Source organism: Eulemur rufifrons, chromosome 2, assembly GCF_041146395.1.
Source record: "Eulemur rufifrons isolate Redbay chromosome 2, OSU_ERuf_1, whole genome shotgun sequence".
NCBI lineage: Eukaryota > Metazoa > Chordata > Mammalia > Primates > Lemuridae > Eulemur > Eulemur rufifrons.
In genome coordinates, this window is record NC_090984.1 from 22,751,860 (window position 1) to 22,892,459 (window position 140,600).

The following is a 140,600-nucleotide window of genomic DNA, read 5'->3' on the forward strand; positions in this document are numbered from 1 at the left end:
GATAAATAAAAATACGAACTGGCTATAAAAATAACTTCAGAAATATCTACCTAAAAAATCCCTAGGAAAATAAAAAAATTCTTAGGACTAATAGTGAGTCCAGCAAGGCTGCAGGATATAAGATCAACACACAAAAATCATTACATTTTTATATACTGATAATGAACATGTGGAAACCAAAATTAAAAACACAATACCTTTTACAATCACTGTCAAAATGAAATATTTATGTATAAACATAGCAATATTTGTACAGGATCTGCATGCTGAAAATTATAAAATGCAGATAAAAGCAATCAAAGATGACTTAAATAAATGGAGAGACAATATTATGTTCACGGATTAAAAGACTTAACAGGGTTATAGGTTATATGCAATTCCTATGAAAATCCCAGCAAAGTCTTTTGTAAACATAGACCAGCCTCTTCTAAAATTTATATGGAAAAGTTCCAGCCCCTAGAATAACTAAAATCATCTTATAAGGAAAAATAAAGTGAGAGGAATCACTATCTGATATTAAGTACTACTATGTAGCTACAATAATCAATACGGTGTGGTATTGGTGGAGGGATAGATACATAGATCAGTGGAACTGAATAGAGAGCCCAGAAATAGGCCCACCCAAATATGCCTAACTGAATTTTTAACAAAGGCAATTCAATGGAGGAAGGACAGCCTTTTCAACAAATAGTGCTGGAGCAATTGGACATTCACAAACAATGGGATTCTCCACCTGCACCTCACACCTTACACAAGAGTTAACTGAAAACAGAACATGAATGTAAATGTAAAAACCCGTAACTATAAAACTTTTAGGAAAAATAGGGGACAATTTTCAGGATTCAGGACTAGGCAAAGAATTCTTAGACTTAACACCAAACATATGCTCCATAAAAGGAAAATTTGATAAATTTGACCTCATCAAAATTACACAGGCTTGCTCTATGAAATAGCCAGATAAGAGGACAAAAAGACAAGCTACGGAATGGGAGGAGACATTTGCAAACCACATATCCAACAAAGGGCTAGTATCTAGGATATATGAAAAATGCTCAAAATTCAACAGTAAAAATCCCTAAAACCTGTGAAGATGTTAGATTACCTGGAAAAGTGGAATTAGGGTTGCAGATAGAATTAAAGTTGTTAATCTGTTAACTTTAAAATAGGAAAAGTATCCTGGATTATCTGGGTGGACACAATGTAATCACAAGGATCGTTAAAAGTAGAAGAGGGACACAGCAAAGGGTCAGAGGAAGAGAAGTGACGACAGGAGCAGGGTCAGAAAGTCCTGTGAGAAACAACGCACAACTATGTGGTTACCTAGCTGATGACAAGGGTGGCAATGCCTGATAGTGGGGGGAAAGGGAATCTTTGCAACAAAAGGTGTTGAGTCAAGTGGATATCCATCTGGGAAAAAAATGAATCTTGACTCCACCTGTCTCCATGCACAAAAATAACTTCCAGATGTACTGTAGATCTAACTGTAAAAGGTAAAATAATGTTTTAGAAGAAATGGTAGGAGAATATCTTCATGACCTTGGAATGAGCAGATTTCTTAAATGTGGTCAAAAAAGTACTAACCATAGAGAAAAAATCGATAAGTTGGAACATATTAAAATTAACAGCTCTTCATAAAAAGCCACCATTAATCAAAAGAGAAGCCCGAGAGAGGGAGAAGATATTTAATACAAAGGACTCAGACCCAGAAAATGTAAAGAATTCCTACAAATCAATGAGAAAAAGATAGACAATTGAAAAAAGGGGAAAAGATACTTTACGCAAGAGGATATCCAAAGTGACAGCAAACAACAGTGTTAAACTTTATTAATCATTAGGGTAATGCCAATTAAAACCACAATGCAATACCACTACACACCCAATAGAGTGTCTAAGACCAAAAGCAGGCAATACTGAGTGTTGATGAAGACTCTCACTGCTGGTATGAGCGTACATTGATAATATTGGAAAGCTGTTTGGCAATATCTACCCAAGCTGATTGTATGCATTTTGTATGGCTTTGCAATTCCATTCCTACGAAAACATATAAAATCTCCAAAAGTCATACAGAAGAATATTTATAACAGCATTATTTGTAATAGTCCCAAACTGGAAACAGCACAAATGTCCATCAACAGTAGTATGAATAAATGAATTGTGGTGTATTCATATAATGGAACACTATGCAATAGTGAAAATGAATGATCTATATGAGGGGTCTTCAAAAACTTCATGAAAATGCACATTATGAAAAAACTATGCATGGATTTCAAAATATTTTTGTACTAAAGTAAGCCCGTACTAACTTGTTGTAACATATCTCAACAGGATCTAGTTTGAGGCACTGAGAAGGATAAGGCATCGGTTTGAAAAGAGCCCCTATCAGAGCAACACGAATTCTGCTAAAATTGAAGCAAGAACAAACATCAAATGTACGATGAAGCTTGGGTGGAAGAATGGTGAAATCACTGATGCTTTATGAAAAGTTTATGAGGACAATGCCTCCAAGAAATCAGCAGTTTACAAGTGGATAACTCGTTCTAAGAAGGGAGGAGACAGTGTTGGAGATGAAGCCTGCAGCAGCAGGCCATCCTTGTCAATTTGTGAGGGAAAAATCAGTTTTGTTCGTGCCCTATTGAAGAGGACCGAGAACTAACAGCACAGACATTAGCCAACACCACAGACATATCAGTTGGTCCAGCTCACACAATTCTGACTGAACAACTAAAGCTGAGCAAGCTTCCCACTCGATGGGTGCCAGAACCGTTGTGCCCAGATCAGCTGCCGATAAGGGAAGAGCTCTCAGTGGAGATTTTAAACAAGTGAGATCAAGATCCTAAAGAATTTCTTTGAAGAACTGAAACAGGAGGCGAAACACGGCTTTATCAGCATGATCCTGAAGACAAAGCATAATCAGAGCAGTGGCCACCAAGGGGTGGACGTGTCCAGTCACAGCACAAGCAGACCTGCCAAAAGGTCACAGCAACTGTGTTTTTTTGGATGCTCAAGGCGTTTTGCTCGTTGACTTTCTGGAGGGTCAAAGAACGATACATCTGTTTATTTTGAGAGTGTTTTAAAAAAGTTAGCCAAAGCTTTAGCAGAAAATGCCTGGAAAAGAAAGCTTCACCAGAGAGTCCTTCCCACCATGACAGTGCTCCTGCTTATTCCTCTCATCAGACACGGGCAATTTTGCAAGAGTTTCCATGGAAAATCATCAGGCATCCACCTTATCGTCTTGATTTCGCTCCTTCTGACTTCTTTCTGTTTCCTAGTCTTAAAAAGTCTTTAAATGGCACCCATTTCTCTTCCATTAATAATGTCAAAGAGACTGTGTTGACACAGTTAGGCTGCTAGGATAGTCAGTTCTTTAGGGGTAGACTAAATGGCTGGTATCATTGCTTACAAAAGAGTCTTGAAATTGATGGAGCTTATGTTGAGAAATAAAGTTGATATTTTTCATTTTTATCTTTTAATTCCACTTTTCCATGAACTTTTGGAAATGCCCCCGTATGTAACAGCATGGAGGAAGCTCACAAACACAACACTGAACAACAGAAGGCAGACACTAAGTACATACTGTATAAGTCCGTTTATGTGAAGTTCAAATACAGGGAAAACTAATTTATGATGTTAGAAGTCAGGATGGTGGGTATGGGGGGTGTGACTCCAAGGGAGCAGGAAGAGACTGCTGGGTGCTGGTAATTTTATTTTGTTGATCCGGGTGCTGGCTATAACAAGTGTTTTTTCTTTGTGAAAATAGTTTTCTGTACACATGTCATACTTCAATAAAACTTTAACCAAAAAAGTATACACCTTATGACATGGCTTCAAAAATATGCAATGTAATAGGAGTAAAATTACAAGAAAACTTGACAAATACACAATCATAAAGGGAATTTTCACACACTTCCCTCAGAAAGTAATAGAGCAAGAAAACCAAAAATTAAGTGAGGAAATAGAGAATTTGTAATCAACAAAATGAACAAGCCTGATCTAATGAAAATATAAAAATTGTGAATCCAAAACTTCAAAAATAAACACTCTTTTCAAACTTGTATGAACATTTATAAAAATTGCTATTCTTCCAAGCAAGTTTTAATAATTACCAAATAATATCATCCAGTCCACATTCTGACAACAATACAATGAAATTAGTATCAAAAACAAAAGCGTCGGGAAAAAAACACATACATTTGAAAACTTAAAGGCATGTGTCTAAAATAATTCATGAGCCAAAGAACAAATCTCGTGCAAATAAAATATTTAAAACTAAATGACAAAGCAAATACTATCAAAACTTGGAGGAGGCTATTAAAATGGTACTTAGGGGGACATTAATGGCTTTAAATTTATATATTAAAATAAAGAAAGTTTAAAAATTCATGAATTCAGAACTGAACTCAGAAGGTAAACACTGAGAGGTGCATTGGTGTGGTCTGAGGGAGCCTGTGCCTTATGTCCCTGACGTGCCACCAGAGAGAAAATTATGATGTTGGTGCCAAGGGGATCCTGGGCAGCCTCACAAAAGAGTCCCACACTCCTGTGTGGTGTTCATGAAAGCAGCAAAGGACCTCCGTGAGAGCACCCAGTGGGTGCTGAGTCATGCCTGTGGACCTCCCAGACTCCACCTTCACAAGCACCACGTTCAGGCTGGCTCCCGGCCACAGGCCAGCTCTCCACAGTCAGTACGGAGTGAAGACTCCACTTGATTTACAGGTAACACCTGGCTCTGGGAATACCCGATAGGAGTGGCACCTGCCAGCTCTGTGCTGAGACTGTGCCTGGTGCCCATCTGACTTGCCCCAGGTGACTTCCCCTCTCACAATATCTCAGGACCACAGCAACTCAAGATGAAGGGGAGGAGACACCTGGGGGGATGTGAACGGTAGTGATAACACTCTTCGCATGCACTTGGACAGACTGAACTGAACCAGGTGGAAGGTCCCTAAGTTGGGGTGGTATTAATGTCACTGCCGTATATTTCCATGCGGATACATGCATGTTTATATGTGCATGCCGAAAAGGGTCTGAAAAGATACATACTACCCTGGTAAGAACGGCTACCACTGGGGAGAGCTTTGGGGTTGCAGGCTATGGTCAAAGGGAGCTTCAGTTTATCAATATGTTAGTACAAGAACACATTCACATGCTATGTGTAATTCGATCAAAAATCATTTTAGAAAGAGACTTGAAGGAATATAAAATGTTAACTATGGTTTCTGTTGGCCGAGGGAATTATAAATAATAAATTATTTTTTCTACAAAATGTCTATGTTTTTCAATTCCTGTAACAGCACTAACAATAGAGCTTTCTGTGATGCTGCAAACGTTCCCCAGCTCTGCCGTCCGAACAAACAGCAGCCTCTAGCAATGTGTGGCTATTGCACACTTGAAGTGTGGCTAGTGGGATTGAGGACCTGAGTTTTTAATTTTATTTCACTTTAACTAAATTATAAATTTAAATAACCACACGTGGCCAGTGGCTACTGTATTGGACAGTGCTGTTCTATAATGACCACATATTACTTTGTTGCCTTATTTCCAAGGGTTATTTTTCCATTTTTAAAAATTCAGGTATAGGCCGGGCGCGGTGGCTCACGCCTGTAATCCTAGCACTCTGGGAGGCCGAGGCGGGTGGATCGCTCAAGGTCAGGAGTTCGAGACCAGCCTGAGCAAGAGTGAGACCCCGTCTCTACTAAAAAAATAGAAAGAAATTATCTGGCCAACTAAAATATATATATACAAAAAAAAAAATTAGCCGGGCATGGTGGCGCATGCCTGTAGTCCCAGCTACTCGGGAGGCTGAGGCAGTAGGATCACTTAAGCCCAGGAGTCTGAGGTTGCTGTGAGCTAAGCTGATGCCACGGCACTCACTCTAGCCCGGGCAACAAAGTGAGACTCTGTCTCAAAAAAAAAAAAAAAAAATTCAGGTATAACAAATACAATAAAGTACACACGTCTTAAGCGTATAGCTTGATGAATTTTTACATAGGTACACACCCAAGTAAACACCGCCCAGGTCAAGGTATAGAACCTTTCTGCCATCTGAGGTAGCTCCTTTGAGCCCTTCTCCTAATCCTAGTTAGTAACTTCCAACATTATTCTGACTTCTTTCACCAAAAATTAGTCTTCCCTATATTTGAGCTTCTTATAAATGAAATCAGGCATTACATATTCTTTTGTGTCTGGCTTCTTGCACTCAGCATGACATACGTGTTGTTGTATGTAGTTGCAGTTTGTTCTTCCTTGTGTAGTATTCCATGGTCTGAGTATAGCACAGGTCATTTCCCCCATTCTACTGCTGGTGGATATTTGGGTTGTTTCCAATTTGGGAGTTTTACAAATAAAGCCACCATGAACATCCTTGCACTTGTATCCACCAAAAGACTCTTCTGTCTTTTGATTGACTTAAGCACTCGTTTCTACTGGGTATATAGTCAGGATGAAACGCTAAGTCATCAGGTATATGTATCTTTAACTTTAGTATATTGCCAAACCTTTTCCTAAGTGGTTATAGCCATCTACATTCCCAACAGCAACACAAGAGAGTTCTGGTTGAAGCATGCATTACTTTTATAATCAGGGAAAAAATGCTACTTTGAGAAATAAGAGAGACAGCAGGAGAAACCCTTTTTATAGACAAACTAAAATTAGCAGCAAATTTAACAATATATAAAATATATTATTCCTCACTTAATCTGATTTATAGAGGTATTGGGAGGAGGTTTGGTTTGGTGGCTAAGAGCTCTGGCATTGGAGTCAGACAACCAAAGAACAAACCTCAACCCTGCAAATCGCCGGTTGTGTGACCTTCAACAAATTACTAACCTCCTCTGTCCTTTGACTACATGCTATTCCTCCAAGCAAGTTTTGCCTGCAAATTAGAATAATATCATCACCTCACAGGATTATTGCAAGGATTAATAAAATAATGCTTATAAAATCCATAGTATATGCCTGGACTATGATAAGAGTTCAATAAATATTAGCCACTATTTACTGAATAAATAAATGTTAGCTCTAACATTTATAACATTAATAACATTATACCACTATTAGGTGGTGACCATTAGTATTCTTGGTCTAGATATGTGATAAGCCACTTTTATTAAGAAGCATTTGATAATTAATTTCCCATTCCCATTCTCTCCCCATTTCCACACTAATCAATTCTTATGAAGTTCCTCTCTAATTTCTATGATCATGGCACTTTTTCCTCTCAAGTGGTTGGACGCTTTGAATGGCTTTTAGACTCAATTTAAGAACCAGTTTGCAAGAGTGTTGCTAAGAGAAAATGCATCTAATTTGCCAAAACCAAATTAACTCCTAATACACATGGGGCTATGTTAAGCAGTAAACAGTTAATAAAAATATAAACACTTTTATTCTCCTTGTCCCATGTGGACTTAAACTTAATTATTAAACTTACATTTACATGTCCAAACAAAGCACACAAAATTAGCACAATTTTAAAAACCATACCATCTTCAAATTACTTAAATTACTTATTCAATCCCAGGATAATACAAATTTCCAACTCATTTAAGCCAACAAGTTGGTTTCATTTTCTATCCATCATGGGGTCTTTGGATGGCTTTTTAAAAAAATTCATATAAAGTCTCAGCAGCATTGGTCCTATTTTGAAGGAAATGCTAATATTGCAAGACATTTAAAAATTTAATCTTTTCTCTAAGCCAGCCACAGAGGATCTTTCATTCTCAATATACTGTTATTCTCTATTGAGTCCCAGGGCAAAATCTTGTCATTGAACACATAGGTGTGAGTGGGTGTGCTTCAAATGCACTCAGTTATTTGACACATTACAACTGAAATAGCTCTGTTTGCTCCAACCCCAGCTGCCCGGCAGAATGTCTCATATCGATATCTTTATGTTGGAGATTTACAAGGTAAAGGTGTTTGTTAGGTCAGATTCGACAATTCATGGCTGAGACAAGGCGCCTTTCTTATCTCCCGGTACCTGGGCTTGGCGTTTTGCGGAGTATGCACCTCATCCCTGAAAGGACAGGTCTCCCAGTTTCCCTCGCTCCATGCTCACGCAGTCACGGTCCTTTCTCTGCAAGTGATGCCTCTTGTTGTACGGACAGCAAGTCTGAGTGTCCCATAACTGGGGCCCTGATTTTAGCAAATCTGAGGTAAGGCAGTCTTAGCAAGGTGCCGTTCCCTTCCCTTTACCTACCAAAATGTATTTTCCCGAGATCCTGGAGGGAAAACTGAGATTATACCACCACCGGGGAGTAACAGTCCAAACATGTATTGACTAAGCTAATCTTTGGTAATGTTAGCTTTAGTTGTGGTGTTATTCGGATGTTATGGGTAGTGGGCTGCATTCTGGACAAGAGATCTGGAAGCAGAGGACCCTACCCCCGCTGCTTCTTTCCCGAAGAAGCCCCACCTTCCTTTGCTCTTTCTTATTAATGGACTTTTTGCAGTCATCTTCCAGACGGTTCTCATTCCAGCTGATCTTTAGGAAATACTTAGAGGTGGGGGAGGCACGCTTCAAATCACCGCTCCAAAGACAGGTTTCTGATCTGATTCAAGGGCACGTCCTGGGCATCTGGTTTCTGTAGCTCACAGAATTACTGCCCCTGATAAATTGCTCTGAGTTCTGAGGCTACTGCTGTCATATTGCATTCTCTGGCCATATCCCAGGTTCCCCAGTACACATTTAGACACACACACACACACACACACGCACACACCTTGTTGGACTCCATTCCCACATAGTATCCAAATGAGTTTCACGGCAAACACACCAGAGAGAGCTAGGCCAGCACAGACCTGAAGCGTGCCGTCAAGGCTCACAGACCATTGAGTGAAAAGCTTGGGGTTCCTGAGCGAGGGACGAGGGACGGAGGTCAGGGTCACACCTCCACACCTCTGCTGGTTCTCACAGAGCGCTGCCAGCGGCAGTCAGACCTGAGGGTGGAAGTGAGGGAGAGTTGCATTTTAAACTGCTCAACAATGGTTCCTCGGGCAGAGGGAGTGAATGGTGAGCTCCCCATCCCTGGATAGGTCCAAGCCAAGGTTGCAGGACCACCTGATAGGGACACCATAAAAAGAAATTAAACCTCAAATGGGTAGTTGAATTGCAACAACTGAAAAGAGAACAGAGAGGAACGCAGGGGAGGAAATGAAATAATAAAATTTAAAAGGAGATAGGAAGGAAGGCCAGAGGCTGGGGACCATTCCAAACATTTGGACAGAAACTAGAGTGCTCCTGAGAGGGCTGGTATCTCAGTGGTCAGTCAGCAGTGTCCCAACACTCTGGTCCTTGGCCTCCAGCACCTACTCATTCCTGTCCTGTGGGCTGAGTTTGTAGGCCTGGCTTTGCCCGGGGAGCACAAGGTCTAGCTGAGCGGTATTTGTTCATGCATTAGGAAGCTTGGCCCTGGACAAAGAAGGGGCGGAATTCTCAGCTCCTCTGCACCTTCCCTAGTGGGCATTCTGTACCTTAGGAGGTCTCCAGGAGGGCCCCCAATCCTTAGGACAGGGAGGGACAGGAAGGAGCACTTTTCTGCACTGGAGACCCATGACTAGAGGATTGGGTTGGACCAAAACTGTGAGCACTCAGTGGCCCAGCCAGGTCTATTCCCAGATGCAGTCATGTGGGTGGATTTCTGAACTAGCCCTAGGAATTGAGCCAGTCCCTGCCCCCTGCTCAAAAGCAGGGTTTGCAGGTAGAACGAAGCAGCCCTCTTCCTAACAGATGATACTCCTGAGTTGTGTCCCAGGCAGTGGGGTGGGATGCAGCAGCAGGGCTTGAATGGTGGCCAGGAGCAGGGCTCTCAGGCTGTGGCCCTGAGAAGGGAATTTTTCTCTGCAAGAGCTTGGCTGGTTTGGGAAAGGAACCTGGGCTCAGGCCCCTGGAAGTGTCACAGCCACCACCTGTGCCAAGAGACAGGCCTGGGGCTAAGATAGAACCCTGGGCTTCTGGACTTGGGTCTGTTCCCCAATCTGGACTGGTCTGCTTAGGGAGACCTGATACCCATAGAAGGTGAAAGAGAAGAGGTTGGAAGCAGGAAGAAGGGCCGGGAGGGCTGGACTCTGGATACTGTCTGCTCCTCCCGGTTCCTTTCCTCTTCCACCCCCTTCTTCCCATCCCACATGGGGAGATTCCGCAGAAACACACAGGCGCCTGGCCGCGCACTTCAGCTAGTCCAGAGCACAGCACCTGCTCTCGGTCCCCTCCTCTCCTGTTCCCCCCCCAAGAGGCCCCATTTCAAGGACTGAAATGAGTGTGCTTTCAACCCTGATTCCGCATGTGCACCCACCCTGGCACACCCCAACAGCTGCCCACCCCCGAGACACACATGCTTGGCTCCTGGGGTAAAGGTGCCAGCTTGTTCTGTAGAATCCACTTTGCCAGGTCCCCCCTGTTCTGCTCCACGTCATTTGCTGCCCTGTAGCTTGTGTTATTTGTGACTTCTTTTGTGCAAGCCACAGCAGCCTTGTTCCTATGACTCCCCGCCCCACTGGCTTCTGAGAGCGCTCAGAGGCTGATGTGGAGACTCAGAAACTAGGCAGTTCTGACACCACACACATCCCCATCACCGTGACAGTCCCAACCGAAGAGGATGGTGTACACACTCAAGAGGATGGTTACACACTCAAGTGCAAATGTGCGAACACACCCACCCACCCCTCCCTTCTTATGACCTCTCCCCACTGACTTCCAGCCCCCACCCCATGTGGATTCCTCGCCCCACCCCGGAAGTTGGAGGCCCCAAGAGCAGGGCTTGGTGCAAACACCTGACGAAATGGCAGGACAGTCAGACAAACACGGAATCACACAAAGGATCCCGACAGGAGGCTCCCAGGGGCTCCTTCCGTCTGTGGTTTCCTCCTTCGCCCCTTGGGCCCCTCTCTCTGTCCTCTGACAAAAAGCCACCGAGCCCGGTTGAAATCGATGCTTTATTGACTGTTTACATACAGACGAGTTTAGAAAAGGGCGCGGGTTCCGGGGAGGGACTACTCCGCCCCGGGCCGCGCTTGTGCTGCGCTCCGCCAGAGGGCTGGTCCAGAGGACCGAAACTCCCCCTACCCAACCCCGACGCTTCCCTTCAAAAACGAAGAAAGGACCCCGGCCCGCGTCGCCGCGCCGCATCCCCCTTTCCCCACCCTCCCCGCCCCCCTGCCCGCCCGCCCCCGACACTACACGGTCACACTTTACAGAACACAGACTTTTCTCCTACACAGCACGCTCGTCTAGGACTACACGCCAGCAAACACTGTCTGGCGGAAGGAGGGGCGGGGAGACGCGAGGACCGAGGGGCTTCGCTCCGTCCGGATCCCCTGCACAGTCCCGCGCAGGCTTTGTGCCAACCGCGCAGCCCTCGGAACACGCAGCCCGGGCCCAAGTTGGCCTCCTACGCCCGGCGCTTTCCCGCTGGGGTCCGGGCCGGGGGAGCCGGCGCTGTCGAGCGGGCGATCTCCGGAAACCCTGGCACGCTGACAACGAAATTGGCCCGGGACCAAACGGAGCCCTCCGCAGAAAAGGGGCGCGCGGCCCTGTGGCGCTTTAAGTTAGGGGAGAGAGGAAGAAAATCGGTGCCCTCCCGGCCCTCCGACACACGCCCCTTTTTCCCACAGGCTGGGAAGGAGGTGTTAGCACCAGACCCAGAGTGTCGCTGTCTTTGAAAACAACGAAAATGTGAAAATCTGGGCGCGGAGCTGAAAGGCGCCCCAGGCACCCGGCTCGGCTCCAGCTGGACCGAAGCGGACGGGGGTGGGGGGACAGAAGGATTTGGTTCCCTGCGGGAGGCGGGCTTTGGAACTAAAAACTAGGGGTTGCCGGCTTCTGGGACATGCAGCCCTGAAAGGGCGGAGTAGGGGTCGAGGCCGGACCCCACAGCGCTCCACTCCAGGGACATCCACCGGCGGTTCCTGGGCCCTCCGCCCAGAGGTTCCCAATGTCTTCCCCCGTTACCCCTGGCTCCAGAGCCCACCGCGGGGAGGCTGCGACGCGGGCTTCGCAGACAATCGCGATAGGAGTGGAGAGCACGGGTTCCGTCCCACCGCAGGGGGCGTCCTCTGTGGCTCGGGGGCGGGGGCACTGCTGGAGGGGAGGATTCTGCCGGCAGGGAAAATGACAGCAGTGTGTGGTGGGAGGTAAAGTCGGGCCTCCTCCCTGCTAGAAGTCCCTAGTAGTTAAGATTGGGGAGTGGTAAGGGGGCAGAGTGAGTGAGTCGGGGGGCATAAGTCCTGTCGGGCTAGGCTTCTGCTCTCAGGCCCTGGGGGGGTTGGGAATGGGCTGGCTGGGGGCGGGGGCAGGAGGGTCAGCCTGCCGTCTGCCTGTAGTTGCCGTTAATCTCCTGGGCGATGTTGACCGCCTCCGCGCCCAGGGGCAGCCGATCGCTGTACTCGGAACCCGCCTCGAACTCCTCCTGGTTGGCCTTAGACTGGGACTCCACCAGCGAGCAGGCTGCCAGGCTCTCCTCCCTCTGCAGGCCTCCACTTGGGGCCCCCTGCTCCGCGTCCTCGTCAAGGCCCTCCTCGGGGGTCTCCTCTGGCTCCTCGCCGCCCGCCTCGCCGCCTGCCGGGTAGCTTTTCTCCGACTCAAGGTACGAGGCACGCGGGTCAAAGTCGGCCGCGATGCGCTTCTCCATGGGGTCGGGGGCCTGAGGCCGTAGGATGAGCCGGTATGGCTTGCCCGGGTGCTTGGCCAGCAGGTGACAGCAGGCGGCGCCCAGCAGGGGCACGGTGGCCAGCACCAATAGGAATACGCTCACCGCCACGATGACCAGCAGCGATGGCAGCTCCTTCTTGGTGGCAAACACCACTTGCACGTGGCAGGCCTCGCCTGCCAGCGCCAGGCACACGGAGTAGTTGGTGCCTGGCCGCAAGCCCCGGAACCAGTAGGCGTTGACGCCCTCCTCCACGCGGGACCACTGCACTGCCGCCCCGCCCCCCGCGGGGCACAGATACAGCAGGCGCAGGGGCCGGCGCCCAGGTCGCCCCGGTCCCCCAGCCCCGCCGGGCCCGGGGCCCCAGCGTGTAGCGAGCGGCGTCAGCTGCACCCGTGCCTCGCGCTCCGCTACGTCCAGCGCGATGACACCCAGCTCGAAGACGTGCGGCTTCAGCTCTGTGCTCTGGTTGAATGCGTGGTTGGACACGTACTGAGAGGGGTCCCCGTGGCCACAGTGCTGCTTCTCCGCCGGGTCCGCAGGAATCTGGTCTTCGGCCTCCTCTCCCTCACCTGCCTCCTCCTCCGGCTCCGCCTCCGGCTCTCCGAGGACGCTGACCCTGGCCAGGCCTTGGCCTTTGATTTTGCCTTCGGGTTTGGAGGGCAGGACGCTGTTGCCCCGGCCCTTGGCTATGGACTTGCGCTCAGAGGTCGAGACCTGCCCATCAGGGTCTCCCCCGGCGCCAAGCGCATGCTTTGGGGGTCCGGCTGCTGCCACCGCTACGCGTACTGATGTGGAGTTGGCGCCCAGCTCATTGTGTGCACGGCATGTGTAGACGCCTGCCTCCTTGGCGCTTAAGAGGGGAACCAACAGGGAGCCATTTGCGAGGGCCAGGAAGCGCGGGGTGGCTGGGGGCGCCGGCCAAACGGGTGCGGGAGTCGGGGTTGGCGCTTCGGTCTGCGTCATCACGTCCCCATCTCCTTTCCCTTCCCCCTCGTCCGCCCTGTCCCCATCGTCTTCCCCGCTTGGGACCGGCGGCTGTAAGACTACGGTGCCACCCGGAATCTGAAGTTGCCACTGCAAGCGAGGAGTGGGATGGCCATCGGCTAAGCAGTGCAACGCGAAGGCCAGGCCCGCGCGCAGGGGGGTGCCGGGCGTCTCGGGCTGCGGCTCCGCGCTCAGACGCACGCTGGGCGGTGCGCAGGGCAGGGCGGGCAAGCGGAGCACCAGCACCCCCTGCAGCGCGGGAGGCGAGGCGCACGCAATGGAGTCCGGCTCCGGTAGGGAGACCCGGGTGCTCGCGGCCCAGGCCTGCAGCCACACAAGGCCACATCCGCAGTGGAAGGGATTGTGATAGAGTTGCAGGTGTGACAGCGCGCTTAGCGCGTCGAAGGTGCCGGGCTCCAGAGTACGAAGCCGGTTGTTGTTGATGCGCAGGGAGCGCAAGTCGGACAGCGCGCCGAGGGCGTCCCGGGGCAGGGAGCCCAGGCGGTTGTGGTTCATTTTGAGCAGCTGCAGCGCGCTCAGGTTACGCAGGTCGCTCCACGGGAAGCTGGATATGAGGTTGTGGCTCAGGTCGAGGTTCTTAAGCTGGCTCAGCACGGCCAGTGCACCTGACTCCACGGTGCGCACTTCACTGTGCGCCAGCCAAAGTGATGTGACCTGCGTGACGTCTGTGAAGGCCCCGCGCCTTAGCACGGTGATCTTGTTGGCCGACAGACTAAGCGTGGTCACATTGGCCGGCAGTCCTTCGGGCACCTCGCGCAACTCCTTGTAGGCGCAGTCGGCGAACTGGTGAACGTACTTGTCCACGCAGGTGCACGGCTCCGGGCATGCTCCGGCCACTCCTAGCAGCGCCCAGGCCAACCACAGGGCCTGAAGTGGCGCCATCGCGGCTCCTGCAGATGGAAGCCGGGGGAAGAGGGGAGAAGGTGACTCATCGAACCCCAGCTTCCTTCCCCTGTCAAGGTCGGCCTCTGCAAACCCATCTAGCACAGGTCCCAGGGCTCCTGTGTGCCCAGTAACCTCCTCTATGCCAGGATCCTCTCTTGGGCAGGAGTGGAGGTCAATAACAGTCTCGAAGTTCAATAGATGCTCCTTCTCAGGGCCCTGACTTTTTGCCAGCGTCGGGTTACATCGCTCTTTTCCCCCCACCTATTCCCTCACCAGGGAGCTGGCCCCTCCATAGACTCCACTGCTCGCTGGTCTACCAGCGCTCGGCACTGAACCCCTCTTGGTGTTTCCAAACCTTGGTTTAACCCGGTGAAATGGACACACAGAAAGGCTATTTTTGTCCATGACTGGCTGTCCTCCCTGGAACCCTTTGTCCCACGCACAGCACTCACACACATGCCCGTGCAGGCACACAACAATGCAAACAGACGCTGGGGCTTCGCCATCAAACTGCCAACTTCTGCAGGGGTTTAGAGGACCTGATTCTCTATCAGGGGGTTCACTACACATTTTGTAGACACACAAACACATAGTCCCCCAGACACGGATGCAAGATACCCTGGAGACCTCATTGTTCTCTCAACTGAAACCCAGCATTTGTAACGTGTTTTTCACCCTGGTACAAAGCACTTTCCTCTCCATTGTGAGAATTGAAAGACACAAGTTCTCACACGAACTGATCCACACACAGGAACACAGGAGCGCACTTATACCTGCACACAGCCCTCCACTGGGACCGAAACGGAAGATAAGCAATACCGAGAACTTGCCCCAGTGGCTTGAGGTGGGATCTGGAGAAGCTGACCTCCATGCCCTTCTCTGGCTATACCCTAGGTCGCCTGCCCTAGGCTGCTTGGCCAGCCTTCTGTATGGGGAGAGAGGTCCTCCTCCATGTCTTGGCCAGGTGCATTCAAACAACTGTCACTAAAGCTTCCAGTTCCGGTCAGAGCGCCCAGGCGGCTGGGTGGGGGGTGGGGTTGGGTAGAGGAGCCCCCAACCAACAAGTCATGGGGGTTGCTACTAGCTAATGAGGCTGGAGAAGATTCAAGATCTTTGTGCCTTTCTCCACAGCTCCATGATGCCGGAGGCCCCCCCCCCCCCCATGAAACCTTATCCCCAGTCACACAAACGCACTTACACAGACTCCCCACCTCCACCTGGGGTGCCTGTCAGGTTTGGCAGAGCCCCTCCCACACCCTATCTTTGGGAGCCCGTTCCCCCCCCCCACCGTCCGCCCCTGCTCCGGTGGGAGGACCCCTCCCATCCGGGTTCCTCCCAGATGGCACCCTCGGGGGCTGGCGCCCTAGGCTGGACCTACCCCCACTAGGGTCGAGGTTGTGGGGCGTTTCCTACGGCTTACCCGCTGTTCGCTGACTCCCAGCAGGCTGCCCTTGCGCTGCAATGCCTTGTCCAGACTCAGTGTGCGGGAGCAGGGACCACAGTCCAAGGAAGCTTCCAGCATCTGTTGCTACGGCTGTGGGGAAAGCGGAGAAGGGGCAGAGAAACGAACAGGTGAGTTTGGGGACTCGCTGGTCCCAAAGTCCCACTTCAGTTTTTCCTTTTGCCTCTGTTCCGCACCCCCCGTCCGCCTCCCAGCTCTATGGCTGCAGGTTGGAGAGAGTCCTCACGCGTTCCCGGGCTTGGCGGAGACGCGCACAGCCTCTCCCACCTCCTGCATCCTCTACATTTGTTAAAGCCATAGAGACCCTCCCTGAGGTCCAGACACGTCGGTCACAAGGGCAATCGGTCCCACATCCAGTGTCCTTGCCTGGGCTCTTCCCAGACTACTGCACCCCCATAACCCACGTCCCCCCATATTTACACACCCGCTGGCATTGTCACTATCCCACATCACACTGGCCCCCCCTCCCCGTTCAAACACATTCGCACACACAGACCCTCCACAGTCGACCTTCACAGGTTAGAATTATCCCCTCGTCATGTACTAATAACGCCAATGTGCTGTGCGCTCGCCACATTCACACACATTTTCACAGGCACACCTTCACTCGGGACACTCGCCGTTCTCCCCTCTTGCATGCACACACATTCACGCGCACTCACCCTCACGCGCCCGTCCCGCCAGCGCCTGTGAGCTTCGCTGCTAATTGAATGCGAGCCGCTCTTACGCCCCGCAACACGTGAGACAAACCATCTTTGAGGAATTTGGGGGAAGGAAAGGCGCACGGCTGATGGGGGGGGGGGGAAGGCGTGTCTTTGCCTTTAAACTCTTTTTGCAAATGCAGGCGGTGGCGCAGACAGACTCGAGCGGGACTCGCCGGAGCTGCGCGCAGCCTGGCTCTCGCCGACCCTTCCCTCCCGCACCCCCCTGCTAGCGCCTCCTCCCCGAAGCCACGTTCAACACGATGCATAATTGATAGTGTTAGCAGAGCGCCTCACCCTCCCTGCCATTTTTGCCTGGATCCGGGCTAATACAAGCCCTGTTCTCCCCCGCCCCCCGCCAGTCTAACCCGGCAACAAGAACGCGCGGCCCTGCAGGGAGCGCGGGGAAGGGACGCCCCCCGCCCCACCCCACCGCCGCCCCTGCCCGGCCTCTTGAGCTGGAACTCTTTATGTCTCGTCTTTTGTGGCTAAACCAGGGCCAGAAGCCCACTCCCTAATGCGCTGGCCTGTGCGCACCGCGGAGTGGGGTGGGGCGGGGGAAGCTGGCCCGAGCGTACCCAAGCTCCTCACTCTCAGGTCTTGTCAGCTCCGGGCGAATGGGGCACCGAGGCTGCAGCGGACAGGGGCACGGACAGGGATGGTTACAATCGGCTACTCCTCTTGAGCTTGAGCACCACAGGCTGGGGGACTTAAGGCCAGAGCATTCCTCCCATCCACTCAATATCTTTACAGCCTTGCAAACACACCATCAACGCCCCCCCCCCCCAACACACACACTATCCCTCAAAGCCGTGGTGGCCCGCCACCGCCCCGCCGTCTCACACCCTCGCACAACAGCCGGCCGCAGCAGACTCGCTGCTCGCGACTCTCGCTCCCTATCTCTGACGAAACCCCGACATTTCTTTTAGTGACAAGGGGGTGGAGGCGGGGGGGGGGGATGTCGAGGCATTTGGCTAAAACCCAATTTCCGCCCCTCTGCGCTGCCTACCGCAGCCCAGGAGAAAGAGCTGCTGGCCAGAACCCGAAAAGGGGTGCGGGTCCTGGGAGACACGCAGAACTCTCATGCCTCCTGTCCTTTCTGTAGACACTGAGCTCCCTGGGCGCACGTGGGCCCCCAGCGCTCACCCCGGGCTGTGGGGATCTCTCACGGTGGGTCGATGGCGCAGGTTTGGGGCTTTTGCGGAGATCAATACCCCTATTTGAGTGCTGAGCATTTTAATGAGCTGGGGAGGGGGTGGGGAAGAGAGGGAGACTGGCGAAGAGCGCAGCATCTGAAGAGACCACCCGGCCGGGGTTCCGAGGCTCCTTTGTAAATTAAATATGAACAGACTGGTGCAGGCACACGCGGCGACTACTCTGCCGTCACTACAGGCGGCTCAGCGGAGTTCCAACCCAGAACTTCACTCTGCCTGCTCGGGTCTGGGGTGCCCCCAGCCGACCCAGGGGGAGGGTGCCCTTTGGGGAAAGGTGACTTTGAGAAGGGCCGTAGGGTAAGAGCACTGTGACCCGTTCCCACCGGGGACCCTGCGTGGGACAGCTGAGAGCGGGTCTCTGAGGTCTTTAGGCCTTTCTGGGCCCTGGAGTGACGCAGGCGGCTTGACTGGGACGGCTTTCTTTGTCTACCGAGCAAAGGGTGGGGGGCGTCCTGGGCAGGCCGCCCGCGTCTCAGGAACCCTGAGGGGGTGGTGCTGGGAGCGTTGGCCTGGAAAGAGGGATCCGAGAAAGTGGGGGCCCAGTAGCGGGGACTTAGAGAGTCCAATCCTGGATGGCAGGTCCAGAGACTTTTTGGGGCTGCAGGAGGGGCTCCAGGAATGGAGGTAGACAGAGCTTCCGGCGTGGAGGCTCAAGGCTTGTGGACCCTCCCCTCCGTTTTCACCTCTTTTCCAGTTCTTTTTGCCTTCCGCTCGGAAGGGCCGGCAGGCCTGGGGGATGGGGGGACAACTGGGAAGGGACGAGGGACTGGGTCTAAGGGAGAATGGGCCCGCTAGCTAACTGCCCAGAGTGTCCCTGGACTGCAGGGACCCTCTCTGCAAGCCACCCCGTAACCCCTAGGGCCCGCGGACCAAGAAAGACCCCTTTTCCTTGCTTTCTTGACGGCGTCGCAGAAGCCCGGGGATTCGGCCAAGAGACAGGGCTCCAGGTGCCTGGAGGGCAGCTGAGGGCGCGGTGGCTACCTCCGTGCGGGCGCTGACTCCTGCGGCCCCGGCGGCTCTCGCCCACTCTCCAGCAAACGTTTTTGTTCCCCGAGCCTACTCTGGGGGAAAGACGCCCCTTGCCCCGCCTTCGACCCGGAGCCCCAGTGCCCGAGTCGCTCAGGGCAGAGTCCGCGGAGGCCTGGGGCGCGAGCTCAGCTGGAAGACTGAGCGCGCCGCGTCGGAGCTGCCTGGCGCGCAAGGCCGGTCTCGTGTTCATAATGTTAATAACGACACAATTACTGGAGAGCTGGGAACTCGGAGCGTTCCACCCCCGCCGCCCACGTCTTTGATCTTTAAAGAAACAGGCACTAATCACGTGTGTGGAAGTAGGGTCCGGGCGGGAAGGGACACAGGGTTCCAAGCCGCGAGCGCGGAGGGCCCCACGTTCAGAACCTGTCGAACCCGAACCAAGGCTTTTTACCAGGCTGCGGTCTAGACCCCAGGCAGACCCGGGAGCCGAGAGCTGGAGCCCCTGGCCGCTTTCTGGGGACCGAACTCTAACTTCAACATCGCGGACTGGGGTGTGGGGGGCGTGGGAGGGATTGAACCCCGCCGGATCCCGGGACTTGCTCCCCCCGCAGCCCGTTCGGGTCCGGGCCGGGCTGGTCCGCGCGCGCCCCCTGCTGGACACCGCCCGCCGGCACAGAGGCGGGCAAGGGCGGCGGGTGAGGGGCGAGCGCAGCCGGGCTCTGCAGTAGCGCGGCGCCGAGTTCCAGTGGTCGCGCCTTAACCAAGGCCCGGAGGCCTGCCTTCCCGTGCCCATCCAGCCTGCGTCCCAGGCACCTTCCCCTCCCCAGCTCAGGTGCGGCCCCTGCTTCGCGTCCCACAGTGCTCCCAGCGCCTCCACGAGGGACTGAATCCTGGCACGGACCCTGAGCTCTGCGCTGCCGGGACCAGGGTTCCCGTGCACCTCGCCACCTCCGCGTGCCGTGGGCCGAGCGCCTCCCCGAGGGTCCTGGAAACCGCTGAGAGCGAGGGGCAAAGAAAACTGAAACATTGGGAATAACAGATGTTTGACAGAATGTTTAGGACATGTAACATTGTGAGGTTGCAACTGCATTCAGAGTTATATGTATCTATGTATTTTAATGTGGCACGTGGATGATTTAATGGACTTGCCTTTGAGAACAAGAAAGCCAGGGCCCAGGTGGGCGTCAAACATCCCCAGCATAGCAGCCTGCGCCGGAGACCTTCCCCACCGCTGCCCTCCAGCCAGAAGCTCTTGAAAAACTCGCTACTTCCCACTCTCAGCTTCTGCAGCACACACAGCGCGCGTGTACACACACACACACACACACACACACACACACGGCTCCCCCCACCCCCGGAAGTTGCTTTCCTTTTCTAATTTCCAGCCAAAAGATCACTCCTCGGGGGAGCCAGGCCCTGTTTATGCTCCCCCGGCTTCCAGCTCTCCTTCTCATGCACTCTATGCGGTGGTTAAGAGTACAGGTTCTAGCATCAGACTCCAGGTACTAGCTGTGTGGCCTTGGCCAAGTTACTTAACCTTTCTGTGCCTCAGGGAAAAAAGAGTACCTATGTTTTGGGGTCACTGGGAGGATTAATGAAGTCAATGTTTACAAAGCACTTAGAACTTGGCATTTGGTGCTCAGTAAATGAACTATTACTTTTTTCAACAATAGCTGAATAGAATTAGCCATTATTATTGCCTTGTAGAGTTCAGTACAGGCATGATAAGATGTTCTACTGCACACACCCCTACTGGGTTGTGTCCTACCTTCCCCCCAGGGGGAGGACCCTGGCTCTGGCCCCAGACCTCTCTCTTCACCACCACCCCATACACACACACACACACACACACCCCCCATGGGTCTAGGTAGTACTCAGAATGACTATTGTTATTTGTAAAGGTTTCTAGTTTCAGATACTTAAACCCAAACTCTGATGCTTGTGGCTGTCCCCAGCATGCCTGTTTGAGAAGAGAGACCTGCAGCTGCAGACGTGGTGGAAGGTTTTTAATTAAAATCACATTCTGTTTAAGTATTTATTGGGCAATGTGACTTTAATTATTTTCTAGGGAAACACAAAAATCCACATTTGCCTACAGGAAGACTGTTGCTTTCAGAGGAAAGGAGCAACCTGTGGCAGTTTGCTGGAGGCCACCAGGAGGAGTTTCCTGAATGGCTCAAATGAAGCTCTACATTATTAAGAATCTGGGATCCAGCCCACGACCTTCCTCCCAGCGCTTTCACAAAATTAGCTTAACATGCTGGCAAGGCCTTTTATTGCCATCAGAATTAACAACAGCTCTTCCAGTGGCAGCTCGTGTAATTATCCGGGTCTGGGCTTGTCTCCCTGAAGAGGGGCGACCCCTGCCTGGGAGAGGCAGCGCTCCTGCACGCAGGGGGCAGGTGCTTAGCAATCCTACCCCAGCCCAGGCAGGACTGGCTCCCCCCCCCCCAGAAGAGTCCCAAGGCAGCCAGCCCTTTCATAGCAGGACTTACTGTGCTAACGGCTGGGACAGGGTGACACTTGGGATTAGGTATGATGTTTCCGTTTGCAAATAACAAGATTCCCACCTCAAAGGATGGAAACCATTAAGCGTATCATCTCACAAACCAGGAAGCAAGACTGGCTTCAGGCCGTGGATTCGGCGGCTTAGTACCATCAGCAGTCCTGGGGTTCTTTCGTCTCTCTCCTCTGCCACCCTTAACAGGGCTTCAGCCTACAGCTTGAGTCCCTTGGTGCCACTGGAGGACTTCAGCAGCAGCTGGGATAATATCCTTACAGTTAACAGACCAGTGGGATGGAGAGACTGCATTCTCTTTCACAAAACAGCCTTTCCTTGGGTCTTGACACATACCGGTGTAGGACTACCCGTCTCTGAACCAGTTACTGGCGAAGGAGATGGAATTGATTGGCTCAGAGTGATCATCTAGCCCAAAAATGGATATTGAGGAGTCGACCCCAACATTCACCACGAGCAAGAAATCCCCTGTAAATAGAAGGGCTGGGGTTGCATGTTCAGAGTGAGCTAACACCGTGTCAGAATGAATTGAAATGAGAGTGACCATAATTATAAGGAACCATATTGGATACTTCCTTACCTGGAACTTACTCCAATTTATGTCCACAGTCTGTGACCAGGGTCAGTGTCAGGGGAGTGTGTGTGACCAGGTTCAGAAAACTCTCTTTGGTAGATGTGCAAACCAGAGGATCCTCTGCTTTCACAGAACTCTTTATTTATTTATTTAAATTAAAAAAAATGTTTAAGAGATGGGCTCTTGCTATGTTGCCCAGGCTGGCCTTGAACTCCTGGGTTCCAGTGATCCTCTCATCCTCTCGCCTCAGCCTCCCAAGTAGCTGGGCCTAGAGGCGCGCACCACTGCACCCGGCTCTTTCACGGAATTCTTAAAAGGATAAAAATCTGTTCTTGGAAATGCCTGTGTTGGGATCCAAAGCTATTTTGGGAGCAGTGGAAGCTTCAGTCTTTAGCTGGATATTTATGAACAGGAGATGTTTATGAACTCAAGGATGTCCCTACATGACTTCGAATCCTGAACATGTATCCCAGTCCCATGGCAGAGAAGACAGGCACTTTGCTGTCGAGGTGGGAAACAGGATGGAGAATTCTCCCTGGTCTTCGGAGGAGTGTGGGGGCAGGCCAGAGCGGAGAGCCCACGCTGGGCTTGGGGCTCTGCCACCTGAAAGCTTCCTCCGGCTTCCCGGACTTGCTGTGTGATCTTCAGCAGCTCCTTGCCCTCTCTCCTTCCAAATTTCCACTCATGCAGTGGCAGAGAATGGACTAGGTGTGCCCTGGGGCCCTTCCAGGCCTGCTGTTCTCTGAGACCCTGGTTCTTGGGGTGCTGTGGCTTTAGAAGAAGCCTGTTTGCAGGTTGAGCTGAGGTTTCCGGGGGGGGGGGGGCAGGCTTCCATCTGATGGGGCTTCCTGCAGGGAGATGTCCTCAGAAAGTCTGGGACCGTTGCGTCCCTTCCTCCTCATGCCCCTTGGCAGTGCCTGTGTTTCCCCTCCTGTCACACTGTGACCAGTCTCATCTCTGGAGGCCACCAGCACTCTGGGCCCCAGGAGCTGAAACCTCCTCCCCAAACTGCAGTGCGTTGCTCTGTGGGCAGGGGCGTCCTGCTTCAAAACACTTCCCAAAGGCCCTTTGCTTCACAGGATTCAGAGGCAACGAGAGTAATATTGTTAGAGATTAAAATCTGGTCACCAAATATTTCAGGAGCCTGGTGCGTTGACCAAGGAAGAACAAGGCTGCCAATCCTCTCTGCTCTGTGACGCTCAGTTCTCCATTGCCTGGTGCCATCAAAGGACATAGAGAGAAGCCACCATAACGCATATTTAGAGACTCCCTCCATCTTGTGTGGCCCCCAGCAGAGCCCAGGAGGGCAGGGCCCAGGGTCTACTCCTCTTCCTCCATCCCCCACCCCCGCCCCCCGGACTCAAAGCTCCTGCAGGGCTGCCCAGGGCCTTCCCCTCCACTGTCCCCATCAAAGCCCAGAACAGCACATGGCAGGATGAAATGAAACTGAATTTCCTTTCTTGGACCTTCAGTCTCTCCCTATCAATAGGCTCTTTTCATTTGTTTTTGGAAATGATTTTCCAGAAGCCTACCTGAGACAAGGTTTTGCACACAAGCGGTTGATTAAGGTAATTCCCTGCAAAAGCCAGTAAGGGAGAGGGGAAGCAAGAGAGGAAGAGGAAGAAGCCAAGCAAGGGTGTGATTTCAGGCTTAGTCTCAGCCTCGGCCTGAGCCCAGAGAGCTCTCGTGCAAAAGTGACACCACAGATTTGTCCTGGTTCCAGGCAGTCAGACACTGGCTAAGGGCTGCCCCTGGGAGACGGGACCCCCAGGCATTTCCCTCTCTCTGTGCCTGTGGGCCATTGGCTCTACTAGCCTGAAAAGACTCTGTGAGGCTTGTACCCACCTAGAGGAGGGACAGACAGGGAGCTGTGATGACAGCCTTAAGGAGTCCCAGACCTGGTGCATCAGAGCTTGAGGCCGGGAGGTCCCTTATCCTCACCCCTCCACTGTACTAGAGGGAGGGGAGACGGAGGCCAAAAGAGAGGTCACAGAGCAGGTGGGGCTGGGAAATGCCCCCAGCAGGTAGCTTCTCTGAGATCCCCTCCCTGGAAGTCTGGGTCAAGGACGTGCAGAGTTGGTGGCCATGGGTAGGCTTGCTGGTCAGGAGGCCCTTGAGACTCTCGGGCAGATGTGGCCTTGCCAATGGTGAGGACAGCTGTTTCTGGGGTGGGACAAATGCCCTTAATTCAGGGTCTCCTGTACTAACTACCCCCTGCACCACCCTCCAGTCCTTATGGGCACCAGAATCAGAGTCCTTCCCATGTGGGGCAGAGACTGAGGTTGTGCCCTTGGCCTGGAGTTATCTGTAACAGGATGCTGAGCCCAAATCAGGCCTCACAGAGAGAGCATCTCCAGCCGGGCAGCTGGCTGGGGCAGAGATTTGGAGGGAGGACAGCCCTCCCTGATGCGGATCTTGGCATGTTGCAGAGGCACCTGCAATTCTATATCCATGTAAGGCCAGTTCTAATGGCCACATCTTGGGGACAGCCAGGCACAATTCAGTGTAAGGGGGTCCAGAGCAGGAGATCAGGGGTTACGGGGCTGTCCCTACTTTTCCACTGGCTTTCTGTGAGACTTTGGAAAAATCTCTCTCCCTTCTTGGCCTCAGTTTCCCCTCCTGCACTGTGTGGCTAAACATTCCTCCTACCTGCCTGCCTCATCTTGGGCTGGGGTCTGTCACATTTTCACTCCTCAGACCTGTCCCTACGACATCCAAACTGAGGAAGGGTGCCTCAGCGCAGTGCTTCCCAGGAAGGACAACCTCTGGGCTCAGTCCTCTTTGAAGTGCCCCAAACAGGCTGTCCCAGGGACGCCAGTGGAATCGGGCTGGGAAGGGTGAACCCTCGCAGCACAGTGTCTGCGAAGAACGCTGCAGCCTCATCTCCCCGAGTCCTTATCTCCAGACCCAGCTGGGAACTTGATGTATTTATTTGCTTCTCCCAGGGCCTCCTCTGTCCAACCCACATCTCTGCCACCGTCTGGTAGCCAGGTGGGGATGAGGAGGGAGGGGACTGCTATAAATCCCTCCAGCCTGCAGCCAGCAGGGTGACCCTGTCTGGGTAGAGGAGACAGTTGAGGTGGCTTGGAGGGATGGGGGTGTAGGCACCAGGAGAAGGAGTTGGGGATAGAGTCACCCAGATCCTAAATGAACCAGGAGAGAGAGGAGAGTGAGAGAGTGAGAGGGGGAAAGAGAAAGGAGGGGAGGGGAGGGGAGAGGCAGACAGTGCTTATGGTGCATTCTGGGAGTCAGCGCAATGCCTTCTCCAGAGTGCTGGATGTATTTTTTATTGTGTTGCTGATTTGCTAAATTTAGTACTTTCTATATGTGATGTCATTTAATCCTCACACTTTTTGAAATATGCATTGCACCCCCAATTTGCATATGAGATCACAGAAGCTAAGCAGTTTGTCCAAGATCATACAGCAGAGGTGGGATTTGAACCCAGGTCTCTCCAAAGCCCATGTTCTAACTACCACACACACAGCTCCCTGCTCCAGACTGACTCTCCAGGTGCACCACCATGGGCCCAGCCTCCGTCTCCTTGTTGGCTGGACTGACTTATTGTACAATGGGTCCACCCTGGGGCCAGCCAGGGCTGTAAGGCTGTAGAGCTACAGGAGAGAGTCAGCTCTGAGTACATCCACCCAGGCTGTCTGCACTCAGCCTGTGCAATCACGCAGCTCTGGACAACCAGACAAGCAGCACAGGATTTCACAATACCTCCTACTATACTCGTCTGACTGGCTAGCTTTTTGGAAAATGTCTGTGGTTAGCTAGCTAGCTTTTGTCATCTGCCTGGCTATCAAGTTTGGGATATTTATAATATTTATAAACGGACTGTAGCATAGTCCAGGCAGCTGGTCTGAATTTAAGGAAGTTCCTTGAGCCAAGAATGAAGGAATTTTTCCCTCACTTGACGGCAGATGCATTGTGAAAGGGCAGACAGACTTCTAAACTTCCTGTTTTTTGTTCTTGGTTGGTTGGTTGGTTGGGGTTTTTTTGTTTTTGTTTTCGTTTTTAGTATGGAGAGAGTCAGTCAAAATTCTAGATCCTTCTCTAAACAGAATCTCCATAAACATCTGCTTTATTCAGGTCCAATGGGCCCGGATCTGACACTTGGATTCAGAGACAAAAATAAATGATGGTACTGGCCCCATCCTTCCCCAAGCCCCAGCTCAGCGGGGGCCCCTGCCTGGGACCAGGACAAGGACCAAAGTCACCACAGGGGGGCTTGTCCTCAGAGATCCTGCCCACACTCCCTCCATCTTCCTCCAGCCTGACGCCCCCCCCCCCCAGCCCCACCTCTACCCCTACACCGGGGCTGGCACCACCCACGACCACTTCTTACCTGCATTGTAACTGGGTCTGGGACCTTACTCTTAATCACGCATCCTCAACAGAGGTAATACCACCCTACAGAGGGTGGAAATTTCTGGGCAGGGAGGGGAGAGCAGCTAACAGTCTTAGGTATTACATTGGTTTCTGACCCTCCAGAGGACCCAGTCCATAAGTACGTCTGTGTAAGGAGGAAGTAAAACGATCCCTATTTGCAGATGTTATGTTCTTGTATCTAGAAAATCCTAAGGAATCTACAGTGTATCTATGGTATTAAAATTTCACTGGGGGGAGGCTCAGTTAGGGGAAAGAATTGTCTAAAATGGCTCCTTAGGAGGAAAATAATGAAAAAAAAAAAAAGGTTGAGAAACACTGCCCTAAAGAAAAAATTAGAATTAGGATAAATTTAAGCGTAGGCGGGTAGCTTTCGGGGACCTGCCTTTCACATCACCTGGGACTCACAGACTAGGAGGGCACAGGAAGGAGAGAACAGGAAACCTGTTCCCAACACACGGCCACGCACCCTGCGGTGTGGGCCACAGATGGTGCCAGTCTAGACACAGGCTCCCTTTGGGCAAGTCCCAGCTCTGCCGCATACAAGTTTAATGACCTTGACAGGTCCTCAGCCTTGCTGCCCCCCTGTGTTCGTCTGCAGAATGAGGCTGCGGATGTAACCACATAGGGTGGTTGAGATTAATGAGGTTACCTGTGCTAGAGGGTTAAGTACTGTGTGGCACACAGTTACCTTTCTGTCCTGTTAGCTGGGGGCACTATCACCCAGTTGTGGTAGTGGCTGTCACTCCTGGTGAGGTCTGCCCACTCCTCAGTCCCTCCATTGGCCCTACTGGGCTTCAAAGGAGCTTGGGCACAGCCCCTGTCAGGTGCCTTTGGAAGAGGACCCTGGGGAGAAGGCAGACTGCACCTGGGGTGCCACATTAGGGGGCCTCCTCGGGAGCCCCTGCCCGTCTGTTCACAGTTGCATGGACTTTTCAGTTGTTGAAGTCACAAAGACCCGTGGCATGAAGAGACTAACTCCATTCCTAACTAAATTCCTGACTCGACTCAATTTTAACTCCATTCCTTAAGCACCAAATGTGACCCTCCATCGGGTCTAACCCCAAAGCCTAACCTCAGGCCTCACCTGGATTTTAAGCCCTCACCCCGACTCCTGACCCCACCCCATCCTGACCCCGATCCTAACCTGGGCCCTAACCTTAACTCCAGCCCTCACCCCCAACGCCCTGACTCCAGGGGTAACCCAGTATTTCCCCAAGTTAGGTCATTCACATCACAGTCACAGTTTTGCTATACCTGTGTCTCTTCTGAGTTTGTAGTTAATTAATATTTGTCCTGAGTGGACCTTTAAAGAATCCCACTTTCTTGTCATTCTGAGTAACGCTACCCCAGAAATCACAGTTTTGATAGGTTGGTTACATTGTTTCTAATAGATGTTAAATATAAAAGGTTTAATGTTTTAAAAATGTTTCTCCATGTGCCACCTGCCTAAAGTTATCTCCTATGCACCGGAAGTATGCGCGACGCTTTAGAAAGGGCTGAGCTGCCGGAGCCTAGACCGCCCGCACCCGTGTTACACACCCGCGTTGCACACCCGCGTTGCGGGGGCAGCCGCCTCCCGCCAGGCCCGGTGGGGCTGCAGCGCCCTCTGCCGGCAGGGCCTGGAAGCAGCCCCAGCTCGCTCCCCTCGCGGCCAGGCAGGGTCCCTGGTGTGCCACCCCCCGCCGGGCAGGGTCCCCGGTGTGCCACCCTCTCTGCCTTGACATTTGGTGCACCTTCGCCCGAGGCGCACGCTCACGCTGCGGAGTTTTCTTAATTGTGAGCGCGAAGAGAGGTGAGAAAGGACGCTCCTACTCTGGGCCAGGAGCCGCGACATGGGGTGTGGGGTGGGGACAGCCCGAGGTCAGTGCAGGAGACGGCTCGCTGGAGCGTGGGCGGGAGTTAGACCCAGGCCTGGGGAGGCCGGGCGGGCGGCCTCGCGGTGAGCCTGGGCGGGGAGGACGAGGAGAGGGCGCAGGGCGCGACAACCGCTGCGCCGGGCCAGGCAGCTGGGCGTGGTGCAGGTGGAAGCGACAGCCACATCAGGGTTGGAGTCAAAGCAGATTTTTTTAAGTGACTGAGCCCTCGGGCCTCGGAGGGAGTCGCTGGAGCGGGACTGTCCCCATGTTCTGTGCCCACGGCCTGCGCCGAAACCGCCACTGGGTGTGGCGGGGCACAGCGCCACCTGCTGCCCGGACGCTCAAGGCGGGTCCCCTGACCCTCCCGGCTCCCTGTGGCCCCAGCGCCCGCGGGCAGAGCTGTCTGCCCGTCCCAGGTCTTGCTCTTCACTCCCTTGAAGACAAGCCCATGTGCTTTTTTGCTAAGATCTAAGATGTTTATTTTCCCATAATTTATAAATTTATAACACTGTTATCTTGGTTGTGTATGAAATAAGATCTTAAATCTGTGTGGTTCTTTATATATTAAAAAACTGTCTTCACAAATATTTTCTCCCTGATTCACACAAAGATCCTGTGAAGTAAAAAATGACCCGCATTATCCCATCTTCCCCAGGAAGGCCCCGAGGATCCGAGAGAATTAAACGTTCCAGACCAGGCCACAGGCCACTAAGTGAGAATTGGAACTGTGTCCTGACCTCTCGGCCAGAAAGCTCGTGATTACTCAACATGTAAAAACCTCAGATGTAACTCAAACAGGAAACACAGGCACGTAGTTGGACTTGGTCTTTTGGTCAAAGGGTCAAGCTTAGAGAATGAACTCCAGGACTGGAATGTGGGCACTGGGACAGTCGGATAGGGTTCAGGGTGGTGGCACTGATCCATTCCCGTTACCTGGCTGCTCACTTGGCCAGGTGAGGGCAATTCCTATAATGCTTGTGCCATGGGAATTCCTGCAGGTACTAATGAAAGTTCCATCCGTGACATCCAAGACAGCACATGACTCACACATTGCCAATGTCCTGGGCCTCCCCCACCTCCCTTTTTTAGGGTTTTGCCATCTGTTGCTCTAGGGACACAGACAAGAGTACAAGATTATCCAAAAGGCCAGTGGCAAAGTTCCTCCAGACCCTGCCTCTGGTTCCTGGCTCTCTCTAGCAGGCAATTCTTGATGTTGAAGCTTCTTTCCCTCCATGTGGGTCTCCCCCTTGGAGATGACTCCGAGGCTAGCCCACCCCTGGGTCTCCCCATTTGGAATGGGGGGTTCACATCCTTGAGGTCCCCGGCACTGAGCAATGAGGGGCTCTCAGCTCTGCTAAGTCCTGAAAAGCCCCCACAAAGCACAGTTGCACTGGGCAAGCACCCACTGACTGGTGCCTGGGAGAGCCTCCTCCTCTCCAGGCAAGAGGCTGCTCAATGGCTCCTCTGGGGTGGTCCAAGCAGTCTGTAATTGGAGTGTCAGGCATTCAAGATTCACATCTTTATTAAAGGCTGAGACAGTGGAGACAGGGCAGAGCGCCCCTCAACCACATCTGAAGCTAGCAAGCATGATGCAACTGGAAATCAGTGACAGGAGGAGCTGCCAAGTGCTACCAAGTGCTGCCTTGCCGGCTGCTGAGACCGTCAGCACAGCCAGGCTGGGGTCCCAGACTCCTTCCTCCCCTCCATCCATCAGCCTGTTTCTATAGGATCCTCAGAGCCAGCACTGGCTTTAACAATCTGGCATCAGAATCTTATTTTAAATGCATCTGAATTCCCTGTTAAAGCCAGCACTCCCACTGGGGGAACAAGTTCCTACAGAATTCCTTAGTGGATCTTCAGGGCACCCCCTGGATGGGGCTGAGGCAGGGCACACAGATTTCACTGACGTGAAAGCTGAGGCCATCAGCCATTGAGGCTGGAGGCCTGGGCTGTCTGGGAAGCATCCCAGGATCAGAGAAGAGAGGGAGGAGGATGGGACAGTGGTTCTGCTAACGAGAGGGACAGCCCTGACCTGCCTGTGTTCTGCTGCTGACCTCTGGTTTGCCCACAAGGTTCGGGACTGAGGGTGTGGAATGGGAGCTAAGGTTCAAGGATGAGAAATCTTTTTGTCCACTGCCTCAGAGGCCTGTTGTCCGTTCCCAAAAACCTAGGATGGCACAGCTGGATGGGAGCTCTGAGACCAGGCAGCCCGATCAACCCATTTTACAGATGGGGACGCTGGAGCTCAGGAAGGGGCCTTTTCCTAGGTCACACTCAATGCACACAGTCAGGAACAGGGACAGAACTTTCTCTGCTGTTGCACACTGCTTCCCCTCAGAGGTGCGGTCTAATAGAGCAGAGGTTCTCAAACTTGCACATGCGTCAGAATGATCTGGAGACCTGTTAAAACACAGATCGCTGGGTCCCACCCCCAAAGATTCTGACTCCAGAGGTCTAAGGAAGAGCCCATGGTCTGCATTTTTACGAAGCTCTCAGGGGACGCCAATGCTGCAGATCCCTGGACTACAAGCTGAGTGGTGCGGAACATTCCTTGGGAGGACTGAGGGTGGGGGCTGTGAAGGGCCATGCTGGTGGCCTGATGACCAAAGAGAAAGCCGGACTAGGCAGAGACATTGTGTGGCCAGGAGGAAGGAAGCAAGCTTTGAAGGGTCAGACTTTGGAAGTGGGCTCATGCACGGCAACAGCTTCCATCTTGGATGTCGTGAGGAGGAAATGGGAAGTGAACAGAGCTGGCCTCTGGGCAAGCAGAGGCTGGGAGAACCCAAACTCGGGAGGTGCAGTTTGGTTTGAAAGGCACTTTGGGTCCCCGGGGGGTGGGGGTTGCTGCTGAGGCTGCAGTCAGACCTCAGACTGCTCTCTGTGGGAGCTGTCAGCAGGTGCCCTGAGGCAGTGGCTGGGGTCTGGGAGGAGCTGCAAGGACACCCATGGTGGTGGCAGGTGGGGGGCGGGGGCTGGGGCAAGACTGGGGCCACTTAGGGAGCCCAGAGGTTATGCCTTCCTCACTCAGGACCTCCCTGGTTCTGGCTCCTGGAGGGAGGGGCTGGGGGGTCTGGTCTGCCCCTAGGGTGGTGGGTGCTTGTACTTGGAACCTTCTCTGTAGGATTTTTTAGAGAAGAGGAATTTGATCCCAGAGAAAGGGATCTGATTCTGGACCAAATAACAACTGAATACTGGGTACCGGGACCTAGGAATGCTGTGATGGGTGGGGCCTGGCTCAGGAAAACCCCATTCCTCTCTGGCCACCAGAGACCCCAAGCCAGTCATCCCCTCCTTTCAGCTCTTCTGGGAGGCCCCTTCTGCCAAGCTGGGGCCAGGGAGAGGAGAGGAGATGCCTCCTGCCCGTGCGGAGGCCGGCCCCTTCAGTAGGCTTTCAAAGTAGGAGCTCAGAGCCTGCAGTTTGAGATCAGGCTGGGTGGGGGACGACTCAGTGGACTGCAGGCTCAGGTAGCAGCTGTACCTCTTCAGGCCCCCCTGCGGGTCTTGGCGGTATGCACGCAGCAGCTCCAGGAAGCTCACGTTGTGCAGGGCCAGGAGGCGGGCCTCGGCCCGGGTCAGCATGGACGCCTGCACCAGGGGCTGCAAGGAGACGAAGCACTGCAGGTTACTGAAGGGGTAGATGTGCTGGGCCAGCTGGGGCCCCGGGGAGACCTCGAGGAGGTGGCACAGGTCACGCATGGCCAGCACGGTGGCCATGGCACTGCGCTCGCTCATGTTTCTTGCCAGGTAGGTCTTGGCCAGGTTCTTGAGTTTGAAGCTGCTGGCCCCGGGCACGCACTTCTGGATGAGGGGCAGGGCAGCCAGGAAGCCTGAGATGGCCTCCTGGAATTCCCACAGCCTGTTAATGTCCTCCAGGGCCCAGAAGAAGCTCAGGAGGTCAGGCCCCCACAGCTTGTAGCAGACCAGGATGGGGCGGCGCATGGAGCTCAGGAAGCAGATGAAGTGCTGCAACCCCACCTCCAGGGAGACAGCCTTGGAGTAGATGCTGAAGAAGGCCTCTGGCTCGATGACCACACGGAACTTGCTTTCCCGATTCACAGCCGCCAGCTGGCTAATCTTCTGGGCTGGGCAGAAGAGAACGGCAGGGTGAGGCCCTGGGGTCATGGGAGCTGCTGGGGTGGAAGTAGGGGGCACCCCCAGGGCAGCCGACCCACCATCTAGAGATCCCACCAAGGGGCCTGCTGGGGGGAGCCAAACACCAGCCTCTCAACGCAGCTCTGCCCCTGGCTCTGCTGGGACAGGGGTTGGAAGGGAGGTTGGGCTGCCCCGCAGACGCCTTGCTCACCTGCCTGGGATCCGGCTCTCCCTACCCCACCACCGGCCCAGAGTTTGCCAAACCCTTCAGGTCCCTCCTGTCTTCTACGACTCCACCCCCTGCACCAGAGATCCCAGGCCCCTCCACCTCGCCCTCTACTCCATGCGCCTGGGTCACTTAGCTGAGGAGCCCAGCCTGTCAGAGACCTGGGAGGCACACGGCAGGCCTGCCCAGTCTACCGCACTCAGAGCACGGCCCAGATCCTTCTGCTGAGGTCTGCAAATGACTTTCCTGTGCTATGAAAACACTTGCTGCTTCTGTCTGGCTGGGCTAGCCCCAGTGTTGAGTCCACGCCACAGGGCATGGGCCAGGGCTCCGGCTCAGGGAAGGGCAATGTAGGACCAGGGCAAACACTGGAGGGAGTCAGGGGCTTCTGAGACAAGGGGTCGTCTCTCTCTGTAACCTTGGCTCTGTTGGTGGCCATGTGCAGTCACCTGTGGGATGGGCCCTGTACTCAGAAACGTGCAGGCACAGCCAAAGGCCTTGCCTGGATGACTGGTGTCAGAGCCATGGGCTCACATGTTGTGTTTCTGCCTGGTGCCCCCAAGGCTCTCTGTCTACGAGAAGGACAGGTCAGAGGGAAACTTGTGGAGGCACCTGCTCCCCCCCACCCCCCGACTTCAGGTGCTGGTCAAGGCATATGTCCTTGTTCAAACCACCCAGCGAGGCCCCTGGGAGCCCAGGTGAGCCGGAGCGCTCTGCCCAGTCTGGCTGCCGTCCTTGGCCAGAGCTCGGAGCTCTCCTGGGCCTCACAGATGGCTCTGCCTGCACTTCTTTTGGCGACTCAGGGACTAAGCTAGAGAGGGGTGGGGGTGGCCCTGAGAGAACCCACTTTCATTGTCAATCTTGAGGTCAAAGAAAACCAGGGGCCTGTCTTCCGCTTGGAGATCGTCGAGGTTCGCATCCAGGACCCTGAGGGAGGAGCCCTCCAGCTGGAGGTCACTGGACTCGCTGCTGCTGTCATCCTGCTCTCGGGAGGACTGCAACACAGAAAAACCCACAGGTCAGGGGTTCCGAGGGCCAAGGGCGCACACTGGCAAGGGGAGCACGGGCCAGGAGCAAGTGTGCACATGTGTGTGAGTGTAGGGGCACACGAGCACGCTGGGGTGGCCTCATCTGCCTGTACAGAGGGAGGGTATGTCATTGGGAAAAAGAATGTGTGTGTGCATGAACGGGCGTGGACTGGGTGTGTCACATGTGAGGGTCGCGTGTGTGAATCAGGGCACACACCGTAGTGAGCAGGGGAGAGAGGGCGTTGGTGGACGTGCACGTGGGGGAACGAACGTGAGTGTCAGGCCTGTGCAAGTGTGAGAGTGTAGGCGAGTGAGTGTGTGCATGGGGAGGGGTGCTGCTTGTGGGGGCTCAGGGAAGGGCTGACTGCTACGGTGGGCAGGGCCTGAGAGGCCTCTCCTAATTTCATCTCTCTGAGCAGATTCAGAAAAAGGACCACAAACTTGGGACAGGAGGAAGGGGCCTCATCTTGAATCCCAGATGATTCTTTGGAAGGGGCCAGGAGCCTGGTCTTTCTTGTCTCCAAAGCCAGCTGAAGTCCCTGCACAGAGGGGAGGGGAGGGCTATTCGGTCTCCTGAAGGCCACCATATAGGTGGACACGCAGGTCCGTGGCAGCCAGAGAGCAGAAGCTCGGAGCCTGGAGCCCTCCTGTCATTTAGCACGGAGCAGACTGCCTAGAGACGCCTGGGAGTCCCGGGCTCCCCCAGGCCAGGCACCTGAGCCTCAGTTCTCTCCCACACTCAGGTCCTGGCAGGAGCACTGAGGGCCGGAGGAGGGGCAGCAGCTCCATCTCTGAGACCTTCCCCGGGGCTGGGACTGCAGAGGGAGGTCGAGCCTCTGGTGGTAGTAAGCAGAGTCAGATGCTCATCATCTGCTCAGCGGCCACCCCCAGGTGTTCAGTCTTTGGTGACCAGCTCAGAACCTCCTGTGAATGCCACCCGCGGACTTTAGCCAGAGACCAGGAGAAAGGGACATGGCTAGTGTCACAGGGCCAGTTGGGACAGAGTCCAGGGCAGGCCTGTGCTAGGTCTTCCTTATGGACTGCCTCTGGCTTGTCAGTGGAGTTGGTGTCACCTGAGACTGAAGCCTCTGTGAGTTCTGGCCTCTGGCTAACGTCCCTGACCTGGGAGACAATTAGCATATTCCCCTGCCCTAAACCCTTCCACTGTCCAGGTGAAATATTTGTTTTTAACAAAGCTTTAGCCGAGAGAAAGGCTTTACTGCCCACAGGTGAGTTAACTGCGGTGGATTTTCCTAGGAATGGTCGAGCGCGACTTGACCTGCATCCCGTAGCCTGGTCCAGTCCACAGCTTCCTCCCAGCCACTGCCAGAAACACCCGCTGTGACTCCGGCAGAGCTGCTTCTGCCTCTTGTGTGCAAGGATCATGTAATAAGAGTGTGCCCAGCGTCTTGCACCTCCAGACTCTGGAGTCGGCCGTGCTGTCAAAAGCTGGCTTCACGCGTCTTGCTCAGAGTGACCCCACCCTGCTCTGGGAGCCTTCCACAAGGAGTCGTCCTCCAAGTTGCCAGCTGGGGGACCGCAGTCTCCACCTTCTCCCACTTTGGGAGAATCCAGTGTTTTCTCCCTCCAGGCGTCCCCAGGGAGCAGTGTTCCCACGTGGGCTGCTGGGAGGGGCCGGGCTCCCTCTTGCCAACAGCTGAAGAGCGGTGTCCTTGCTGGGTCCTTGCTGCCACCCGCTGACAGAGCACACTGGACTTTCTCTTCTTCCTTCTGCTTTTTGCTCCAAACATAACTGCAAAAGCTCCTTTGTGGCCCCAAGTGCCTCCGTCTGTCTCCTTGTGGCAATGTCCCTCAGGGCTTAGAGCCAGTCTTGTCCCCTCCAGATCTGTGCTTCCAAGAGTAGAGCTCCCCGGAGAGCCATGCAGCTGTCTGTTTGGGCTGCCTCTCCCATCTTTACAGCAGGGTCATTATGGCAGCCACCAGGACCTCGTTTTTAGAGGCTTCCATTGTTCTGGGGCCAGGGAAATGTCCTTTGTCCTGAACTTACTGAAGCTGCCTTCAGAAGCCCTGCTGGCTCTCTTAGCAAAAGGACACCCTCTTTCCACTGAGTGTATCAGTGGAGGAAAGGCTGGATCTTTCAGCCCTGACTCCTCTTCCTCTAAGAGTCCTGTTGCCCTTGGGAACTTGCATAAAGTATGACGACTCCATGGAGAACTCACAACTCTCCCCTGCCCCACCGGAAACCCCAGCAGCACAGCTGGGGAGTACTGGGGCATTTCAACAAGACTTTTCTAAAGACTTGGTTTGCCAGCAGGGCAATCAGACTCAGAGGGTCGGCGCAGGGCATCTTCCCTCCCCGCTCACCAGGGGACAATCCTCTGTTCTGCCCCAGCCCCCATTCCTCAGCTTTCTTCCACACATCAGGATAAGGAGGCGGCGGGAGCGAGGGGGAGCACAGAGAAGGACAGTCATCAGAAAAGGCTGGGATTTGCTTGGAAGAGAAAAGCAACGGGGGCAAAAGGAAATGAGTGGGCAGCAGAGACGCGACCCGTGTGGGAGGACAGGGAACGAAGGGGGAAAGCTCTGCATACCGTGGAGTGGGACACGCCGGTGCCAAGGGAAAGGGGAAGAGGGACTGAAGACCCGCTGCTGGTGGTTATGAGCCAGATTCCCTTTCATAGGGAAAGGAAATTCCTTGCATTGAAAAATGCAAGCAAATGCTGGAATTTCTTTATTATACTTGGTTAATGGACTGTGTTTCTTTGAATGCAAAGCTGTGCTCACACTGAGCCTCGTGGGAGCCAGGATTTTTTTGGGGATACACATGCAGCTAGGATCCACGTGCAATCTGTTCGCAAGTACACCTGTCTCACTTCTCGCCATCACCGATCTCACAGCCTCAGCAGCCCAACTGCATTCCAGCTCAGCACGGCAGGTCTAACAGCTGCACCACCGGTGTTCATAGGAAGCAGCTGGCTTGACGTTCTGATCACCTTCCAAAAGTCTAGGAGGTTCGTCTGGGAAGACGCGACCTCTCCTCTCTCCTGCCGTATCATATTCCAGTATCTAAATGTCACCTCTGTTCGAGGCTGCTGCACAGACAGACGAGCAGTGTTCCTCTGACGCAGATGTGCAGCTGAACCCCCAGTTCAGGGGTCCCTGACTTCGGCTAGGCATTAGTAGCTTTCAAAATCTCTGGAAGCCCAGGCTGCACCCCAGGCTGATTCATGTAGAATCTCTGGGGGTGGCATCCAGGAATCTGTAGTTGTTCAAACTCCCCAGTGTATATGCCAATGTGTCTGAGCAAGTGAAAAGAAAAACAAAAATAAAAAAGAAACGCCCCAGTGTACAGCCAGCTTGAGAACGATTTTCCTAATCACCGACTCACTCCACGTTTGCTCATCAGCCCAACAGACACAAGCCAAACGCTGACAGTCAGCACCTGGCCTGCTGAAGCTATCTAGTATCTGGCATTAGTGCTTATCAGGAGCCCCCAGCTCCTGATGGACTTCCTGAGCACCCAAGCTTCTGCCACCGCTGGGACCAGTTTGGCAAGACACATGCATTGCTCCTTTTGGCAGATACGAAACCCAGCTCTTGCAAAGTCTTAAAGGCCCTGGGGATACCACACAGGGATCAGTAAACTAGACCACGCCGCCAGCTAGCCTGTGGCCTCTGCTGCCCTTCTGCCTACTGCCGCAGCGCCTCAGCCAGCACCCCAGTGTCTTCCTCCCAGACTCGCACGCACCAGCCGCTCCCCGCAGGCCTCCCCTCCTCCGCCCCCACATCTGGTCTGCCTCAGGCTGCCCCTCGCCTGGGCCCCCTCCTGCTTCCAATTGGTTCTGCTGCTGCTGCCACTGAGGCACCGGAGCCAGTCACCTATCACAAAAATGGGTGAGAACACGTATCTTCTCTGCCTTGTGTCCTAAAGCAGGGCCCCACGGCAGGGGCGTTGCTGACCCACATCTGCGGTTTTTAAGAAGTCCTCACTCCACGTCCTCCACAACCAGGCCTGGGACTTGCCCCTCCACCCCACAACTGCGCCCTACTGCCTCTCACTGCTCCTGGTGCAACCGGTCTCCCACCAAACCCCCAGAGAGACACAGCTGGAGCCCAAGGGTGGGGCCCCTGCGTGCCCTGGTGTGCTTGGGAGGTGTGACATTCTAGCAGGCCAGCGTTCTGTCTACAACCTTCACTCACTGTGAGGTGCCCAAGGGCACAGAGCGGGGTAGGATGGGGTATGCCAGCTGGTGGCACCTGGTGAATATCACCCTGCCCCCTCCCTCCAACCCACGGAGCAGCAATTTGCAGTGGGGGTGCTGAGAGCGCTCTAGGGACACCAGGAGTCTGGAAGGGACCTGGAAGGTGGGCAAAAAATGCACGATGGAGACCTAATTTGTTGAGGTTTTTTAAATATATTTTTGACAGTCTGGGACTCCCGTAATGGTTAATTTTTAAAACATGTGTCTAAAGAATATATACACAAAAGTTGTGGTCTCCTGGCTCTTTCCCCCATGTCCCCAGGGCTGTTCTCTAAAGTAAGCAATGGCTCCTAGCTGTTTAATTCTTCAAAACTTGAAACGTGTGTATACCTCCTCCTCACTTAGCCTCAGACCTCCCCTGCCGACCGCTGAGATTCCACACTCCCCATCCCTCCCCCCTAAACAGGGCTGATTTAGGTTCCTCCACTTGATTCTCCGTGATATCCAGTGGGATGACTGGCACTCTAATGCTCCCTCCACCCTCCCTTCCCAGGCTTCTACCTGCACCCAGGGCCAGTGGTAGCTTTAATTTTACCAAGATTCTGAGAAAGAAGTGCCCAGATTTCAGAGGAAGCCAAGACTCTAGAGCTGGCTGGACGTGAGGAACAGTCGAGAGGGTCAGTGTCCTGGGTGGCTCTGGGGTCGTGTAACTGGGTAGACAGGGGAGTAATCTGCTGAGAGGAGAGGAAGAGATGGTGAGTCTAAGGGACCTACAGGGCATCCAGGGAGAGCTGTCGGAAGGCCACTGTCTACACTGGCAGGGGGGTGCCAGTGCTGGGCGTCGGCAGCCCCTGGGCAGTAACTAAAGTGGGGGTGTGGCTGAGATCACCCCGAGACTACACAGACTAAAGAGAGAAGAGGGCCCAGAGCCCAGGCTGGAGGCACACCACCATCTCAGGGAACAGAGACCTGAGAGGAGAGTGAGGGGTGCCCAGAGTTGCAAAGGAAACCCCTGACCTCGAGGGAAGCAATCTTTCCAGCAGGCGGGTCCCACGCTGGTCAAGAGTAATGACTAAATGGGACCCTGGACTTAGAGGCATGGGGACGCCCCCTGGTGCTGGGAGCACAGGGGAGTCGGGAGAAGCAGGGGCGAGGAAGGTGCTGAAGTGCAAGAGGAGTGAGGCCTCAGGGTGTTGCGTTCAGATGAAGTGGCGGCATTAGCGGATGCAGGAGCTATGGATGGCAGATAGAGGATGCAGGAGCTATGGATGGCAGATAGAGGATGCAGGAGCTATGGATGGCAGATAGAGCGAGGTTCTCAAGGGGGTGGGGGGCTGGGGCCAGGACCACAGGGGTGAGTCCTGGAGGGAAGTGGACGTCCCTTCCACCCTAACGGAAGGGACAGGGAAGGGGTGTGACGGTGACAGGCAAATCTGTAATAAGGGGCAAGATGACACCTGTCCCCATGCCATCAGAGGGCTCCTGTCTTCTCCCTGGGGCAGAAGGTGCAGCCACCAGCTGTAGTGAGGGTCGGGATGTGGCCGGAGCAAGGAGGGTGGAGGGCGAGCTCGCAGGGGTACGGAGGAGCCCCCAGTGGTTAGGGGCAATCCTTTATAGTTTCCCAGCAGTGTGGCTTTTCTCCAACAGATCTCAGCCTCCTGGTGGCAGCACAGGGGCGGCCAGCGACTGAATGCTTCCAGGATTTTCTGTGGGGCAGGGAGCTGAGATCCTGGCAAAAGACTGGCTGAAATGGGGGCTGCGCTGGCTGCAGGGAGGTGAATGCAGGGGGCTGAGAGCCTAAGGACGGGGGCTGTGGTCAGAGTCCGAGGGCACAGCTGAGAGATGGATAGTGCTTGGTGACCGCGAGGAACAGGGTGTGGCCACAGGGCTGGCGGCTGAAGCGGAATGGGGGGAAGATTCTTGAGAGGTTAGGGAGTGGGGGTCAGGGCGGTGGACGCAGAAGTCGCCAGGGGAAGGCAGGGCCTGGGTGGGGAGAAGTCACCTAGGATGCAGGGCTTCAGTCTTCCCTCCGTGAGGGAGGCAGGAGGGTGTCTGAGATGAGCGAGAGAGAGTGGTGACCATCCGGACAGCTGGAACCTCAAGGGCACGGGGTGGGGGGTCGTACCAGATGGCGGGGGCTAGACCAGTCCAGGAGGCATGTGGGGGCCTGGACCCCACCTCCCACCTCTGATGTTCATGAGTGTGGGAGGAAGAGGGGACATGGAGGGAAACCCTGAGGGCCTCTGAGGTTCTCCCCAGAGAAGAACCAAGTTCCAGTGTAGGGAGGACACAAACCCACCTGCAGGGAAGGGCTCAATCCATCAGGGAGCTGGATGGTCATGGAAGAAGGGTTCGCAAGGGTGATCGTTCAACACGCATTTATTGAGCAGCCACGTCTGCCGGGTCTCGGGCTGGGCAGTCCCTGTGATCATGGGCTCAGATCCTGGCAGAGGCCCAGAGACTTGGGGAGAGGGACGGGGTGTGGAAGGCTATGCTACCGGTGGAACACAGGAGGGCGCACAGTCAGAGGGAAGCTTCCTTCTTGGGCAAAGTGGCCTGTAAGGGCGGCCTGGATCTTGGCCAGGCCCTCAGCTTTCCCCTCGTAGCTGGAGAGGACCCAGTTCTCCCAGCCCAGAGGTCCACGTAGCCATTCATTCTTTGGTTCATTCCTTGGCCAAGAGTTAATGAATGCTTACTACGCCCAGGGCTTTAAGTGCATGGGCTGGAGGCAGCTCAGCAACTGGGGCAGGGGCGTCTGGCTGCAGGACAGCAAGAGGAGAGAGGCACTCGGGGCGCTCAGAGGCCTGCCTCAGCGGGGCCTGGGCCCAGGGTGGCAGGTGGGAATGTAACTGGAGAGGCTTCCGGTGGGACCTGGGGACTCTCCACAGGGGCTCTGTCAGAATCCCCAAGGGGAACTCCTGCCACAAGAACCTGGGGTGCTCTGCCTCCCCTTGACTCCTCTAGGGAAGAGGCACCAAGCTGGGACGCCACGGAGGAGAGAGGGAGAGCAAAAAAGCGGCTGAGCCACTGGGACAAGTAGGAGCCCCGGAGGGAGCGGCTACAAGACCGCCTGGCCCCCCGCACCCCTCGCACCCGGAGGCGCAGGCGGATGGCATTGTACAGGTGGGCAGGTTGCTCCTGGGAGAGATGGCTGGGGGGCCCTGTGGGGGCAGGAGTGGTAGCCTGGACCACCTGGGAAGACCAGGGCCACTTGGGGCCATGATGCAATCGGAGGGGTAAGTGGTGGATGTGGCGAAGACGGATGGCTCTTTGAGCTCTGTGCAACAGGTGGCTGATCCCGCGGTGGGCAGCGGCGTGCTCCTGGTGCTCCGCAGGCTGGCTGGGAGATGCGGCATCAGAGATGGCAGCTTGGGGAAGCCAAGCTGGGGGGCGGCGTGTGCCGCGGGGCAGGCGGGAGGCCCGGCGGGCCCGGCGGGGGCAGGAGGCTCCTCGTGCTCTCAGCAGGGACTGGGCTGGCAAGGACGGTGGTGGCTGGGCATTCTCCGTAGGCTCCGTGCACTTTCCAATACAGAACCTCAGACTGAGGGCTGGAAGGGACCTTGGGGGCCACCCAGTCCAACCTTTCACTCTATTCAGATCCCCTGCTCCCCAGGACAGGTAAAGTCCAGCCTCTAGTAACAAACCTCCAGGGACAGAAGGGTCACTACCCTTGGGGACACTTGTGTCACTGTGGGATGACTTTAAAGTTCTTTCTTACATGGAGTCAAAGCTCGTTTGTTTGGCCCCGATCCAGGGCTGTCCCACAGTGTCCTATCCAAGCAGTGGCCCCTGCTGGCTACATTTAACCAGAGAATGGATTCGTGTCCAGCCCTCTTCAGGGAGAACTTAGAGGACAGAAAATGCGTAAGGAAGCTCCAGACAAAGGCCTTGGCATTGCAGAAAAGAGACAGTGCTCTGAAAGGAAGCATGCTATAGAAGAATACGTATGGCTACTGAAGGCTCCTGCCCTGGCATACTGGGGCGGTCCAGGCATGCGGCCGGCATTTGGAGACTGTCCTCAGGACAGCTTAGCACTCATTGCCTTGCTGGGAAATTCCCCAAGTGCAAGGTGAGTCTGAGAGTCACCTGCTGTGGCTGTGACCCCTGGGACCTAGAATGGGGGCAGGCAGGAGTCCTGGGCAGAACTTCTGGGCCACTCACCGAGTGTTCAGCATCCGAGTCTTCCGAGCTGCTGATCACCACGACGCGCTCCTCTGAAACGGGGCAGGGAGAAGGGTTAGGCGCGGCCCACGGTGCACGTGGGAGGGGGTGGTGCTCGGCTGCGTGTGGTCCTTGCAGGCTAGGGGGCTGGGGGCTGGGGGCTGGTGGGTGTTCTGCGGGGACGTGAACATTCACCATGTGTGCCAGGGTCGATCTGCTCTGTGTTTGGGTTTGACTTATCCATAAACGGGTTTCCATCATCCCTTGTCATGCCTCACCTGTGCATAATTAATTAAGCTATTGGCTCTGAATTCCGAGTTTCCTCCCTGCACAGGAGCTTAACCGCCACCTGGTTTGGGACTTTTTGCACACCGGTTTGTCCCGATTCTCAGCCCTGTGAGCTGGGATGTGTGGAGTTAAAAGACACTTCACCCAGTTGTTCAAAACCCTGTGATTGCCAACAGTGTTTGCGGGTAAGGAGCATCAGGGCTCAGTGTGTGACTGTGGCTGGAGCTCAGTCTAGGACATCAAAGGAGAACAGGGCTGTACTCGGGGTGAAGCAGATCTAGGAAGAACTCTCTCGATCCAGAATTCTTTGGGTTGACCTCAGCGCCTGCCCAAGGACTCTGACTCCCTGTCTGGCGGTGTCTGTCCACAAGAGATACTCAGACAAGTGAGATCCTCAGGTGCGTGGCCTTTGCACAAAAATGTGGGGAAAGGATGGGTGTGGACTCTGGGAAAGTGCTAGGCATCCACCAACAGGCATCTCTTGGGGAGACCCACCCTGCACAGAGGTGTGGTGCTGGGCACTGTAAGGTTAATGTTTTGGGGCAATGACTCATGCAATTAATTGGGCAGGTGAGCCCCTCAGGCTCCCGGCATTGCAATCATGGCAGAGCACAAGGCGGCTGTATCAAAATCTCACCCCTAGGCAAACTGAGGGCTGTCCCTGCCCCATTCAGTGGTAGCTCCGAGCAGGACACACAAGGGCCTCCTGCTGGCTTCAGCGTTCTTAGGTGAGGTCAGAGTGCAGAAGAGGGCCCCCGCGCCCAGACCCCAGAGGGTAGCTCACAGGCTGCTGCGCTACCCACCTCCCTACCTGCCTCCCCGGGGCTGCTGGTCGCATGGTTGCTGTTGGGCAGGTTGAAATCGGTTCCCCTGAGGGGGCTCCTGGGGTTGGGCAGCCCATCCAGGCGGGGTGGCGAGACTGCCTTGGAGGTGCTGGGCCGGGGCTGCTCAGGGGAGCTCAGGGCCAACCTTGCCTCCTTCTCCTCCTCAGACTCCATCTTGATGAGCTTCCTGGGGCACTGGGTCTGGCAGGACTTCCTCTTCTGGGGTGTGGCTGTGTCGGAGACCTCCTGCACATAGGGGAGTCACAGGGCCAGGTCAGGTGCCTCCAGGGGTTGGTGGGCAGAGCCCACGGCCCCTTTGTTCCTATTGGCCCCTCTGCCAGCACACCCTCTCCTCTGCTCTTGGCCACGCAGATCATGCCTCTCTTCAGACCAGAAGCCCTCCCAGCCTGGGCCCAGCTGCCAAGCACCAATCCCTGCTGATCTCTGACAGCCCTGGGCGTCTCAGGGTCCCCACTGGGCTGGGAGTGGCTCAAGCATGAATCTCTTCCAGCCCAGGGGCAATGTCCTGGCCATGCAGCCAAGAGCACAGGAGGAGCAGAGACGGTGCAGAGCGGACACTTTCTGTGAGGAGCAGATGAAGGCCTGGATTCTCACCCCAGTGCCCCTCACTGCTCGGTGGAATCTGGGCCTTGGCGAGGGGAGGCAGGGTCCGGCCAGAACCTTACCTCTCTGTAGGAGGAATCTTTGATAGAGAAGGCATACATTGGCACAGGGTGTGCCCCAGGCACTGACTGGACCACTGCCACAGGCTGGGCTTCGGCCAGCCCCAAGGCCTGGGCTGGTGTCTGCATCTGCACTCTCTGCGTCTCCTCGGGCTGCAAAGTCAGGAAAAGAGAGTCAGAAATGCCCAGGCAGCAGGCCCAGGCCGAGGGACCCCAGACCTGCGGTCAGCCCAACCCCAGGGCCTCACCCTGTCATAAGTTCAGGCTCCCTGATCCCAAGCTCGGAGCTCACTGGGGGCAAGGAGTCCTTGCCAAACCCTCGGTGATGTCCCCTCGTTCTGACTCTGAGTTGCTGGTGCCCAGGGACACTTCAGTTCTTGTGTGTCCTAACAGCACTAGAAAGATACCTCAGGGATCACACTGCCCGGCTCCCCCTGGGACATGCTCAACAGCTAGCCCAGCTTACACACCTCCAGGGACAGAGTGCTCACTACTGGTGGAAGCAGCTCCTCCAACAGTTGCAAGGTTCCAACAGTGAAAACCCTCCCACTGAGCTGCACCTGGCCTCCCTGTGACCTTGACTCAACTCTACCTTGGCCACAAGTTGGACAAATTACTCAAAACTCATCAGGCTTCAGTTCCCCTGTGTAAAATAGGAATAACAACGTCTATCTCATACTATAACGTGGATGAAATGTGTTAATACAAGTAAAATGTTTAGAGGAGCACTTGGCACTTAGAAAGTGTCATTCACGATGGTGACGATGACACGGATGGTGATAAATAGTTTTCATCTCTACTCTGCGCCGGGCACTGTGCTAAATGCTTCATGTACCCGTCTCAAATGAAGTAGAGGCAGTTTCTAAAAAATCTAAACATACAATTACCATAATTCTATCACCCAGCAATTCTCCTCTTAGGTACACACCCAAAAGAACTGGAAACAGATGTTCCAACAAAAATGTGTACATGAATGTCCACAGCAGCACTATTCCCAATAGCCAAAAGGAGGAAACAAACCAAATATCTACCAGCCAATGAATGGATAAACAAAACGTGGTACAGCCACACAGTGGGATGTTATTCAGCCACGGAAACTACTGGAGTACTGATACATACAACATGAATGTGCCTTGAACATGTTGTGCTAAACAAAAGAAGCCAGACACAGAACACATATTGTATGATTCCCTTTACATGAAGTATCCAGAATAGCTAAATCTACAGAGCAGAAAGCAGATTGCCAGGAGATGGGGGAGGGGAAATGGGGAGTGACTACTTCATGAGTACAGGGTTTCCTTTCGGATGATGAAAACATTCTGGAATTAGATAGGTGGTGATGGTTGTACAAGACTGTGAGTGTACGGGGAGGCTGAGGTGGGAGGATCCCTTGAGCCCAGGAGTTTGAGGGCAGCATGGGCAACATAGCAAGACCCCATCTCTAAAAAAAATATTAAAAGATTGTGAATGTACTAAATGCCACTGAATCGCACATTTCAAATAGCTAAACTGGTGAATTTTGTTATAGGAATTTTATCACAATAAAAAAATTATAGTTTAAAGAACAGTGGGTGGCATACTCTGACTACTGTCAATCCCAGAGCAGGAGACGGAGACACAGGGAGGTGAAGTGATCTCCCAAGGTCACTCACCTTAGGAGCCCCGCCTGCTGCGAATCAGCGGTTTCCAAATGAAGTCCCCAGCCCCCCACCCTGTCCCTGCGCGCTGTCTGCTTCCCTCGCTGGCCCTCCACATCCCTCCCGACGTCTTTCTCCATTACGTGAAACTGAAGCACACACTGGACCATTTGTTGAAAATGAGAGAGTGGCGGGAATCTACCTTCCTCACAGGGACAAGCTCCGTCCCTCCTATGAGGGCCTCCTGAGGACGATGGGACAAGCCGGGGCTGGGTGAGGAGGATGGAACAGAGGCTGCCGGCAAGTGAGTTGAGGCAGGCAAGGCTCCAGCCCAGCACCGACTTGGGGAGGCGATGGGGACCGGAGCCTGTGGCAGGTCCTTCCTGGGGGCTCCCACACCATTTGCCATGATGGGTTCACCTCCTTCCCTCCTCTCCTCCTTCCTTTCTTTCTCTCAGTATCTTGCAGAGAACGGTCTCCCTGGATTAAAGGGCACGAGCCCCTCTGGGGAAGGGAAAGAATGGGTGACGGTCGCCCAGGGCCTTTCTCTCCCAGGCCTCCAGGAAAGTCTACCCGTACCACTGAGCTCTCCAGGCCAGCGTCTGTCAAACTACGTCTTGTGACCCATTCATGGATCATGAAAGCAATTTGGTGAGTCACAACCAACATTTTTTATATTAAATACAATAGTATAGAATAGAAATTATTGGAGGACTGTTGAGCCTAAGAAATATTGATTTATAGAAATGCCCCTTATATTTTTAGAGACAGGAATGATTTCAGGAGTTGCAGTCTCAAGCCTGTGGTTCTCACCTGCTTTGAAAGACAAAGCAGGTTTGCACAGAGCCACGGGATGGGGAGCTGATCAACAAAGACAGGCCGCCCTGCCCGAGAGGAGAGCTGATCAGAGATAAAAGCTGATCAATAAGATACGCTGCCTGAGCTGGGGCCCAGATGGAACCATGCGGTTAAAGTAAATAGCATAAGGGGCAGCTCATGCTTGACTTCTGAAATCTCTGTTCTAACACACAATAACCAGAGCCAAGATGTCTCTGTTTTTGCTAAAGTGATAGCTTTATCTTAAAACTTAGCAGTTTGCCCTAAGAAGATTTTATGACCCTTTGTTCACCTCGATAGAGTTACTTAAGGGATCTGTAGAAGCCTTCTGGGAGACTTTGAACCTAAATCGAACTACCTGTTATTATGTAAATCCTGTTACCCCTGGCAACCGAAACACTGTACACTATAAATATCTGTGTGAAACTTCAGTCAGGGCTGCACCTGCCGGGAAGGGGGTGTAACCCTCCGAGTACTCTCCTTTGCCTAGCTTCATAAATCTGTTCTTTAGAAACTATATCTTTGGCTCTGTGTAATATTTTTATTTCTGTTTCCTACTATTTTTTCATCCTTTGCGACGACCCCTGTCTGAGGGACCCGAATTTTTGCTGGGAGTGTAGCTAACTCCCCGCAGAGTACATCCCATGTAATAAACATACTCTGTTTTGTAAAACTTCTGTTTAGCTATGGGTATGTGTGTGTATGTGTATATCCTATATGTGATGATGGGAAACATATTTTTTTACAGTGAGTGGTGGTCAAAAAAGAGTCTAACCCACCTAACAACCCTTAGGATAACTATTATTTAACAAAAAAAAAAAAAAAAAAGAGGCCACCTGCAGTGGATCATGCCTGTAATATCAGCACTTTGGTAGTCCAGAGGCTCACTTGAAGCCAGGAATTCAAGAACAGCCTGGCCAACATAGCGAGACCCCATCTCTACAAAACATTTTTAAAAATTAGCCAGATGTGGTGGCACATGTCAGTAGTCCCAGCTACTCAGGAGGCTGGGGTGGGAGAATCACTTGAGTCTAGAAGTTTGAGGCTACAGTGAGCTATGACTGCACCACTACACTCCAGTCTGGGCAAGAGAGTGAGACCCTGTCTCTTAAAAAGAGAAAAAAGAGAAAATAACAAGTGTTGGTGAGCATGTAGACAAGTCGAAACCCTTATGTGCTACTGTTGGTGACAATGTATTAATAAAACAGTGCAGCCAAATATGGAAAACAATATGGCGGTTCCTTAAAAAATTTAAATAGAATTATGGTATGATTCAGAAATTCCATTTCTGGGTATATACTCAAAAGAACTGAAAGCAGAGGGTCTCAAAGAGATATCTGTGCACCCATGTTCCCAGTGGCATTACTCACAATAGCCAAAAGGTAGAAGCAACCCAAGTGTCCATCCACAGGTGAATGGACAAACAAAATGTGCAAAATACATACAATGGAATATTGTTCAGCCATAAAAAGGAAGAAAATTCTGACACATGCTACAAGGTGGACGAATCTTGAGAAGATGATACTAAGTGAAATAAGCCAGTCACAAAAGGACAAATACCGTATAATTCCACTTATATGAGGCACCTAGAGTAGTAAAAATCATAGAGACGGAAAGTAGAACGGTGTTCGCCAGGGGCTGGGGGAGCGAATGGGGAGTTAGTACGTATTGGGTACAGAGTTTCAGTGTGGGAAGATGGAAAAGTCCTGGAGATGGATGGTGGTGACGGTGGCACAACAATGTGAATATACTTAATGCCACTGAACTGTACATTTCCAAATGGTTAGGAAGGTGTATTTTATGTTAGTGTGTATTATACCACAATTAAAAAAATTTTTTTTTTAAAAAAGGAGTTTAAAAGGTCTTGCTCTATCCTTCTGTGTCTGGCTCTACAAACGGCTGGTATGCAGAGGACCCGCTTTGCACTTAGGCCGTGAACTCCCCAAAGGCAAGGCTGGGCTCCTCTCTGGTTCTGCCCATCCCCCACTCCCCCCAACACCCGCTCCCCACCAATGTCAATGAAGCAGGGGACACACAGGAGGCTCAGGAGAGGGAAAAAAACATGATAACAGATTTATAGTTATAGTTGTTTTATAGCTTTAAAATAATAAATTTATTTTTTTCATCAAAGTATCGTAACATCATTACAAAAAGAGCCTACGAGAAAATAGAGGGAAAATACTCAGCGCTGCCGCCGCCCCTCCCAAACACTCCCAGTTAAGCCCGCTGGTGTGCTTTCTCTTCCTAGCTTCCAGGCACAGGGCTGCAGTGAATGCAGACAGACCAGCAGTTTCGAGAGGGACAAGTGCTGGACCGGGAAGCCTGCCTGCTGCCTCCTAAGGCAGAAGCATGGGTCCGAGAGCTGCCTCCCTCCTGGCATGGCTGGTGGAGCCGCTTTCCCTAGGGACAGCCCATGTCTGCCCGCCTCGCCCTCAGCTCCACCGCTGCCCCCAGCCGAAGACTGAAGTGAAAAGCAGAGGCTCTGCCAAAGGGCATTCCTCTGATGGCCCAAGTCCAAACTGTTTCATAGTTGACAGTGAGAGGCCACATCTGCTCTGGCTTTATCGAGACAAAGACCGAGCAAGAGGCCTGATCATGTGAGCTCTTGTGTTCATTAACCGGCGACTGGCACCCGGAAGATGGCTGAGTCTGTGGATCCAGGGCACTTTCCCATTATTATTTCATATTATTTCTTTGCGGGCATTAACCATTGTAGCATCATTTATAATAGCCAAACAACCGAAATGTGCATCAGCAGGGAACTACATAAACCATGCTACATCCATTCGGTGGACCACTATGCAGCTGCAAGAAAGGTGTCAGGGAAGTATCAGGAAGCTCCTAATGACAGGATAAGAATTCCAGAACAACATAGCTGGGTGGTGAAACCTTGTATATATGGTATTATGCTACCTCTGTGCACAAATAGAGTGGAAAAAGCAAGTATATATAATCACATTTGCTTGTAATTACATAAAGAAATTCTGGAAGGATATATAAGAAATGAATAAAGACAGATGCATGGAAGAACTGGACAAATGGGGCATGAGGTGCGAGTGAGACATTAGCATTTTCTATGTGTCTATTTCTGACCATGTGATTGTATTATCGACCAACAAATAAAATGCCCTTTTACTTTTGAAATTGTGTGTATGGGGATGTAGTACCTAAGGCAGTTAAGAGTTAGCTTTTAGTGTCCCTAATTTGCTGTGTGTGGCCTTGGGTAAGTCACACCCCCTCCCCCTCTCTGGGCCTTAGCTTCATGCAAAAAAAAAAAAAAAAAAAAAAGGAGTTAGGCTCTATGCTTTCTCCTAGCTCTAAAACTCTCAGACTCTAAGTCCTGCCTCCTCCAGGAAGCCTCTCCTGATTGCCTCAGCCTGTAAGTTACCCCATGACAAAGCTAGGAAGGCATACCATCCTCTGCCTCCCACTAGAAGACCTGCTTTCCATGGAGGACTGGTCAGTACTGGGCCCAGATCCTTGACAGGTAGGTACACGCAAACCCGAGTGACAGGCTGGGGAGGAGCCCAGATGCCAGGTCCAGGAAGGAACTGAGGAAGCTTATCCTGGTGGAGAGGACCATGCTTGCAAGCGCCAAGGGGAGCAAGTCAAAGGGATGCCACCACATTTCCACCTAGGGAAGCACTTTCTAAGCCAGAGCAGTCCAGAGGTGGGGGCGGCTGCCTCAAGGAGCAAGCTTCCTGTCCCTGGAGGTGTGTGCATGAAAGCTGGACAGCCGCAGGTCAGGGGTGCTGCAGAGAGAATGCCCACGTTACATGGCATATGGGTGCCTTCCAACCCTGAGAAACTATGTTTCTTAGATGTGTGGTGGCCCTGGAATCACAACAGCAGAATCCAGACTGGTGGGATTGAGATCTGACTACTGGCCCCATTCCCTCTTCCTCTCTAAGAACTGTGTGGGGGAAAAAGAGGGAAGGTCCGCCTGTGTTGATCCCAGGAAAAGGCTACCACATTTAGGGTTGGCGCAGGGAGGAGAGGTCATCTGCCACTTCCATCAGGGCTGCTGCCGGTGACTGCCTCCCTTCACCACTTGTCCACCCCTGAACCTGGCTCATGGCCCATCAGGAGCAACTCTGGCATTTAGGAGCCCAGAGTCAGCCAGCCAACCCTTCCTAATGTCCTCCCATGAAAGCTCCAGTCCAGCTACTTGCTGTCCCTCTCTCAGGCACTCTCCCTGCAGATTCAGGGACAGCAGAACTCACAATCTGCCTGATCTGCTGGGCCCTACTGCCCCCCCTTCAGACCTCAAACCCATCTCACCGACTCAATGTCAGAAGAGTCCCTGCGAGTGCTGTTAGCCTCTGGGCTGGCTCTCCTGGAGAGAACTGCATCTGAAGAACACAGAGAAGGTCACAGGCAGGTCAGAGATACCTCAGTGAGGAGCAGAGGGGCATCCTGATCTGAGACAGTGACAGAGAGAAGGTCCCTATTGCTTTTCCTGGCTACCTATTCTCCAGGACATCTCACAGCACTGGACAGCTCCAAGGAGAGGCTGACAGTTGGAAGGAAAGCTCTCTCAACTGCTGTGGGTAGAACCCAGCCAGAAGGGAAAGAGAGGTGGCCTTAGAGCATGCTTGCTTTTAGCTCCAAAGCCCAAGTGCAATTCTCTCCACCTGTGGGCCACCAGGAAGGCGAAGTGTGGACAACCATAAAACCATTACTGCTCACTGACTCTCTGCATACAGGGAGAGCTCTGTGATAGTCTTCCTTACCTGCGGTCTGTTTTTTATTTAAATCTAAAATTAAATTTTATTTTAATTGATTTAATTTTATTTTATTTAAATCTAAATGTCTCGGCCGGGCGCGGTGGCTCACGCCTGTAATCCTAGCACTCTGGGAGGCCGAGGCGGGTGGATTGCTCAAGGTCAGGAGTTCGAGACCAGCCTGAGCGAGACCCCGTCTCTACTAAAAAAAAATAGAACGACATTATATGGACAACTAAAAATCTATATAGAAAAAATTAGCCGGGCATAGTGGCGCATGCCTGTAGTCCCAGCTACTCGGGAGGCTGAGGCAGTAGGATCGCTTAAGCCGAGGAGTCTGAGGTTGCTGTGAGCTAAGCTGACGCCACGGCACTCACTCTAGCCTGGGCAACAAAGTGAGACTCTGTCTCAACAAAGAAAAAAAAAAAAAAAAAAAAAAAATCTAAATGTCTCATTCTTCAGAATAAAATAACTTTTCTCTCTGCCACTGCCAAGTTACAATACCCAAGGCTTGCTGTTTAAACTCTGCGGGGTCATTTCCTGGATATGGGGTAACAGTCACTGCCTAGGGGGAGAAGCACAAGTCCACGCCCACTCTAGGATTGTCCTTTATGAGCCCACATCCACCAGCTCCAGGAGGAGTAAGTATGCCCTCCATCGCTGGCTCCTGCCCACGTGCCTTCAGATTTTGCAGGCTCTCTCCCCTTTCTCAGTAAGGGTATCCTACACTGGCTGCTCAGAGCTCAGATTCCAGCTTAGAGATTTAATCAAAGAGCCCAGGAGGCCCTCTTGTGCACTCTCTCTCCACTCATTTTGAAAGCCTGCCCTGATGTCCCCAACTCACACTGAGCTGCTATGACTCCTGGATTTGCACTCAGCTGTCCCATTCTCCAGCTGTCATGTGGCCCTGGCTCCTCTCCCAGTTGGACTGGACAACTCTAGAGATCAGGAACTGATCTGCTGTCTCCCAACCTCCCAAGTGCCCAGTACTAGGCAGGGCCTAGTTCGGATGGCATGTCAACCCCGGGGGGACAAGGGATATCCTCCACTGAGTCACTGCAGGCTTTTGGGCAATCACTCAGCCACCCAGGAGCTTTTCTTAGCCTCCTTCTGCCCTAACCCCACATCCCAGTTGCCTTGTCTGTTTCTGGGCACGGGGAGGCTTTGGAAAACCTCCTGAAGTGCTGGTCCCTCTGGGGCTAAAATGATGTGGGACAGATTCTCGGCTTTGCAGTTTCTCAACTTTCACATGTTCCACAGGGGTTACAAGGTCACAGCTAATCCACACGGTTTGTAAATTAGTAAAACGTGTCCCCTCTGGGTGGCTGCAGCCCAAGTCAGAGCCTCCTCTCCCCCTATACTCTGTACCCTGGAACCTAAGACCTGACCAACCCAAGAGACTTAGTAAAAACCCAGTTTCCTTTTCTGTCAAATGGAGATGATCTTTTCTGACTCTCTTTCAAGCCCTTAAATGACAAAGAGGCTGCCCTCAAGGGTGGCTTACCTGTCCTCTGGGTGATGCTAGAGACGAGGTCCTGCAGGCGAGTCCTGAACTCGTCGAATCCGTCGGTGCGCACGGCGGCTTGCAGGTTCTGGGGCTCCTCCCGACGCAGGCGGCAGAGCGCCTCGCGCAGGAAGCTGTGCATGTCCAGCACCTCCTGGTCCGAGGCGTAGCGCTTCATCCTCTGCACGAGCGCGCCGCCAGTGCGGATGCGCTGCAGCACGGCGTCCAGGCTGCTCAGCCGGCTCGCCAGCTTCTCGTAGTCGCGCTGGTAGCGCTCGTTCACGCTCTCCAGCAGCTCGCGCTCCTCCGCCAGCACGAGCGCCACCATCTGGCGCACGCGCGCCTGGATCAGCTCCTCGGTGTCTGCGCGCGCGCGGGCCAGCTGGCCGATGGACGCGCTCAGCTGCGCGTGCACCGTGGCGAAGGCGCCGTCCTGCTCCTGCAGCGCCTGCGTCATGGCCTCCAGCTCCTCCTGCCGCTGCTGGATCTCCGAGCTGATGTCGCACTTGAGCGCGCTGTGGTCGCTGTCCAGGAGCGCGCACGAGCAGCACAGCGGCTTGCAGCAGCCCCGGCAGTAGATGCTGCGGACACAGGAAGCCGGCCTGCGTTAGAGCTCTCCTGCCTTTTTTTTTTTCTTTAAATTTTCATTATTAACTTCCTCTGCCCAAATTACCAAACTTTGAATCACGATATGTTTCTACATTCGTGCTTTTCCCCAATTCAGTGTTTGTGGTTACGGTGCTAGTATCCAAACTACCAATCAAACATTAGAGTATAAAAAGTTACTACAGCAACGATTTCAACATCCGTGACACAACGCAAAGATATACAAAAAGAAAATAATAATCTCTTTCCACCACTTCTGAACTTCCCTTCCCCACCGAGGCACCAGGTGAGCATCGTGGAGTGCACCCTTCTGCACCTCTCTCCACTCAAACCACCTTACACAAACACCGACTGGGCTGCGGCTCGCAGGTTTTCACGGATCTGACACATACCGACCCTCTCATTTAACGTTGGCAAGAGCCCGTGAGGTGAGAATTATTGAGCTCCTCATTTCACAGATGAAGAAACAGACATACCGATGTTATAAAATTGGCCCAAATATTTACAACAATTTTGGGGGTTGAGGTTTGTTCTAAAAAAATGACATCATGCCATATCATTACTTTGTAATTCCCCCCTCTAGTGTGACTTTCATTCAGGATATTCCTCGAGGTCTTCTCTTTAATACCTCCGTTATACTCCAGATGGGCCACAATTGATTCAATCATTCTCCTTTTGATGGACATTCAGTTGATTTTCTGTTTGTGCATTTTATTTCTTTTCTCTTTTTTTTCTATTTTTTGTTTGTTTGTTTTATGCTAATATGAACAATGCTTTAGTAATATCCACATTATATAGCCTAATCATGGACACTTTTGTTTCTATGAAAATAGATTACAAATAATAGGACTGCTAGATCAAAGAATGTGTTTGTATTTTAATATTTTTATTTAACATATTTTAGCTAGCAGACATTTCCATAGCATTTAGTATGTGTCAGACACTATTATAAGCATTTGACAAATCTTAACTCATTTAATCCTCCTAGCAATCCAATGGAATAGGTACTATTATTATCCCCATTTTAAGGATGGAAAAACTGATGCAAGCAGCAAAATATGAATAATTTGTCCAAGGTCACACAATTAATAAGTAGCAGAGTCCAGATACAAACTGTAGTGTGCAGAATAATGGCCCCTAAAGATGTCCATGTCCTAGTACCCTGTAACCGTTGAGTATGTTACCTTACTATGGCAAAAGGGTCTTTGAAGGTGTGATTACATTAAGGATCTTGAGATAAAGAGATTATTCTGGATGATTTGGGTAGGTCCAATGCAATCATGAAAGTCCTTATAAAAGACTGAGGGGTGAGGCGAGAGAGTGAGATGAAGCAGAGGTCAGAGTGACGCTATGTTGCTGGCTTTCAAGACGGAAGGGGGCCGTGGACCAAGGAGTCCGGACAGCCTCTGGAAGTTGGGAAAATCAAGAAAACGGATTCTCCCCAAGAGCCTGCCAAAGGAAAGAAGCCTGCTAACACCTCGATTTTGTCTTAGTGAGAGACCCATTTCAGACTTCAAACCTCGAAAACTAAAAGACAATAAATTTGTATTGTTTTAAGCCCCTAAATGTGTGTAATCTGTTACAGTGGCAATAGGAAACTAATATAAAACCCAGGCAGTCTGGCTCAGAGTCCATGCTCATAACCATGGCAATGCTGCTTCTTCAAATGTTTTTTTTTTTTCTTTTGAGACAGACTCTCACTCTGTTGCCCAGGCTAGAGTGCTGTGGCGTCAGCCTAGCTCACAGCAACCTCAAACTCCTGGGCTCAAGCAATCCTTCTGCCTCAGCCTCCTGAGTAGCTGGGACTACAGGCATGCACCACCATGCCCGGCTAATTTTTTCTATATATCTTTTTAGTTGTCCATATAATTTCTTTCTATTTTTAGTAGAAACGGGGTCTCGCTCTTGCTCATGCTGGTCTCGAACTCCTGAGTTCAAACGATTCACCCGCCTCAGCCCCCCAGAGTGCCAGGATTATAGGCGTGAACCACTGCGCCTGGCCTGCTTCTTCAAATGTTACCAGGAAAAATACTGGTAGTTACTTCCCCAGAAATGTTGCTGGAATTTACCCTCACCAGCAATGGCAAGAATAAGTCAGTCCACCAGAGGCCAGGAGAAAGAGTCTTGGCTGGGACAGCCTTGAGACCAACTTGTCCTGGAACTGCCAACAGAGAGCCTGCTGGCCAGCCTGACTGAAATACAGTGCTCGGCAAGGATAACCTTAGTTAGAAATTCTAAGCAATTGTGAAGGGAACCAAAAACTCTGCAGAGGGCAATTTGGCAGCATCCACCAAAATTACAAGAGCATTTATCCTTTGGCTCAGAAATGCTTTTTCTAGGTACCTACTCTGCAGCCCTGTCTCCACACATCCAGAATGACATCGTACAATTTATTCACTGTGGCACAGTCCATAATAGCAAAGAATCAGAAACAACCCAAGCGTCTGTCACTAGGCAATTAGTTACATAAATTAAGATGTACCCAAACAATGGACTACTATGAAGCTGTAAGAAATTGAGGAAGCTCTTTAGGTACTGATATGAAAAAACCTCCATGGAGAAATGAGGTTAATAATAGGAGTATTGGAAGGATTAAATGAGTTATTATATATAAAAAGGTTAGAACAGTGACAGGCATATAATGAGTGTTCAATAAATGCTATTTGTGTTATTATGATATATATTGTAAGTAAAAAAATCAAGTGCAGAAGTGTATTGGATGCTACCTTTTGTGTAAGAACTGAGAAAAATAAGAATATATTCATATTTGATTGTATTTAAATAATTATTACAAGGACACACAAATTAATAAAAGTGGTTATAGGACGGGGTGGGCCAGGGGTAGAGTGAGACATTTCACCGTATGCCTTTTTAGATTGCTTTCATGTTTGAACCGTGTGAATGTATAAATATATTACCTTTTTTAAGTTAAAAATAAAATACTAGTAAGTGTGGGCAACTCTAGAGGGTGTAGAAATAAAGGGAGGAGAATGAGAGGCAGTTGTCATTTTCCTGCTGCAGACCCACGGGAGAGGGGCTGCGTCTGATGCTGGGTCCCCTTCCTTGGGGACAGTGCACCCAGCTTGGGAGGGCGCACCTCAGGCGGCCTGGCTGGACAGAGGGCAAGACCTTCTGGACAACCATAGCGTCTCCCTGCTGGGTTCTATTTCTAAGCCCCTTCCGCCCTGAATGGGGTCTCCCTGGGGAAACCAGCCCCTGCTCCCCTCCAGACGGAAATGGACGCTTGGCAGCCGGTGCCCGTGAGCTGGTCAGCTTAAATCTGACACCCTGGCCTTGAAAGCCCCAGCCCTCTGGTAACACGGGAGTGCAGACCCTGAACACAGACCCATTAAAGGGCTGCCATCTAGGGCCAGAATGACCTCCTTAGCTGAGTGGTTCCTTCGCTCTCATTCAAGGGACATTCATTGAGCACCTACTGTGTGCTTGGCACTTTAAGGGAGACAGAAGTGAGGTGGGCGCCTGCCCACAGGAGCTCCATGGCAGGAACACACACTTAACCCAGACACAGAGAGCTGTGTGTCCGTAAAGACAAAATGGCAGTTATTTGCTCCTGAATACTCAAAAGAATGAACTGAAACACCACTGAATGAATAAGAAATTGCTCAGCAAAGTGGCTGGATTGCACACGAATTAAGTGAGAAAAAAATTGCTGCATTCTATCTCAGGAAAGCAAATGAAAAGAAATATGGGCAAAAACTCCACGATCCCATTCCCAACAGCAATTCAAAAAAAATGCTACAAAATACCTAAACATGACCCAAACAAGAAATATGTAGGACTTACATGAAAAAAATGACAAGACCCACTGAGATATAGAGAAAGTCTAAAAACAGAAAAGTATATCAAAATCTGGATTAGAGAGACTAAACATTATAAGATTATTAATTCTCTTCAAGTTAACATAAAGGTTTAAAGCAATTTTAATCAGATTATGAATCTGAACTTTGAAACTGAGACTTTGAAACTTAGACAAATGATTCTAAATTTCATATGAAGGAATAAATGGTTGAAATAGCTAAGAAAATTTTGGAAAATCAGTGTAGGGAAGGGGAACTTTCTCCACCAGGTAACACTTTATAGAACTGCCATTATTATTTTTTTTATTTTTTATTTATTTTTTTGAGACAGAGTCTCACTCTGTTGCCCAGGCTACAGTGCCCTGGTGTCAGCCTAGCTCACAGCAACCTCAAACTCCTGGGCTCAAGCGATCCTCCTGCCTCAGCCTCCCGAGTAGCTGGGACTACAGGCATGCGCCACCATGCTCAGCTAATGTTTTCTATATATATTTTTAGTCGTCCATATAATTTCTTTCTATTTTTAGTAGAGATGGGGTCTCGCTCTTGCTCAGGCTGGTCTTGAACTCCTGACCTCGATCGATCCTCCCGCCTCAGCCTCCCAGAGTGCTAGGATTACAGGTGTGAGCCACCACGCCCGGCCACCCAGTAGTATATTTTAATAAAAGCCTCAACATGTTTCTTGGGTTCTCAATCTCCCCATCCCAAGGCTGCCTGTGTCTAAACTGTGATGCCAGAAATGGTAAGGGTTAGCTCTTCCAGTTCCTAGCTATGAGGTCTTGAGCAAATTACTTTTTCTCTCTGGGTCTTAATTCCCTCATCTGTAAAATGAAAACCATAATACTTCCCCCAAGGAAGCATTACTACAAGGAAAAAGACAGGCTGGAGTATGTGAAGGTCCCAGCACAGTGCCAGATACACACTGGACAGTTTGGAGCTGTGAAAGAAGAGGGAGAATTATATATGGCGAGGGATTAGCTCTGCTGTTGATAGGTGACCCTTGCAACCTCAGGAAGTAAGGAAATATCACTACTGAGAGTGTTCTCTGGGCCGTCCCCTCCCCAGTATGTTCAGGCCACCCTAGTCCAGCCACATCTGCTGGGGCCAGGAGCATGCCACTTCTGATGTTCTAGGAAACAGGTCACTTAGAAATGCAGGAAGGAAAAATGCTATGAAGACAGGACCAGCTGGCACCAGGGCAGCACTTTAGGGAGGGTCTGGCTTGCCCAAATGGCAACCAAAAAACTCTCCCCCACCTGCCCCACCTCCAGGCAGCAACATGGAGCTTTCACTATGGTGGAGTGGCAAAGGAGCAGCTCTTTCGGAAAATCAGATAACTACAGGGCAGTTAGAGGGCTCTATCAGTCATTTACCCTGTAGTATGAATGCATTTAAGAAGATTGGTTTCCTGCTATCTCCTGGGTGACACAGTTGAGGAAACAAGATTCTGAAACCAGGAGAAGAGATGGGTAATCCTAAAGCCTGAAGTATTTAAAGAGAGTGAATGCATTATCCCTCCCGACTTCCCCCCTAACTATTCCTTGGTTGAGAAGGTAGTGTTGGGAATGGGAAAGGCTGAGGTCTCGGAGAGGGAGACACCAGAAGTTAGAGAAGCAGCAAGGAAAGCGGTGAGAGGAGGAAGCACCTCCTGTTTCACACTCCTGTCTTATGCTGGCCCCCCACCCAACAATGAGGAAGAGACAGTTTGTGTGTTTCCTTACCAGCTCTTTTCTGTACAGGTCCCAGCCCCCAAGACACATGGCCGGTCAACAGTGTTCCATGGGACCACATCACTCACTCTCTAGGTAGCAGGTACACGGCCACGTGGGTTCCCTGTTTCTCCTGCAATCTTTATGTTGGGGAATGGCACCACTTTAAGGCCACTCAAGCCAGGGACCATCCCAGATGCCTCCCTCTCCTCTATGGCTTCGACGATAATTCCTCATTAGGTCTTCTGGATTCTGCCATCATTTACTTAAAAAATGACTCAGTATCAACTATGCCCAGGCACGGGGCAAGGATGTAAAGATGAATACGGCAGAATCCTGGCGCCCAAATCTGCCATAGCAGTTCCCACTGCCACTGCCTTTGTTCTTGCTTGAGTTATTGCTTACCTCCTGGGGCACTATACCCTCATAGCCTCCCTGCCTCTGGTGGCTCCAGCTCCAACCAACTCTGCCCAGTGCCACCAACACGGTATTTCTAAAACATGATTATCCTCCTGTGCCAAGGTGATGGCAATGATGACCCTCATAAGTGCAATCAAAATAGTATTGGGAGTGAGAAATTTTTTAAGCATCACATATGTTGTATGTTAATAAAGGAGATTCCATTTTTGGAACAAGGGTAGAGCACCTGGGGAAAGCCATTGACTTTTATAACAATACACTACGATTACATAGTACTGAATATTGGTAAACATCAACACAATTTGGATTTACACGACAGTAAATTGTTACAAGAAATACGACAAAGTTTATCACATAGATAAGTACAGTGATTATCAAGCTATTTTATTTAAATCTGATTTGTTTTTAGTAAATGAAATGGAAATACCACAAATAATCAATTAAAGCCATGAATAAAAAGATATTTGATGATTAAGGTAATAATAACATAATACTATCTTAGTTAAGTAATATATAGTGAGAACAGGCACCTCTTCTATTCAATCATGGCAATCTTGAAATACCTCATCAACTCTAGGAGCTTTGGCAGAACATATCCAAATTGTAAAATATGCCACAGCAGGAATTTGTTACAAAATTCAAAGATGAAAGTTAATTATTAAATGTTAACAGAATCTGGTGACATAGAAAACTCCTATGTGACAGAAATAATTCTGATATTCTCAAATACCTTTACAAAAAATGTATATATAATGAAAAATGGTTTTTATATAGCTTTGGATGGATACGGTAGTTCTGATCTTGGTTACTCATTCAGTAGCCATTAAATAAATAAATTCTCCCCTCCCAAATTATAGTAATACTATTAGATTACTAATCTGAAAACACTTAAATTAATAAATTAAAAATTGTAATACTAGTGGTAACAGCAAGAAAAAGAGAAAAATGAGAATGATGAAAAGGAAGATGGAAGAGGAGAAGTAATATAAGAAAATTTCATTGAAATAAACAGAATTTTTAGATTGAAAAAGCATGCCAGGTTCTAGAATAATTTGATACAAAATGCTCAACACCAAGACAGCTTGGTTAAAGTAATAAACACTAAGAATTAAAAATATCTTTAGACGTCAAGACAGACATAGCAAATCAGTTTGGCCTCAGACCTCTTCTCCTGAACATTTGATACCAGAAGACAATGTAGCAGTATCTACAAAATTCTGAAGGGAAGAGAGTGTGCCCTAGGAATACTATACCAGCCAACATGTCATTCAAGTATAAGAGCAATGCAAGACATTCTCAACACCAAGAGACTCAAGGAATTCAGAACACAGAAGTCCTTCTTGGAAAAACTGCTTACTAATAACATCCGTCCAATTAAGAGCTCAATTAAAATACAGAATCTGAGAAAAGCGATGTCAAAGTAAAAGGACTAGGGCTAAGCATTACAGCCCTTTGACATGGAAGCAAAGCTGAAAGGATAGGAGCACCCTGATCTTTCATAGCAGACTCAGTTACTACCATCTAAAATGGAAGCATTTTGTTAAAAATAAACTACATGGGAGGCTGAGGCAGAAGGATGGCTTGAGCCAGGCTGCAGTGAGCTACAATCACACCACTGCACTCCAGCCTGGAAGACAGCAAGACCTTGTCTCTTAAAAAACAATCAAACTGTATATATACATATATGAGTCCAACCTCTTGATAAAAATCTTAGTAATTTTTTTCTTTTCTTTCTTATTTTTTTGTAAAGACAGGGTCTTGCTATGTTGCCCAGGCTGATCTTGAACTCCTGGTGTCAAGCAATCTTCTGGCCTCAGCTTGCCAAAGTGCTGGGATTACAGGGATGAGCCGCCACCTCCTTAGGCTTAATTTTTCTTTTTGTGCTTAATGTTAGAGGGATCCTTTAGGAAAATATTTTAAGATGAAGAAATATTTCTTTGAAGTTTAGCAATTCTAATTTTCAGTTTCTTTGCTTCTGTTAATGTCAAGGAAAGTTAAGTTTAACGTTGCTTAAGAGATAAGGTCTCACTGTGTGGCCTGGGCTAGTGCAGTGGCGCAATCATAACTCACTGTAACCTCGAACTCCTGGGCTCAAGGACCCTCCTGTCATAGCCTCTCCAGTAGCTGGGACTACAGGTATGCGCCACCATGCCCGGCTAAATTTTTTTTGTTTTAGAGACGGGGTCACGCCCAGGTTGATCTGGAACTCCTGGCCTCAAGTGATCCTCTTACCTCAGGCTCCCAAAGTGCTAGGATTATAGGTATGAGCCATTGTGCCTGGCCAGAATGCTTACTTTTAATAATATAAAATACACTCTGACTAGCCGAGTGTGGTGGCTCACACTTGTAATCCTAACACTTTCGGAGGCTGAGGCAGGAGGACTGCTTGAGGCTAAGAGTTGGAGACCAATCTGAGCAAGAGCAAGACACCATCTCTACAAAATTAGCTGGACATGGTGGCTACTTGGGAGGCTAAGGCAGGAGGATTGCTTGAGCCCAAGAATTTGAGGTTGCAATGAGCTTTGATGACACCACTGCACTCCAGCCTCGGTGACACAGTTAAACTCCATCTGTTAAAAAAAAAAAAACTCTTGAGTTCTAAACAAACAACTTGCAGAATCTTTTTGCAACTCAGCACAGTCGTTGGCTGTGGGCTGCCTGATGTACAGCCCAGCAGGAACAGGAAAGGGGCCCCCAGTCTGCAGTCCGAAAACCTGTTTATCCTGTTCTGGTCCTGGCTCGGGCAAGCTCTCCTTTTGGGGCAGCTCCCATTAACTCTCTGGCCTCTCACCTCATTTGTACAACGGGAATAGTTCTTTCTTCCTCAGTAATCTTACAGCAGGGTACAGGAATGATGATGATAGCATAAGAAAGAACATGGCAAAAGGCAGGGTAGTGTCCTACTGTGTTGCCAAGGGAAAGCCTTCTATTAAAAAGAGGCTGCCTAGGTACCAAGGAGTTAGGGTGCTTCCCTTGAGGCTGGCTTCACACCGGTTCCCTTTTGTTTCTGTTCTACACACCTGGAATATTTTTCCTTCTTTGCTTTCACTTGCAGTGGCTACTGGACATTTTTCTAAGACGTATTAAAGACATTCCTCTTTCTTCTTGATCTATTATGGAATTGGACTCTCCTTTTAGGGAGCCACATACTCCTGCTCTCATTCCATGAGCTCTGGGGGCGTGTGTGACTCAGGCTTAAGCCAATCTGCGTATCCCCAGTAGCCCGAGAGACCCTTGCATGAAGAGGAACTTGACCCAATCAGAGACTCACTGAAACCTGGCATGGAATGCCGGAGGAGATTCGTACTCTTTCCCCTTGAATTTGAGACTGACGGTGTGTGACCTCTGGAGCCGCCACAATCCCCTGGCAACCATGAGGGGTACAACCTTCTGGGAATGAAACAGTTTTGGAAGGAAGCGAGGCCACTAGAAATACAGAGGAAGTGTCTCCTGAATATCTCTAATCAAGTCAGGTCAGAGGCCAGCTCCACTCCCATTATTCACTTACATAAGTCATCAATCCGGTTCCTGCTTAAGCCACTCACTAAAAAGTTGTCACTCATTTAGACAATTTTTTTTAGATGAAACTCATAGTCCAACAAACCTCTTCAAGGACAACTCCAACACTGACTAAGATGTCATGGCTTCCTTGAGCCTCCCAACTATGCACAACTTCCCCCTCCTTAAAACGGCCACAGCACTTTATCTGAACATGTCTTCTGGAACCTACGGGTCCCTGCCATACAGTAAAAGGCCGTGCACACTTATCCGCAGTCTGAAACACTCCCTAGAGTCAGACTTCAAAGACAGGATGAGGATTCATCTGGCAACAGCTATCACAATACCTGGCATGAAATAAATGCTCAATAAACGATCGTTCAATGGATGGATGGGTGGATGTGGTTCTAGTCAATTAGTTCTATCAGTTAAGAATCAATGAGGAAATCTTGTTAATTTCAAGTCAAGGGTCTCAGGCCTCCATCCCTAAGCTGCAAAGCCCATTCCCCAGCTGCAGAAAGTAGAGGAGATTGGCCTTCATGAGAATTGAGAAAGTGACACCAGCCCGAACCCTGATCTTGGCTTGGGCTACTTTAAATTTCTTGCTTCTTTCTTCAAAACATCAAAGGGAACCAGGGGGGAAAATCCCTTTTATCCACACATTATTCTAACAAACCTACCTTCAAGGCCTCTCCTTGAAAAGAAACACAGCAGCTCCTGGCTCTGAACCCAGTCCCCTGGGTAAATTCATAGAGAACTTAGAAATGGGTCATTGACTGTCCCTTCCGTCATGTCACCCAACTCTGGGCAGCTGCCTTTCTTCTGCCCATGTGGTGCTCCTCACAGGCCAGGAAGCAATCCCCAAAACACCGTCAATCCCCGGTAAGATGCAATGTACCGGTATCTTCCCCGAGGGCACCAGGCAGGGCTGGGACTAGGGGTGGCAGCAAGATGTCTAGGGTGCAAACGGGGGGAGACACTCACTGTGGGTTCATGGGGGGGGCAGGCAGGTGACAGCCCCCTTGCAGTCTGCACCCTTGGCAACTGGCTTGCCTCCCCATAGTCCCGCCCTTAGCAGGCCCATCAGCATCTGTCTTTTCCATTTCTTCTTCAGCCAACAACTCTTCCCTGCCCCTGCCCCAACTTTGCTGCTGCATGTCTTTGGTGAACCCTCCCCTGGGCTGTCCCCTGTGCTTCTCCCCCACCTGTCACCAATCTTTCCAGCTTCTGGTCTTGGGAACTCTTCTCCTAGTTTACGATCTCCTCACACCTCTTCAACTTGATTAATAGGTCCTTTGCTTTCTGCACTCAACTATAATTCAAGCTCTTTCTGGCTACAGGCTTTGAAGGCCCTGGATTAATCCCCCCAGGCCATCTGGCAAGCTTTAGGATCTGGCACCCAGACACAGACGGTCTCAGCTCCTAGACCTGTACCACGTGTGTGTAGGAGCCCCGCCCAGCGCTCCTGAGGACCTGCAGTGCAGGCAGGTTCAGGCGGCGTGAGACCCTGGCCCTCTCCCCACCCCTCCATCTCTGCATCCTTGTGGCCTCACCCCACCTGGACCATGGCCTCGGGCTCCTAATGCTGCTCCCTTTCCCCTGGTCCAGATTCTTTGCTTCAGTTTCACCCAACATACGGTGGTAAATCCCTTTAAATTTTTGGTGGAACAGGGTGACACATAAATAAGTATGCAGCCAAAGAAATATATACGGTCCCCTGCTCCCACACCCGCCCACTTCAGTCGCGGTACGAGTACAGCGAGAGGATCCGGTCCTCCCGCTCCTTCCTTAACGCCCGTCCGTGGGTTTCCTGCAGAGCCCCGCTTAGTGCCCACTCGCAGGGTATTCTGCAGGACATTCGCTGGCAAGGAGAGTAGACGGTATGAAAAAGGAGCAAACTAAGGACACCGAATGTTCTGGAAACTGCAGGATAGAGTCCTAACTGCCTTCCAGCACACCGTGTCTGACCCCAGCACAGCCGTCCAGGCGCTGCCTCACGTAGACCTTACACTGCAGTTCCCGAGACGCGCAGAGCCACGAGCGCCTCTGTCTCGCACACGTGTTCCCTCCTCTCTACGGCCTTCCTCTTTTCTTACATGTCATGCTGAGTCAGTGCGGCACCCTCCCTGAAAAGGCCTTCCCCGGCCGATCTAGGTGGAGCAGTGGGACATTTCTGAGTTCACTGGCCTTTGTGCCTGTCTTCCTTCCTCCTTCCGCCTTTCCACACTGACGAGCACATACCGGATGTCAGGCCTGTGCTGGACAAAGGGCACTGGCAAGGGCAAACAATATCCAGAAGGCAGGGTGATAAGGGCAACTATCAAAACATGGACACAATAGGCCGGGCTCCGGTGGCTCACGCCTGAAATCCTAGCACTCTGAAAGGAAGAGGCCGGAGGATCCCGTGAGCTCAGGAGTTCGAGACCAGCCTGAGCAAGAGCGAGACCTCATCTCTACCAAAAATAGAAAAATTAGCCAGGCGTGGTAGCGTGTGCCTGTAGTCCCAGCTACTTGGGAGGCTGAAGCAGGAGGATCGCTTGAGCCCAGGAGTCTGAGGTTGCAGTGAGCTGTGATGATGCCACTGCACTCTAGCCGGGGCAACAGAGCAAGACCCTGACTCAAAAATAAAAAACAACAACAAAACAAAAACAACAACAACACAGTAGATAGCACAGTGACACAGTCCTCCTCACAGCCCTCTGCAGCCTTGATTATTAACTGCTGATCCGTTCCTCCACCAGACTGTGACCGCAAGGACGGCCAGGGCTACGTCTGTTCATATTTATACTCCAGCCCCTAGCAGAGAACATGCCACACAGTAGGCATGACATGAACATGGGCTGAAAGAAGGGACTCCACAGGTGTGTGGATCAAATGTCAATGGCCCCAGGGCAGACACTCGCAGGCCAAGTCCGAGGTTTAAAGCCACCTCAAGTGCTGCTCCCCAAGGTGAGCTCTACGTCAGCTCAGCGTCAAAGGATGGGGTGGTTTATTACTGAGTCGTGACCAGAAAGAAATTACAGGTTATTGAGGGCACTGAGGTTTGGCACAGAAAAAGTAAGTTGAGTGTTTCCAGTAGCCCCTGGTGAATTGTGAAACACTATGACTCGTGTGTATGCATGAGTGTTCGGGTTTCTGTAAGCCATGCACCATGTTCAAGGGACAGGAATCGCGCTCTCATGCTGGCTGGACCAGGCTTGCCCACTGTACCTGGCGTGGGGGATCAAAATATGCCACTCTGGCATACAATTATTTTGAGCTGGAGGCAAATAAGAATCAATAGATGCAGAAAGGAGCCTTCCCATGGCTTCCTTTTCTGATTAAAAGCAAAAACTTCTAAGAACCGAGGACTGCCATGAATCCTCTCCCTCAGGGGACTTTTATGGCCACGCGGACGACGGGAAGGGACAGTCGGGACTGGGATAGGCTGGCACAAACCAGCCTTGCTCCTTTATCAGCCCCAATGCATTCACCCTCCCACAATTTCCCCACCCGTGAACGCCTAAAACCCCTTTCCTACTTTTCTAAACATGTTTTTCTTTTCTTAAGATGTTATATAAGTCGAAGTTCTAACCACCTTTTCAAGTTACTCATCTCTGGAAACTCCCACGTACGAGCACGGCACACATGCGAGATGCACATGCTAACAAGCTTCTGCTTTTCTCTTGTTAGTCTGTCCCTTGTTCGTCCAATTTACAAGCCCCTAGCAGAGAACCTAAAATGCGTAGAGGAAAAAGACTTTTTTCTTCCCCCACACTGGGGAGAAATCCACCCATGACTCCCATGGTGGGGGGGCCACTTACAAGCTCCCGCCCTCCGGGGCCCTGGGGGAGGGGCCCTGCCCCACTGTAAACCGCGCTTCACACGCTGGCCACCAGCCCACAGCAGCCACTGACACTGACAATCTGGACACCGGTCTGTACATATGAGTGACAACACTGACCACAGGACCTATGAAGGGAATCGGCAGCCAAGATTGGGGCCAAACTGAGCAAGTCTCTCGGCCCACACTGACAAGGGACAGTACAGAGAACATAAAACTCTGTAAGTGCCAAGTGGGTTTTTCAGGGAGGTTTAAGAACGTACTACATTATAAAACAAGAACAAGCTGCTAAGAAAAAGCATCCTGGGACCATTTGGCTCTTTTGTCACTTAAAACTATAACATGATGGCTGGGAACTACTTAACACAGAGGGTAAGTAATGAGTGGTTTTTTTTTTTTTTTTTGAGACAGGGTCTCATTCTGTTGTCCGGGCTAGAGTGCTGTGGCGTCAGCCTGGCTCACAGCAACCTCAAACTCCTGGGCTCAAGCAATCCTGCCTCAGCCTCCTGAGTAGCTGGGACTATAGGTGTGAGCCACCACGCCTGGCTATTTTTTCTATTTTTCAGTAGAGATGGGGTCTTGCTCTTGCTCAGGCTGGTCTTGAACTCCTGAGCTCAAGTGATCCTCCTGCCTCAGCCTCCCAGAGTGCTAGGATTACAGGCGTGAGCCACCATGTCTGGCCCATAGATGGTAACCAGTAGAATGAAGTCTGCTGAAAAAAATGGGCCAGAGAGCTAGAAAATCAATTCAAGGAGCTCTCTAAGAATCTGGAAGAAAAAAAGGCAAAGCAATAGAATTAATATGGAAAAAAAGATAAAGATGTAAAAGATGGATTTAGAGTCCTAATAGCCATATAACAATAGTTATAAAAAAAAAAAAAGGAAGAGATATCAATACGTAAAAAGTAAAAGACAATTTTCCTGAGTGAAGAAAGATTTGAGTTTTCAGATTAACAATGGTCATGGAGGATTGTCGAAAAAAGAAAAAGATCTATACCTGGATATAGATTTACCAAGGATTTCCAAGAAGAAAAAATTATATAAAGATCCTTAGCAAACAAAAACAGATGTTCACGGGGAAAAATAATTAGATATTAACTGAACTTCTCATCTGTAAAACCAGAGTCAGAAATTTATGAAGCAATGTTTATATATTCCAAGATGAAACAATTGTGATTGTGACCTCGGAATTTTACACCTTGCTAAACTTTCCTTTATGTGTGACAACAAAAGAAACACCTACAAGTTAAGACACTTAAAATCTCAGAAAGTAAACTCCAAAAAATTAAAAAAAAAATTATTGGATGTGGTATTCCCACAAAATGGAAAATTAATCACATTAAATAATTCCAGAAAGAGAAAGACAAGCTGTAGGAAACATTATTGTGAGCACTGAAACCAATTAAAGTCTAGGGTTATGGCTAGCAAGTGAGTTGTAATGTGACATGAAGCTTTGTAAGTATTAAGAAAGGATGCTGAAAATAAAAAGTTTGGTAATAATCTGCGTAAAAGTTCACATTTTTCAACTAAATCTGAAAGTAGGAAGGGAAAGAGAAGGGAGAAGAAAAAGTATACTAAAGGATTTGTTTTCTCTGGGAGAATACTTCTATTCTATTCTTTATGGTGGTAAATGAAAAAGGTTCTAGTGAAACAAAATGGAAAGAAAGGTAGAAAGTTTCAATACAGTGGAGATACACATACAGTAGAACCTACTTATATATATGCATATAGATAAATACATATACATATATTATGTACATATATGTATGTGTATGAATATATATGTATGTGTATTGTACAACAAATACAATTCTTCAAGTCCAAGAATTATTGCTAGGAATTTGCTAGTCCAAAAAATATCCTAGGCTCCAAAGAAAATTTCCATATAGTCTCAGATATAGAAGTCTTACAGGCTAATATTAATCAACCATACTGTAGATATTAATATCAAATAATAGAAACCAAACATCACAAACCACTTGAAAATTTTAGAAGATTTTTCTCTAAAACTCTTCAAGAGAAAATTTTTAAGAAAAGACTGAAATGGTATTTGAGAAATAATTGACTATGACAACACTACTTATCAAAATTATGGCATGCAGCTAAAGCCATATGCAGAACTCATACCTTGAAATTTTTTTATTATAAATAAAAATAAAGATTGCAAATAAATGAATTAAATGTTCAAGAAGCTAGATAATGAACAATGACAAAAATTAGAAAAATTAGACAAAAAACCAAAATGATTAATTAGAAAGAAGGAGAATATTAATATCAGTAAGCAATCTAAGGAAAGACTAAAAGCTGATATAGTCCTTTGAAAAGACTATTTAAAATATACAACACTAGAAATAAGAAAGTAGGTATAATTACAGGTATAGAGCACATTTTTAAATTATGAAAGAAACTCAGGATGAACTGGAAAATCTTCCAGAAAATCTGACTCAAGATCCAATATAGATCAATACCATGGCAAACATGGGAATTGTTCTAAAAAATCTACTGTTTGAAAAAAGCAACTGTCCCCAGATAGTTTTTCAAAAAACTTTTATAAGCCTCCATTTCTTATGTTCTTTAAACTGTTCTAGAACAGAGAGACCATAATAAGATTTTAATGTTTACTGAGTACTTAATATGTGCCAGGCACTATGCTAAACGATTTAAATATACAGTCAGCCCTCTGGATCTGCATGAATTCAACAAACCGAGGATCAAAATACTGGGGGGAAAAAAACAATAAAAAATAACACTGTAACAATAAAAATAATACAAGTTTAAAAGTACAATGTAACAACTCCTCATATAGCATTTCCATTGTATGAGGTATTATAAGTAACCTAGAGATGATTTAAAGTGTATGGGAGGATGTGTGTAGGTTATATGCAAATACTGCACCATTTTCCCATCAGGGATTGAGCCTCTGTGGATTTTGGTATCTGTGGGGGACCCTGGAACCACTCCCCTACAGACACTGAGGGACGACTGTATTACCATGTTCAAAAAATGAAAACTTACAAATTCATTAAAAGAGATTAGTGTAAAATGGGTAAGAAAACCTGATGAAGAAATCACACACATTCATACAAAAATTGATTACATTTACGAATATAGATAATAGCATAAATAAAATATTACTAGATGAAACCTAGCTATAAATTAAGATAATAGTATATCATGAGCAAGTAGGGTTTTTCCTCCTGTAAATTAAAGAATGGTTCAACATAAAGAAACACACTGATTTAATTTGTCATACTAAAAAGTGAAAGGACACTTTCATAAAGTCCAAAAAGACACCTATTTCTGAGTTAAAAATAAAACAAAATAACAACAACAAAACTATTAGTAAACCACGAATGGGAAGTAACTTTCTTTTCTTAATGTGATATTTAAAAATTATCCAAGGAAGTCAGCAATAAACATCATACTTAACAAGAAAACATAAGAAACTTTCTCATTAAAGACAGGAATTGGGAAAGCATACTTTCACTTGTTCTGAAGGCTGTGCCTTCCCAATTTAAAAAAAAATTTTTTTTAAATAAAAGGACAGGAACAAAATAAAGTTGCCTTTTCTAACCACTATAATTCAATATTGTTTTGGTGGGTTTAGACAATGAAATGAAGTTATAAAAAGTAGTAATATGTACAAATACTGGAAAGAAAAAAAATCCCACAATTTTTAGATGATATGATTGTTTACCTAGAAAATCCAAACAAATCAACTGAAAAACTTACTAGAACTAATAAAAGAGTTCAATAAAGATGGCTAAATATAATATTAAGATACATAAATTAAGAGCATTAGTGAATACTAATTTAACCAGTTAGAAATTATAATGTAAAAAGATTCCATTCACAATATTATTAAATATTGTAAGTTTGTGAGTTCAAGATATATGTGAATAAAGGTATAAAATCTCCCCAGATTTAATGCGATTTCAATCAAAATCCCAATGAATATGTAAGTTTTGAAACTGCATAAATTGTAAGAGCAAAAGAAAAACAAAATTATTTTTGAAGGAGAATGGGGAAAAGCTACAGAAATCCTACAGCAGTGAGGGTTAGAGCAGGAATAGATCATTGGCACGGAACAGAGATCTATAGACACACCAGTGACTACATGGGCGTTTAGTACATGGTAAAAAGGGCATAGAGTGGACTATCCAATAAATGCTTCTGAGACCACTGGATTTCCATTTGGAGAGAAAAATGAAGTGCAGATTCCTCTCTTATACCGTGCACAAAAATAAATTCTATACAAATTAAAGATTTAATTATAATAACAAAACAATTATTAAAATAGAATATGAAAAAGAATATTTTTAATCTTGGCATAGAAAAAGCTCTCCTGGGATGCATCAAAGCCAGACACAATAAAGAAAGAGATGATGGATTTGAGTACATAAAATAAAGATTTTATTTATTTATTTTTTTGAGACAGAGTCTCACTCTGTTGCCCAGACTAGAGTGCCGTGGCATCAGCCTAGCTCACAGCAACCTCAAACTCCTGGGCTCAAGCGATCCTCCTGCCTCAGCCTCCCGAGTTGCTGGGACTATAGGCATGCGCCACCATGCCTGGCTAATTTTTTCTATATATATTTTTAGCTGTCCATATCATGTCTTTCTATTTTTAGTAGAGACGGAGTCTTGGTCTTGCTCAGGCTGGTCTCGAACTCCTGAGCTCAAACAATCCGCCGGCCTCGGCCTCCCAGAGAGCTAGGATTACAGGCGTGAGCCACTGTGCCCAGCCTAAAGATTTATTTTAAACATGATACCACATACTAAGTGAAATGACAAACAGTCAACATGGGGGATGGAGGAGGGGATAACATTTGCACTGTAACAGTCTTGTACAAATAAAGATACTAATTCCTCAAAGGGGCGGGGAATGGGCAAAGGACCTACACTGGCAATTCACAAATGAAGAAACACAATGGCCAATAAACAAATGGAAAAGCCACTCAACTTTAACAATAAGAAAAGAAGTGCAAATTAAACTAGTAATATCAGCTGTTGAGGACTCTGAGGGGAAAGCTTATTCTGGCAGTGGCGGAATAGATCTGGAAAAAAGAAACAAGCCACACTCCGCCACACTCGGTTTAGCAGGTATGTAGTTTAGCAGGAATGTCGCTCTGAGTTGTGGCAGGAACCAGTGAACACATTGGCTTTGCAAGTGGATCCCTAGGAAGCAGTACACAGAAGAACTTCATACAAGCCATCATTTCTGGGTGGTCAAAACTTCACATAGTTATGCTAAAAGAGGGGAAAAGAAGACCTTATAGGACTACTCCTATCTGGGTATATATTAAAAAAGAAGCTCTGTGACAAAATCAAAACTAATAACAATGGTTATCTGTGGATGGGAGAAGTGGTGGGGATTAGGCAGATGGGAATGGACAGAAGATTTTGCTCTCACTCTCTCTCTATCCTTACAAGTTTTGTGAACCATATGAATATATTACCTATTTAAAAACTGAATTAAAATCTGTCTAATAAAAATAATTATAACTAGATTTTATTTTATTTTTTTTTCATACATTCGCAGATAGCACTACCAGATGTTACGGCTTCGACTTTTCAGATAGAAATTATTAATAAAACTACCTGCATCTGATCCTAGAATCCAGCCTTACTGAGATTCCCTTGGGCTTACAGAAAATTCTACTCTAAGACCTGCTAAAGGGCAGTTTGGTAACACGTATCAAATGTAGAATTTTCATACCCCCTCACCCAGCCAGCAATAGCACTCCTAAACATATATCCTAAAGAAATCACTGGATAAGGTGCAAAGATGATTCTGCAGCATTATTTATTGGAAGGGGAAATTGGAAAGTATTACTATCCATCCACGTGGGGACCAATAGCATAAATTGTGGTCATCTCTACAGATGTTGTATGTCTGCAAACCACATTTTGAGCTGTAAGGCCGTAGAAGCTCCCTGTCCCCAGCTGTGACTCTACCTGGCTCTCAGGATGCGCCAGCCACCCTGTGCTGCCACCCCACACCGCGCCAGCCCACTCACCTGGTCAGCGTAGGGGTGCGGTGGTTGGGGTTGGAGCAGAAGATGTTGTTGGACTTGCGCGTGCCATCCAGGAACTCATGCACCGACTTGCTGCGCAGCTCAGCCAGGGGCCGGGCCTCGTGCTTGAGGAACCACTGGTGCGCCTCGAAGCACCTGGCACAGAGGAGCTGCTCGCACTCAAAGCACCAGAAGTCCGCTAACTCTTTGCAGCGGATGCAAACTGCCCTCGCGTCCATGACCTGCCGGTACACCGACAGGCGCCGCTGCAGACTCTCGAAAAAGACGTTATCCAGCGGCAGTAAGTCAGTGCCCGGGGGCCAGGGCTCCTGGCAGATGGGGCACTTTGTGACCGGTGCCTCCAGGCATCCAGAGCACAGCGTGTGCAGGCAAGGCAGCAGCTTGGGGCACTTGGCTTCCACCTTGCAGCGCTGGCAGTGCAGGAACTGGAATTCCTCCTCCTGTTCCTCTGTGGATTGCTGGGAGACCAGAAACAGGGGTGAGGCCTAGAGAAGTCCCAGGAGTCCCCACCCACCAGCTATCCAACCCTATGGCTGAAGGCTAGCCTGAGACCTCATATTCCATTCCTGACATTGGATGATGCAAAACCCTGGCTTATCAGCACCTCAATGTCCCCATTTACTCATGCCTTAGAGCACAACTGATTGACCACCTACTTCCCACCAGGCACAGCACTAGCCCCAGACATACAGGAATGTGTAGAATACATCCTGCCTTCAAGGAACTCAGTTTGGAAGGTAGATACACTAAGTACCAACCTCATATAAAGTACTTAGCACAGTTTGGGGGTTCCTCAAAGAGTTAAACATAGATCTACCATATGACCCAACAATTCCCCTCCTACATATAAACCCAAAAGACCTGAAAGAAAACAAGGACCCAAATAGATACTTGTACACGAGTGTTCATGGGAACACTATTCACAATAGCCAAAAGGTGGAAATAATCCAAGTATCCACAGATGAATAGATCAACAAAACATGGTCTACTCATATAATTGAACATTATTGAGCATTAAAAAGGAATCAAATTCTTATACATGTGACAAGGATGCACCTTGAAGACATTATGCTAAGTGAAAGAAATACTGTATGATTCCACTTAAATCAAGTATCTAGAAAGCAAGTTCATAGAAACAGAAGGTAGATGAGAAGTTACCAAGGGCTAGGGGAAGAGGGAAGTGAGGAGCTATTGCTTTGTTGGGACTCAGGACACACCACTCCAAAATATGACTGTAGGAGACCAAAATATGCCACCCCAAAAATATCCTTCTTTGGCATATTTTGAGCTGGTTATTCTGAGAAACTGCAGGCCCAGGAAGAGTGCTGAAAAGCTGTCCTTTTGTAAAAAAAAGAAATTTACATCTATAAAGGAAATCTACATTAGTAAAAGTATCTACAGCAGAAGAAAGCTGCTCCAAGACAACTTTTATTACCTGAGAACTTTTTATCTGCATAGCCAGACAACTTTTACCACCAGTTTCCTCCCCAGCCCTTATCATAACCTGCCTCCACCAGGAGGCTATCTAGTTTCAACCACCTGACTCTCAGTTTCACATACACTCGCAAGTGTATGTATATAATTAAATACGGGTTTTCCCCTGTTTATCTGTCTTATGTCAATTTAACTCACAGCCCAGCCAAGGAACCTAGGACAGAAGACATTTTTTCCTCCCCTACAGCTTAAAGGGTACAGAGTTTCTGGGATGTTGAAAAGTTATGGAAATAGACGGTAGTGATGGTTACGCAACACTGTGAATGTACTTACTGCCACTGAATTGTACACTTAGAAATGGTTAGCATGGTAACTTTTACATTACATATATTTTACCACAGTGAAAAAAATGCAAAAAGCAGGCACTTAAATACAGTACCTGGTATATATGCAGTGCTCAAAAAATGTTAACCAGTATTGTTAAGTAATATTGTTCTTAATTATAATAATGCTAATAATAAAAGTTACTGTAATATAGTGTTATTTGTACTTTCTTGATGGGGCTGGAAGGACACAGAGCAAGAGACCTAAGTACTAAGTAGTCCCTTTGGGGCGGGGATGGCGGCGGGAGGAGGGCAGGAAGAGCATTCCAAGAGGATTTCTGAGAAATCACAGGAGCCGGGAGGCCTTGGCCAGTTTCCCACCTCTGATCTGGGAACTTGGGTTTTAGTTTTGCCATGCCCGGGGCATTCCCCTGGCTCCAGGCCAGCGCAACAAGGCTACAACCTCTGTTCTCTCCGATTTGTGGTCTTTCATCTGAGGCAGGAGCCAAGCGACAGGGTCCGGAGTGGGCAAGGGAGCCCTGTCCCGCTGCCCCTGACCCCGGCATCTTACCCAACTGCTCAGTGGAGAGCCGCAACCCGGAGAGGCCCCCTGCAACTCATCCCGGCCCCCTTTTCTACTCCATCCTACCCTCCCTACCCGTGTCCCAGACAAGAGCGTCTGGTGTCTGCTCTTGCCTCTTTGTGTCACTCTTTAAGGTACTTAACCAAGTCGCCCATTAGACCCACTCTCTTCTCACCCTTTCCCCTACCACAGCAAACCCACAAAGCCTAACCCCACCATCCCCGAACTCAATAGTACCTCTGCAGGGCTGGGGCTGGGGCTGGACGGCTGGCCTTCTGCGGGGGTCTCCGGGGGAGGCATGGTGGGCGCGTGGGACAAGGTGGGGTCGCGCTGGGGCCGCGGAGACCGGGAGGGTGCGGGCTCCTGCTGCATGGACTCCAGCGTAGTTTCGATTCTCGGTTTTGATATCGGAGGACGGAAGGAAAAGCTGAACTGGAGGCGCGAGCCAGATGGCTGAGCCCCACGAGCTTCGGAAAGGGGCGGTGCCGGCCCGGGGCCCGCCTCCCGAGAGGAAGTGAGACCCGAGCAGGGGGCGGTTCCCGGGGCAGAGGGGCGGACGGTCGGATTTGAAAACCCGCCCAGAGCCGGGAGGACGAAGGGGCCGGAGGGGAGCAGGCGTACAGCCCACCCCGGTACAAGGACAGAGGCAGAGCTGGCCGGGAGGGAGGCGGTCCCAACCCGGCTCTGATCCCTTCGTTCAGCTCACACTGGCACAGCTGTGTGCCACCTCCAGCTGGGAGCCGGGCACACAGAGATGAACCACACGCGGCCCCCCCTGCTTTCCAAGAAGCCCCCAAACGGAGATTTTCTAGAAACTAGATCCCTCAGCTGGGACCTGAAGGAGCTGTGGGAATTCACCAGGGAGTCAGGGATTCCTGAATATGTGTGGGCACACTTGCAAAAGGCATGGAGGTTTGAAACAAGAGAGCCTGATCAGGAACTAAGTTTGGCCATTTTCATATTTAAGAGGGGACTCGTCAGAAATTAACGGCTAAGGGGTGAGCTGGGACCAGTTCTGTGTGATAGAGTGGGTGAAGGGTTTGGAACCAGGGAACAACATGATCAGCTATGTATGTTGGGACCGTCACTCTGACAACCTAGGAGCAGGTGGCTTGGTCTAGGATGCAGAGGAGGGACCCGAGTCACAGACACTGGGAGGACACTGACTGGGGTTGAGGGAACAGGGCGATACCTTGAGTGGCAGCTGGAAAGGCTGGTGAGTCCAGGAGGCAGGGAGAGAGGGGGAGAGCTTGCAGCAGGTATGAAAGGGGTGAGGGGAGAGCAAAGTAGGTCTTCTTGGTCAATGGCAAAGCATGCCAGACCCCCAGCTGTTGAAAGAAAAGGGCCCAGCTCCAGGTGGCCATACTGGGCCAGTGCCCCAGCTACAAACTTCAACCATCCCAACCACTATGCTGGCCCCTGTGTACCCATTCTGTGCTCTGTTCGAACTTAGACTAGAAGGGATGGTGACAGGGCCTTGTTCTTGTAAAGCTTATAGTCTGGCCGGTAGAGGGACAAGGGTTAGGAGAGACCCAACTTCCCAGGGACTGTGGTGAGAGGCCTCAGGAACCTGCCCTACTCTGCAGCCTGGTCAGTACCCCCAGGCCTTTAGAATCAGTCCGCCAAAGTGGGAAAAGCCAAATATGGTGGGCAGCCACCTGCGAAGGGACCAGAAGTGGGCTGTGGCAGTATGGGGGGCTGGAGTGGAGGGGGTGGCTGAGAAGGCAGCATTGGGAAACTTCTATTAGTTTCTTTGCTTGCTTTGGAAGACAGCCTGCTCCCAGCCTGCCCCAACTTCCTGTTGGATCTTAACACTTCTCAGAGTAAATTCACGATTTACATTTGGGTTTTCTCAAGCCATGGAGAGGCAAGTTATCTCTGAGTAGGGGATCAAGGGGCAGGCTGTTTCTGGACCTGCAGGACTGAGGGACCCGCCGCTGTGATGATCTTCCCGCCTCCCCCGACCCCCCCCCCCCATAGCTGTGTGCTATGCCCTTCCTCCTCACTCTGACATGCTTCCTGAGGTCAGCATATGAAATTTCTCTTTTTGCGCTAGAGTCCAGGCCGTTCCACTCCACCTTGACTGCAATGACCTGGCTGTCATTCAACAAATAAGTACTGAGACCTGCTTTATGCCGGCCCTTGCTTGCTGAGCTCTGGGGGACACAAAGAGGAGTAACTTGCCGACCACGCCCTGGAGAAACCCTACGTCTAGATAAGGCACGCTCCCTCCAGGGTGTGCGCTTAGAGAGCAGTGCTAATAAGGCTGACGACAGCATTTCCTTGATTCTGGAGACCGATTCCTCTTAAGAAGCCCAGCTTCCCCTCCCGCTTTTCTAAGGCCAAGTAGGAGCAGGGAGGAGGCGGCGATGACCCCCTGGGAGCTCCCGGAACGCAGATCACGCCCCCCGGCCCGGGCCGCAGTTCGGTCCTCCCATCACAGGGGGCGCTGTGCGACGGCGGGAGCGAGCTCGGGACGGCCTTCTCCTCCTGCGCCCCGGCCGCCTGCGGCCGCGCAAGTGAAGCCGGAAGCCGCGACCAGCAGGGGCGGGGTGGTGTAAAGGCCAGCTGGTCAGGGCGGGCACGGCGCAGGGGCGCGGGGCGTGTCCCCTGTCAAGAGCCATGCTTGGCCGGTCTGGGTACCGTGCGCTGCCCCTGGGGGATTTTGACCGCTTCCAGCAGTCGAGCTTTGGCTTTCTGGGCTCGCAGAAGGGCTGCTTGTCCCCGGAGCGGGGCGGCGTGGGGACAGGGGCCGGTGAGTGGCCGCAGAGCACGGCGGACTCAGCGGGGACCGGCCGGCACCCCCAGGCCCGAACTCTCGGCCTCTAAGGAGTCGGCCGGCCTGGCGCCCTCCAACCCTAAGCGGAGGGGCCGAGAAAAGGATACGATGTGGTGAGGGGGCTTCACCGGGCACTGGGGTGCTAGCGCTGGTCTCCCCTAGGGTCATGGGGCTCTGGCCCCAGAGCCAGCGTAGCTCCCATCCTCCAAAACCTGCCCCACCACATTTCTTCTTGGCTCTTATCAGCCCTTTAGGCCTGGCCAGAGGTTTCAAGTTCCCATTTTTTCATAGAAAGAAACCGAGGTCTAGGCAGAGGAGGCCACCAGCCTCTCTAAGGGGACCTGCCACAGAGAAATGGAACAATCTTCACCCTAGCGGGCACCTCTAGAAGCTCTGGGACCAAGCATCTCCCTGTTTCCCGAGGACAGGGCATCTCCCAGATACGTGGACCAAAAAGGCAGACCCTCAACTGCCAGTTGTGTCTGCCCTGGTTCTGTCTTGTCCCTTGGCTCCCTCGGCCCACAGGCCAAATCCCACACTCTTCAGCCTGACCACCAAACCTTGGCGGATTCGATCCCTCCCTGGCCCTCCTGTACTGACAGCTGCCCCTATCCAAGGATGCTTTTCCTACGGAGTCCCCACGGATCAGAGCCAGGCAGAAAGCTGGAGCCTCCGTGCCCTGGGGCCTAGAGAGCCCAGAGGACATGGGCTTCCTGGAAGGATGGAGCAGAGGCTCCTGCTTCCCATCCAGGGTTGGGAGGAGAAGGAAAGCAGCAAATAACCTCCTCCCAGATTCTGGAGATGCCTCAGCTCCACTCCTGTCCTGGGCTCCTGGTTCTCCAGGGTCTGGACCTTTGGCATGGATGAGCCTCAATTTCCTAGTCCCCACTCCCCCACAAATTGCTTGAATTGAAATATGCATTTGTAATGGTCCATAGGGCATTAAAATGGAGTGAGGGATAGAAAACATCTGTGGCTCCTATGATGAGCCATTAATGCTATATCCCTGTAGGCCAAGGCGTCTCTGTAAGGACTCGTTGAAAGCAGGCTTCTGAGCTGATGATGGTAGAGGAGGAATGTGTTATGCCATCAGCATTCAGTTCACCCCAGCGCTTTTACAGATGCCCAGGTGCTCCTGGGTCTGTGTCAGGTATGGGTGGGCAATATAAATTAGATGAGGGGACTGACCCCTGCTCAGTCCAGTGAGGAGAGCATCACATGGATTGGATTCTCGGATTCAATGGCTGTTGCCTAGCAGAGAGTGAGGCCTTGTGAGGGTTGCTGGACTTGGGACAGATTAGTGTCGATGTATGGGACAAGGGAACAATCCCTAACTAGCATCTGCCCAAAGATAAAGGGGCATTGGGCAAGGGGCCAAACTGAGAGCCCTGAGAAGAAGGGAGCCTCTAAAGGGGAAGGTGGGCAAAAGGTGCACTTGACCAAGTTCACTCTACTTGCAGGTTTTCTGCCAGGCCCGGTTGGTGTTCCTTGACTGCTCTTTTCTCTTGCTCCCAGATGCACCCCAGAGCTGGCCCTCCTGCCTCTGCCATGGCTTCATCAGTTTCCTGGGGTTCTTGCTGCTTTTGGTCACCTTCCCAATTTCTGGCTGGTTTGCCCTGAAGGTAAGGCTGGTGGGGTCAGTCCCCAGGGTGGTTGGGTCACACTGAGAGCTTTGGCATTGATGAATGAATTTTCCCCCTGCCCCACTTTCCCTAAACACTGTATTATTACACCTCTGTGAAATGGGCTAGGCAAGGATTGTTCATTCCCATCTTTCAGATGAGCAAACTGAGGCTCAGACTTGTCCAGAGTCTTACTGGGAGCCAGTAAGGGGAAGAAACAAGTCTACCTAAACTCCCAATTTCTGGGATCTGGACACTGGCTTTAAGGTGCGCACAGATATCTTTGCCAAATCATCCTCCTTTTGGGCTAGGCTAAATTAGAAATGAAAACACCCAATTTGGCCCAGCAGGATTTAATGCATAGTAGGAATTCAGGCCTGGTTTTCAACATGGGGTGGTGCAGTTGGGAAAAGGATGAATACTACAGCTATAGTTCAGCATCATATCTAAAACCTGGGGTGAAGGTGGAAGGTCAGGAAGGCCTTGCCCTTTGTGGGGCCCTAGGCAACAGTCAGCTTCTCTAGAAAGCCTCTGGGTGTGGTGTAGTCTGGAAGGGAGGCCTTAGAAGGTCTTAGATCCTAGTTCTAAAACTGCCACAGAAACAAATGCTGTGTGACTTTGTACAATTTGCTTTGCCTCTCTGGGCCTTCATTTCTTAATTGGGACATAACTGCTTCTCTAACGGTTCCAAGGACCTGAAGATGGATGGCAAAGTCCTTTGCCTGGGGGTGTTATTAGAGTAGCCCCGCCTTTTCTCCTAACTAACCCAAGGGCAAACAGTTTTCTGGTGTGAGTCATGTCTGCTCAGACCGCAGAGGTGAAGTTTCTCTAAGGATCAAGTCAGTGCAGTGTGGTGGTTGAGATGCGTGGTGTTTGGAGTTACTGGTCTTTGAACTGGTTTCAAACTTTGCTTATTTCATTTAGGCATTGTGATTTTTGAGCAAGTCACCTAACCTTTCTGAGCCTTGGTTTTCTCATCTAAAAACGGAAGTAAGATACCTGACTGTGACCAAGGCGAGGGGAGGAGAAGGGAGGAAGGGGCCTGGGCAAACGTCATTGCCAGCCAGCTGACCATTTTCAACCCTTTCCCTTGCCACTGTGGACAGATCGTGCCCACCTATGAGCGCATGATCGTGTTCCGCCTGGGTCGGATCCGGACACCCCAGGGCCCTGGCATGGTTCTCCTCCTGCCCTTCATTGACTCCTTTCAGAGGGTAGATCTGAGGACACGAGCCTTCAGCGTCCCTCCCTGCAAGGTGAGGGGCTTCTCAGCGGCTCTGGACAGAGGAAGTGGGGACTTGTGCAGAGCGTATTGTGGGTGCGAGGACCTTGGCTCCTGGAGGGGAGGGGGAGAAGAGAACAGAAAATGGATGGAGGCTAGAGGATGTCCTTGTACCTTACACCTAACCCCACATACTTGGGGACACCATTTTGCCCCTGAGGAGCCAGCCTCCAGGTGGGTGGGTCATGCTGGGTGGCCCCAGTGGACCTGACCTCCCTGCAGCCCCAGCCCCTTGAGTGTCTCCTCTCTCACGGCCTCCCCCCACAGCTGGCCTCCAAGGATGGGGCTGTGCTGTCCGTGGGGGCCGATGTCCAGTTTCGTATCTGGGACCCGGTGCTGTCGGTGATGACTGTGAAGGACCTGAACACAGCCACGCGCATGACAGCCCAGAACGCCATGACCAAGGCCCTGCTCAAGAGGCCGCTGCGGGAGATCCAGATGGAGAAGCTCAGGATCAGTGACCAGCTCCTGGTAGGCAGCTCCACGCAGGGCTCGGTGGCTGGCACGGGGCTGGCTCCACCTGCAGTCACCGTGAGCAAAGCCTCACAGCCCTCTCGGCCTCAGTGTACTCTGTGTCCCAAGAGTGTAACCACCTTTGAAGAGCCAGCGTCTGGGTGGGGCTACGAGTTGAGGAACAGAAGGTGGGCACAGACCATAGCGATCTTGGGCAAAGGTTCCCTGAGAAGAGGAAGTGGCCCCAGCAGAAATTCTTGGGGCCCTGCCTGTGGCTGCTGAGGTTGTGCCCTTCACTGCTCTGCCATGATGGCCCTGGGCCTCTGCAGTCGCCCTTCCGGATCTGATTCACGGCGCAGGCAGGTGGGTGAAGGAAACAGACTCACCCAGCCCAGCCACCTTCTGGGGAATTCCACGCCCGCGGCGCAGCATGTGCATTCTTAGGGTTTTGGTTTCCTTTTTGGAACAGAACAAAGGGGCATGAGGACGTTGGGATCTTTTTCCTGCCTCTTCTCCATGAGCATGGGAAATTATCTACATGAATTCACCTTAAATCCCTGCTGCTACACGATGGGGTAGAAATGAAAACACATGTGGCAGCATGTCCTTGCAGCCCTTCAACGTGTGCTTCCTCCCAGGTCCTGACAGGGGAATGTGAGTGGAGTTTTCCCTCATTGCCCTGAGCTCCGCTTTCACCAGGGGACCTGGGGGTAGAGGCCCCAGAGGGAGTGGGATAAACGCCAGTCCTAGAGGCCCCATCCGTTCAGGAAGCAAACTGGCAGCAGCCAGCCAGGTGAAATGCCTGTGAAAATACTATTTGTGATCCCAACAGTAGCTGCTGTGGGATAGCATCTTATGGTTTACGGAGTCTTTTTGTCTGCCCCTGTGTGTCTCAGCGTCACATTGTTGCTGTAAGAGGACTGGTATTACCGTTTTATTTTGGAGGGAGGAAACTAGCCAGCCTCCTTGGAGGGTCCCCATCCTGGGCCCCCCACCACCAAGGGGATGAAGGGGAGGCCTCAGAAATAATTTGACCATGATCAAGGGCACAGCGGAGCCACAGCCAGACCACCCGGCCTTCCCCCGCCTCCCCTCCCCCCCCAACCCAGTGTTCAGTGTAGCACAACTCAGATAACAAATGGATAACAATGTTTATCATAAAACCACATCCCTTATTAATTCACCTTTAGGAAGAGAAAATTGATCTTGGCCTTGTTGCACATTGCTTTGGTAGGAGAGAGGCAGTTTGGGGAAGTCAGTCTCACACCAGGATGTGCAAGTCATTTAGGGTCCCTTGTCCAGACTCAGCTGACGCCTGGTAGAGTGGGGTCGGTGCCTATGGTTGGAAAAAAAAGCTCAGAAAATCCAGCACACCGCCCTCAAAGCCTGGTTCCAGTGTACATTTCTCATTCTTACTCTCCTTTTTGCCTACTCTTTATCTGGAGGGCCTGCAGACGCCCCACCTCTCATCTGCTGGACCCTCAGCCACCACCCACTCCTTACCCGCTAGGGCTCCAGGCGGCTGCGTCACCCTTCGCTGCCCTCCCCCAGCCCCGCCCCATCACTGCGCAGCACAGCAGGAAGGACTCGAGGACGAGCACTCTTTCAGCCTCCTCCAGCTTCACCCCTTCAAACCCATCTACTTCTGCGCTGTTCTTCTGCCTCATTTCCTGCATCCTTCCTCCCTCTGAGGCCCGTCCCTGCAGTGCTCTGGGTCCCCTTCCTCTCCCAGGACACCCCCCCTCCCTCTGTTCACCCCGTCTCTTTCCCCTCCTTTCTGCATAGAAACGAGCCCTCCCTTTGCCCCAGTCTGCTCCCTCCCCCTCTGCACTTGCCTTCTGCGAGGTGTCCATCCCATACCCCACTCTCAGTCCGGGTGTCTCAGGCCCCTGAGACGGCACTGGCCAACGTCATGGTGACCTGCTACTTGCCAGCCCAGTGGGCACTTCTCAGTCCTCAGCCCCTCCCTTCCTTCAGCTCACGGCAGCCCAGCCACCTCTGCGTCGTCCTCCTCCTCCTCCTCCTCCTCCTCCTCCTCCACTCTGTGACCTCATCCGTGACCTCTTGGGAGAGCTCATCCGCCTGGGGGTTCCTCAAGCTGTGTGTCCTCTCTAGGTGAACGCCACGCTCATGGTCCGTCCAGGAACCCACGCCAGAAACATGATTCCTCCCCCCCCACCCCCCGCCCCCCAACAGCCCTCCCGTGTCGCACAGCCAGGCAGTGCTGGGCCCGTGTTTGTGCTTCTCTAGCGTCTTGCTGGAGCTCCGTACGGTGGGCAGAGTTGTGTCTCCCTCAGCGCATCTGGGCTTCCCAGCCCGCCCTCTGTCCTACACCAGATCCGCACCATGTCTTGGCTGCGGTTTAAAATGATGTCTTACTTGGTCTCTGTGTCTCCACCCTCTGCCCCTCCAAGTCAGTGTCCACACAGCAGCCAGCAGGATCTTTCGCCGTCACCTCCCTGCTTAAACTCCTTGCTGGGGCTCCTTGTTGCCTTGGAATGAATCCAAGCGAGCAGGAACAACCCGCCTCTGACCCCTCAGCTGTCTCCAGTCCCCAGCCCACACCTGAGGATCCGGCTAACTGGAACTCTGGTGACTCCCAGCTCCTTGAATATTCCAGGTTCTCCTGTCTAGGCTTTCGCACGTGCTGGTCCCATTGCCTGGAAGGCTCCTCCACCTGGAGAATCCCTCCTCCTGCTGGCTTTGCCCCCCTCTGTGGGGGCTCCCCACCGCCTCCCTCCTGCCTTGGCACTTACCATAGCTGCGTGGTGGTTGCCCTCTGCCTGCGTCCCTGGCTGGGAGCTGCTCAAGGGCAAGTGTGGTGTCTCTGTGGCCACGCGTGGTGGTACTAGCCTGCCCCAAAAAGTTGCTCAGGAAAAGTTTGTTGAATGAATTCCATTTCTCCCCACGCTGTCCTCCAGCTGGAAATCAACGACGTGACCAGGGCCTGGGGGCTGGAGGTGGACCGCGTGGAGCTGGCAGTGGAGGCCGTGCTCCAGCCGCCCCAGGACAGCCCGGGCGGGCCCAGCCTGGACAGCACCCTCCAGCAGCTGGCCCTCCACTTCCTGGCAGGAGGCGCCCCTCCTCCAGGGCCAGGTGAGGAGCCTCAGGGAGGAGGGCAGAGGGCTCACCCGCTTGGTGTCCAGCACAGACTGTGCTACTTGCTCCCGTAACCAAGCCCTGCTGTCCAGCACACAGCCCGGGCGTTCGGCCCACTCTGATTCTAGAGCTAAGGCAGTGAGAAGAGTGCAGATGTCTGCGAGTGTGTGGAGGCCTTTGGCAGCCTGCATGGGAGGGGGCGACAGCACCAGAAGGGTAGCTGGAAAGAGTTTTACAGCTGAGGCTGGAGTAGCTCCAACAGGGCTGGGGGTTTAGGCTGAAAATTCAGGGGCAGCATTTTAGCAGAGGAGGAAGTTGAACAGAGGCCTGAAGGGGATATAAGAGAAAACTGCCACAAAAGGTACAGAGGCCACAGTAAGTGATAGTGACCTCTTTCTCTCTGCCTCCCTCCCCAACCCTGTTGGCCACCCCCAGTGGACACCTTGGAGATGGTGAGTGAAGTTGAGCCACCTGTCGCTCACGTCGGTGCTGGGCCCAGCCCGAAGCAGCCTGTGGCTGAGGGGTTGCTGACTGCTCTCCAGCCCTTCCTGTCCGAGGCCCTGGTCAGCCAGGTCGGGGCCTGCTACCAGTTCAATGTCGTCCTGCCTAGCGGCACCCAGAGCATCTACTTCCTGGACCTCACTACAGGTGCAGCTGCCCTCTCTGCCCTCCTTGCCACCCAGGTTGCTTGTTACCCTCCCCCATGGCACTATTTTAGACTACCCCTGCTCCTGCCAACAGTTTGGGGCGAACCCACAGCAGTCGGGTTCAGATAGCGATTATCCAGGCCTTGGTCTCCCGCCATCGGCAGGACAACTCGGATGGGATGGCTGGGCTTCCGACAGCAGGGGCCCTGCAAGAGGGCTCTGTGCCGAGCACCTTTTATGCGTTACCTCACCTACATCTCACCTATGATTTAGAGATTGTCATCATCCCCATTTCACAGATTTGGAAACCGAGGCTCCAACTAGTCACACAGCTGATAGGACTCAAGCCCAGGGTGTTAGCACCCGAACTCTTAACCAGTACTCTCTACTCCTCCCAGTGGGACATAATAACCCCTACGTCCCCCATAGCTGTCCCTCTACTAATACCCAGTTTTCTTTTTCCCCACAGGGCAAGGAAAGGTGGGACATGGGGTGCCTGATGGCATCCCTGACGTGGTGGTGGAGATGACTGAGGCAGACCTGCAGGCCCTGTTGTGCAGGGAGCTGCGGCCCCTGGGGGCCTACGTGAGTGGGCGGCTGAAGGTGAAGGGCGACCTGGCTGTGGCCATGAAGCTGGAGGCTGTTCTCAAGGCTCTGAAGTAGCAGCCCTGGCTGACCATCCTTGGCCCAGCCCCGAGCCTGGCACCAAGCTGGAGGGGCTTCTTGGAGGAGGAGGCATTGGTCTGCACCTTGGGGAGTTGAGGCCCTAAGATGTTTCAGGCCCAGCCAGCAGCCCACAGATGGAAGCTGGGAGAGGCTGGGTCAGGCTGCCCTGTACTTCTCCAGTGGTTCTCTGGACAAGCCTTTGCCCATCCCTGTCCCCAGTGGAGTACCCCGGCCTGAGCTGAGTACATGGAGTGACAACAGGAGAGCCAGGCCTGCCCTGTCCTGTGGGCTTCCTGACGGGAGAGGCAGGACCCAGAGACAGTCTGCCGGCAGCTGACTTGGTCCCTGTGTGAGGGAACAAAGCACATGGCTCTAAGCTCCAAGGCGGGATCCGAGGGGTGGGAGGAGAAGGAACAGCCTCCAAGAAGAGGTCACTGCAGCCAAGCGCCTGGGGATTGGGCCGCTGCCTTCCTGCTTGCAGTCCAGGCGCGGCCTAGTGGGGAGGGGGGAAATGGGAAAGAGCAGGGCCTGCTCCTCCCCTGGCGCTGCTCCCCAAGACGCCTGGACTGTTGCCCAGCTCCGTCCTGCATGCCCGAGGAGCTGGGGCCCAGGGCAGCATGAAGGAGAGCCCTGCATTCCTGCGCTTTTTACGAGAGACAAATAAATGTGTTTATAATGTATAGGAGAGAAGTGGTGAGCGGGGCCCTGAGGGCTGTGGGGTGGGCTGGGGGGCCCACGAGGCGATGCCCCTCCTGCTGGCCCAGGCAGGGACCAAGGCCCTGGGGGCTGGCACAGACCGTCAACAATATTTGAAGTTCTTCCTGAGCGTCTCAAAGCCCCTGGGAGCAGAGGTGGGGTGGGGCAGGGTGGGGAGCTCTCTGTTTCTCTTTGTAGTTGGGGTACAGGGCTGCCAGGAAAGCGAGGGGTAAGCAGCCAGAGCTGGTCCCGCAAACATGTTAACTTAATGGTGGGCAGGTGGGGGCTTGCAACCCATTCAAGAGAGGAGTTGGGGCCACTGTCAGCTTCTCCCCCCATACCCCCGGGTCACCCATTTGTCCACTGGCTGAGGGAAGAAAACAGTCATTGAGGCCTGGCCTCAGGAGCCAGCCCGGATTTCTGCTCCAGTGGCCCAGCCCACAACCCCGGTTCCCCAGGGAAAGGGGGCTGTGACTTCTCTAGTCCTAAGAAAGCTAGCTTACTTCCTGGAGAGACTTGTGGGGAAGAGCAAAACAAAACCACAAGAATTAGAGCCTCCCCTTTAAGAGCAGCCCTCAGCGAGTCCTCCGCCCCCCTCCCAGGCCCCAGGCTCACTCCATATGCCCCTCTGTCCCTGCCCAGCCAGACACTGCCTTGTCCCTCCTCCCGTAGGTCCTCCACATCGCCTGAGGCACCTCCCTGAAGCCCAGCACAGACCCCACTGTCATCGCCACGGCCACTGGGGTCCATGTTTCTAGAGCCCCTCCCTAGAGTCCCAGCCTGCCGCACCTGCTGCTGCCCCTCCGCTCATCTGGGGGCTCTCCTGGGCCCTCCCAGGGCTTTCCAGCAGGGACTGTCTTTTCGAAAACCCGCCCTGCAGTCCCCACCGGTCACATTGCGGCCACTGGTAGAGGCTCAGTGCAGCATGGTCCTCTATATTCTCGCCTAGGTTCCCTTCCACTGCAGCTGCCCTTGCGCAGTCCACACCGCCTGCTGCTGTGCTGGCGCGCGTGCCTGCCGGCCAGGGCCGGGAGCTGCCTGCGCCGGCCAGGATTCCCTGCGCACGCAACAAACAGTGCACGGGGACGGGGGACCCCAGGCCTAGCCATGAAAGGGCCGCGCCTGTTCGGGGCAGGGTGGCAGGAGAAATGATATCGAAACTCAGGGAAACCGAAACTCCCCAGATTGTCTCCGTGGGCGTAGGAAGTCAACGTTTACAGGAAACTGAAACTTTCCTGCTGTCTGCGTGGGTGGAGGGCAAGGCCTGCCGCCAGCCATGAACTCGCCCTGGGGAGGGCGCTCACTCCTGGGCCAGCACTCCAGGAATGGGACCCACGGGCCCAGTGGCCCCTGGGCTGCGAACACCGAGCAGAGCTTGCAGGCCACAGGGAGGGTGGACAGAGGGTGAGGATGACGGACCCCAAGGGGTTGTGTGTGGGCAGGGAGGGCGAGGGCGTGTGTCAGTCAGAGAAGGCTTCCCTGAGGAGGTGAGGTTCTCCATGTCGCAGCCACATGAGCCATGAGAAGGGATGGGGAAGGCCATGTGGCGGAGGGGCAGTCCCTGCGAGGGCACAGCTGAAAGAGGCAGCCAGGCATCTCTGCTTCGGGGAACTAGAACCTAGAGTGTGGGGACAGATGTGTGCAGGAGTCAAAATAGTAACCATTGTGGTTTGCCAAATTTATGCCTACACTGTACTAGACACTTCCTATATATTATTTTTTCCTTGATAACCTGGTGAATAATGATAATAGTTATGCTAGTCAATATACTGATATGTGTTATTTTGATGTTATTTTTAAATAAGGATTTGAATTTTGATTGGCTAATGTATTCATATGGTTCAAAAATTTAAAAAGATTAGAAAGACATGTGAAAATTGTCCCTCATACTCCTGACTCCATCCACATATTTCTCCCACCTTCCTCCCTGCTATTAGTATCTTGGTTATTCTTCCAGAAATTCTTTTTTTTTTTTCTTAAAGCCACATATACAAGAAAATCCAAATATACACCCTTTGAGTTTTTGTTATTGTTTTTATACAAATGGCAACATAGACAATGTTGCTTTGTTCACTTAACATTACCCCCTTGAAGATCTTTCCATGTTAACACAGGCAGACTTTCTCTATTCTTTTTTGCAGTTACATAGGATTCCATCCTATGGATACACCTATGGATGTATAATTCATTTAATCTGTCCTGCATTGATGGACATTTAGATTATTTCTTGTGTTTTGCTGCTTGAAACACCGTTGCAGTGAATAATCTTTAACATGCTATTTCACTTGTGGTTGAGTTTATCTATTAATATAAGATAAAATCCTAGAAGTGGAATTGCTGGGTCAAATCATTCGTAATTGTTTAACAAATATTGCCAAAATGTCCTGTCTGGGAATTATACCAATCTACATTCCCGTCATCAGTGATTGAGAGTGTTTTTTCTTATAGCCACGCCAACGTAGTGTGTTACTAAACTTTTTCCAGTGTAGTTTTTTTGTTTATTGTTCAACTGTTTATTGCTTTGTAAGATTTGGATGTCTAGTCCAGCAAAGCACAAGATTTTTGCTGTCTTCCACTAGTATTTATTTTTTTTAAATAAGGTATAATTTACATACAATAAAATGCGCCCATTTAAAATGTACCCTTTGGCTGGGCGCGGTGGCTCACGCCTATAATTCTAGGACTCTGGGAGGCTGAGGTGGGAGGATCACTCGAGGTCAGGAGTTCGAGACCAGCCTGAGCAAGAGCAAGACCCCATCTCTACTAAAATAGAAAGAAATTATCTGGACAACTAAAACATATATAGAAAAAATTAGCTGGGCATAGTGGTGTATGCCTGTAGTCCCAGCTACTCGGGAGGCTGAGGCAGGAGGATTGCTTGAGCCCAGGAGTTTGAGGTTGCTGTGAGCTAGGCTGACGCACGGCACTCACTCTAGCCCGGACAACAGAGTGAGACTCTGTCTCAAAAAAAAAAAAAAAAAAAAAAAAAATGTATCCTTTGATGTGTTTTGACAAATGGGAACACCTGAGAAACCACCAGCCATTGCAATCAAATGCAGAACATTTCCGTGCACTCACAAAGCTCCCCATCCCTTCCCAGTCAGTGCTCACCACCTCCAGCCTCAAGCAACCACAGAACTTTCTGTGCCTGTTGACCACATCGTGGGTTGTGGCAACAGGTGCTGTCAGTCTTGTTAACATTAACCACTCCAGTGGGTGTGACTGATAATGTTGAGCCACTTTTCATGTGTTTATTGTGTATATGTCTTTTGTGAAATGTATGTTCAAATATTTTGCCCATTTAAAAAATGGGCTGTTAATATTATTGAGCTTTAAGAGTTCTTAATATGGGGCTGGGCACTGGCTCACACCTGTAATTCTAGCACTCTAGCACTCTAGGAAGATCCAAGTGGGAGGATCACTTGAGCTCAGTTCGAGACCAGCCTAAGCAAGAGTAAGACCTGTGTCTACTAAAAATAGAAAAAAATTAGCTGGGTGTGGCAGTACGTGGCTGTAGTCCCAGCTACTCAGGAGGCTGAGGCAGAAGGATCACTTGAGCTCAGGAGTTTGAGGTTGCAGTGAGCTATGATGATGCCACCGCACTGTAGCCCTCTAGCCCAGGAAATAAATAGAGACCCTGTCTCAAAAAAAAAAAAAAAAAAAAAGTTCTTAATCTGGCTGTGTGCAGTGGTGCATGCCTCTAGTCCCAGCTACTCCTGCGGTGGGAGGATACCTTGAGTCCTGCTATTTGAGGCCAGCCTGGGCAATATAGTGGGGGGGGGGGGGGGAGGGAGGGAGAGAGAGAGAGAGAGAGAGGGGTTTCTTAGAATATTCTAGACACAAGTCTTTTAGCAGGAGTATTTTCTCCCAGTCTGTAACTTGTCTTTCTAGCATTTTAGTGTTCTACCTTGAAGAGCAAAAGTTTTAAATTTTGATCAAGTTCAATTTATAACCTTTTAATGGTTAGAGGTTTTTGTGTCTGGTCTAGGAAATCTTTGCTTATCCCAATGTCTTAAAGATTTTCTTCTGTGTTTTCTTCTAAAAGTTTATAGATTCAGCTATTACTTGTAGGTCTGTGATTCATTTTTGAATTAATTTTTGTGTATGGTGTGAGTTAAAGTTTGAGATTTGGGGTTTTTCCCACGTAGATACGGAACTGTTCCAGCACTTTTTGTTTAAAAGCTATCTTTTCCCCATTGAATTACCTTAAAATCTTTTAATTCGCATTTCTCTTATTTTGAGTGAAGTTGAGCATCTTATAATATGTTTAAGAGTCATGTGCTTCCTTTTCTGTGAACTGTCATTTTATCTACTCTGCCCATTTTTCTGGTGTTGGTCGTTTCTATTTTTGTTTTTGACATTTGGGAGCTTTTTTTTTTTTTTTTTTTTTTTTTTTTGAGACAGAGTCTCACTCTGTTGCCCGGGCTAGAGTGAGTGCCGTGGCGTCAGCCTAGCTCACAGCAACCTCAAACTCCTGGGCTTAAGCGATCCTACTGCCTCAGCCTCCCGAGTGGCTGGGACTACAGGCATGCGCCACCATGCCCGGCTAATTTTTTGTATATATATATTTTAGTTGTCCATATAATTTCTTTCTATTTTTAGTAGAGACGGGGTCTCACTCTTGCTCAGGCTGGTCTCGAACTCCTGACCTCGAGCGATCCACCCGCCTCGGCCTCCCAGAGTGCTAGGATTACAGGCGTGAGCCACCGCGCCCGGCCTGGGAGCTTTTATTATATATTAGGGAGATTAGCTAGTTTTGATACTAGCTGTAAACATCTTTTCCACTCAATTTGTTGGTTCTATTTTGACTTTGCTTATAATGTTTTCCCATGAAATTTTAAAAATGTATTTGAGTTGATAAATATTTTATGACTTCTGGATTTTAAGTCACAAGAAAAAAACCCATTCTTAGATCATAAAAGAATTCCATGTACTATCATTATTTCATTTTTACATGTAAATTTTTAACCCATTTGGAATTTCAATGAGCATAAAGTATAAAATATTGATCCACATTTTTCTCAACACTAGGAATTTGTATTGGGGTCTATAACTGGCATTTCTGTTCTGTTCTATTGGGCTAATGTTTGTCCCTCTTCTAGGACCACTTTGTTTTAATCATTGAGGCTTCATAAAATGTTTAAATTCTGTAGGATTAATTCTTTTTAATGTTTCTTAAGAAAGTCTGCCTATTTTTTAATGAACTTTAGAATTACCTAATCTAGTTTTTTAAAAAAAATTATTGGTATTTTTACTGGGATCACATTAAATGTGTAAAGAACTCATGGAAAATTGCAATTTTTATGATATTGGGTCTTCCTATCCATGAACATTGTATGTTTTTATTTCTTCTTTTGTGTCTTTCAGAAGTGAAAGGTGGCCTTACTAATAATCTATGTAACAGAGGAAAATAACCTACCTAAAAGAAGTAAGGGAAATAAACTCACAGCACAACTACTCTTTGTTTAATTACAACATCTGTGACCTAACTTGCTGTCTCTAAGAGTTCTTTCTCAGACTTGAAGAGCCCTATGCAGACCGTAAGGATATGAGCTCCCTGCTCCAGCTCTCTGCCTCAGTTCCTGCCAAAAAAACCAGATTTCAAGGAATCAGATAAAGTTGGCCTCACAGAGAAAAAAAAAAATAAAGAACTCCCTACCATCGCATCACCAGTTCTGTTATCAATCTGCTGAAGCAGAGGGAAAAAAAGCCATTTTCACCCTTTAAAAACTCCAAGCAACTTTCCTCAGCTACCCAAGACTTCCTTCTTTCTTCTATATGCCGTGGCCATTTCCTCTTCTCTCTCTTTCTCTCCCTCCCTCCCTCCCTCCCTTCCTTCTTTTTTCCTTCCTTCCTTCCTTCCTTCTTAGGAAAATAAATAAACTTCGTACTTCTTTCTATCCTAAAGTCTGTGTGAGAATTCTTTCTCCAACCTGCTGTGAGCACCTAGTACCTTTCCACCCTAACAAGAAGTTTTAATATGTTCTTTATATTGTTCTGAACATTTATTCCTAGGTACTTTATCTCTTCTGATACTACTATAAATGGGGTCTTTCCTTCCACTACATTACCTGAACTGAGTGCTATTTACTGCTCTTTAGTAATTTCATACCTCTGTGTATGAGTGAAAAACGACTCAATTTCTCCTACTATACTCTTACAACATGTTTCTGCCACCAGATGTGGGGGGGATCTCCCTCATCAAGCAAGCAAGCAGTTCTGCAGTGGACACTAGCTGGGTGTTCTCCCATTCAACTCCGACACTATCTACCTGGGGATAGTGTCAGATCCCACAGGCTGAGGGCTCAGTCCTGTGAGACTGTTCCCCACTTCTGATGCCAATTGCGAGCCCCAGGTTGTTTTACCTGTGTCTCTGAATGACTGGCTAGAAAACAGGATTCCTGTGACCCCCATCTTGGGTCCAATTAATTTGCTAGAGCTGCTCACAGAACTCAGGAAAGCACTTATGTATGTTTACCAGTTTATAATAAAGCATATTTTAAAGGCTACAAATGAACAGCCAGATGAAGAGGTACATAGAGCAAAGTGTGGCAGAGTCCTGAACACAGGAGCTTCCAACCCTGTGGAGTTGGGGTGTGCCACTCTCCTTGCACATGGGTGTGTTCTTGTGTTCACTTCTGGAAACCACCCGAAGTCAGTCCTCATGGGTTTTTACGGAGGCTTCATTACATAGGCACAATCGATTACATCGTTGGACACGGGCGACCAACTCAACCTGCAGCCCCTCTTTGCTCTTTAGAGGGAAGTTCCAACCCTCTGAGCACAAGGTTTGTTCCCTTGACAGCCAGTCCCCTATCCAGGGATTATGTAGGGATTCCAAAAATCACCTCATTAACATAACTTCAGGTGTGGTTATGGATAACAAGATTGTCTTTGACCTTAATGCTTGCTCTGGAGCTACTCCACAGCTGTTTCAGGAACCAAGGACAAAAGGCCAAATATTTTAATGAAAGATACTCTTATTGCTCTAGTCTTTTAGGAAATTCCAGGGTTATAGGGGCTGTGAGCCAGGAACTGTGGTTGAAAACCAAAGAATATATATCATATTGTCACACTAATTTGATGTATTTTTATTTCTAGTATTTCATCTTTAGTGTAGTTACATTAGTCATATGGTATGCCAGTGGTGATAACTTATATCTCTTCTTTTCTGATACTTCATGTCAAAATGTAACAGAGTAGTTGCCCCTCCTCCCATAGATACGTAAGTGTAAAATTGAGCATGGGGAATGTGTAACGGAGGGAATGGCCTAAAAAAATGGCAAAAGATGTTTTCTGTCCTTTAAAACTTTCCCCACTCTTTTGGGAAGCTGAGACCTGTATCCCTGCCTTGGGCAGATGGTCGGGAGGGGCAGGGGAATGTCTCTAGTTCTTTGTGCTGCAGGAGATAGCTCAGCTGCACTGTCAGCTCCCTCCCAGGCCTGGCGCCTGGCTGGGGGAGGTCTAGGTGGGCCTCCCAGGTGGGCAGAAGTCATGGCTTTGTCTTCAGCAGAGATGGGACGATTGGAATTATTAACTGTAGCTAAACAACAATAGCCTAGAACTGAGGGCCCTCCCTTTAGAAGCTCTGTATTTCTGCTTATGTACAGGAAATTGGATTTTGAGATGATAGTCTACCATTTTCCTCCTTTGCCGGCAAAGTAACAAGCTTCTCTTTCCTTCTCCTCAACCACTTTTCCTTGTTTTTCTGCTGTAGCCCCACGGGCAAGTGCCATGCTTTTGGTAACAGATTTTGCCATCCCTGTATGGTCAATCAGCACCTGAGTGAAATGGCACAAAGCAGGGAGCAGCCCTGGGCCAAGCCTTGGTCTTCACTGGCAGGAGATGTTTCTTTTTGGGGTGAGAGAGCCTGGGATGGTCCCAGCAGCTGCTGGAGCCTGTTTTAGCCCCAGGGAACTCCTGTCTCTGTCCCCCAAAATAGATGTGGCTCCCCAGAGCCTGAACTGCGTTGAGGGGACCAAGCCACCATTTGGGGAGGGTTTTGAACCTTCCAGCTCTGTGGCAGGACAGTTGTTGGAGCCCTATAGCAATGCATTTTGGGGTGGCCTCTGCCCCCTTGGATTCCTATTTGTTTGACAGCCCTGGCATTTGGTGTTAGGGCTTCCCTGTACTGTCTGTGTTTGTGTGTTTGTAAAGTTCTGTTGCAACATGAGAAAGTTCCATCTAAAAGTCCCTTGGGAAAAATTTTGGCTGAATGAGTAATTTATCACTACAAATCTATGTGTAAAGAGAATGGTGTTATTGTAACCCAATATATGTGCTGGAGTGTGAGGAGAAGTGTCTGTTAAATGCAACCTTGCATTACACTGTTTTATAACTGGAAGCATTTTGTCAAAGTTCAGGTAAATGAGACACGATCCCATATGTATTGGGTAGGAAATATTCAATTCCCTTGTTTGGTTCGAGGTTGGGTATTTCATAATGACCTAATACAATGTTAAAGGTCTGGGAAAGTTAATGGTACAAGAGAGAACCTCTAGTGGCGGTGGGTGGGATATTCATGATACGCTGTTAAACAGCTGGTCCACACCAGTTCTGGGTCTGCTGCTGGGGCAAAGTGACAGGTAGGACCCCAGCCCTGGAGGCAGACCTGGCGGGAGAGGGGACCAAGGAGCATGGCCTGCCACTGCGCAGGAAAGGGGAAAGGCAGGGAGGGACCGCCCCCACCCCCAGGCGCACTGCAGGGCAGGAGTTGACTCAGTCTGCAGGAAGGCACTGCAGGCCTGGGCTCCCACTGCCTGGCCCCCTGCCAGAGGCTGGCAGCCGGTTCAGAAAACAGCCCCGCACTGGGAGTCCGGAGCCTGGCCCAGGGCAACTAATGCCTGCCACGGCCACCCTGACACCCAGGGAGGGCCTGGGAAGGGCTTGACTTGAACTCTCCAGCCCCACCCCTACTAGGTTATGACTCAGGGTTTGGAATGGCCTCTCCCAGCAGAAATCTCAGTTAATTGGCCAGGGGGTGCCTGTAACCAGAGGAGGACAATTTACAGTTAATGTGCCTTTTTTTTTTTTTTTTTTTTAGGAAGAACATTAGAAAGAGCATTGCCCAAAAGTTGCAAAAGCCTCCAGGTAGCAAGAAGCCCCAAGGAGAGAAAATGTTTTTATAAGTCAGACGGCAAAGGAGGGGGCCAGAGCCCCCTGCCTCCAAACGTCCCAACAGGAGCCCTGGGAAAAATTGAGAGTGGGGATTCAATGGCTGCCAGCCCTCGTGGGCAGATGCTGTTTGGGGGGCTCCTTCCTCAGGCCAGAGCCCAGACCCCAGCTCCAGCCACCTTGTGAGCCAGACAGGGAGTAGGGGGTGAGGGACCAGGTGTCAGTGAGGAAGCCCTAGGCAAGTGACTAAAAAACTTTTAAATGACACTCAGTCATATTTAAATGGCAAGATCCTGGGACTGTGCTGCCTCATGTGTTTAAAAGGGCTCTCCTACCTGTGTGATAGAAGCTTAGCGGGGACTTGTGAAACCTGCAATCAGACAGATTTGCAAACTTCTGTTAACTTATCTGGGGTTCTTAGGAATGGCGTCTGGACCCCAGACTTCGGACTGATGGTAAAGCCCTCATACGGGGTCCTTGAGACTGTCCCCACTTTGGTTTTGCCTGATGCTGGGAGACAGCCCAGGCCAGTGACTGAAAAAACATTCAACCACTGAGCAATATTTTCAATCCTGCCACCCCTTTGCCAGCCAAAGAGAATGAGTCTTTATAACATGACTGTTTAGAAGTTCTGGAGGCTACGCATTCTAGCAGGCTGGATCTGTCAGACCAGCTGAGGCCAGAGCAAGATTGGGATCTTTTTCAGTGGTGGAACAGCTTTATGGACAACGAGGGACTGGATATGTGGTGATCACAGCAGTGACACTGCCACCTGGGGCTTCAGCCCAGGAAGCTGAGTTGCAGTTATTGAGAGGAAAAGGTAAACATTTATACAGACTCTAAATATGCTTTTATTATTGTACATGCTTATAGTGACATTTGAAAGAAAGGGGGTCTCCTGGTGGCAGGAAATAGGAATATTAAGTATGCCACTGAAATAATGGTCTTGATACAGGCTGTGGCTGAGCCCAAGCAGGTGGCCAGCATGGCGGAACGAGGTCAGGCCACTGGCGGAGCTGCGGAGGAGGCCCCTGGGTGCGATCTGTTCTCCGGGACCTCCATAGCCTGGCTGGACTTAGACCCCGGGCTCTGACATTTGGGATGGCACAGCTGAGACAAAACTCTCATGGACACGTTCTAACACCTAAAGCTTTGGTTCGGCCCCTTAGGCACCTGCACGAATGCACACATTATAGACACGATGCCTTAATGGATTTGGTGGGACCTCACTTGGGAGGACCCTGTGTGCAACAAACTGTGTGCTCGAAACAATCCAAAGGTAGAGAGGTGACCCGCTGCACAGAGAACCCAACATGGGGGGCCCAACCCTTTCAATGATCGGCAGTTTTCAGGCTGGGTAGAGGCTTGTCCTTCCCTAGTGGAGAGAGAGTCTAAAGTTCCAAGATGGGCTCCTACCAGGAGCTCAGCCCTTTGCCGAGATCCTGCGCACGTCCACCAGCACGGAGCAGGAAGAGGCCTCGGAGGGTGATGGGATGACAGACACGAGCAGTCCAGGGAAGGAGGCCAAGCAGGTGGAGGATGGCATGCCGGTGAGGGACGCGGTGGACAGGCAGCTGCGGAGGTAGCTCAGCAGCTCCTCCTCCTCCAGTAGGATGTCGGCGGGCACCACAGTAGCATGGCCGAGCTGCAGAAATCTGAGGCCAAGAAGGAAGGGACCTGGAAACCGATGCAGGCAGACAAGGCTCAGACAGGGAAGGTCAAGCTGCCTGTGTCCTGGGACTCCCTTTCTTGTTGCCGCCCTGGCTTCCAACTATTGGCTCAGTCTCTGGACTGACACTCCCATTGTCGACAGGACCCAGGAGCCCAGGGAGCCCTGGGCGTTTCACAAGGTGACTACTCTCCGGTGGTGTTACTTCCCGTGGTCTGCACCTGGATCTACTGCACAATGTCCTGTGGTCGCCCATGAACTTCTTCGAGTGGAGCCTCAGTGGGAACCTGGTGAGACTTTTCTCCAAGGAGCTGGACGCCGTCCACTCCATGATCCCGCAGGTCATCAGGATGTTCCTAGGCTCCCCTCCTCCATACAGAGTGATAACGGACCCTCTTTTGAACCAGAGGTAACACAGCAAATAAGCAGCATCCTACATCTGGAATAGAAATTACACGCATGCTGGAACTGACCCAGGAAAGTGAGATAGGGTATTATCCCTTGCCCTCCTCCGGATAAGGGTACCCCTAGAAACAGGCTTAGGTTAAGCCCCTAAAAAACAGTTTATGAGACACCCTTCCTAGCACCCCAAGGTAAGTATGGTAATATAATCATGAGTTAAAAAAAAAAAATCTGAGTAAAGCAGGCTGTCAAATGAGCGGGTAAGGTGCTAACCACTACGCATGAGCGGTCCCCACCCCAGTTGGAAACAGAAGTGGAAGGGACCCTATGAAGTGCCTCTAATAATTCACACCTCGTCAGAATCATCAGAAATGAAACCCTGGGTCCATCACACCAGAGTAAAGAGGTGTCTCACGGAAGAAGAGCATCCAAGCCCCCAGCGGAGGGGCCAGCCTTTAGACAATCTAAAGTGACTGTTTAAGGAAAGGAAAAAACGAAAATGTTAATATTTTTACTGATTATTCTTTGATTATTATTTTTGCTGTCTATAGGTTGGAGAGACAGCGAGTTAGGATTTCTCCGGGCTACTGCCTCTTCTGTTACTCAGTCTTGCTGCTGGGTTTGTCCTCCTAAACCTTGTTCGGTGCTGCATGTGATTTCTAAATTTACAGCAGTTGGTCTCTCGGATCACCTACAGGGTGCAGCTAATAGCTCTGCACTCAGAGGACCCGCGTGTCTTCCTAGCCCAGCCCTGCATTGGACATTGAGTGTAAGGCAATGATCTATTTTGCCTTCCCAATCCTCACTGTTGCAGTTGTTGCTTATGACTTTTTTCTGTTGTTGTAAACATACTGCCAAAGCTTCGCAATGACATACATAAGTATGGACCTTCCATCTAAAACATCGCCGGCTGTAGCAGGAAGTGGCCTGATGACTATGTCGCCCCTCCTCCCATAGACGTGGAAGGGTAAAATTGACGGGGGGATATGCAACAGGGCAGTTGTGTTTCCTGCCGTACGTATGGGAGCACAAAATGGAGCATGGGGAATACGTAACAGAGGGAATGGCCTGGAAGTAAACCAGCAAAAGATATTTTCTGTCTCTTTAAAATTTCCTCCATTCTTTTTGGGAGCTGAGACCTGCATCCCTTCCTCCAGGAGGGGCAGGGGAATGTCTCTTGTTCTTTGTGTTTGTGCTGCAGGAGATAGCTCCGCTGAACTGTCAGCTCCATCCCAGGCCCGCTCCAGGCTGGGGGAGGTCTGGGTGGGCCTCCCAGGTGGGCAGAAGTCCCTGGCTTTGTCTTTGGCCAAGATGGGATAATTGGAATCATTAACTGTAGTTAAATGACAACAGCCTAAAGGGCCCTCTCTTTAAAAGCTCTGTCTGTGTTTCTGCTTATTGACAGGAATTTGCATTTGGAGATGATAGTCTAGCATTTTATCCTTTAACAGCAAACTAATACATTTCTTTCTTTTTCCTCAACCACTTGTCCTCGTTCCTCTGATGCGGACTTGTGGACAAGTGTCGAGCTTTTGGTAACAAAAAGACAAAATTACAACAAATTTAGTTTAGATCTTAATTGGCTTTATTTGTAATTTAAGAATTGGGCATCATTTAGTTCTATAAAACAAAATGAGTGTTCCACCGAGCTGGGCTAAGGAGGTTGTTTATAGACAGGAAAGGGCTGAACAAAGCAGAGCCAAAGTGATCAGGAAAACCCCCATCTATTAGCACAGCAGCCACCTGAGACCCCCCCCACCCCTCACGGAAGATCCGCATCAGCATAATACTAACCTAACACCTGGGCCATCACTTAATCTATTACCTGGCACATCAGCATAACACTAAACCTATTACCTGGTGCAGCAACTGACCTAACCTATTACCTGGCGGGCATTAGTCACCTGAGACCCCAGCCCTGGGACCACCCCAACTTAATAAAAGTGGGAAAAATTGGGTAGACAGGGCTCAGAATTTGGTGGCGAGACCCCTCTGAGCCCGCCAGCGAATAAACCTTGATTCTCCAACTCTCCGTGTGCCGCTCGGTTTGTCTTTGGGACCAGGCGCTGTAACACTTGCTGTAACAAAAGAACAAAGAGAAGATTGGTAGTTTCAAAGTTACTTTCCTTGTAAGGCAGGAACAAGGAAACAGAATAGTAGAAAAATAACTGATTGGTTAAGATCAGGTTATTGCAAGTAACTTTGTGTTGTAAGGATTCAAGGCAGATGAATTTCATTACCATGCTGATTGAAACCAGCCCGTTTGGGAGTTAGGCTATTTACTCTCATTCTTCTCATTTCTTGGAAGGTTGGATAAACATACCCTAGTGTCCGTTTGGTGATATGGACCTTTAGCACGAGTGATTTCATTTGGTTTGGTCTGTGGGGCCTAGTGCAGGAGCTCAGTCCAGACCAATGGCCTCCTGTAATTTTTATCTAACATTTAAAATGATTTCCCTTGTCTCACTGCACTGGCATGCGTAGAGGAGGGTATTTTTAAGATGGAAGTGGTGTAACAGGTTACCCTGCTGAGAGGAAAGGCCAGTCTCGTGGAAGACAGAGAGAGAGAGAGAGTTTCTAGACCAAGAGAGGGGACTGGGGCACTGAGCCCCAGTGGAGGGACTCAGGAGTGACACCTTGCCCTGGAGAAAGAAGGGAGGAAATAGGGGTGGGGGTAAATATTTGGGTGAAGGTGGAAAATCTGGGTGGTCCATCTCCCTCCCTAGGCTCTGGGATGTTCATTACGTGTAACAAGTTCAAGGGTAAGAAAGTGCTAATGGAAAACTCTTGGTCATGGGTCACTCACACAGGTCACTCTGGGTCAGCCCCTCCGTGGGGTCTCCCAGCCCAAAATCATGGAGTGAGAATAAGGAGGTAAGGAAAACCCCCATCTATTACTTAGCACAGCAGCCTCCTGAGACCCCCACCCCTCACGGAAGACCCACATCAGCATAATACTAACCTAACACCTGGCCCATCAACTAACCTATTACCTGGCACATCAGCATAACACTAACCTATTACCTGGTGCAGCAACTAACCTAACCTATTACCTGGCGGGCATTAGTCACCTGAGACCCCTCCCCTTGGATCACCCCAACTTAATAAAAGTGGGAAAAATTAGGTAGACGGGGCTCAGAATTTGGTGGCGAGACCCCTCTGAGCCCGCCAGCGAATAAACCTTGATTCTCTGATTCTCCATTTGCCGCTCGGTTTGTCCTCAGGACCACTCGCTCTAACCCTTGTTGTAACAGAGGGGGGCACTGGGGAGATTTGTTTGTATGTTGGAGTGGGGGAGACTGGGAGGAGAAAGCATTTGGCTCTTTCTGGTGGGTAGTGCTTGATGCCTGTCCTGGGCCAAGTGGCGTCCAGCTAGGACAGCATGTCTTTCGGTGATGACCAAAGGCCAACGTCCCCAAGACTGGCGAGGGCAGCTGGAGTGCCAGACGAAGCTACAAACAGGGGTAAAGGGATAGTCTGGGAGAGCCTTAGGGTGGGAAACAGGAAGGGGGCAGGAGAGTGTGGATCCACCCAGCCCACTGCGCAGATGGGAAGACTGGGGCCCAGAGCAGACCTTCCTAGAGGAATCTGGGGCATAGCTAGTTCTTGAACGTGTCTCATGCCTTCCAGCCCATGACTGCGGGGAAGTGGAACTGGGTTAGAACAAAGAGGGGCTCAAGATCCTGGGGCTTCCAGCTGCTCTGCCAAGGCTGACTCCACTGTATGGGGGTGGGTGGGGCAGAGGGGCACACCGTCCCTACCCTACGGCCCCAGATCCTCCGCACTCAGCCGGCAGAGTGTGTGTGTGTGTGTGTGTGTGTGGGCAGGGGGTGGGTGGCGGGCTGGGGGGTGAAGATAAAAGAGACTGTTCAGGCCCTGAGGGTCCGCCCACCACAGTTCCCCTCTGCTGGGAGCAGCTTCTCCGGGTTGGGAGGCCAATTTGCTGTCACTGACTAGACAGAGCCTGGCACAGTGTCTGCTGTATACCAGGCACCAGCACCGGCTTTGAAAATTAACTTGTTGAATAAGATGAAGGCTAAAAGGAGGGAGGGACGGAGGGAAGCACAGGGAGGGGGGAGAAAGCAATAGGTAAACAAAGAAAGACAAAGCAACTGGGAGACAGGAACAGCAGAATGACAGGGGGAGCAGGCCAGACTGGGGAGAGACACAGACAGACAGAGACAGAGACAGAGACGGAGCACAGGACCACGGGGAACACAGGAGAGGCAGAGACGGCGCGGGAAGGATGGCTGGTGCCTGTGGGTGGGAAGGATGGTGAGGTGCTCTCAGAGCTGGTCTGGGGTCCGGGAGCTGTGCCCCCCTGTCAGCCTCCATCCCAACCTTGGCCTTCACGCTGGGTGTGAGAAAGTGGCCCAAGAGAGACCTGCCAGCTCTTGGCCCCATGGGCACCCAAAGCACTGTCCCTGCCACAGCGGTGAAACCAAAGCCATGTGGGTCACCTTGGAGGGGCCAGAGTCACCCCTGAGGAGAAGAAGCCAGGGGAGGGGCACCCAGAGGCCTCCCTGGGACAAGGCTCCCAGGTCTGAGTCCTGTTTCCCTGAAGGGAACCTACAGAAGCCCAGTCCCAAGCTTGTGGTGCCATCTGGTGGCAATATGGGAGATAGCTGGTTCCCCCATTCCACGCGAGGTGGCTTTTGAGGACCGGGAAAGGGTCCTGGGGGCAGCCAGCTACTGCAGTGGGGTGAAAGGGAAGAGAGGAGCCAGGGAATGTTCTCCTTGCCTGACTTTTCCAATATACACACAAACGTCCCTGTCGTACCTGGTCCAGGTGGGCTTGGCGGGGTGGGGGTAGGGAGGGGAGAGAGGCTTTCGCCAGAAGGAATTGGGGGAGGCTGACTAGGGTGACCAGATCACGGGATTAAACTGTAAAATGAGGCATTTTAAGACCTTCCTAGGAGCAGGTGCTATTACTTTTGAAGGTTCTTTCCCACATCTTATCAAATATTAAAATGCACAGAATTCCTACATTAAATATAACATATTACTGTAAGATAATATGAAATGAGTTTTCTAGGCTCACTTTGGAAATTATTTGGCTAAGAGTAATTCATTTATGATACAATTACCCATGAGTTCTCAGCCCTCCTTGGGTGCTCATTTGCATTCTTCAAGTACAGTCATGCCCCAAATAATGATGTTTCAGGTCAAGGATGGACCACATATACGATGGTGGTCCCATAAGATTATAATGGAGCTGAAAAATTCCTATCACCTACTGATGTCGTAGCCACCTTAACGTCATAGTGCAGTGCACTACTCATGCAAATCTAAGATTCAAAAAAGAAATGAACCAAACAAACCACCGTGGACATATTTCTGAAAAGACTGACACTTCCTCAAGAAGAGCCTCAGGCAGGTCCTTCAGGCGGTATCCAGAGGAAGGCGCTGTTATCAGGAGATGACAGCCCCGTGTGGGTTATTGCCCTTGAAGAGCTTCCAGTGGGACAAGATGTGGCGGTGGAAGACCGTGATATTAATGGTTCTGACCCCACGTAGGCCCAGGCTACTGTGTGTGTGTCTTAGTTTTTAACAAAAATATTTTAAAAATTAAAAAAAAAAATTAAAAACGAAAAAGCTTATAGAATAAGGATACAAAGAAAGAAAATATTTTTGTATGGCTGTACAATGTATTTGTGTTTTAAGCTAAGTGTTATTACAAAAGAATCAAAAATTTTTTTAAAAAATTAAGTTTATAAAGTTATAGTAAGCTAAGGTTAATATACTATTGAAGAAAGAAATTTTTAACATAAATTTAGTGTAGACTGAGTGTGGCGTGTTTGTGAAGTCTACGGCAGTGTACGGTAACGTCCTAGGCCTTCACATTCACTCACTACTCACTCACTGACTCACCCAGAACCACTCTGTCTTGCAAGCTCCATTCATGGTAAGTGCCCTACACAGGTGTACCATTTTTTTTTTTATCTTTACACTATATTTTTGCTGTATCTTTCCTATGTTTAGATTTGTTTAGACACACAAATGCTTAGCATTGTGTTATAACTGCCTACAGTATTCAATATAGCAACATGCCGTCCAGGTTTGCAGCCTAGGAGCAGGAGGCTATACCATACAGCCTAGGTGTGCAGTAGGCTACACCATCTTGGTTTCTGTGAGTACACTTGATGTTCGCACAGCAACAAAATCACGTAAGGATGCATTTCTCAGAAGGCATCCTCATGGTTAAGCCACAGAGGACTGTACTCGAAGAGTTAAAAAGCATCTAATCTATAAATTCTTTTCTAAATGTCATGAAATTCTTATGAACACCACATTTAATAATTAAAGAGGCTGATATAGAATTAATGACATAAATTAACAATCAATGACACTTTGTAGGCATTTGATTAAACATTTATTAAATCTGGATTATTCTGCAGTTTTTGCATTTTGGAGGCAAGATTTTTCACAGGGTTTTAAACATTTATGTAGGTCCCCGAGGAGCTCAGGGGTTCTGGGCATGCCCCTTAGGACAACCTCACCTGAAAGAAAAAGTGGCCCTGGTAATACCTATCCATAGGAAAGCCATAAAGAATGAAAATGGGACAAGAGATGAAATCATTTAGCACAGTGTCCGGTAAACTCCAGGCACCCAGTGAAAAAGAGTGGATATTGGTAAATGTATCTGCACATACATACTCACATATTTGTTCATTTGTTCATAAATGTTTTCCTGGACACTCATTGTGAGCTGGGCAAGGCAGTGTTTGAGGTACTGGGGAAACAGTAGTGAACAAACCCAACCAAGAGCCCTGTCCTTTGGAACCTACATTCTAGCTGGGAGAGCTAGACATGAACAAGAAGCATTGAAAACAAGAAAGGCATACAGTGGATTAGGAGGCCGTCAGTGCCTTGGGAGAGGGCCTGACGTGGTCCGGAACAGCGAGGAGGCCAGTGTGGCTGGGGTGGAGAGAGGGAGAGTGGCAGAAGACGAGGACAGAGGGGAAGGGGGACCGGCTTGCGTAGGGCCTGGTGGGCCACTGGCAGGAGTTTGCAACAGGGAGCCACTGCAGGGTTCTGAGCAGAGGAATGTATGGGACTGAACACAAACTCACAGTGGCCAGACCGTGTGTAAACTAGAGCTCTCACCCACCCCCTGCAGCAACCTGCCCAGGAAACCAAGCCTTCATCAAAGACAGAGAGCCCAGGGGGCAGCCTGCTCTAAGCCAGACTTGCAGGAAGCTGTATTGCGGCCTCTAGCAACCATCCAGGAAGCAAAACAATAGCTTCTATAACAATCAGCCCCAACTGGCCAGGGCTTGATTAAAGTCTGACAGCTTCTCTCATTTTTGTCCCTGCTTCTAACTTAGGGCCAACCAGAGAGAGCCAAATGTGCACCCCACCCCCAACCAGTCTCAGCAGGTGCCCCTCCTGATTGTCCCACCCTCAGCCTCCCATGCCAACAGCCTCCAGTCTTCCCCCCCAAGCCTTCCCTGGTTCCCACTATAGGGCCTTCCTACCCCTTGGTCTGTCTCTGAGTCCTTACAAAAGCAAAAGTAATGGTGGTCGACTCCCTTGCTACAGCAAACTCCAAATAAATAGCGTTTGTGTTTCTCATTTGATTGGTCTACGTTCCTTTCCACAAATGACAGGATCTGTCTCACATTTTACAAAGCTGCTCTGTTGAGAACAGGCTGTGTGTAAAGCAGGGAGACCCATAAAGACGCTGTTGCCGTAATCCAGGCAAGAGATAATAGTGACATGGACCGTACCAGCAGCACAGGAGCTGGATTTTGGTTATATGTATTTTACATTTTTTATTTTGGAATAATTATGGAGTCACAGAAGGTTGCAAAGGAATGTGCAAGTCCCACGCACCCCTATGCTAGCTCCCCCCACATGCCAACATCCCATCTAACCGCAGTACAATACCAAAACCAAGAAATTGACATTGGCACAACCCACAGGGTTTATTCAGATTCCGCCGGTTATACGAGCACTCATTTGCGCGTTTGTGAGTTGCTGTGGGAAATGGGAAATTGTATATATAATGGGTAAAATATATTTGGTCTTTGGCCCTGGTTCCAGCACAGAGCTCCTAAAACCTCCTTAAAATCTCCCAAGTGACAGTAGTGTCTTTTATTATTCGTACCAAGCGCCTTCCTATCATATCTGAATGTATGCTAATGAGGTGGCTATTAGTGGGACCCTAGATAGCTTCCAGATACAGGCTAGTCATCAGAGTGACTAAGCCTTGATTGGGGATTAGAGGGTTGGAACTTTCAGCCGCACTCCCTGACCTCCAGGGAGGGGAGAGAGGCCGGAGATTGAGCTCAACCGCCAATGACCAAGGATTTAACCAATCGTGCCTACGCAATGGAACCTCCATGAAACTCCTAAACAATGGGGTTTGGAGAGCTTCCTCGTGGGTGCACACATGGAGATGCGGGAGGGGTGGTGCTCAGAGCAGGCAAGGAAGCTCCGCACCACCGTCCCCCTCCCTCTGTCCTATGTGTCTCTTCCGTTTGCCTGTTTGACTTGTGTCCTTTATAATAAACTAGCAACAGTAAGCAATGTGTTTTCCTGCGTTCTGTGAACCATTCTAGCAAATTATCAAACCTGAGCGATGGGGGCCATGGGAACCTCCACATTTGTCGTCAGCAGGGCAGAAGTGTGAGTAACCTGGAGACATGGTACTTGTGACTTGCCTCGCAACGGGGGCAATCTTGTGTGACTGAGCCCTTAACCTGTGGAGTCTGACACTGACTCCAGGCAGTTAGTATCAGAATAGAACTGCTGAGCACCTAGTTGGTGTCGGGGAATCAGAAATTGGTGTTGGAAACGTCACCACTCACTCGGTGTCAGGGCAAAGACCACGAAGTAGATCTATGTGGCTTTATCACACGTGTAGCCTTGAGTGGCCACCAGGGCAGTGAGAACTCTCTACTGCGCCATCACCACGGCACTCCTCATGCTGCCCCTCACAGCCACACCCTCCCCTCCCCTCCATCCCTAAGCCCTGACGACCACCAGTCAGCTCTCCCTCCCTGTAATTAGGTTCTGCCGCCACCGACACACACATAGAGTCACGCGGTATGTGGGCTTTCGAGGTTGGCTTTTGCACTCAGCAGAAGTTCATCCAAGTTGTTTTGTTTTGTTTTTGTTTTTGTTTTTGTTTTTTTTGAGACAGAGTCTCACTCTGTTGCCCAGGCTAGAGTGAGTGCCGTGGCGTCAGCCTAGCTCACAGCAACCTCAAACTCCTGAGCTCAAGCAATCCTCCTGTCTCAGCCTCCCGAGTAGCTGGGACTACAGGCATGCACCACCATGCCCGGCTAATTTTTTCTATATATATTTTTTAGCTGTCCATATAATTTCTTTCTATTTTTAGTAGAGATGGGGTCTCGCTCTTGCTCAGGCTGGTCTCGAACTCCTGAGCTCAAACGATCCGCCCACCTCGGCCTCCCAGAGTGCTAGGATTATAGGCGTGAGCCACCGCGCCCGGCCCAAGTTGTTGCCTGTATCAATAGTTCATTCTCTTTTATTGCTAGGTAGTATTCTGTGGTATGGATGTACCACAGTCTGTGAGTATTTTCTGGTTCGGGGCTATTATAAATTAAGCTGCTATGAACATTTGTGAGCAAGTTCCATGGTGAAAATAAGTTTTCATTTCTCTGGGACAGATGCACTAGCGTGCAATGGCTGGTCCTGTGGTAGGTCCAGTGTTAGTTTTGAAAAGAACGGGTTATATTTTGAGGGCAGAGCCCACAGGAGTACCCGACACACTGGACGTGGGGTTGAGGGAAAGAGGAGTCAGGGATGGTTCTAAATGAGTCGACATGCTTGGAACCGTGCTGGGACGCAGTAAGGGCTCGGTAAATGTCAGCCACACGAGTGGTGGCAAGTACGGCTCCGACTGCGGGAGAAACGAGAAAAACCTTAAGACACTGCACAGCAGGGACCTTGCCCCCGAGGGCACGAGGAGTCACTGGAAGCCTGCGGTGTGGGGAAACCCCTGTGTTCTTGGTTTAACAGTGAAGAGAGGAGTTCACTTCCTCTTAGGACGGAGAAAGCCACAACAGAATGTCACTCTCAGTCTAACAATAAGAAAAAACCAAATAATTTGCAAAACCATAATTCCTTAAATCCATCAGACAGAGAGCCTAGGTCATAGGCACTGAGAGACCTGAATTCCAAAGAGAGACATTCCAAAGTGGCCCTCCAAGGAGGAGCTGGACCAACTGTTTTGCCTTGGGCAGAGAATGTGGTGGTCGGGAGGGAGTGTCCCCCCCTCCTTAGCGTTTGTCCACAGGCCTTCACTGCAGAAGACTAGAGGCAGAGGGGCAGAGGGGAGAGACACCCCCACCCTCGTGGTGGCACAAGCATGCAAGAGGGGGCTGGCTGCTGTGGCAGGAAACAGCACCTGCTTCCTCAGGAGGGTTCTCCTGGACAAAGCCACGTGGGAGGGCCAGGGCTGCTCAGGGAGAGGCGGAAACAAAGACCCATTGCTTCCGGGGCAGGACGGAAGTAAACAGCACCTGCCCTCATAGCAGGGGCAGAACAGCCTCTACAGTCCTAGACTCACCGGAGGTAGAAGGTATGGGGCGAAGGGCAGGAGACTTCGAAGGCCACACTCTCTGACACCCCGGTACACAGGCTTTGGGGAGGCTGGACCAGGTGAACTGCGCAACACCCCAGCACCCCGCACACGGCCACAAACTGCCCACACCACGAGACTGATGGGCAGCAACCACACCCAGCACGGGGGACAAGCAAGAGCACAGAGGGCCCTGGGGTGCCAGCAGGCAGGACTGTGGAGAGCAGATGGTGGAACCCCAACGCCAAGAAACCTGGGGTGTTTGAAATGAAACTCACATTACATCTAAAGACCTAGACAGGCTAAAAGCAAAGGAGGAGAGAAAAGACAAGCCAGGCAAGCACCAATCAGAAGAAAGCTCAAGTGCCTGTATTAATATCAGACGAAGTAGACTTTGGAACAGAGAATGTTTCCAGGAAAAAAGAAGAACGTACACAGAGAGGTCGATCCGCCAAGCGGACGTGACAACTCTCAACACGTGTGCGTTGGAGGACAGAGTCTCAGGACACGGGCAACCAAGACTGACAGAACCCAAAGGAAAAATAGATAAATCCGCTTCTCGCAAGAGTTTCGTAGGGGGAGTACACAGAAAATCAGTCTGGGGATGGTAACCTGAATAACCCTATTGACCAACTTGATCTGATTGTCATTTACGGGACTCTCCACCCAACAACGGCAGAATACGCATTCTTTTCGAGTGCATGTGGAACTTCACCAACATAGACTATGGTTCGGGGCCCTAAAACAAAATCTTAACAAGTTAAAAATAATTGAAGTCATGCAAAGTATGTTCTCTCACCATAATGAAATTAAACTATAACTCAATAACAGAAAGATATCTGGAAAGTTCCCAAATATTTGGAAATCAAACAACATACTTTTAAATAATTTATGGCTCAGGGAAGAAACCCTGAGGATAATTAGAAATATTTTAATTAAATGAAAGTAAAAATACAACATATCAAGATTTTTGGACCCAATTTAAAGCAGTGCTTATAGAATATCTTTGTGACCTTGTTTAGGTAAAGATTTTTTAGATTGGACAAAAAGCACAACCCATAAAAGAAAAAAAAATCTGATAAGTTGGCTCTTACCAACATTAAAAACTTCTGCTCTTCAAAAGGTACTAGTAAGAAAATGAAAAGACAAACCACAGATTGGGTGAAAATATTTGCAAAACATGTGATTGATAAAGGCCTTTATCTAGTTCTGTATCTGGTTCTGTATCTAGAAGAGATAAAGAACCCTTCTAATTCAATAATACAACAAACAAGCCAATTAAAAATGGGCAAAGGGTTTGAATGGAAACTTCATCAAAGAAGAGAGATGACGGCAGACAAGCACAGGAACAGACGCTCAACATTATTGGTCATCGGGGAAACGAACAGTAAAACCACAGTGAAGTACGGTTGGCTCGCTGTATCTCTGGGTTCCCCAGCCACGGATTCGACCAACCACAATGCAAATGGAGATCAGAAATATTTGAAAACAAAAATAAAAAGGGCACTACAGCAGCAAAGATAATACAAATAAAAACCAATGCAGTATAATAATTATTTACATAGCACTTACATTATATTTGGTATTCTAAATAATCTAGAGATGATTTAAAGTCTACGGGAGGAGGTGCGTGGGTTATCTGCAAATACCACACCATTGTATGTCAGGACTTGAGCATCCTCTGATTTCGGTATCCACAGGGGTCCTGGAACCACCCCCCTCAGGTACAGGGGAAGGACCGTACCACTGTATACCTACTCGAATGGCCGTAAAAAGACGGTACAGTGTGTCTGGTAAGCATGTAGAACAACAGCCACTTTGAAAACTGTTTGGCAGTTTCTCATACACTTATCATATGACTCCGTAACGTCACTCCTGGGTATTTACTCAAGAAAAATGAAAATATATGTCCACACAAAGACCTGTGTGTGAATGTTTACAGCAGTTTTCCCCCCAATGGTCCCAAACTAGAAACAATTCAAATATTCATCTACTAATAAATGAAAAAACAAATTCTGGCAAGTCCGTGCAATGGAGTACTCCTTAGCAAGAGAAGGGAGCAAAGCACTGATAACACAACATGGACCAATGGATGAAGCAATGGATATGTCAGTTAGCTTGATTTAATCATTTCCCATCGAATTCATAAATCACACTGTTGCTCTATACACAACTATAATTTATCAATTTACAATTAAAAATAAAACTTAAATTTAAAAAAGCATTATGTTAAGTGAAACAAGCTGGATACAAAAAGCCTACATACTGTATAATTCCATTTATAAGAGAGTCTGGAAAAGGCAAACAGCTTGGTGGTTGCCAGGGGCTGGGAGTGGAGGGGAAGGAAATTGACTAAAAAGAGGCATGAGGGGACTTGTACGGGTGATGGAAGTAGTCTACATCTTGATCGTGGGAGTATTTATATCACTGCATGTATTTGTCAAAACTCATGAAATTGTACACCTAAAATAGGTGAATTTCACTGTGCGCAAAGTCGTCCTCAATATACCTGAATTACAGTGAAGAAGTGAAAGAGACAATGGCTGTGAATCAGAAAGGAGATGGCATCTGATGTCACCTATCCCTGACATACAGTGTAAGGGAAACAGAGTCCCGTTCCCCGTGTGGCCGCCAGGTGCAGTGCCCATCTGTCCCCTGCTGAGGAGCCCCCAGGTTGCTGGGACCCCAGGCAGAGGCCCAGGCCCCTTTCTCCTGTCTGGCATGGATGCACCACCAGCTGGACCAAGTTCCTTGGGCCCAAGATTGGTTGCACAGAACACCACAAGCACTGTGCCCCAGTTTTCAGGGAGAAGGCAGAGAGGGTAACCACCTATTAATTAACAAAACAAAACAAAACAAAACACTTAAGAACTCAGAAAGGAAAAGAAATGACAGCTAATCAACCTAACAGGATGTTCTGGCTAACCACGTTGCTTGCAAGCCGCAGTCATCCAAGCTGTAGCCTTTTTGTATTTTTGCAAACTTTGTACGCCTGCTTCATTTTACTCTCTCTGCTTCCTGAGAGGGGCAGTTAGCACCACACAAGTGAATGTCGTGTCCAAATTGCCTGGACCAGGATATTGAGTTCCAGTTTTGCCCTAGCACAGATTTAGGGTAGAAGAAAGCAGGCCTAACACTGGCTGCATTTGACAACGCGATGGTATAGGATTCCATGTGCTGGCATTTTATCCGGGACTTCTGTATATGTAGCAGGAGTAAAATTAGTCTGTGGTTATCAGTGTGAGGTTGGGTGGGACAGGGTGGCAGTCTTCGTCAGATTTTGGTGTCAGGATTATGTCAGCTTCATCAAATCCATTCAGAAGCACAACATCAATTCAGCATTTCCCCCATATGCTCTGGAAGAGTTTAAATAACATCGAAATTCTGTTCTTCCAGTTTGAAAGAACTCATGGTAAAACTCTCTAGGTCTGGTGTCTCTTTTAGAGATGGTAATTTTAAAGTTTTTTCTGCGGTAATTGGTCTTTTTGTGGTTTTCACTCGTTGTGCAATTTTGGCAATTCAGAAATATATTCCTAGAGAAGTATTATTTAATGTCGAAACACTCCAATTTGCAAGCATGTACTAGTCTCCTTAAATTTCAAAAGTCACTTCCACGGCTGTGTTCATATTCCTTTCCAATCTCATATTTTGTATTAATATTTTATTGACTAGCTGATGGTTTGTCTATTTCAATTTGCCCACTCCCCCATCCATAAAGAACATTCTAGGTCTGAATTATACTGCTTCTGGGAGGAATTACGGTTCTCCTTGTCCATCCACGTTTTGAGCTGCAGTTTCCAGGGCCCGGGCGGGATTCTAGAGAGCTCACGGAGGGAGGAGTGAAGGTCTGGACGGTGCTCAGCCTCTGGGTCGTGTCAGAGCACAGGCCTGCGGCTTCTTGTCTGGGCCCAGAGCCTTTGAGGATGTGGAGAAGCCATGGCCCCGTCTCCAGAAATGTGCCTGTTTGAATCCCGGCTCTCTCATTCCCTGGCCGAGGGAACTGGGACCAGTCACCTGACCTCTCCGTGCCTCAGCTTACCCCCTCTAGAGTCGTTGTGAGATTGGATGGGTTACGTTGGTATAGCATTGAGGACAGGGCCTGGCACATCGCTAGGTGTTTGAGAAGCTAGCTAGTGTCATTATCATTCGTACCCCCTGCTGGGTCTTCTTCTCTTCCCTGTTCCTGGGAGGTACCTGTGGTCCCCACCCCCAGGGCCAGAATCCAAAGCGGCTTCCACGAACCCAGGCACGTGGCAGGGGTGGCTGGCGGATGTTTGCCCCAGCGAGGAAGAGGGAAGGAGCGAGTCAGTAGGAGGGGTGGTGGAGGCAGGCAGAAGAGGCTGGGAGAGTGTCCCCTGACCGGGGAGGTGGTGGCTATGGCTCTGCTGGTGGCAAGGACAGTGTCCTGATCCTGGCAGTGCCCTGGGGAGGGGGCAAATGGCTGCATGGTATCCTTGTGTTCAAGCTTTGCGGGAGGTGGAGACACCACTCTTGGAGGGTCAGTGGATGAGCCTGTGCGTGGTGACCGGGGGGACTGAGGACCGCAGCCCCCTCTCTGATGTTCTGGGTCTTTCAAGGCCTCCAGGGTGAATGACTCAGGACATTGCATTTCCCACCTCGTAGCCGGGGGGCTCAAAGCATATTAAATTTGATTTTGAAAAAAAATCTTTTTAAGAAAAGTGATTTCACATAACTAGGGTAAATGGGGACCGGAATCCATAGCTGCCGCCTCTGCTTTCCACGTGTTGAGTTTTGTTATTTGATCTTTTCTAGAACTTTCTCATCCTATTCAGCGAGTTTTGCTCTGCCTTTCAGGGTGGCGTGTGTCATGGGCACCCTTGGGTCCCACGACCTGGCTGTTCTCCTGAGCCTTGAGCACAGGCCTCAGTGAGGTTCCTGGGGTGCGGGCAGCGCCTCGCGCTCTCTCTGGCCAGCGGGAGCCAACCCTGCCACAGGCACCGCCCATGTGATGCGGTCCGGGGATGCCCGGGAGGCTGCGGGAGGTGTGCGGCTGCAGGGGAGGGCCCAGCCCTGGGCGTGATGGAAGGTGGGAAGCAGGCCCCCTACCCAGGGCTGCAGGGACTGTGGCCGACCCCCTCCACCTAGAGTAAACAGGGAAGGTGGGAGCCTCCCTCGGGAGGCGCTGAGGGAGTCCTGGCCACGCCAGCCGGCCTGAAGGGGCTGTCAGGAGTGAGCCACGGCCCGTGGGCCGGCGTGAGGTGCACGGAACCAGGCCGAGAGACCTTCCTGCAGAGAGAGGCTCGGGGGAAGCAGCTGGGGCCCCAGGTTCCCTCTCTCTCCGGGGTTAAACTTTGGAGGCCTTGTTTTCAGGAATCTGCGGATATCGTTACAGGCCCACCATCCTGGCTCTTTTAGGAGCCGTTTGTTGGAGGATGAAGATCTCTGCATCTGAACGTCAGGCAGGACGTCAGGCCAGCGCCGCCACTGACGCCTCAGCTATCGGCGGCTTCCCTAACACGACTTGCACCCACGCTTTGCAAAGCAGGCGGGATTTCTGTGGAGCGAGAGAGGAGCAGGATGGGTGGCATGTTAGCCTGGGGCCCCCTGGGTGCTGCTGCTCGGGTTAGGGGCACGGCATGGCGCCACAGGCACCTGGAGTGCGGGGAGGGGAGGAGGCCACAGCTGTGGCCAGATGGTCTGGGCCCATCCATTGTGCTGACTCGCACAGCGTGTGCCGCCTGCCCAGGGCCCAAGGCGCCTGTTCTATCAGTAAGCCCTTCTGAAGGTTCCAGGCCCAGCCTCCGGTTTGGGTCCAGCGCCCCCAGATACTAGCCTCTGTCTAGTATCCCCCAAGCCAGATAACGCCCAGCCCTTGCCAGGCTGCAGCCCCTGCAGTCGCCCTGCTCGCTGCCCTGCTCTGGGCTCCCTGGCAGTCCCCTGCTAACCCCTGATGGACTTCTGCCGACTTTTGCCGCCTCTCCCTCTCCTCCACTGCCCAAGCCCTCCCCTCCCCTCTGCTCGTCCCTCCTCTCAGCCAGTCATGGAGTAGCACCGGGGCCCAGGGCGCCCAGTCTCTCGGGACAGTTGGGGAGACTGAGGCCCACTGGAGGGCAGTCAGGGCCCCCGTCACCTGCATTGCCTCTGCTCTCTCTGTCCTTCCTGCCGTCACTTAGCAGACCCTGTGGCCAGGCTGAGGGGAGGCCACAGGGGCCATTTCCCCTCAGGTCTCTCTAACGCCAGCGTCTGGGGAGGTGGCAGGGGGTGCGCTCCTCAGCACTGGGGCTGAGCAGGAAGAGGACGGTGGGGACACTGGGCAGGTGACCCCAAGGCCCGTTGCAGCCAGGTGGAGTCCTGCACGTGGGGGTGTCCAGGTGCGCGGGGGGAGACCTTCAGTCTGTGCAGCCCCGAGGGAGGTGCTGGGTCGGGAGTGGAGACAGCACCTATGTACCCTTTGTGTGTCCCCCACGCCAGGCCCCGGTGCCCATGGCAGGGACGGGATGGGAGGCCCTGGGGGAGGCCACACAGTGCACCCCAGTTTAAAGGGGAGGAGGATGGTTGGGGAAGGCTTCAAGGAATTGGGGTTTAAACTGGCCCTTGAAGGGACAGACAGGGGTGAGAGGGCCAGTGGGCCTGAGTCTCTGTGTCATGTGACCTGGGCTCCTGTGGGCCCCACATGCCCCTCCGGGGGCCTGGCTGTGGGGAGGGGTCCAGGTGATGTAACTCCCACCAGTAAGCACTAGGGAGGGGCTCGAGCCAGGTGACAGCGAGGACAGAGCAGGCCGCTCCTCCCCAGGGACACAGCCAGACACAACTCAAGAGGCCCAGGCTAAGGTTGGGAGAGCACCCTCTCCCTGGCCTTCCTACTCAGCCTAGCGCCTCCTGACAGCCACACCCCTGCCAAGCCCCTGCCGTCTTTGCAACTTTTCTCTCCCCACTCCCCGGGCACAGGCCCTGCCACCCTCCCAGGTGGGAAGAGGCCACATCTCCCACCAGAGGGGCCTCCACAGCGGGGCAGTGCCGTGAGGCTGACTGACAGGGCATCCAGACGCCAGGGCGGGGCTGCCCAGAGTCCCTGCATGTCATGGCTGTCCCCTCTGTCTCTCTCTCTGGGTGGAAGCCTCCTCTAATTTTTTGAGGGGTGGGGGTGAAGCCCCTCTCCAGAAATCTCATCTCAGAGAGTCCTATCAGCATGTGGGGACTGGCCCGGGTGTCCCCACCCTGAGGGCAAGCCTGGGGACGTCTGCCAGCCCCCTGGGACCTAAACTCCAGGTCGAGGGTCCCTGTGCACACGGGAACACCGTGTCTGGGAGTGTCTGTGTGCGTGTGTCCCCACCTCCCCACAGTTTGTAAATTGCTTCCTTTTGGAAAAGCCAGCCCTGTTCTTTCCTTCCACCTACCCCATGTTTCAGGCCTGACCCCCACCGAGCGCCCCTGAAGGTGCAGAACTTCCCTCCAGAAAACTGCACACCCGGTGTCTGGCCCCGGCCTGGAGACATGAGTTCCAGCGCTGTGTCTGCCTTGCACTTGCCTGTGGCCTCACGCCTCAGTTTTCCCACCTAGGAATTGGGGACCTCTGACTCTACTTCATAGGTCCTCTGACAGTCTGGAATTGGGTGACCTTGCCTGGCCCTCCCCTGCTCACTCCTGGGGGCACCTGGAAGGGAGAGGGGGTGGGGCTTTGATCAGGACAGCATCTCTGAGGCACACGCAGGCAGGGCCACAGCAGAATGGTGACCCTGGATGACAGGCTTGTGCCCCTGCTCAGTCCTCCTGGCCCAGCCCCAGCGGGAGAGTGAGGGCCATGGCCCCTACCCTGTGCCAGGAGAGAGTGAAATCCCAGAGGGGCTGCAGCTGTGCCCCTCCACCTTGCTGCCCAGGCTGGTGGGTGGCCCAAGGGCTCCAGGGGGCTGGGGCCAGGACCCTCCTGGAAGCACAACATGGCTCCAAGAAGCCCTCCCTCTCCCTCTCAACAGCCGACCTAGCTGCTGCCAGGGACTCTGAGGCAAGGACAGCACCAGATCCAAAAGAGGGGGACGCCTTCTCCTTGCAGGATCTCTGAGTACAAAGGGGCTGGAAGGCCCGCAGTGACCTGGAGGGATGGGCGCCAACACCCGTAGCCCACCCGGTCTCCCCCGCAGCAGCAGATTGCTGGCTCTCCACGTCTGCGTGTGAGCCATCCAGGAGGGCATTCCCACTTTATTGATGGGAAAACTGAGACCCACGGGTGCAGCATGACTTGCCCAAAGTCACACAGCCAGTGAGCAGGAGGACTGGCCCTGGAACCCAGAGCCCTGGCTCTTGGACCAATCCCTTTCCCTTTCTCACTGGTGTCACTCCCACGGGGACATGGAAGGGTGCAGAGGTGCCCTGAGGGCTCACGGGAGGGGAAGAAAGGGGCCGGCACCCCGCCTCTTCCTGACCAGGCCCAGTGTCCAGGACCCCTGGATGCCACAGCTAGGCAGGAGAGGGGGCTGCACGGCCACGGGGCCTCCCTCCACCTCCCAGTCCCACCCCGTCAGCCTCCAAGCCCACCTCCTGCCTTTGCCCAACCCTGTTCTCTCTGCCAGGAATACTCTTCTCCCCACTCTTCCTGGAAGGAGGCCACCTCCCATGTGAAGGCTCCCAGTGGCCCCCAGGTTCTGTCTCGCTAGGTATGGCGTTCACCCCGTTCCCGTGTGGTTGCGAGCTCCCTGGGAGCAGGGACTGTGATGCTCCCGTGTGCCCCACGCAGCACCCAGCACTCGGGAGACGCGCGATTGTAAGGGAGTAAGTGGCTGGTGCAGGCCGCTTGGGGCTGCGGGGTGTCCCGAGGTGTTAGTGGAGTGTGCGGCTGTAGGCTGAGGAGGCCCTCGCCCGGTGGCACGTGGTCCTCTGCCCATGCGGTGGGCTCGGCCTCACCCCGAACCCCCCAGAGTTTCCACAGCGGGCTCGAAACCCTGGAGGTGACTGTGGTGCTGACGGGGTGGAGGCTGCCCCTTCCACATTTGAAGGTGAAGGATGAAGCCCAGGGACGTCCCCTGGGCCCAGCCCAGCTGTGGCCAGGCAGCAGGCCACGCGTGCAGAGCCACAGAGTAGAAAAACCTTGTTTTATTCAGCCCAGACCTGGGCAAACTTGCTCTGTGGTATGGCCAAAATATAAAAAACAAAAACAAACCAACAACCGACAAAACAATGTCGTAGAGAAAAGTTAAGTACAAAATGGGTCTGGCATCCGGAATCCCTGTGGTTTCGGTCCACGTTCGCTCCCTGAGGCCGGCAGGGACGGATGCCCCTGCCTGTGGGTTGGGGGCTGGGCCCCTCGGCGGGAGGCCCCGGGGAAGCAGGGCCTGCTCTGCAAGGGGAGAGATCGGCCGTCGATGATGCCTCGAGGAGGTCAGGATCTGGGGGCAGAGAGAGAGTAGGTCAATGTCGGCTGCAAGGCAGGGCTCCTGCGGTCCCACGGCCCAGGTCCCCACGACCTCCACTTCCCTCAGGACTCTGGGCTCAGGGGAAAGGGGTCGACCGCTCAGCCCAGCTCCAGAAGGAGGGTTTCCTGCACTCCCACCCACCAGAGCACGGTCTCGCATGTCCCCCACCCGTGCCCTAGTCCCGGGTTGTTTTCTAGGCCATTAGCAGAGCTGCTACTGTCTGGAAATACTTTCTTGTTTTTTCTAACCCAATACTCCTTTTTTTTTTTTTAAGCCTCCTTTTTCCTTTTCAGAAACATGATGGAAACCCACAGGCGTCAGTCCCGTGGCCTTTCTGGGAACGCTCCGTCCGGCTTCCTGTGCGCGCTGGCCCAGCCGCCTGCCTGCGGTCAGGGTCGTGGAGACGCTCTAATAAGACCTGGGCCTTTCCAAGCACTTATGTAAAGAGCTCTCGGAAGGAAGGGCCCTGGCCTCTGCTGCTGCCCGCAGGCCCCGGGGGAGCCGGCAGGGAGGCAAGGGCTGCTCCTCTGTCCGCCCTGCTGAGGGCCCTGGCTGCTCACACAGCCGCGGGGACGGGGACGCTGCTTCCACCCCTCTCCCCGCGGCAGGCAGGGCCGGAGGGGGATGTGGGCTCCCTGCCCCCTGAGCCCCCAGCAGCGCCCCCGTTTCCTGAATGCCCCTGCCTGCCTTCCTCCTCTTCCTTCCCTAGAATTGCCTCTGCTGCTTAGGCGACCCCTGAATTCTGAATGGCGACTGGTACGGGCTCTGTTGCCCAGGCTAGAGTGCCGTGGCATCAGCCTAGCTCACAGCAACCTCAAACTCCTGGGCTCAAGTGATCCTCCTGCCTCAGCCTCCCGAGTAGCTCGGACTACAGGCATGCACCACCACGCCTGGCTAATTTTTTCTATATATATTTTTAGCTGTCCAGCTAATTTCTTTCTATTTTTAGTAGAGACAGGGTGTCGCTCTTGCTCAGGCTGGTCTCAAACTCCTGACCTCAAGCAATCCTCCTGCCTGGGCCTCCCAGAATGCTAGGATTACAGGCGTGAGCCACCGCGCCCGGGCCATACTTTTAATACTCATGTTGTGGTGGTGGCATGTTGTGGACGGTCAGGTTAGTGGTAGCAGAAATAAGCCCTGACCCTCGTCACACACTGAGTAATGACCCTCGTCACACACTGAGCCCTGACCTTGGTCACACACTGAATAATGACCCTGGTCACATACTGATCCCTGATCCTGGTTATACTGAGCCCTGACCCTGGTCACACACTGAGCCCTGATGCTGGTTATACTGAGCCCTGACCCTGGTCATACACTGAATAATGACCCTGGTCACATGCTGAGCCCTGACCTTGGTTACGCACTGAGCCCTGATCCTGGTTATGCTGAGCCCTGACCCTCATCACATGCTGATCCCTGACCCTAGTCACACTGATCCCTGACCCTGGTCACAGGCTGAACCTCACACCTGCCATCCATTAACAAGCATAAATGTTTGGGGAAAGACGCGTCTCTGGACCCTGGGATCTCGACCACTCTTCCAGTTGATGGTCAAAACTTAAAGCTCTAAGACTATTCTTCTTTTTTTTTTTAATGGAAAAGAGTTGCTTTGATCTGATCAAACATTTTAAATTCACATGGAATGGGGTGAGGTTTCTTTGTGAGCTTGTAAGCAGGGGTCCCTCTGCAAAGAATTTCATGTGGGGAATCAGTAGAGGGACTGAGGACAGCAAGCCCAGGACAGTAGCAGCTGAGGATCCTGCCCAGCAGCCATTTGCCAAAGGCCTGACCCCAGATTTTGTTAACTTCCTCTACAACAGGGACTTAGGGACTGGTGATGGCTCACTCATTCCAGCCAGAATCACTTCTGATCTGGGACTGTCTAATCCAATCCACTTGATGAGGACACTAATGATCATCACACTGGGTGCTGGGCTCTTAAAGATGCAGACATCAGGCCTATAAATCCTCACCCAGGCCTGTGTGGGGAGTACCCATTTGATAGTTGAGAAAAGTAGCTCGGAGAGGTGACATGAATTACCGAATGTCACAGAGCAAGAAGCCACAGAACTAGGACTGCAGAGCCCATGCGCTCGCACCAAACTACTCTGCCTTCTCCTGGTTTCCACTTGGGAAACCTTCGGGAACCACGTGATCGGGCCGCAGATCAATGCCCACAGCCTGAGCCCCACCACGAGCACTCAGCTTGGGGTTGGCACGGACAAGGCTGTTCCTGCTGGGCCCAGCCACAGCTGTGTCTGGCCATCAGAGCGACCCAAAGTGCAGGTGTCTTAGGTATCTCAGGTGGCCTTGCCTGCTCCCCAGGCCAGAAAGGGGCGAGGGCAGGAGGGGTGGTGGGCAGCACTTACTGGACAATTTTGCAGTTTGTTGTAGAAACGTAGCGACCTGTGTAGTGGATGTTGCATCTCACCACGTTGTTGGTGAAGTCAGACTCCAGAACAATGTACTTCGGGTTCACGTGCACCTGCGGAGGAGAGCAGCCCAGAGGGAGGGGTCTGGTCAGGGAGACTGCACTTCGCCGGGTCACCAGGGCAGGGGGTGGCCAGGCAGACAGACAGGCACACACGGAGGTGACGGAAGGAGGGAGACAGGGAGATGGAGAAGGACGACGTGAGGCCAAGAGACATGGAGACGGGGACACTGCTAGAAAGACATGGACAGGAGAGAAGAGGCAGCAGGTGGTTCAGGAAGATAAAGTCCAATCCCGTTTATCAGAAGATCACGAGCTTCGCCAGGACCTGCGCCTGTGCCTGGCGGGCCCTGCTCGGGGCGTTCGGGGTCAGGGAGGTCGGGTCCCGCCTCAGGTAAGGCAGGAATGAGGGGCTGAGCGGGACTCGATGCCTGGCCTCCCTGCCTCTGAGGCTCACAGCCGCTCACGAGCATCCCTGTCCAGGTGACCCATCGAGGGCCTGTCTGAGGCCAGACGGCAGCCCCTGCTCTGGAGCCCGAGCAGCCGACATTCACCGAGATGACAGTCCAAGCGTAACCTCTGCTTTCTGCCTGGAAAGGAGCTGTTGGGACGCACCACTTAAAAAAGCTGGATTAACTGGGGAAGGGGCAGCATTATTTGCAAGACGTTTAAGAACAGATGTGATGATGTTACTTTCTAATCCAAGCGCACTCCTGGAAGGCAGGAACCGCGTACTGCTTATGTGGTCTGCGCGCCCAGTGCCTAGAACTCAGAGGGGCCTTCGTGTTTGATGAGTCGACGAGTGAGGGAGGGGAAAGAATACACCACACTAGACAGCCCCAGGCCCCGGTGAGGCCCAGCAGGGTTGCACGCACAGAGCCTGCAAGGAACCACTCTGGTGACTGCGATTTGAACGCCCGTCTCTGCTAGCTGCCTTTCCGCAGGCCCCCCTCACTGTTCTTCCTCTACTCAGCTTCTGCGTAGAGTGGGCCCAAGTGAACCGGTAGCATGATCCCCCGCCACTGTGCCTGCATGGAGGAGGCCGAGGCTTGGCTTTGCAGGTGAGGCTGTGACTGGGTGGCCTGCACGGATGTACCAAGCTGGGCTGCGCTGTCACACACTTTTCTACCTGTCCCTCCATCAAGGGAAGGGATGAAGGAGTGAGTGTACATCGGGGTGGGAGGGGTTCAGGCTAAAAGGGACTCTTGGGCACAGGAGCCCTTGGCTTTGCAGGGGGCCCCGTGAGGAGCTGAGGTCTCTCTCCATCTCTCTCCCAGGTGGCAGAGAGTCTGCCCCGCCTGCAGATGGGGGCCGGGAGGCTCACCTTGAGGACGTAGTTCCCGGGCTGCACGTCTGTTATGTCAATCCACTGGCAGTCGATGTCCGCGTTGTAGGTGTCGTAGCAGCCTGGGCTCAGGCCCTGGGAAAGGGACAGGTGGAGAGGGTGGGGTGCTGCCCACCTTCAGCTGCTCAGGGTGGGTCTGCCCCTTCCCAAGGCCACTGGACCAGAGAGAAGACAGGGAGACGTAATAGCCAGCTGGGAGGGATAAAATGAGGGCAGGGGGACGCCGGGGAGAGAAAGACGGAACAGTGGATAAAACGAGACAGACTGGACAGACGGACAGTCCGCAGATGGCGGGTGGACACACAGGCAAATGGGACATCATGCTATCCAGACCTGCTTCAATGTTCCTTTCTCTCCATGAGCAGACACCCCTAGAATGATGCAGGAAGGGGCCTGGGAAGGGAGGGGACAGTCCCTACAGGGCCCTGTGGTGGCCTGAGGACTGGTGAGAAGACCTTTGCTTTGCCCAGAGCTGAGTGGCCATAAGCCTTGGCACCAGCCTGTCCTCAGCCCTGGCACGAGCCTGCCTTGGCTGGCACCGTTCTTTGCCTTCCCCAGCCCCGTCCTCTGGTGCCCCAAGCCCTGCGTCTCCAGCCCCACCTGTGTGTGAGAGGTGCACGCATAGCGCTTGAGGTTGCCGAAGTCACAGGTGCTGTCCTCCAGGCAGAAGCTGGCCTTGTGGCCCTCGGCCACCTTCTTGCCCGTGGCCGCATCCAGCAGGTCATAGTGGCTGAACTCGTCCATGCTGTGGTAATGTCTGGGGGCAGAGGAGAGGAGGAGGAGGGAGAAGAGGGCCTAGTCTCCCCTGGGCCTCTCACCCTGACCCTGTCCTGGGATAGGCCCAGGTGACCCTGCTGTGACACAGCCTCCTGACAGGTCTGGGCTCTCCTGTCCCCGGAGCCCCACAGCGTGGCAGCTCTGGTGCTCCCCACCTAGCCAGGTCACCCGAGGGGAGCACCACCTTAGGACTCCTCACTTCCTTTTTGGGCTCCCACCTGTGCCGGCCTCCCTTGGGCAATACCCTGTGTTCCAGACATTTCCGTCCCTCACCAGAACCAGTCCTTCTATGTCCCCTTCTCCAGCCCAGCCTTGGCTAAAGTTCCTCTGAGCAACTCCCGGTCCAGCGCTGGATCCCTGGCAGACACCACCTCCCCGGGGCCCCCCAGCCAGCATGGGCGCTACTGGGGGGAGGGGAGCTTAGGCCCCAGGCCCCTGGCCGAGCCCCGCCCCACTCACTGGTGGCAGCTGTGCCACTCCCAGGTGTGTCGTGGCCGGTTGGGGAGGAAGTCCGCCGAGCCCTGGTTCTTCACGCGCTGGGGGAAGCGCAGCAGCACCCGCACGTCGTAGTCGGTGGCTTCGGGGGCGTAGGCTGTGCTGTGGGGACAGGTGGGGAGACCGCAGTGGGGCTGGGGTCCAGTGACGCCGGAACACAGCATGGGCTGCATCAGCCCCCACCCTCAGCCCCGGGGCCGTTGGTCCTCCGTCACCCCCGTGCCCCGAAGGTCCTCTCTCCTGACCCCATCGGTGCCTGGCTGTCTCCTCCTTCCTGGCCTCCACCATGTGGCTGGTGCTGCCAACAGGGTCTTTCTAAAGTAGCATCAGGCCTGGCAATGGCCCTTGGAAAGTCCCCGATGCCTGCAGGTGACTCAGGCCCCTGGGGGCAGGGACATAGAAAAACTTTTGAAGGGCAATTTAAAAATGGCCCTGTCCAGGGATTCTGATAAGTCTTCCCCACTCTAGTCAGGGCCCTACTTGTTGACAAAGCAGGCCACGTCTCAGGCACGGTCCTGAGAAAGGGGGCTTGCGCTCCTTTGGTCAGAGCCTCTGCATGTTCCTGGTTCCATCTGCCCTTCTGACTCCCACCCACCACACACCTGGGTTCCTGCTTCCAAGTCTGTTTCCCAACCCAAGTCCCCTCCTCCAGGAAGTCTGCTCTGATTGCCTCACTTAGGGGACTCCTGATGCCTGTGAGCTCTACAGCACAGCCCACAGCACAGCCTGTTACCACCTGCACCCTGCACTGGGTTGGATGTGGCCAGGCCACCTCTCGCTGACTGCATGGCTTCAGGGGCTGGCAACCCGCCTTTTTCCATTCCGGGAGCACGGTCCGTGTGGACTGCTTGCTCGCAGTCCACTGCTGACCACACATTCCCAACTGAGGCAGGCCTTGTCAGAGGAGAAGGGCAGGAGGAGTGAGGGACAGTAGTGAGGGGAGACACACACACACACACACACACACACAGGCTGTAGGAGCAGGGCGGCTGCCTGGAGTCTCCTCCCCTCTTTAGCTGCCCACTGACAGCTGCCCTGGCTGGCCTCAGGGGCGCTTCCCTGGAGCTCATTAAAGTCTGAGTCCCAAGGCCAGAGGCGAGCGGTGGCCAGTCATGGGGATTAACGCTCTCTCTGAGAGTATGTCTGGACAACAGGCGGCTCAGACTCCTGTCTGCCAGGACGTAAGGCCCCCAGCCTTGTCTGGGGGAGGCTTGGAATCTGTCTGTGTCTGGGTTGAAACAAAACATCCTCCTTCCCTCTGTTCAGTTACACCCTGCCTCTCTGCTCGGCTCCGCACACCGTGGGAAACCATCAGGGTCTAGATCCTAGGTCCAGCTTGGCCACAGCTGGCGGCGAGACTTGGAGCAAGTCCCTTCCCTTCTCCAAGTTCTGCCTGCGTGTGGACTGGCACCGGCCTGTGGGCCACACTCAAGTGATCCGAGAGGGCCCTCCCCAGCCAGGGCTCCGGTTCTGCCGGGGTCTCCAGGTCTGCACTCCTGCGCCCAGGCCCCTCTGATGCCTCAGCCCTTGCCCACCTCTCCCTCCTCTGATCTCGCACAGCTCTGGCCTGTGAACCACTCGTTCAGGCTCTCGTCACACTCCTGTGGCGTGGTCCTGTCACTGGGGCCCGGGGGAGGGCCACGTTCTCCAGCTGGCCCAGGAGCTCCTCCAGGACAGAGGCCAGGGCCACCTCCTCGCCCCATCTGGGGGCTCAGGTCTGGGCACTGGGCTTGCTCCGCGGAGATGCAGTGGTAGTTTGGCTTTTTACTAAAACGCTTCAAAACTGGACAGGCTGTCAGTGAGGCTGTAAGTTCCCCACCACCGGTGGAGTCACAGCAGGGACACTGTGCTCTCTTCTTGTGGACGACCGGGTCGAGGTGAGTCCCGCATGGGCAGGCAGCTGCAGGGTTCTCAACACGACCAGGGCCAGTTCCCGCGCCCGAGTGCTGCCAGCCTGGGAGGACGTTAGGAGCCTGCGCCAGAATGTAAATCAACGACCGCACTAATCCCCCTGCTTGGTTCAGCTGACGCCTGTTGTTTTAAAAGCAAGCTGTTCCCAGCGAAGGAAGCAGCTAGTTGAGTTACATCCGGGGCAAGCTCCTTATCTTGTCACAGACTGGTAACAGTCAGTGGTCAGCTTCTCTGCGTGGCAGCGAACCATTAGAACTATTACCAATAGGAGCTCTAGACATGAGAAAATGCTGACATTCCAGCGGCAGCAAAAAGTAAAAGTAAATAGTGAGTTCCAATGTCAAAAAAAGGAAGTAATTAAGAAAAATGAGTGCTTTCAACATAGAGGGATACAAGCAAAAAGGCCATGCGATCTTTAACTGGTTCTTTTAGCACAGGGACGTATCCCCCAAGCACACAAATGTGAGTGGAGCAGAAACTTGCTAATAAACGCAGAGGCAAGCTCTGCAGGAGGCAGGAGCACCACGAATAACGAGTCGTCTGTGCCCACCTTCTGGGTGCACGTAAACTGGCCTCCGTTCCCCCTCTCCAGTGACACACAGAATGGGGCCTCTTTGTCACTGTGCCCACTGCGACCAGGCAGAGACAGCCTGGGCCAGCCAAAGCCACAGCTGTCCTCTGTGGACATGGCTCCGTACCCCGGCCTCTATCCCGCAGGCCTGCCCACCCTACTGGACTTCCCTGTCCTCGTGTGAGCACTCCTGGGCTCCCCATGAGGGACCTGCCCACCAGGCAGCTCAGATTTGAGAAGTCTGAGTTCCTTTCATCGCTCTTCAGTTTCCTTCGGGGCTCGTGTGGAGATGAAACGCCCCAGCAGAGGTAGAGTCCTTGCACAGGGCCACGCAGCACACAGAAATGCTGGGTGCCTGCTCCTCCCCGCCCCTCCCGACTGCGTCAGGGCAGACAAGCCTCATACAGGAAGAGGTCAGGGCCCTGGGAGGCCCGGGCACGTGGCCAGGGTCACCTGGATGGCTGGCAGGAGCACTGGTGCTGGGCAACTCCCAGGGACTGTCCCGACCTCTCTGCTTCCTCCTCAGCCCCTTACCTGGCCAGACACTTCTCCTCCGCGGCACAGCGCAGGGAGTACAGGTGGGCTCTCTGCACATAAGTGGACGCTTGCACGTAGTTGGGGTCCGGGACCAAGTCAGGGAGACCTGAGTGGGCAGTGGGAGAGAGCATGACGTGGAGAGGGTCAGGCTGGCCACTGCTCATGCCCAGAGACCGCTCCCTACCCAAACACCCGCCCCCATTCTCCCTGGGCCTTGGGTCCTGGGCTCGGGTGTGGGGTCAGGGAAGTCAGGCAGCAGGAGCTCCATGGTGGGGCAAGCTTGGACATGAGCAAGATCTGGGAGACGGGGTGGAATTTAGAGCCAGAGAGCCGGAAAGGGTGTTCTTGGCACGGGGAACGGCATGAACAAAGGCCTGAAGGCAGGACCGAGTGAACCAAGTAATTTCCTGACAGACACTCCCTCCGTGTCCTTATTCCCCGGGCCTCTGGACACCAGCCCCTAGACGCCCTCTGCTCCTCTCACCCCTGCAGCCAGCGCTCTCCGTGAGCCACCAAGACAGCCCTAGGCTTGCTTCTGGCCCGAAGTGGGCCCCAGAAGCCTCGTGGGCAGAGCCAGGTGGATGCTGGCTGGCAGGAGTCAGGGAGGGCAGGAAGGGATGGGCTAGAAGGAAAACACTTCCCCAGAGTGGCCTGCTGACTAGGCAGGATTCGCAGCCTGGGCGCCCAGCCCGACCTGCTCATGATTCCTTTCCTCCTGGCACAGCCCCTCCTCCCCCCATCACCTGCCACCACGTCCTGCCATCGGCCCCCCCGGACCTGACCACAACTTCCCCATCTGCAACCTCTGGCCTCCAACCTGAGGGAGGCCCTGGCTCCGTCCCTTGCGGGCCCGGGGGGAGTCTGGAGCCTGCTCCAGCCCTGTGATCACTTGTTCCCCAGGACATGCCAGAGACCAGGTCTGTCCACCCTGCTCTGCCCCCTCCGCCTTCCCCACAGGGCACGCACTAGTTCAACTAAGAGTTATTAGGAATAAGCAGAAACCAAACTCAGTGTCTAGACCCCATCCTGCATCGGAATAAAGGAGGAGTGATCTTAACATTGGGAGTGCAGGGGCACAGGCCGGCTGGGAGTGGGCAAGGGGGGCCCAGGGCCCTATCCCAGCTCAGCCGCCAACTTAAAGGGCCTGGGGCCTCTGAGCCCCCTCTCCTCTCCCCTCAGGGAGGTAAATGATGGAATGAGGCTGTGAGCTCCTCTTAGCTTCTTCCAAGCCCTCTGCTCCTGGAGGAGTGGGAAGGTTGACAGCAAGCAAGAGGGGTTGAGTCTTGCTGCCAAGACCCCCTCATCAGCTTCAGGTCCACGAGACGAGGCAGAGGAGGGGACGTCTGGCTTCCAGCCTTTGACAGAGGTGTCGGCCTGCACCCCCAGCACACACACCCCGGGCTCCCGGGCCTGAGCTCTGCTCTCCCTGGGGCCTGGGCTCATGGGGGAGCCTGGTCCAGGCAGCCAGGGTGACCTCACCTACTGGGAATGAAGAAGCAGCTTGGAGGACGAGGGTGGGTGAGGATGAGGTGGCTCCTGGCTGATGGGGGACTTCTTGGCCAGCCTAGGCCCTATTACTCGAGCCTCCAGGAATGTTTGCAGTCATTTCCCAGGGGACCCTTGGCCCTCAAACCCAGCTGGGAGCTGGTTCTCACCCTCTGGTCCCCGGAAGCCTGGGGGCTAGGGGCTGAGGACGAGAGGAATGGTCCACCAAGGGCCTCTCCCTCAGCAGTGTGCAGGGGTGGGGCAGCCGGGCCCGAGGCCTCGTGGGACCCAGCATTTGGCACCAGACAGCCTGCTGCCCCCACCCCAGGCCCAGTTTCAACAAATACTGCACAGATGGCTCCACAAAGCTTTTCTGGCCCGACCCTTCCTCTTAGGCCATTTCATGAGCTGGCTATGCAATCCAGGGAGGGTGGAAGAGCCAGCTGAGTAAGAGGCCAGGTGGGGCCAGTGAGCGCCGATGTTGTTCCTGGCCTCCGACTGAGCCTTGACCATGGTCACACACTGATCCCGACCCTGGTCACACACTGATCCCCGACCCTGGTCACAGACTGATCCCTGACCCTGGCCACACACTGAAATCTGACCCTGGTCACACACTGAGCCCCGACCCTGGTCACACACTGAACCCCGACCATGGCCACACACTGAGCCCCGACCCTGGCCACACACTGAGCCCAGACCATGGCCACACATTGAGCCCCGACCCTGGTCACACACTGAAATCTGACCCTGGCCACACACTGAGCCCCGACCCTGGCCACACACTGAAATCTGACCCTGGCCACACACTGAGCCCCGACCCTGGCCACACACTGAGCCCCGACCCTGGTCACACACTGAGCCCCGATCCTGGTCACACACTGAACCCTGACCATGGCCACACACTGAGCCCAGACCCTGGTCACACACTGAGCCCCGACCCTGGTCACACACTGAAATCTGACCCTGGCCACACACTGAGCCCCGACCCTGGCCACACACTGAGCCCTGACCCTGGTCACACACTGAGCCCCGATCCTGGTCACATAGTCTGACCCTGGTCACAGACTAAAGCCTACAGACTGAGTCCTGATAGCTATCAACAATTCTGAATTTTAGTCTCATTGCTGTGTATCCCCAGATGATGTGCCAAAGCTCTGTACTAAAAAAAAAAAAAAAAAGCCTTAACAAGGAATTGCTTTGACACCCTCAATCCTTTTTGATGAAACTGAGTAGGGTAGGGGTTTTTATGAGCTCCAGGGCTGTGGGGGAGGGACATTTGTAGCATACCGCATGTCTCATTCAGAGTGAGACTAAGGACAGACAGCTCGGGGCTACTGGTCACAAGCGCAGCCCTGACCCCCGCCCTAGATGACCAACTTCTCCCTCTTACTGTTGAGGAATCTCAGCTCAGGCAGGCGCCTCTTGTGCCAGGACGTCTTCCCTGAGTGGTAAAGACATCTTGGGCCTCACATACTTCTCCTATCTCACTACCCCGTCTGTACCGACCTGCAATTAGATTTCAACCTGCAATTAGATTTCATCGTATCTACTGGTGTCGCCTCCCCTCCGAACTGTGCTCTCTGAGGGCAGGGCCCAAGTTCCACTTGAACCTCAGCAGGGCCATCCACAGTGCTCAGGAACCTGTGCTTTGGGGATTACTGACGGGCCCAAGTCCCCTCGGCCTCTGGAAGTGCTGGATGAGACTGAGGCTCAGAGAGGGCAAGGGATTTGTCCACAGTCACACAGCGGGTCAGGGCAGCCCCAAGAGGAGCTGCTAGCTCCTGACCTCCTCCCAGGACTCCTCTTGTCATTCTTCCTTTTATAAAAGTAAACTTTAAGTTGTTGTTTTTTTTTTTAAGGTATAATCTATACATAGTCGCATGCACAGATTTCAGGTGTACAGTTTGATAAGTTCTAACAAAGGTATAAGGCCATGTAACCACCACCACAGTCAGGCTATGGACTGTTTCCATCACCCCCGCCCCTTCCCAGTAACCCCTGGCCCCTCAACCACCCCAGGCAGCCACGGATCTGCTTTTCCATCACCAGAGATTAGTTATGCCTTTTCCATGGGATCAGTCTTACCATTATTTTATAGTTTTCTTTGTTCCCTATCTCAGGCCATCACTGGGGCCTTCCGCACCCACCCCCAGTTGCCCTCCCCTCCCTGCCTGCTCCCCCCACACCCTCCTTGCCCCCAGAGGCAGCAGCTCTGGGAAGCTACTGGAAAAGAGCAGCCTCCGGAGTTCAGGCAGGTCCCCCCCTCGCCCTCAGGATCCCCTGCCGAGGTCCCTAGGAAAAGCAGGCTCCCTCCCATGGCTGGTATGTTTTTTCAGGAAGGAACAATGCCTCCTTCTCCGGGCTGCTCTCCCAGGGGACATTCCGTCAACAGCCAGGCTTGTGGGCTCGGGATCCCAGCCCCTTTGCAGGGCTGGAGGTGGGGGGCTGCGTGATGTGGGAAGGGGCAGGAGGAACGCTTGCCCTCCAGGCAGGGTGGCCAATGCCGGGTACAGTCCAGTGACAGCCAGACAGCGTGATCAGGCCCCCACCCCAAGACGTATGCATTTTAAAGAAAGATCCTGGAGAAAGGGCCTTTCTGCCTACTCCAAATGCAGGAGAAGCCATCCGTCATGGAGACATAATTTTGAGGAGGGCTGGGATCTCTTTTGCCAGCACATATGGCGTCATCCAACCTCCTCAAACTGGAGACTCTAAAAAGTGGGTTCCAATGAGCACTTTCCCCAGAGACTCTCGTTTTTATAAATGCAGAGAACTGAATTAATCCTAATTCTCAGTTCACAGCAAACCAACCATGATCATTGGTCTATGCAAGGCCTGTTTCTTGTCTTACCAAAGTCTTTTTACCTTCATCTTCACCCTGACCCTCAGACATGTCCGTGACCGTCTGTGCTGTCTGTATAGAATCTGCGGTGCCCGGAGGTGGGTATGCATTTTTAAAGTATGGATCTCATTCTGTTTCCTGATTTTGCAGTCAATGTAAACCTTTAAGATCTATCCAGTTCCCAGCTTGCCTTGCTCACTAGGATTCCACAGTGTCCCTCCACCATGTCCCACCTGGCCAGCCTGCCATGTAGACACCCAGGTCACCTCCGACTCCCCCCTCCACAAACGTGCTCCAGTGGACAGCTTGCACAGACCCCTCCCGGCCCTGGCGAGGCTGTGCGTCCAGCTCCCGGCTCACCTCCCGCCTTGCGCAGCTCCCCCAAGCCCCCAGCACTGCTGGCAGGGGTGGGGTGAGGGGTCTGACCACCACTTGGGCCGAGGGTCTTGCTCAGACTACCCAGGGAGGCCCTGGCCACCACCAGAGTCCTTCCTCCTGCTCCCAGGAGGGAGACAGGAGCCTGGGTTCTTGCCCTACTCTCACAGACCTTCTGTGTGGCCCTGGGCTGACTGAGCCCCTCTTCGGGCTTTATAGCCTCCACTTGTGCTCTTCTAATTGTCCTCCACCCTCCTCGAGGCCTAGAGCCCTGTGCTGGCCCCCGTGGGTGCTCTTCCCCAGAAGATGCTGACCTTGGGGATTCATGGCAGGGACACCGGGTCAGAGGGCAGCAAAGACCCTTGGGATGGCCAAAGCCAGGCTGCTTGGCTGGGGAAAGGCTGGCGTGAGTGAATCGGGTCCCGAGGCCATTCCGCAGGCAGCCAGCCACTGGTCTGGGGGAGCCATTCAGCTGTGGCAGGGCCCTCAGACCCTCCAGGATAGTGAGGGCGCAGAGCTGAGGGGAAAAGACCCGTGTTCTGCGTCCCTGCTCTGCCCTGGAGCTTCCTCTGCAGGGGCCCCAGGACCTCAGCAGGGAGAACCCGTCACACGACTCTCGGGGCCAATGTGCTCAAGACGGGCTCACCCTTTCTTCTGCTCTAGGCTGGGTCTGGAGATGCTGACAGCTCCCGTGCCAGCCCTTGGGAACCCAAGGACAATGACCATGTGCCCCTTCCCTGGCTGGATCCACCTGGGGCCTTCTCAGGGGTAAGACTTCAGAGGTGAGTCTACCATCTTGTCCAACCTCCCCATGCCCCTTTCCGAGGCTCAGTTTCCCCATCTGCCCAATGAGGGAGACTGGACTAACTGCCCTCGAGCACAGGTTGGATGGCTTGATAAACACTTGGGGATTAAAATGCTTTTGGGGAGCTATGTAGTCCACTCTCCAACCTTGGGCAAGAGCCCGAGACCTCTCACAACCTCACAGACGATACTTCAGCAGGCAGGAAATTCTCCCACCGTCTGATCTAAATCCTTCCTGCTTCATTAGGAATCCGTTCCCTCCTGCCCAGCGGTTCCTGGAGGCTGCCCAGCGCCAAGGGCCCTGTGGCTACATTCCTACCGCTGACCCACACCTCACCTGTTTCCCTCCTGGCTTCCCTTTTTCTGTGGGTTCGATAAACCTCATCTCTGAAATCTTCCCTCCCCAGGCCCGCTGCTCGCGAGGAGCAGACGATGGATGGAAAGTGGAATGCGAAAGAGCCCTAATCTCTTGAGCCCAGCGCTGGAGGATAAACAAAGTCCAGCAGGAACCGGTCAGTCGTTGTGAAATATGTGCTGAGCGGGGTTTTGGCCAGCGCAGCCGGACTCCGGAGGAGCCCCTAGGTGGGGGAGCAGCAGAAAGCGCCACCGAGCAGGGCCTAGAATAATGATGAGCCAGAGAGCGCCTCCAGAGGGGAGCTGGCCGCTGGCACCCTAGGAAATGACTGTCCTGATAATCAGGACACTGAATTGTCAGCGCAGGCCTGGCGGTACACCTGCTGGTACCACACCTGTTGGAGAGAACAGGCAGGGGAGGTGGCTGCACAGGGTGCTTTGCCCCACCATGAAGGGGCAATCCCAGCCCAGCAAATGAGCTATGCCGGCCATAAAGCCAGGGCCACAATCTTCAATGGCTCCCAACTGCCCATGGACTCAAGCCCAGAAGTCTCAGGGTGGCAGCTAAGGCCTTCTGTGATCTGGCTTTAAGCTGATCTCTAGAACTCTTAACCCTAAGGATTAACAGGCAGGTCCCTGGCAGCAGACCTGAACTTTTCTACCCCTAGCCTCTGACCCCACGGTGCCCTTGTCCTGGAGTTCCCTGCTATACATCACCGCCGCCCCCCACCTCACACACAGAGCCCAGCTCTGCTCATGCCCCGAAGCCTACCTTGTCAGCCCTGACCACCCCTCCACCACCCCCTGCACCCTCTTACAGCATTCACCTGCACCGCCCAGCCCCCCGCACCCCCCGACTGGGAGAGACAGCCCAGTGGCAGCGACGCCTTGCTCTGTGCAGAAGGGGACCTTCACGTGTGCTCGCTGGAGCCAGCTGCCCAGGAAGCAGGATGGGCGGAGCGGGGAGGTGGCCATGGTTACCCTCTGGGGAGGTCAGCTCCCTTCTCAGGCAAGCCTAGGCCGCCTCTCTGCACACCTCTTGCACGTATCTTCCCCCTGTAAACACAGCCCCTGCCCCCAAAGCCCACCCAACCTACGCAGGCCCAGCCTGGTGCCCGCTACCCCACCTTCGGAAGCCTCCCCTGATGCTTCAGTTGCCTCAGGGGTTCACTCCCTGCCTGCTCAGACCCTGCACAGTGACCTGAAATTTTTATCTTTCTTACAAAGCCTGTTCTGCCCACAGCCTTCTCACCTCAGCTCACGGAACTGCATCTTCCAGCGGCACGGCCATAAGCCACTGTGTTGTCCCCGACCCCTCTCTCTCACCCCCACATCCAACCCACCAGGAATCCCAGCAGCTCTGCCTCCAGGATATACCCCAAAGCGGTTCCCTCCACTGCTCCTTTGGCCTGGGGCTCTGCAGCAGCCCCTTCTCCGCCTCCCTGCCTGACTCCCCACTGTGCACTCCTGGCACAGCAGTCGGGGTCCTGTTCAAATGTCACTGCTCAGCTCAGAGCCTGCAGTGGCTCCCTAGTGCACAGAGAGGAACAGCCCAGTTCCTCACAGTGGTCCCCAAGGCCCTCCACACTCAGCACCTCATTACCTCTCTGCCCTGCCTCCTGTTATGCCCCCACTTCCACTCTGCTCCGTTCTAACCACACTGGAACATACGTGAAAACCCCAGGGAATTCCTGCCTCAGGGCCTTTGCACTGGCTGCTTCCCCTGTCTGGAACCCTCTTCCTGCACAGAGCCGCATGGCCCACTCATATGCCTCTTGCAAGGCTCTGCTCAAATAAATGTCACCTTCATAAGGCCTGCCTTGACCACCTCTGCAACCTGCCCCTCCCAGACCCGCCTCATCTTCCTTACCTATCTCTATTGTTTCCACAGCACTTACCACCTTCTGTTATTTACCTATTTATTATGTTCATCCGTGAAAATGTAAGATCCACAAGGGCAAGGATTTTGTCTTTCTCTTCACTACCGAACACCCAGCTCTAGAACAGTGTAGCACACAGTAAGGCGCTCGATAAATATTTGTTGAATGAACATGTTTCCTCATGAGATGGTATGTGCTGTCCCTACCAGGTGACAGCCCCTGAGGGCAGAGGCGGGCAGGATGGTCCTTGCCTGCACCCAGCTGCTGGCCCAGGTCTCACAGGTGCACGGCAGGTGCCGGGAGCTGGAGAGACGGAGGGGCTTGGGCCACTCTGCAACCCGGTTGCTGGTTTCTCGCTGCCAGGCCGAGACCTTGATGAGGCACGGATGGGTCTGGGGCGCCCCTGAATCCCCCATGCCTAGCTCAGGGCCCTGTACCCGTACGCCCTTGGCGAGCGTGTGCGTGAATGCCCACATCCCACAAAGGGTCTGGTGGCATCTGCCTGCGGGAGCACAGACTGCTATCAAACAGAGGCTGGAATTGATTCAAAAAGTCCTTTCTTTTGAAAAAAAAAATTAGCTTGGGGCTTGGAAAACCCAGGGTTCCAGTTGACCCACAAACGGGGGGACGGGTGGGTTGTCTCCCAGGGTTTTGATGGCAAAGGCCTCTCGGACATCAACTTACCTACCCCATCCCTTCCTGCTCTGGCGTTCTGTCACCCCTCACCCCGTGTCCAGGTGATACTGAAATGCCCGGTTTCTGGGGTGCCCATCAGCAAGGGGAAGAGGGCCCAGGACCAACCCACACCCTGTGGTCCTGAGTTCAGACAAAGAGGCCCTCTTGGTCCAGCTGCCTGTGGCGAGGAGGTGCTTAGGCCAGGGCAGGGGACGTGTCCGAGGCCCTGACTGCTCCCCCGCAGGAATGCAGGGCACAGCAATTGGAAGCAGGTGTGGGCTGCCTGGGCGGACCATCGCCCCCTCCCTGCTCCCTCCCTCTCCTGCCCGTTCCAGCCACTGCCCTGGGGACTTTTCCATGTGTTCTTGGCTTGAAAAGGAAGCAGGATGGACTCAGGCTGGAGCTACAGCGTAGGGGTGCCCCTTCTGAGAGCAGAGGACATCGGGAGACGGGAACCCCTGGGGTTAGGAGACAGGGAGGAGAGGTGACAAAAGGCCAGAATGCCCAGGCAAGTCCAGCAGTAGCCTGGCACCAATAATGGCACTAATGGCTCCCCCCTGCCCTACCACCATCCCCAATGACTGTGGGGCCTGCCAGCTTGAGGCAAAAATCCAAATTTTGTTTTTTTCAGGGGGTTTAGACTTAAGAGAAACAATGAAGACTGAGACAGGTGACATAAACTGTCAAACACTCTTCCCTGAGGGGCAGAACAGGCTGAGGCCGGGGCTGCCTAATGGAGGGGACAGGCAGCCTGGGTCCAGCTGCCACTCATTAACCCCGAGACCTTGGGCGAGTTATTGAATTTCTCTGAGCCTCGGTTTCCTCATCTGTAAAGTGGACATAATTCTATCTATCTCACAAGGTTGTTAGGGAGATTAAATGAGAAAAAGAAAGGACAAAAAGAAAATAAAATGCTTGGCATGGTATCCATTCAATAAATATCAGCCCTTCTTCATCTTATTTAAAACAGGAGCTGTCTCTTCTTGCAGGGACAGTCCAGTTTGAGACCAGGAGAGAGAGGAAGCGGCTTGCGAGCCAGTGATAAGAGAGGAGACAGGAAGTCTGCCTGGGATGGGCCGCTCAGGACAGCACGTGTTTGTTCAGGCACTAATGACTCTCCGTGGACAAACAGGGAGGCAGGAGGAGGACCCAGGCCCTTCTACAGCTCTCTCAGCCTGAAGATTCGATTTTTTTTAGAAGGAGCGGGAAGGAAGGAGGGATGCTGATCTGTGCTTCTGGCTCCAGGGCAAGTCACTTTACCTCTCGGGGCCTTGGTTTCCTCATCTGCAAAATGGGGACGGTAACGGTACCTACCTCCTAGGGTTGTAAGGATTAAGCGGCTCTAACTGTAAAGCTCCAAGAACAGTGTCCGGCGCTCGTTAAGCACTCGATGAGTGCTTGTTAAGTAAACGTTCCGAGTCTGGAGTGAGAATCACAGGGCTTTACCCCACGCCACACTGGGGAGGGACTCTGCTCCCAGAGTCTTTCACACCGACTGTCCCATCTCACTCTGTCACAGCCAGTGCCCAGAATACAGAAGACAGACAAATACCTGTTAAACGAGTGAATGAATGTGGTGTACAGGATGAGCGAACGTATTTTTAAAAATAACACACAGTTATTGAGAACTTAGGACAGGGAGTCACACAGACCCAAATGCTAGTTTCACTACTCAAAGTCAACAAGTGAGCCTGTCACCTTATCTATAAAAGGGGACAAATAGCAGCACCTGGCTGGGACCTGGGAATTAAAGGAGATGATGTGTAAAGTGCCTGGTAAATGCAAGCATGATTCTCCCCCGCACGCAGGTGGGGGGGGGCTGAGGCCCAGAGAGGCACCGCTGGCAGAGGGCCCACGCCTGTGCCCGGCCTGCCCAGCTCGCAGGGTGAGCATGGCATCCTGGGTCACCTCAGCGTGAATTCTGGCTCAGGTGCACCCTGCTGTGCCACCTCCCTAGGCCTCAGTTTTCTCATCTGTACCAGGGAAACCATAATCTCCCCCTCACTAGGAGGTTGTGAGGAACAATGAAGTCGCACGGTGAAGCCACCAAGCTCAGAAGGTGCTCCTCAGCAAATGCCCAAGCTGGTACTATTATCCCTGCCTTAGGGTTCTAACTCTGGAAGCGTGGAGTGGAGGCCTGCTTTGGTCCTTCCCTGCGTCTACCCCAAGCCCTGCAGAGGAAAGCAGGTGACCGGGAGGAGCAGGCAGCTTGGGGGGCAGCCCAGGTGAGCTCGCGGCCCAGGCAGCAGGGGTGGCCTTGGGAGCCAGGGCTGCTCTCGGGGACTGAGGGTCCCAGTCTGCCTCTTGGGAGCAGGAGGCTGTTCAGAGAGGGCGGTACCTCAGAAACACCCTTGAGTGTGTGTAGGGGGATGGAACATCTAGACCCAGGAGCAGCAGAGTCCCATGGGGGCTGTGGAGGCCCGCGAGAGGAAGAAGGAGGAAAGGAGAGGAAGGAGGTATCTCTGGTTCTGAAATGCTAGACTGAGACGTTTAAATTTTGTCCTGAGGCCCTGGGGAGCCACAGGATCTTCTTGAGCAGGGAGTCACCTGGTCAGCACTGCAAGGGTTTATCTGCCCCACACGTAGGATGGACGGGAGAGAGAGAGAGACTGGGAGCAGGGGACCAGGGAGGAAGCAGCTGCTGTTCCCTCCTGGCCTCCAGTTGGCCATGTGAGGACAGGAATAGAGGACACATGCCAGGCAAGGCTGGCACAGCCATCGAGATGCCCTGGGAGGATGCCCAGGGCAGCCTGTTCCATGTTCCTTTCACAGGGCTGCCAAAGCCAGTGAGTCAGGCCGGAGATGGAAGGGGAGGCCCTGGCAGAGGAGCTTTGGCCTTCTGGGGCCAGGGGTCATCTGCTTAGTTGGCACTAAGACCCCCAGCTCAGAGAAGCTGAGGCTGTAGGAGGCAAGAGCTGGGGCAGGGATGCCAGGAAAGAAGAGCCTCGTGGTGGTACAGGGAGAGGTCACATCTCGGGAGCTGGCATGGCACAGGGCACACAGCCGAGCCTGGGAAGCAACCGGCCACCCTCCAAGGCCTCTCTTGGAGCATTTGCTGTGACAGTCAGGCAAAGTATGTGACCTTCTCTGGGCTTCTGTTTCTTCTCCTCATCCCTTGCAGTTACACATTTCAGAGTTGGAGACAATGGAACTGCAGGAGGCCTCCGGCAGTCCCAGCGCCCAGGGTGAGAAGACAGAGGATGCAGGCACCCAAGGAATCAGGCTCGGGACAGGCACTTGGAAACCACCCACCCATGGAGGGATGTGGGTGGTGCTCACATGTGTTTGGTGTTGTGAGGACACATCCACGCCCACACACATGTGCAGGCTGCCAGCGCCCGCCTCAGACCCCTGGGTGTGTGGCCAGGAGAATGAAGTCAGTCTCAGAGAATCTGCCTTGGGCTCCCAAACCAGGCCTGGGGGTCCGATCTCAAGTACAAGGCTTGGCCTTCCCTGGGCTGGGATTTTCCATGGTCCTGGCCTAGCAGGGTGGAGAGGGAGGTACCAATGATGGGGAGACTACTGCTCCCTCTCTGGCCTCTTCATGAGCCCCAGACTGGCCTGCACCCCCACACACACTCCCACCCCACGCCCTCAGTGATTAGGGTGCCTGGCGGGTGCTGACAACCACCTCTTGCAGCAATGCTTGGAGACCTCCTTCTCTGGAAGTCCTCCTGAACCCCAGCCCCTGACTGAGGAGGAGCCTCCTCCGGGCTCCCAAAGCCCCTGGCCCCGCCAATGCTTGCCTAATCCCAGCACTGAGGAGCCCCCCTGCTACGCTTCCCCCAGGGCAGGGCCCGGATTGGATGCATGTCAGCACACTCAGCTTGGCACCTAGGATACTGCCTTTCAGGAATAAATATCTTTGACCCAAAGTGAACTGTGGGGCTCAGGGGCAGGGGCCAGAAGCCCTGCTAAGCACCCGGCACCCCCACTCCATACATGGCCTTGCCCTGTCCTCTGAACCAACTGGCTTCCTTAAAAACTAACAGGCCAAAGAGGGGCCCTAGAAAACTCACTGGCTTGGAGCCCAGACGCTGAGTCCCAGGCCTGGGTCTGCCAACGTTGTGGCATTTGAGGCCTAGGTTTTCTCCTCTGCCCAGAGGCGGGGCCCTTCTGCCTGAGCCTCATGCTGAGGTCTCGCATTCTAAGAAAAGCTGCCGCAAAAGTTTAGCACCCTGTAAGTAAAATATGCTCTCCTCCAAGGGGCTCTAGGAGCAGTTGCCGCATGGCTGTAACACACCCTGCTGCAGGCATGCTTCATGCATGCTCCAGGTGAGGACCAGAGGGGTGGATGCACCCTTCCTCACACCACAGAAGGCCCATTATCTGATGCAGCCTGAGCTCCTGCTGGTTCTCACAGTGGGATTCAGCACCCCACTCAAGGGCTGCACCTCGGTGTGAGAAGTGGGTGCTACCCATGGGCACGCTTCTCCAGCAGTCCCCAGGGAGACAGGAGACACCACAGCAGCAGGCCCCTCACCCAAGGTCAGGTTGGGTGGAGACAAGGCATCATCCCAAGGCCGAGGAGCAGAGGCTGTGGCTGTAGCGCCTGCACCCTTGGTCCCCCCAGGGCTTGCCCTCACCTCGTGGGCCTGGCACAGTAACCTCGGTGGGAGTGGAGGATCGTGGACACAGGGAACTGATTCCAGCCGGACAGAGGTAGGGTGGGGGTGGACTGAATAAGCATCAGGGACTGAGCGGAAAACCTTGACCAAAAAGCTGACTGCCCCTGAGGGAGAAAAGCAGGAAGGGGGACCCTAGGACAGAGGAGGAGGGGCCAGACCCACCAGCAGGCCCTTGCCATGGTAGCTCTGTCTCCATGTGGGTGCTGCCCATCTGAAAAAGGAAGGCTGCCCCTCCACTGCGCCCTCACGTGCAGATGGCTCGGGCCTTCCCAAGACTGGGTCGCATCTTCACTCCCTGAAAAGCCAGGGGGAGACCTGTCCAAGCTGCCTGCTGGGACCCTCTCCCTCGGGGCCAGGACCAGGGTGAGGGGAGTGAGGCAGTGAGGCACTGGCCTGGAGTGCAAAATTTAAGGGGGCTCCAAAAACATCAGTAGCCCAGATAATATTTAATGCAATATTTTTAAAACTCAAAATTAATGCCAAAAAAATCTGTGAGCAACAAGATATCCAAATTTCAAATAAAGACAGGATCTATACTGATGATTTTTCAGTTTGCCTCAGTTCCAATATGGCTCGGTATAGCACTGTTACTGATTCTGTTTAAAATCTGAATATTTTGGCCGGGCATGGTGGCTCACATCTGGTAGTCCCAGCTACTCGGGAGGCTGAGGCAGGATGATCGCTTGAGCCCAGGAGTTTGAGGTTGCAGTGAGCTATGCTCGTGCCACTGCACTCCTGCCTGGGGGTGAGTGACAAAGCGAGACCCTGTCACTAAAAAAAATAATAATAAAATACAACACAATTTGAATATTTTTTTATCATGGATTTTTTGCATTAATTTTGATTTTACATAATGCATTGAGATACTACTTTATCTCCATTACTGAGTTTGGGGTACCCCTTGAATTTGTGCCCAGGTCAGTGTCTCACTGATGTCTCTAATCCTGGCCTTGCCAGACGCCCCCTCAGGGAGTTCTGGCCATCTAGTCTGGGCTCTTGCCCCGGGGAAGGCCCCCCCACCCCCAACCTCTTGATCACTCAGGCCAAACTCACAGATGCCCAGTAACAGGCATTTGCCACACCTCCCCTTGCTGGCCCTGCAGACGCTTCTGATGCTCCCTGCCTACCTGTGGGCTGGCACAGGGGCTCCTCCCAAAGCCCAGCTGGTCCCTCTGCCCCCTACCCTCAAAGCCAGGGTCGGAGCCCATATCTGCCTGGCCAACCCCTGGCACCAATGATGCGTGGGTTGGGGGGCGGCGGGGAGGCGAGATGCTGTGGGGCTGTTGGCTGGGGTAGGGTGTGGAGGGGGGTCCTTGCTTTAGCAGCTCAGGGGAGGCCTTTGGTATAGGATGCAGGAGGGGGTCTGGGCGCCTGGAACAGGCGACCAGGAGCAGTACAGAGGGTCCCGGGGCGTCGGGGCATACTCACCGCGACCGTTCTGGTTGGGCCGGTACACGCTGCCCACGCTGAGGCGGCCCTGCTGCGCGCCGTTCCGGTCCCCTCCTGGCGGGGGCGCGTCGGAGCTGCGCACCGGCAGGTAGGGCGGCTCCAGCACGCGGAAGGGGGGCTGCGGCTCCACAACGCGCGGCGGGCTGTAGGCCTCGGGCGGCACGTTGGCGTAGGGCGGGTACCAGCCCAGGCGGGGGTCGCCGCCGTAGGCGCCTCCGGTGGACTGCGCCGCGTCGGGGCTGGGGTCGGGGTAGGCCTGTTCGAGGCCCGTGGTGCCCTCGTGGTACAGGCTGTGCGAGTAGCGGCGGTCCAGGCCGTCGGGGGACTGCGGCTGCGGCGCGTAGGGCCGCTCTGGGGCCGGGTAGAAGCCCTGGGCCGGGTACTCGGGCTGCTCCTCGCCGCCGCCGTAGTCCTCGTAGCGCGCCCGGGGCTGGAAGGGGTAGATGACGCCCGCCGAGGCCATGGCCGCTGCCCCTGCGCCCATGCCGCCGCCCGCACCGCGGTAGTACACATAACCCTGGTCGTAGGTGCGCGACGCGGGGTCGTAGTTCTCGTACTGGCTGACAAAGGGCGCCTGCGGGTAGGGGAACTGCTGCGGGTAGGAGGGCGGCTGGCGGTAGGTGGTGGCGAAGGCCGAGGCCGAGACCGAGGAGGAGGCGGAGCCCCCGTGCCGTTGCTGGGAGACGGAGGTGCGGGCCCGGGCCATGCCGGTGCTGTCCCCGACGGCCACCTCGCGCCAGTTTTCTGGCACCTGGCCGAAGCCGAATGGGTGCCGCGCCTGGCCGCGCACAGTGTCCGAGCCCACGCGCCCCGGCAGAGGCAGGGACGGCGCCTGCCGACGCCGGGGGCCCCCGTGGCTGCGCCGCTGCTGGGCCTGGGGCGCGCCGGCCAGCAGCACCCGGGAGCTACTCTCGGCGTGCGGAGGCCCGGCCGGCACGTACTCTGAGCCCGAGTTGAGCAGGCTGTACACCTGCCCGTTGTTCTCCCACTGGATCAGCTGCCGCCAGCGCCCCGGGTCCGAGCCCTGCCCTGGCTGTACCTGCTG

At 52.1% G+C, this 140,600-nt stretch overlaps 4 protein-coding genes across 19 annotated transcripts in view; 1 reads left to right on the top strand and 3 right to left on the bottom strand.

The window, feature by feature from the left end:
• Nucleotides 1-12,293: 12,293 nt before the first annotated feature.
• On the bottom strand, nucleotides 12,294-14,531 carry ISLR2 (immunoglobulin superfamily containing leucine rich repeat 2). Its single transcript, XM_069457542.1, has one exon. It carries the CDS (start codon nucleotides 14,529-14,531, stop codon nucleotides 12,294-12,296), a length of 2,238 nt encoding a protein of 745 aa, XP_069313643.1.
• Nucleotides 14,532-31,108: 16,577 nt separating this feature from the next.
• Nucleotides 31,109-75,084, bottom strand: PML (PML nuclear body scaffold). Of its 12 annotated transcripts, none has more exons than XM_069481952.1 (9): nucleotides 74,879-75,084; nucleotides 72,284-72,759; nucleotides 52,394-52,974; nucleotides 50,447-50,517; nucleotides 43,695-43,844; nucleotides 42,996-43,254; nucleotides 41,897-41,949; nucleotides 33,392-33,539; nucleotides 31,109-32,308 (listed from the first exon to the last, which is right to left on the bottom strand). In XM_069481952.1, exons 1-9 carry the CDS (start codon nucleotides 75,011-75,013, stop codon nucleotides 31,521-31,523), a joined length of 2,661 nt encoding a protein of 886 aa, XP_069338053.1. In that variant the 5' UTR covers nucleotides 75,014-75,084; the 3' UTR covers nucleotides 31,109-31,520. The 12 variants fall into 12 exon arrangements, with proteins under 12 accessions (XP_069338053.1, XP_069338034.1, XP_069338130.1 ...); XM_069481982.1 differs by having other exon boundaries at nucleotides 32,235-32,303; nucleotides 74,879-75,071; XM_069481933.1 differs by lacking the exon at nucleotides 43,695-43,844 and having other exon boundaries at nucleotides 74,879-75,073.
• A 2,134-nt stretch (nucleotides 75,085-77,218) lies between these two features.
• Nucleotides 77,219-85,479, top strand: STOML1 (stomatin like 1). 5 transcript variants are annotated; one of them, XM_069457579.1, is made up of 8 exons: nucleotides 78,992-79,042; nucleotides 79,200-79,309; nucleotides 79,967-80,032; nucleotides 80,149-80,298; nucleotides 80,592-80,795; nucleotides 83,699-83,873; nucleotides 84,312-84,524; nucleotides 84,993-85,479. In XM_069457579.1, exons 4-8 carry the CDS (start codon nucleotides 80,170-80,172, stop codon nucleotides 85,184-85,186), a joined length of 915 nt encoding a protein of 304 aa, XP_069313680.1. In that variant the 5' UTR covers nucleotides 78,992-79,042; nucleotides 79,200-79,309; nucleotides 79,967-80,032; nucleotides 80,149-80,169; the 3' UTR covers nucleotides 85,187-85,479. The 5 variants fall into 5 exon arrangements, with proteins under 5 accessions (XP_069313656.1, XP_069313672.1, XP_069313664.1 ...); XM_069457555.1 differs by lacking the exons at nucleotides 79,200-79,309; nucleotides 79,967-80,032 and adding an exon at nucleotides 77,219-77,396 and having other exon boundaries at nucleotides 78,936-79,042; XM_069457586.1 differs by lacking the exon at nucleotides 79,200-79,309 and having other exon boundaries at nucleotides 79,002-79,042.
• Nucleotides 85,480-116,674: 31,195 nt separating this feature from the next.
• LOXL1 (lysyl oxidase like 1) overlaps nucleotides 116,675-140,600 on the bottom strand; it is a 24,289-nt gene continuing 363 nt past the window's right edge. The window contains exons 1-7 of the mRNA XM_069457600.1: nucleotides 139,535-140,600; nucleotides 125,058-125,166; nucleotides 122,006-122,143; nucleotides 121,370-121,526; nucleotides 120,749-120,844; nucleotides 119,363-119,478; nucleotides 116,675-116,963 (exon numbers count right to left, since the gene is read on the bottom strand). The exon at nucleotides 139,535-140,600 is cut by the window's right edge and continues 363 nt beyond it. Coding sequence (XP_069313701.1) covers nucleotides 116,957-116,963; nucleotides 119,363-119,478; nucleotides 120,749-120,844; nucleotides 121,370-121,526; nucleotides 122,006-122,143; nucleotides 125,058-125,166; nucleotides 139,535-140,600 — 1,689 coding nt within the window. The 3' untranslated portion in view covers nucleotides 116,675-116,956. The remainder of the gene's footprint in view (nucleotides 116,964-119,362; nucleotides 119,479-120,748; nucleotides 120,845-121,369; nucleotides 121,527-122,005; nucleotides 122,144-125,057; nucleotides 125,167-139,534) is intronic.

Bases quoted from the DNA above. Each gene is read 5' to 3' on its own strand.
- STOML1 (XM_069457555.1), top strand. From the start codon at position 77,264: ATGCTTGGCCGGTCTGGGTACCGTGCGCTGCCCCTGGGGGATTTTGAC. The intron at 83,874-84,311 runs GTGAGGAGCCTC...GGCCACCCCCAG, and splicing joins CGCCCCTCCTCCAGGGCCAG to TGGACACCTTGGAGATGGTG. The intron at 84,525-84,992 runs GTGCAGCTGCCC...TTTTCCCCACAG, and splicing joins CTTCCTGGACCTCACTACAG to GGCAAGGAAAGGTGGGACAT.
- PML (XM_069481952.1), bottom strand. From the start codon at position 75,013: ATGCAGCAGGAGCCCGCACCCTCCCGGTCTCCGCGGCCCCAGCGCGAC. The intron at 52,975-72,283 runs GTGAGTGGGCTG...CTGTGTCCGCAG, and splicing joins CGCACCCCTACGCTGACCAG to CATCTACTGCCGGGGCTGCT. The intron at 43,845-50,446 runs GTGAGATGGGTT...CTGACTTTGCAG, and splicing joins ACTCTTCTGACATTGAGTCG to CCCGAGGAGACGCAGAGAGT.
- ISLR2 (XM_069457542.1), bottom strand. From the start codon at position 14,531: ATGGCGCCACTTCAGGCCCTGTGGTTGGCCTGGGCGCTGCTAGGAGTG.